The sequence below is a fragment of the Erithacus rubecula genome (genome assembly GCF_903797595.1).
Source record: "Erithacus rubecula genome assembly, chromosome: 16".
NCBI lineage: Eukaryota > Metazoa > Chordata > Aves > Passeriformes > Muscicapidae > Erithacus > Erithacus rubecula.
Window position 1 is genome coordinate 12,445,170 of NC_136668.1, and position 111,813 is coordinate 12,556,982.

Below are 111,813 nucleotides of genomic sequence, written 5' to 3' on the forward strand. Positions count from 1 at the left end.
AAGACACACATTTCCCAACCCTCTTCTCCAGTACAAGAATTTTGGTTTTATTAAAATAATAAATTTTAAAAAACCCTAAAAAAAACCAAAAACCAAAAAACAAAACTGCTAGTGCCTTGCCCTGACTTTGCAGGAAATTGGCAGGTTTACAAATCAAAGGTGCATTATGCTGAGCAGCCTCCTCCCCAGCCATCCATGTACTCCTGCACATCCCCTGGCATAACTCTGAGACAATGGCCAGTGCTATGAACTTCATTGCTGAGCTTCAGGTCTTACCCTACCAAAATCTGCCCAGCTTTTGGGGTAAAAGCTCAACTTCTAGTGCTGCCACCTGCTCCATGGGCAGTTCATCTTCTGGAAACTGCAACAACTCAAGGTGCCATCACCCTGTGCTGCCAATGGGCACTGCTCACACTGGGTGACAGAAGGGACCAGCCCTGCTGGGAAACTGGGCAAATTTGGCCCTAATACCCATCATCCAACAAGGATTAAACAATGACAAAGGGGATGATGGACACAGTGCCATGTTTGAGAGTAACAGACAGGAAGGTGCCTGGTTGCTGCAGCAACAAGGCTGGGAAGATGGGTTTTTCTGCTGGGAAGATGGGTTTTTCTTTCTCTTTTCACCTGCCAATCTTCCCCCCACGTCAGGGCTCTGCTGCTGCAGGAGATGAGCAGTGACATTTACACTCCCACTAACAAGCTGGTTCAGTGATGGGCAGCTCTGCAGGAGAGCATCTGGTGTCACAGAGCTGAGCAGAGAGGAGGGAGTGTCCTCTCAAGCAGACAGAATAATGTGGGACTTTTTGTTTTTATAAGCATTACTGGGGCAGGATCACCCATGCAAACAGCAGGCAGAGGCTCAGTGGGGCACTCAGGGCTTTTGACCCTTCATGTGGGTCAGGTCCAGCAGCTGATGAGAGCACGAGATGTCACTCCTGCCCAAAGAACATCTCTGCATGTCCTGCTGGGAGAGGAAAGGGAGGAAAAGGATATTAAAAAGAGGATGAGCAAGAAGTCAAGCATCACCACAGGAGCAGTGCCACTTCTCAGCCTGCTCGTGGTAGCAGGCTGTGCCATCAGCAGTGCTCCTGCAGCTCAGCTGTCCTCAGTGCCCCAGGAATCTGCCTTTGGCTCCTTGGGAGAAACCTTTCTAGGGGACCAGAAGTGAAACTCATGCTGCTTTTTCCCTCCCTGCATCTTTGCCCACCACTGTGCCTCTCAATGCTTTCCTTTGCCTTCTGGATAAGACAGCATTCAGTTCACTCATATTGTCACAGTAATAATGGGAATAGGAGTAATAAGAGTAATAACAATAACAATAACAATAATATTGCTACTGCAAAGTAAATGCAAGAAAAACATAACAACCTCAAAATGAGTTGTAGTGGTGGCGCAGGAAACTGCTTTGGGTCATCTCCTCTCTCTTACTGGTTGTTTTGCTGCTGGCATGAGAAGGAAAATGGGAATTAAGAACCAGCAGTCTCTCTTGGTTGCCAGACTGCTCTGCCACTGCAGCCAGCTGAGGAGGTGCCTCACTGGACCATGAACCCCAAACTCAGGGTGGAAATAAATATTGTGGCAAATAAACCCTAACATTTGTGTATTCCCAGCCCAACAGAGCCAAGGAAGGCAATTTCCTAAGGATCTATGGCAAAGACTATTGTATGATTGCACTGATCCATTTATTTGGAGGAAAGCCTCAATAGGTTTTCTCTTGCCTACAGTGTCATCCTTTTGCACAAAGCTCGAGTGTTCCTGATACTGTGGAGATTTCCACCCTTCTGTTAAATCATAGAGCAAGTATAGGCTGACAATTATTAGTAACACACAGATAAACAGGCTGCTCCACCTACACCCTTGTCCCCATTCTTCCCTCTGAGCAGACAGCATGTACTAATTTCATTAATTTCATCAAGAAGCCAGGCTAAAAGATTAGGATGCTGAGAAGGGCAGCCCTCTTTTAGTGTGTTTATCCCTCCCTGTAGCAGGAGCAGCTCCTTCAGATTTAGTTTTAAAGGGCAAAGTAACTGATATGTTTTAACACAGTCTCCTCAGAGTAATTGCTCTGCTTCTCTATATCTCCACTAAAGAACTCCCAGCATTTCCCAGTTGATGCCTGAAAGTACACCCAACAATCTGCAGAGAAGACATGACTGAACAAACATACAGCCAAGCCTGGGGGAAAAACTGCGTGAAGGCAGATTAGAAAAGACCAGAGAAATAATCTTTCAAATATTGAAACTGCAGAAATTAAGAGGAGATTTGCAGAAATCTCTCATTACAGAGAACACACAGGAAGCATCAAGATTACAACCTGACCAGTGCATGAAGGTTCTATAAGAGAGAAACCCAACCTTTCCACCAGCACATGGTGACTGTGATGAGTCCCTTGTCAGTGATCAATCAGCAAAGCACAGAAAATGACATCACTTGTGGAGTTTATTCCAGCAACTGAAACTCAGCAGGGATGGCCCATAACAACTTTTGCATCTCTCAGCAGAGGGTTCAGCGTGGAAAGCTGCTCCCCATGGCACCAGAGCCCACAGTGGGAGCTCCAGCTGGGAAGAAGCTTTGCAGCTTGCATGGGCAGTGGGTCAGATGAAAGAGAAATAGAAGAAAAAATATCTTTTCAGCATTCTTGACTGGAACCCAATTTTCTTCTAATAAAAAAAAAAAAAACATTCTCTTCTGTTACAGGAGGTTTTTTAATTGTGAAAATTGAGCTGCTTTCATGCCTTGAGGGCTGAACTTCTTTTGCCATCAAACCCTAATACAGAAAAAGAATCCTTTGCAAAACATACTTGCCTGAAAGACTGTGCCAGTGTCAGGCAGAGTGCCCTGTACTGAAACCTTCCATGTTGATGTTCTAGTTTGGACCCTTTCAATGTCACTCCAAAGTGCTTTCCTGTTTCCTGAACTCCTCCCTTCCCAAAAACTGTGGGTTGCTTTGTGTAAAACCTGCCAAGAAGAGCAAGTGAATCAGCTGTCCTGCAAGGGCAAGGCACAGGCTGTGCCACCCACCAGCCCACGTGTTCATGGAGCAGCAGAGAAGAACAGCAAGAGCTGTGCAGAGCTTTCACCACCACTGCAGACCCTTCTGCAGGCACCCATGTAATCTTTTAACATCTCAAATGAGCCACATGCAATTTTCCTGCCATGTCCACAGAGCAGGGCTGTCAATGCTGCTCAGACTCTGGTGGCCCCAACAGATCTGCACTGAGCTGTTGGGCTGGCCCTGGGGAATCTCTGCTGTCAAACAGGTATTGAGTCAAAACTGCAGAGCAGCAGCAGGTGTGGAGCAGGGGACTCTGTTGGTTCACTGTAGAGAAAGCCTGTCCTGGAAACAGGAGCCTTGCACATGGAGCTGAGCCACGTTTGGGATCCTGCTGCTGCCCACAATATCCTCACATCCCAACTCAACCTGGTTATCGTGGAGGAGAAGGTTTTGAAAACTGCAGGGAATGACATCAGGATTAGATGTAGGAATTTGGTCTCCCTCACAGTGAAATGAGTCTTTCTGAGCCTTGTCTCTTCCCCAGAGAGCCGTGACAATTCATTAGGCAATTGTAAAATCAAAATGTAGCTGCTGACTAAAAGTTGCGGCTCATTAATAGCCCTATTTATTGCCAACCAAATAATTAGCTTAGACATGCATCAGCTGGTCTTGATTGCATATGAAATAACTGCCTTATTACATAGGAATCAAATGAGTTTCTGAGGACAGCTCAGGTGTCACCTCAACTCCGGAATCGAAAAGGAAAAGAAAAAAAAAGAAAGAAAGAAAAGCCCATCCACTTCAATGTGTTGCTCAGCAACAGAATTTGCGGGGGAAACAATCTAGGAATGAAGGAATGAGCATTTCCAAGAGAACAGGTTATTTCAGGCGAGACATCAGGGACAAGCAAATGTCACAGAGGAGGAAAAATTCAAATTTTTTTCCTCCTTTAATCAATAATTCAAACCAGACATTTTGGATAAAACGAGCATTTAAGTTAGCTGATTGAAAAACAGAGATCCCAAACCTTTACCAAGAGTCACATTGCTGAGGAAATGTTTATTTGTTTGTGTGAGGGAAACGTTAGATTTACTAGACACCGAATGAAAAATTTAAAAAATGCTCTTAGAAATGTCACTTGTTCATTTAAAGAGGAAGATGATGTAATGCCAAGTACTGCTATGTTGTGCAGCACCCTTCCCAGAGCAATCCCATGCTGATTTTGTGCTCTCCCTCCCTGTGTGCCCCCCTTTGCCTCCCTTCTGTCTCCTGCAGGACAAGACGAGCGCGCTGAGCCTCAGCAACGTGGCAGGAGTTTTCTACATCCTCATCGGGGGGCTCGGGCTCGCCATGCTGGTTGCCTTAATCGAGTTTTGTTACAAGTCCAGAAGTGAATCCAAGCGGATGAAGGTGGCACCCCATTGCACGGCCTTTCACAGCTCCTCTCTGCTCCTCAGCTGCCTGCAGAGATGGATGCAGCCCAGACCTTGGGTGGAAAGACAAGACATAGGGATAATGAAGTGGTGGTGTCACTCAGCTTGCTAGAAAGGAATAGGGCCATCTGAGGAAGCTGGAAGAGGGTCAGCTGGGCTGTCATGGGGAGCTGATGCAAGATCAGACATGTGGCAGGATGCTAATTCAAAATCCAGACGTAGAGCAAAACCGCAGCACAAGCAGCAATAGAAACACATTGAAATTCCTTAAAATTAATGAAGGAAATGTGTGTGCAGCATGGATGAAGTGTGCTGGGGCTGGTGTGATACAGCCTTTGCTGCAATATGGAAAAATCCCCAAACCCAACAGCAAGATAAAACTGGGGGATAGCAGTAATGATTCACATCCTGTTGTTCCCTTTGCTGGCACCCTGCTGGCACCATTTCCAGGCTGACAACACCAATACATGTTCAGAGCATTGTTGCCCTGGAATGGATGATGTGGGCTCCAAATTCCAGAATTAGGGGTGTTCTTTGAGAGAATTGCTCTCCAATGTCTCCTGTAATGTTGGTTTTTTTTTAACTGCACCCTGTCATGGTCCTGCAGAAGTATATTTCCTACAGCCCAGAAGATCTGTTTCAGCCCTAAATTGTGGTGTGCCTGAATTTCTGAGTGTTTTGTCAAGAGTGGATTAGATTTGAGAACCTTGGAGATAGACATTTGAGAGACTTGGAGATAGATATTTAATGCAGCATCTGTGGAGCAAGTACATTTTAGCAATCCCTTATACAGATACCATGGTGTTCAAGGAGGCAGAGGGATATGTGGCACCTCCCTTGTCTTCCTCATCTTGACGTCTCCTATGAGTATGGAATTTGTTATAGGCATATAAAGTATGCAGTGAGTTTCAAAAAATCCAAATAGGTTTTTATTTCACTGAAACTCACCCAGAATCAAAAGGAAAATAAGCAGCTGCCTCTTTGGGTTTTATGTCGCCATTTCACAGCACGCTGAATGTTTTGTCAGCAATAATAACATTTCTAATGCACTGAAAATGTGCTGTAGCTCTTTTCCCATTGAGGTTCAGGAAATTCTACAGGCAATGAGAGCTACCTTGAGCACAGGGACAAAATAATGTGAGCAAATAGTGTACATGAAACTACAAAGATTAGATTATAATTTGTGCCCACTGTAAACTAAATAAGGCACAAAAGCACGGCAAAAATGTGACAGAATGCAAGAGATGAATAACTGTTCCAGATTTATCTGTTATGGATAGTCCTTCACCTGAATATCCCAGTCAAGAAGTGGTGCCCTTGGAGATAGCTTGAATGCAAAGAAACCAATTTTGCTTTATCTTTTAGTTGAATTGTTCTAAGCAAGTGGCTTCCTTAGATCTCTAAAAGTGAATGTTTTGGATGTATCTGGAACAGGAAGATGGAATTTGGTTTCCTGAATTAGGCTTGCACTTCCTAGTTACCTCAGTCATCACTATAGACAAAAACATAGGCACATGCTCAAGTTCTCACATGAGGAAAGTTAAACATATGTTTGCAGTGAGTCAGAGTCCACCGTGCATAACAGTCCTGGAGTAGCAATAGCATCTCTATGGGGGAAGTGTGTAAAATACTCTGCTCAGATCCAGGATGACTGTTCTTATGTTGTAGAGTTCGAAGAGGTTTTTGGCATATGGCACTGATGCTTTATGCCCCAAAATACTGCTGAAACATTTAATTTTGCATGTAGAAGAGGTGTGAATGAACAGAGCAGATGCAGTGGGGACATGCAGAAAGTGAGAGTCTGAATGGAGACAAGGAAGGGGAGAACAGTAACAGAAAGACAACACTGGTTAATATTGTAATTTCTCCAACATTGCAAAGGACAGGGGGAGACCCCCCCGTCTTTCCTAAAAAGGGTTTTTGTTTAATCCCACAGCAATCAATCAACGAAGCCATACGGACATCAACCCTTCCCAGGCCGGCTGCAGCAGGAGGCAGTGGAGAAAATGGACGTGTGGTCAGCCACGATTTCCCCAAATCCATGCAGACAATCCCATGCATGAGCCACAGCACTGGCATGTCCCTGGGAGCTACAGGATTATAATTGGCCTTTTGACCCATTGCCTGGGTGAGAGCAGGGGCAGCCCAACTCCACCCCTCCAGAGCCAAAAAACATACCCAACACCAACAAGACAAACTATGATGACAGGAGGGACAATTGGATGGATCTTCTCAAGGAAATCAAATCAATTTCCCTTTTTATTTGCAAACAGATCCGCTGGCAGGAGAACAGAAACAGGTCTGTACTGCAATAAGGAGAGTGTAACGGGATTTTACAGACTCGTGAACCATCCCTGATCAAAGAACCACTGGAACACTAATGAGGACTATGCCATTTTGTTTTAACTTGGTTGTTAATAAGTCTTAGTGTGTGCAATATATATATTTTTTCTTACTAATTCCTGTGGTGTCAGGGTAACATCAGCCCTTTCCCCCTTCCCTGCTCAGTCCTTCAATCTGGTTTAGTTTGGGATGCAAACCACAAAGTCTGAGCTACTAACAGCAAGAAAAGAAAAACCGATACGTGGCAAGTTGAACTCGGTGCAGGGTGTCAGCATTGACCTCTTTTGTCCATGGTGATTCTGCCTTGGCTGTTCTGTGGTGAACTCAGGCTGTGCAGCTATCACAGCAAGGCAGACAGAGCTGCCCCCAGCTCTCCCTGCAGCAGGAAGGACTCGATGCAGGAAGAAACCTGAACAAAAACATGAGGCTGTTTTGCAAGGGGTGAAGTCATGGGTGAGTTTGGAAACCCCAGGTAGCGTGAGGACAAAGCAGTAATTCTTCCAGAGGTGATGAGTGGTGGTTGAAGAGGAAAATCACATGCCTGGAGTGGGAGCAGAGGGTCGGTGTAAGATCACAGTCGGCTGCTGAAGAGGGAAAGTAAATGTGGTATTCCCCTCACGTGTGACTCTCCTGCCCAGGTTATTGGGGGCTAAAATAAGCAATTGTGAACCATTCCTTCATTGCTTAGCTTCTGTGTGTGCTCCCTTTCTGGTGGTCACATAAGGGAACCACCTCGGGCTGGGATCAGGCCACCTCCAGACACCCAGCTCTAGACAGCTGCCAATTAACCAATTAACGTGCTACAGCGTGGGGCTGCAACGGGGACACCCCTGCCTCCTGCTCTGAAATCCCTCTATGGCCATTCTTTTCTAACCCAGAGGGACATTTTGTAGGTAGCTGGCCAGAATGGATTCCTGGAAGGAGCTGCTGAAGCAAACCAAGGAGGAGATCCTACAAGAGCTTAACTCAAGCGACCATGACGTTCAGCAGCATCGGTGCTGGTCACACTCCATCTCCCCATCAAGCTGTGGCCTGCCTGGGTACAAAGCCAACCGTAGCAGATTCCCACTCGTATCCTTAGAGAGGGGCAAGCATCCACAAGCCAGGAAAGCAGGCTGCTGACCCCAAACTCAGTGTTGCAGAAACTCCACAGTGCCAGACAGGCAGCTGGGGGTCCAGCCACACGCCCACAGATGGAGGGAGCAAGAATGGTTTTCCAGAACTGCACAAAAGGTTCATTCTGTGAATCTCTGGCATGGACAGACAAATGCTTCCCACCCTGATGGGCTGAGACACCCCAGGGGTGTGACATTCTCAAGTGAAGGATTCCCAGGGGAATTTCTGGGGAGGGAGAAGATCTGTGGGGCAGGGGCCACACTGAGCCCACTTGGCCTGGTCCCATCTCACTGATGGCAAATAAAGTTAAAAAGTTCTCACAGAGTCCAGCAAATGCCTGTCCAGGGACTGAGCTGCTACTGGAGCATTCTGAGCTGCTTTTTCTCATTTTCTTTAGTCTTTTCTCTTTTTTGCAACATAGCAAGAGAGGAGCCGTGAAAGAAGAGAGGCAAGTGAAGAGAAAATGATGCAGGCAAATGACTGGCACGGGTCTATGAGGAGATTTGGAATTAAGGCTGGAAACTGTGTGAATACAAGTTTCCATTAGTGTGTGACTGTGCAGAGCAATGCATTTACCACCTGGAACACCAGCCTGGTCTGAATCATCTGCTCCACTTACCCACCTGTCATACAACAATTTGGAGAGCAGCGAGTCAGAGTCAAGGTCCTAAGCCTGGGCACAGCATGTCTGGTGCCAATGCTTTCCTCTCTCCAGAACTGAGAACATTGTGATCTTCATCTCTCATTGCTGAGCATGAGCTCTGTTATCAACCACTCCAATCACCACTTCAGGGCTCTTTCTGTTGTTTATCATTGTTTTTAACCCGCTTTTCTTAATTTTGACTTCAGTGTAACGCAAGCATAAGTGGAGGCATCCTTATCAGCACAAGCTCCTTTTTCCATGTGCAGAGCCCTCAGATGAGTCTCCTGACCCAGCTCTTGTCGTGTTCCAGGCCAGTGTGGTGGGAACAGGCTACTGGTACCCAGCAGAGCCCCATCCTCCCCAGAACAGGACCCCGTGGCAGCAGGTCACAGCAGTCTCGTGAGCAGCAGCACTGCTAGAACTGGCCACCTGTGACATGAAGATGTGAGATGCAGCTGTCAAAGACTTTTGATCAGTGGAGGGGTTACAAAAAAAAAAAAAAAAAAAAAGTGAATAGGACAAAAGCGTGGAAAATGTAAACTTGTAATATGTATTTTTACTACACTTTTCTTAAAAATAGAGTAATGGTAAAACTCTTAAAGACATTGACATTTTTTCTCAACAGGATTCCATATTTAACAGTTTTGGCTTTCATTAAATTTTGCTCTTTGGTACCTGGATCTTTTATTTAACAGCTATATTTGTTTTAGCTCTCTTTTGTTTTTCTTTCCTTATTTCTTTTATTTATTTTTCTTTTGACAGTACTGCAAAGGATTTTGCTTTATCAAATGCAATGGTGTTTTTCTTTTTACATTCTCTTATTTTCAAGCAATATTTTTATTGGTAATTATTATTTACACACACAAAAAAAAAAAAAAAAAAAAAAAAGGAAATTATCAGCTGGAATTTTAGAACCAAGGATCTATGATCCATTTCTCATACCTGTCCATGCCGTTTTGTGCCAGTGCTGGATGTGTGGAAATGAAAATTATGTTACCCCTCAGGCAATATTACCCAACCTGAATCAAAGGAGATTTCTTTGATTTTTGCTGTGTCTGACTTGTGAACAGCAGCCGAATAAACTGCTTCAGGTTGAAATTGGGAATCTATCTAATATTTACCCAGGAATTCCTATTACACAGGAAACTAAATATTCATTGGGTTCAAAATTAATGATTTTGCTTCATTTGGAGTCTTGTGGGGTTATTTTTTTGAGGAGGGCTATTAGAGGATTTTAGCTTATTTTTACAGAGAGGGAAAACATGGCCAGCTCAGAGAAAACTCAGAACCAGCACTGGTCCAAAAATCCCCACCAGGATCAGCTTTCCTAGGAGCTCCCATGCTGTTTCAGAGGCTTGGACATTTAAGATGCTTCTCAGTTTTCACACAACTGACCTGCTAAGCTCCTCATCCAAAAGCCTGTTGAGGAGGGAAAGGAGGAGGATTTACAGGGTGTTGGACATTCATGCAAATACTGACAGCTACTGAGATAAACTGCACTCATTAATGTCATGCTCTTGTGGAGCACTTGGTGTCACAGGTGTGGAAGGAGTCCCCTCCCCATTTCCTCACTCCCAGTTATCATCTGGGAAAGCTGAGACACAGAAGTGCCTTTACCAGGCATCCCCCAGGGCCAAGGTTAGAGAAACAGGATCTCCAGCATCCACAAGTGATGTTTTACCCCCTGGTAAGTTTTAAATATAGAATCAGCAAGGGACAGAATTAATATGTTTTGAAAGGGGCAGTGACCCCTGAGGCTTCAAAGAACAAGAGATTCCCAAGCACTGGGGCCTGGAGGAGAGGTTTCCCCAAAGGCAGGCTGTGCTGGGTCAGCCCAGTTTGGTTTTCCACAATTCCCTAGGGATCCACTGCTGTGCTTTGGGCTTGGATTCTGTCACAAAATGCCTCTCTTGCTCAGAGGCTCACTCTTGGTTCCCAGTGAGATTGCAGAAATGCACAAGAAATATTTCTGTATATCTTAGCATAAACAGGACAAAATTTCCTCCTAGTGGTGAAAGCAAATATTCCTCGTAATAAGACTTCCTTGGTGTGGGTTTTTTTAAGTTTTAGATTATTAAACAGAAGTGTTTCTAAATAAGAGATCACCATTATAGAGTTAATATAATTTTCAGAGAATACATTAAAGCTGTCCTTTAACTCACCTAATTTCAATCATCAATAAGTCATTCAATTAAAGTTAGTAATTTTTGGTTTATTGGTAGTCAGGTGTGAGAGACAAATATTCTGTGAGCATAAATCAGTTTGTCATCCACCAGTGCTGGTTTTGTGTCTTGGTACCCCACTGCTGACTGAAGTCCCTGTGCTCTCATCTCAGATACCCAGTAAACTAACTAAATAACAGAAATATTGGGATATCAGTGCCATGCACAGCTGCCCAGCAGCCTGCAGGAGGGCAGGGCTTTTGGGGCACATGCAAGCCCCAGCTCCATGTTGCTCCAGCTTCATTACAAAGATGACACCCTTCCCACCTTCCTTCTTACACAGAACTGCTCTGGTTTTTTTGCAGACACTTGGTCCTGATGGTTTGAGTGAGATGGGTTTAGTGTGCAAGAACCTGGAGCAGGTTCTCCCAGGAGCAGAGGGGTAGCTTGAGACTGATCACTCCATCAAAATCCTGACTATTTCCACCCTGGGATTCTGCACTCAGCATCACTTCCCATTTCCCCTTTGTCCATTCCCACCTCTCCCCCATCTGTACATCAACACTACCCTCAGCACTGCCAGTTTCTCCTCTCCAGGACCTGGAATGGGCTCTGGGTTTGTACATGTTGTTCTCTTAGAAACAGATAAGTCTCTATCACCATTTAGCTTTAGAAAGCAAATTAACTTTGGGATGGGGCAGAGGTGTGAATCCAGCTCCACCCTGGGCAGAAGTGATCCCATAACCTTGGGAGCCACAGCCCTGCAAAGTGCTGGGTGACCTGGCTGCTCCCAGAGCACTTGGATTAATCTCCCTTTTTCTGGTGTGCATTTCTCCCAGGAAGGCATTTCTGTCTGGCTGCCAGGAGAAAACCTGGCCTGGGGATGGAGAGGGGCAGAATGCTGGGAATCACTGGACTGACCTCCCCTGTGCAAAGGGACAGTTGTCTCTAGACAGTGTGACTGCAACCCTCACCCCCAGAAGGGCCATCACACCCCTTGCTCATGCACTAACATGCACACACAGATATTCAGATGCCTTTGATAGCCCAAATTAGCTGTCAAGGTACCTAAGGATCAATGGGGTACAAAGCAGCAGCCACCAAGTGTGTTCATTACTCTGCAGGGCTGGTTTAACATGCTCTCTGGATCCCTCAAGCAGTAATTCCTTCCCTGTTTGAGCTGGCATCAAAATTAATGGCGTGTCGTGTTCTATAAGTCCTGACTTTTCAGATGAAAGGTACATGGTGTTGTTTGCATCAGTGTTACAGTGTAATAAATCAATGCTTTCCCATTGGAAGGATTTCAGACGATTTCACAGTTTCCTCTCAGGAGCTCAGAAGACAACTTGTCTGCCAGGCCATTGGCCCATTAAAAAAAAGTTTACATAAAAATGGGAAAAAGAGGGGAAACCCAAATATTTAATTGCAGCAAGTCCCAGCAAGTCCCCAAAAGGTGCCCACACAGCTTCTGTCCCAGCTTCTCTGAAAGCTGCTGCCCACAGAGCAGTTCACTTCTTAGTGACATCTTTACCAAGTAAAACTTAAATTCCTCTGCTCCCAGGAGCACAAGTGAAAGGCAGGAAGAGGCTGAACTTGAAAGAGGAGCCGTTTTATTGCCTCAGATTAGCTCAAACTGTGTGACGAGCTTTCCTCACTTCAAAACCAATGTTGTTAACCTTGAAATCTGCATTATTAATATTTCAACATAAGTCCCATCAGGAGCTCTCCTGGACTCGTGGCAGCTCGTCCTGTTTGATTCTAATCATATATGAATGCATGAGTTAAGAAGACATCATTAAAAGTACATTAAGTTTAATTATGCTAGCAGCCACAGACAGTGGGAGCATCGGCTTAATGCAGAATGCATAATTAGATCAGCCCTAATCCATTAGATCCATATTTGTTAAAGAAAATGCTTCTCGTCTCTAAGTGTCACTGCCAAGTGATCCATAGTGTTTGGAGAAACAGCACCATTTTTGGGGGGCTATTCCCTCCCACCCCTCTGCTCTATTCCCTGCCCATCACCCCTGTGCACAGTTCTCACTCAGCTCCTTTCATGTTCAGTTTAATGAAAGCACACAAAAACCAAAGAAAGAGATCCCCTGCCCTGGCAGCCAAGCCCTGGAGAGGTGCTGCAGTGGTTTAAGGTACCATGGACCAGATCTCCTTTGCAGGGACCTGCCCATCAGAGGGTCTGCAGATGCAGGAATGCACCCAGTCCCAGGTGAGTGTGTGGTCACAACCCAGCTGGACAGTGCAGCCATGCTCAGAGATGGAAAGGGATGATGCCTTGGCACAAACTCCAGGAGTATTGGCTGCAGAGTGGCTCAGAGAGGCTCATGTCCAAAAAGAACAAAAAAAGACAGAGGTAAACCAAAATATCAATGCAAAAGTGTTTCAATCCTTCTGGGGATGATCCAGCTCTCTCCACTAACACCAGGAGGGTGCTGGCATGGGACTGCAGCTGTGGCAGCAGGGAAGGTGACACATCCCTTTTCTCAGCAGCACAATCCTGCAAACCACCCAGTGCACTGCTCTGCAAAGCCACAGTGTTCACAAGAAACCACCAGCACCAGTGGGAGCCGTGGGATGTCACCCCATCTTCACCCACTGGCCAAGTGCTTGTCCCATGGAGTGATTTCAGCAGCACCTCCAGCCCAGAGCCCATGGCAGTGGCCACAGCCTGGGCAGGGCATTTCCCAGCTCCTGGGGGCATCCCAGAGGAGATGCAGCCCTTGAGGTCCATGCTCACTGCCACCCTGCTCTCTGCAGGGTGAATTCACACTGAATTCACAATGAGCCTCCACCTGGTGCAGGTTGTTCACTCTGTCCAGAGTGGCTCAGCTCAGCTCTGGGTGTGGGAGGCTCTGTGGAAACTGAGCTCCCAGTCCAGCTGAGGGGGGGATTTCAGCTCTTGTCCCCTCCAGCCTGGAGACAGAGCAGGACAGGGGAAGAGGCCAAGGCCACTGTGTGACATTGGAGAGAGCACAGGAGCAGCTGTGGTTCAGGAGGGAAGCCCAGAGCCCCGTGCTTGCTGCTGCTCATCACAGGCAGGGGACACTTAACAGCTCAAGCAAACCCTCCAACACCTGCCTAAGTGCTGAATATTATTGCCATTAAAAGATAATGGCCTCTCACTGCCTCTCGTCTCCTCTGTAGAGCTGGATAGGGGCTGTGGTTGGGAAGCCACAGCACAGAGCACAACCCCAGGCAGGGCAGAGGGATGGGATTAAAATCTTCTGACAGTGCCATTGACAGCCAAGGGCCAGCTCCAAACAGGCCACAGTTACTGGCTGGACAACAACTGAGATTTACACAAAGAGTTCTCAATAAATCAACTGCTAACTTAGGTTTGGAAAGGGCTTTTTGATTCATTTATTTTCTTCTATTTGGGGAGAGAGAAAGTCCCTTCCAGCCCATTTTATCCATATTTCATCTTCATCCTTGCCACCTCTGTCCCATCTCCAGGCTGCTGATGCAGACAAGGGTGACACAGGGAGGTTGGTCCATGCCAGGGGGTCCAGGAGGAGATGGGATTAGGGTCAGCAGTCCAGGGATCACCTTTTTGCCCCCATTTTGCAATGCTGTGGGTCACCAGTGCCATCCTGCCCACAGGGCCTCTCTCTCAAAGGAGGTTTGAGGAGCCCCTTGGCTTTCTCCTTGCCACAGAGGTGGTTTCCATGTCCTCTGTTTTTTAGGGCTTTTAATCAACACCGCTCATCAGCACCTCTAATGCCAATCTAATAAACATGGGGAAAGTGCCTAAAGGCTGCTGTGATTTTCTTTCCCATTTATGTGCTGAAGTCCTGGCTCTGCTGAACAGCAAGATACGAGGTGAAGACTTGGGAAAACTTTCTTTCTCTAAAGAAGCAGTTGAATTGTAGTGAGTTGTGTATACTCCTAGCTCCTGATGGACTTTGTTAGTGAGGGACATTTGGGGAAATATTGGAAGCAATCTAAGCTCACAAGGTCTTTTAGAAAAAGCATTGATCTCCCTAAATGGGCAGTAATTGATATGTTCAAAGTGAGCATTGTGTGCATTCCTGTTTGCACTGTGTGCATCTATGTGCCATTTGAAAGTAAAGAAGAAACCCCTTTAAAAAAACAAATATGAGCACAAAGATCAGCTCTTTGCAGAAAGAAATCCGGGGACCTTTATGTCCCCATCAATGCCCTTTGGTGTGATAATCCATATGGCAAGATGAAAGGATAACCCCTGGTGCTGTTAATTGTTCTTTCCAAAGGAAAGCAATTAAACTACTGCATTCACTGAGCAATCAAAGGGAAATCTAAGTTAACCCCTTGGTGTCCACTTTGCCCCAGCCTGAGTTCTGGCACTCCTGATGGGAGATGGGTTATAGCTGCAACCGTGGTAGTCATAAGCCACACACTTTCAGAGATTTGTAAGCAAATTTTAGGTTCCAACAACCTTCTCTGAGATCCCACCAGACATCTGGCAGAATTCAGCAAGATGTCACATATCTCAATCTCTGCTGCAATATATTTTGACAGGATCCTGACACAGCCACATGACCACAGTGTGATCAGCTTTTAGGTTTCATATGAAGAAGTGTTTTCACTCTGGTGTAAGAGAAATCTCCCCACTCTTCACAGACCATATGCCACATTTTTAGTGCATTTGCTGATTAACCAGAAAGCAGGAAGGGAGCTTGAACACTACTCCAGTGATTCCTGAATCCTCTTTTAGGACAATTGGCACAGAAAGGGTTGCATCTCTTGTTCCTTTAAAAACCAAAAATGCAAACAGAAAGAGTCTCATGGGGTCAGAGGTGCTTATGAGAAGTCCAGGTACAAGGACAGGTCCTGGATCCCAGAGGGTCCCCTCTTCTACAGCCAGCAGGTCACCCCACACCCCTCTGGGTTTCTTGAAGGGGCCAAATAGATCATTCAGGAAAACGTTTTCCAGCTTAGGAAATGCAAAGCCCAGGTGTGTGGTTTTGCAGCAATGCTGAGTCCAGCCTGCCAGGTCCTGCAATTAGCTGGGACTTCAGGACAGCAGCTCTGCCTCCCTCCCAGGGCACAGGGATGGCTTTCCAAGGCAGGACCCTCATCCCTGTTGATCCCAAAGTTTCCTGATGCCACACACAGGAGCACAGGTGGGCACAGTGAGGTGTAAGGTCTGTGTCTGGAGCTTGGTGGAGAGAGGATTAACACCCCAACTATGAGTTGCAAAGCTGAGCTGGACTGGGAGGAACTGAGAGATTACCAGGAGCAACAGAAATATGCTGGGAGAGTTAAGGGAGGGTTTTGCTGGGACAGCCAGGGCAGGAGGCATGGCTGGATTTTGGAATCTGTTACTGCCTGCATCCTCTCCTGCAGCTGTGGGGAAGATGGGAAAAAAGACACTCGACTGCTTTTAATACCACGGGTAGGAGGGGAAACTCTCAGTGCCTTCCTCCTTCTGGCTTCTGAGCTCTTCTCCAAGCAGTGTGTAGGAAGGAAAGCTTCCTTATCCCAGCCTGTGGGACTGGTGCTTAATCCCTTCAACAGCACCGAGTTCTTCAGCTCTGACAGAAACAGGAGACTGCTGCACTGGAATAATGGGAGGAGATTAAAAGGGGTCAAAAGAGAGCCTGAAAACTGCTGAATTATGTGTCTGGGGCTTCATAAGAGACTGTGAGAAAGGGAGGGGTATGACATTGACATTAGCAGGAATTAGGACACTGCAAAGGGAGACTTGCTATCCCTGAGCAGAGGCAAAACTCCAAAATGCATGCCCTGAAATGAGCAAAACCAATTACTTTGCAGGCCAGGATTACTTTGCTTTTTGTTAACTGTAGTGCATCAAGCAGTGTTGTGTGCCAGGAAGAAAAGATACAGGCTAACTGCAGGCCAGGAAGAAACAACCAAACTCATGCAATCAGCCTGCAAACCAGAGAAAAAACCCTGTGTGCTTCCCCAAAGATTGATCCTGACAGACTGCTGTGATTTGTTTTGTTGGTCTGTTTTTCTTCTGAAGCTGCTTGTGTTTGTAAGGGAGGTGTGGCAGGTTTAATGTAAATGAGCTTCACAAAAACATTTGATTTTGTGGGGGAGCTCATTAGCTAAAATGAAGACTATAAAAGAAAAGTTGTCAAAGTGAGACATCTAAAGAGAAGATAATGAGTTGTACTGCAAAGCATAACTGAGTGGAAGGAATGAACATATAGAGCTTCTCTGAAAGATTTATCTTGCAACCACTGTTAAATCACATGAAGAATTGAAAGACTTTAAATTTGGGGAATAGGCAGGATGAAAGGCTGTGGTTTGACATCGTGATTGAGGGACTGACTGCAAGACTCCCTAGTGCTGGAAAGAGCAGATGAAGATCTGGGTTTGCTTGGTGATCACAATGATGATGTTTGCCCCTGATGGGACAATACACTGTGCAGTCATAAAAAAGGAAAGTTAAAAAAAAAACTAAGCACATTCAAGGGTCACAGCAAGAATTCCACGTGGGAGAAAATGTCTGGTGATACCAAAAATATTATGCACAATCCTGGCCAGCCATCATGGGGAAAGATGACCTGAAATTGGAATAATTAGGAAAGCAATATTGCAAAAAATACTTTCCAGGCTCATTTATGTTCGTGCCTACCAGCAGTGTAGTGGCCACTGTCACCTTAACAGCCTCTATCTATGAAATGCTTTCTCTCAGCTGTCCCAGGGGTCCATAAATCCATAATTTAGAAAGTTACTGAGCCAAAGGGAAGAGGGTTTTTCCCTCCATGGAAAAGTGTAACAGTGGTATTTGCACACTAAATTAGTGGCTTGTCTGCAGTTTCTTCTGTCTTCACCCAGAGACAGGATTAAAAAAACACAAAGGACATGAATTTTCTCATGTTTGGGCTTGGTTGTTTATAAAATCTTATCTAAAGTACAGAGAGTTCTGCAACACTTCCAGCTACCAGCTAAAAGTGAGCAACATGGAGGTGAACCCAGCTAGCTCCAAGGTCTCTTAAAGCTAAACAGTCCACTAGAGAATTAACACCTGTATTATTTTTGACCCAATAACCAAACTCCTGTGACCCTCAGTGCAGCACTAACCGTCCAGCCACAAACTAGTACCTGAAACCATGAAGAAAAAGGAAGAAGAAAAAGAAAGAAAAAGAAAGGAGACAACACCCAAAATCTTCCATCTTGACCCATACTTATTACTATATTATAAAAACATCAAATTTTAAAACCCTTCACCATGTGAAAGCACACGCTTTTATGTAACTACACACCTGGACTTTAACTCCATCACTCAAATTTGGAAGCCTCAGGTCAAAAGCAGAGTTGTCCAGGGGGTCAGTGCCAGAAAGCTCAGAAAGCTCAAAAATCCCAGATTTTTGGGATCCAACAGAAAAGCTGGGCCAAGGTTGTGTCTCCAAGAAGTTTTTCAGCCTACCTGGGAAATCTGCTCTGAAATTGAGATGGGGAGAGAAGAAAGACAGAGAAGAGGCCAAGGAGACTTTGAGCTGGTAGACAGGAGAAAGTAAGAGAGGGCAGGATGATAGAACAGATGCTGGTGCACAACCATCATCTCCAAGGAGCTGTGCTGGAGCAGGTCCTGCTCAGCCAGAGCACCAGGAGTGGGAAGTGCTGGGGAGCTCTGGAGGTGTCACTGCTGGGATTTAATATGGAGGTGTCACTGTTGGGATTTAATGAGCTTCAGCTGCTCCCTGAAAGTGCCTGGCTGCCTCCAGATGTGCCAGCTGAGGAGATGGGACATTGCTCCAGTGCCCCTTGCCAGCAGCTCCCAAAGCTGAGAGAAGATTCGTGTGAGCAGCAGGTTTGCTGGCTCTGAGAGGTGCAGGGATCCTCAGAAATCCTGTCAGGATGACACGTGGGGCTTCTCCCGTGCCTGGCAGGGAGGGAAAGCTTCAAAGCATAATTTGTCCAGGAATAGGAAAGCAGAGTCTTTGTGCCAGTTGGCTTGGAGGCAGCAAAGTGCAGCAAGGAAAATGTGATACAGGTTTGTTAGCTCTCCAGTGGAGAATGGCTTGTAATTGCTGCTTTTGGCCACTTCTGGGGGGATTGTGTGCTGGAGTGGGCTGTTTGCTACAGTGCAGATGTAAATTGTGGAGCAGTAGGTTTTATTGAGGTGTTTCTGAAGAGCTGAGGGACGTGTCAGTGAGGGCAGGGATCACCCTGCTCAGATCCAAAGGTGCTGCACATTGCCAGTGCACCCCTCAGGGCAGTCATGAAGCTCTGAGCAGTCCTTTGAAGCAGAGATGTACAAAGTGCAAGCTACCCTGAAAGCCTTTGGGTGCTCCTCCATGGCTTAGATCAGTGCTTGGTCACTTTCTGAGTTGTTTTTCCATTTTCACACATTTTAAGAGGGAAAACATCCCAAGTTTTTTCTCTATACTTTAGTCCCTAGGCACTCTAAGGCTGGTGAGAGGTGTCCCCTCAGGGATGTGAGGGAGCAAGCCCAGCTCCTGAGGGACCTGGTGGCACAGAAGCTGCAGTGGCTCTCACAGCAGAACCAAAACCATTGGGGCACTGAAAATCATGGAAGATCTTTCTTATGATGGAATATTTCTGTTATTGGCTGATTGCTTTGCCCTCCTTCCCTCTGCTGTATGCCATGTGTAAACATAGTTTAAAGAACAATGAATTTCCCAGGTCTCAGCTCCCATCATGTGCCCTGATCATCCTGGTAAGTGCTGCAGAGGGCAGGGAATCCACTCAGCTGGTGGATTCCATTTTCACACCCAGCACAAGCCCTCCCTAAGGAGGAGAGGAATGAGGAGGAAGATCTCATCATATCTGACTGATCTTTAGAAAACAACTTTGCATCCCACCAGCACCAAAGTCCTACAACATGTCCTCCTGCTCTAATTTGCCCTCACAGCCATGGAGAACTTTCTCCTGCAAGATGAAAGTGGGCTAAAAGCAGCTGAGGGAGGAACTTCAGGAGGCAGGAGGGCAATGTGAGCTCCTCCTGCTGCACAGCTCAGCCCAGCCCAGCTGCCTGCGTGGCAGGGGCCAAACGACAGGATAATTGCTCTCCCTGCAACACACTGACTATGTACATTGAGATTTCAATTAATTTGCTGGCTCTAAACGAACTGCCTCCTATTGCTTTTAGCAATCAAGTCTTGTTAATTGAAAATAGCGTTTATCTTATCTCTAGGAGAAGGCTGGACAAAAGTAGGGCAGCAGAATCCCGTGTGAAGGTGGCAGAAAGTGAAGGGAGGAGGGGAGAATGAAATGAGGGAGGAGAGGAGCCAGGGTAGCCAAGGAAAAAAGTTCAGCTTTTCAACTTTTTTTTTTTTTTTTTTTTTTTTTTTTTTTTTTTTTTTTTTTTTTTTTTTTTTTTTTTTCCCCAAAGGCTTCAATTTTTTTAGAATGTTTTTCCCAGTTTGGAAGAGGTTTTCTTTATACTCAGATTGATATGGTCCTTCTTCCAGCTGGTTGTGGCTGTCAGTGGGGTGGTGTGTGCTCCTGGGGCACTGGCTCATGCTGCAAGGGCTCAGAACACAGGGATTGGGATTGTGAGCATGGTTTGGGATTATGAGCACAGGGTTTGGGATTGTGAACACAGGTATTGGGATTGTGAGCACAGGGTATGGGTTTGTGTACATGGTTTGGGATTGTGTGCACAGGGTTTGGGATTGTGTGCACAGGGTTTGGGATTGTGAGCACAGGGATTGGGATTGTGAGCATGGTTTGGGACTGTGAGCACAGGGTTTGGGATTGTGAGCATGGTTTGGGATTGTGAGCACAGGGTTTGGGATTGTGAACACAGAGTTTGGGACTGTGAGCACAGGGTTTGGGATTGTGAGCACAGGGATTGGGATTGTGAACATAGTTTGGGATTATGAGCACAGGGTTTGGGATTGTGAACATGGTTTGGGATTGTGTGCACAGGGTTTGGGATTGTGAGCACAGGGCTTGGGATTGTGAGCACAGGGTTTGGGATTGTGAACATGGTTTGGGATTGTGTGCACAGGGTTTGGGATTGTGAGCACAGGGTTTGGGATTGTTTGCACAGGGTTTGGGATTGTTTGCACAGGGTTTGGGATTGTGAGCATAGGGTTTGGGCTCATGAACACAGAGTTTAGCTCCCTGCTGTCTCTCACACCTCAGTAACTCTGAGCACAGGGATTTGTATTTAAAGCATTTCCTCAGGTGCTGGGTGAACCCCAAGTAGTTGATCACCCTGCCTTTGTTTCCACAGGGACAGCCACAGGAGAAACAGTGACTGAAATGTCAAAAGTGTCCCAAAAATCAAACAGTACCCAAAGCCCACCTCCTGCTCCCTTTCCCAAGGAAAGCCCTTTCAAAAGAAGACTGCCAGTCTTCTGTACTGCTTGAAGAATGATCCCAGTTTCTTACCTTTAAATTAAGTTGCAAAATAAGTCCTTAAGACATGAGATCTAGCACAGGTTTGGGTTTTATTTCTTCTTTTTCCTGGTCTGATTATTTAAACCCTCTCTGAGTTTCCCACCATTTGAACCTAATGTTATCTCATGCACACAGTCGTCATCTCATTAAAGGGAAATCAGAGGAACTGACTTCAATAAATGTTAACACCCTGTGTGAAAAATCTGGCAATTAAAGCTTCCTGCCCCTAGACCTTTGAAAGTGACACATGGCAAATCCCCTTCAGTCTTTTACAAGAGCAGCTCATCAAAGGATGGTGACACATGGGGGTAGGAGAGGAGGCAGGGGAAGGGAAGAAATAGGAGCACCAAAACTGAAAGGGGCTGAGAGACAAGAGCTGACCCTCCTGCCAGAGAGTGAGGAGAGAAAAAGCATCATTAGAGGAGCCTGATAGGCCCAGCTCATTCTGGAGCAAGGCAGGATGGAGGTGGGTCCAGCCAGGCAGCATCATTTCACAGAGACTGCCCCAGCACAGTTCTGAAAGGATTTTTGTGCTTGATGATGATCTCACAAGGAAAAATATTCTGGAGAGCAGCAGGGCCATGGACCAGGCTGGCAGCTCTTCTGTAGACTTTCTGGGAATAAATAATCTCAAAATAAATAATGCCACCAGGGTAAATTCACCCTTCTTACTACCTTTTGATAACAGCCTGTCCAGGGATAATCACTTCTAATGCTGTTTATCTGGAGAAAGGGTTTGGGGGTTTTATTTATGGATGGGGAGAAATGGGTGGATTTTATCACTGCTTATCACCAGTCAGAAGATGTACTAACCCAGTGTTCAACTTCCCTGTAATCAGATGGAACCTCTCAAGATTTCTTGGTCCTTCTAGCTCCTTCTGAAACCTTGAAAAGGTTTTTGAGCTCTCTATCACCTGATATTTGTACAAATGGAAATTATGATCTTCATTCCCATTCCCTTATGACTCATCTCAAAAGCATATGAAATAACAGAAGTGTCTTGGAGAAAATGTAAAAGGATATATTGTAGTGGTTTTTATGACCTCGACTCTGGTATTTCTTAATCTGGGGCTAAAAGCTTTCTTTTTTTGCTTTTTTCCACTTCATTATCTAGTTCTTCCAGGATTGCAAGGGATGAAAGAGATCTCACGATAGAAATCACTGATTTTGTGCACAGACAGGTGAAACTCAAGCAGTGAGGAACTGATGATGGACTGGAACTCATTAGCATGAAAATCCTCAGGTGCCTTATAAAGCTTGTCCTCTGAGTCTGCTGAAGTGATAACTTCACTGGAAGAGATTTCTCTGAACAGGAATGGCCAACCAGGGACTATTGGTTTGATTGGATGCAGTGAAGCTTCATATCACACCTGAAACACAATCTGTGGAGCCAAAAACCAGTTTGTTAGGAGACCAAGACAGGAGATGGTGGTGCAGTTTGGCATTTGCCCAGCATGAGAGGCAGGTGAAGGTGAGCCACAAGCTGAAAATGGACAGTGTGGCACTAGAAGGAAGTGAGAGATTTGCTCTGAGCAGGCTGAGGGACCAAAATGATGCAGAGCAACTGAAAAAAGGGAAAGCTTAAGATAGGTCTTGGATAGGCAACTGGGATAGCACTGCCTCTTTTCCTCCAGAGGGAAGGCAAGCTGGTAGGTGTCCATGCAAAGCTTGGTAGCCATATGAGGGGTGTCCCTGCCTTTGTTTGCCTCCATGAGCACAGAAATGCTGCAGCAAAATTTTTATACTCCATTCTTGGAGTACCCAGACTTCACCTCCTCCTGTCATTATTTAGTTCCTGTGGCCATTTCTTCCATCCCTGTCTCTCCTGTTACACATTTTCCTGTCTGGAGATCTGGTTTCACTGGGATAGGTGTTCTTTTTGACAAAGGGTAGTATCTCCTGGCCAGTTCCTGGTGCAATGGGCACATAGCCAGCTGGAAGCTCATCCCATCCTTCCAGACCTCTAGTTCTCTCCTTGACATCTAATATCCACTCAGGTTCAGCATTCTGCTAAGATTCAAGCACCTTTTGTGCCTTTTGGTCCCCTCCAGGGAAGATACATCCCTTTTATTCAGCTGGCCTTTGCTGACACTGGGGTCAGAGCACTTTTTGGTGACACTGACCCTGCTCCATGTGCTTGCAGAAGCAAAGTATTGTGCATGTGTGTGTGTGAAGGAGGTGAGAGGCCACATTTCTTCCACAGGATCTTTGAGACCTTTTAAGAGTAGAGGAGAACACATCTGCCCTGCACCTAGACTCACCCCAAACTTGCACCAACACCATCTCTGCACTGGGGACAAAGCCCAGGGCAGGAGGCAGGCAGGGCAGCACAATGCACTCTCCCCTCTCATCTAACCCCAGCTCCACTTGTGACCCCCATTCCCAGCACTCCCCAAAATATTCTGTCCAGCAGCAGCTGCTCACATAAGGACCACTCAGCCAGGAGGGTCCCTGCCTGCTGGGTGGCCCAGAGCCCTTCTGTGCCATTTTACAGAAGGTTTTTGTTCTGGCTTGGCTGTTGCAGAGGTTGTCAGCTCTCATTAGCAGGCAGGAGGGGATGCTCACACACCATGAGTGCCTTTGGCTTCAGACCCAGAGGAGCAGTCCAAGCACCTCCAGTCTCCTGTCCTCCAGGCTTTTCTTGGCACAATCCTTTCCTTTTCAGGGAAAAATAGTCCATGGGCTTTTTATCACACAGCCAGGTCTTGCTCCAGCCCCCATGACTCTGGTTCTTCCGTGACTGCAGCAGAGTTTAATTTCCAAGGCAATTTAGTTTTAGGCAAAAAGCAATCTCAGCACCCCTGCCTGCTGCCTGCAGCATCCCACATCAGCTGCTGGAGGGAAAAGGCAGCTGGGAGCCCTGGGGAAGGCACAGGGGCCAGGAACTGCAGAAAGTCGAGGTGTTTGATGTTTGCTTTATTTATTTATGTAGCAGCCACCATCTCCTCGAGCGTCCCTTTCTGCCAGGGAGTGATAAGCTGCTCCCAGCTCCTGCTTGCCCACCCCTGCTGGCTCCTTTTTCTGCCAGGCTCCATCTCGTTAGCAAGCACCAAAAATCCCCCCCTCACATCCCTGCTGGGCTGCCCTCCCTGCCCTGCCTGGGGAGCACTGCAGTGCCATGGAAACTGCAGGGTGTGCAAGGGACAGGGTCGAGGGATGCCCTGGGTAGCCACAAAACAGAGATGCAGCTTCAGAATTAAATTCCCCACTGCCCTTCTCACAGCTGAGCTGAGTGTGGTGTGGTGTACAAAGCAATTTAAATATGTTTAATTAAATCAACTTGCTTGCATGGCTCTGGTTTGCAGCTGAAGGTCAGTGATTCACATCTGAAGCTGCACCAGGGTGACTGAGGGCTGAGTCCAACAGGCTCCATCCTTGGAGCTCCTTCTTCTGCATCATGGTGGGAGCAAACCCTTGACATGGGCCCTGCAGAGGACTTGAACCTCTCCTTGTGGGTACAGCTCATGCCCAGGTGTGCCAGCTCCTGCCCTGCCACACTCTCCTGCCCACTGCAGCTCACAGTGCCCTTGGTTCCCATGGCTCCAACCCACACTGAAGCCTCATTGTCTGTGTGTCACCAGCAGTGTGCCAGGTGCTGCTCCTGCATCCCACAGCTGCTTTTGGTCCATGCTGCTGTGTGCCCATCCAGGCAGAGCCCTGCCAGGTGCTGCTCTGCCTCCCACACTGCAGTTGTGCACACTGTGATGCCCCTGCTGCTCCTCTCCTCCTCCCAGCACGCTGCAGCTGAGCAGCCAGGGCAGAGGCACACTGCTGGGGAGGATAATTTCTAAAAGGGGTTGGTAGAGCTTCCCATCACAGCAGCAGGCTCAGTGTGATGTGGGCTGAAGAGCAGGGAAAGCAGTTTATCCAGGGTACCTGGCAGGGAGGAGGATGCCATCACCCAGGCAACAGCTTTGTTTGCCTCCAAAATACCAACCAGGCAGGTTATGGCAGAGCTTTCCCATGGGCCAGGCCAGCACTGAGGGGACATTTGTCATTGTGCATGGGCTGGTGTCTTGTGGGGATGCTGGATGTCCAGAAACACCTCTCTGGTCTCTGAATTGACAGCAGCCCTCTTGTGTAACCAGGAGCTGCTGGCTGCAGACACCAGCCCTGCACTGGCTGCAGCTGGGCTCCCACCCCAGCCTGGCCCCTGGGCAAGCAGCCCCTTTCACAGTGCCTGGGAGCACTGCTGGACAGGGCTGCAGAGGGCACAGCTCCTCCACAGGCAGCTGTAATTAATATCTGGAAGCTGCTGGCTGCTCTGGCAATCCCAAGCTATCCACGTTGTGCCTGTGCCATTCACGTCCCTCCTGCTTTGTGAAGTGTATTTATTATTATCTTCATTAATTACATACTGTGGTGCACTTAAAATAGGGAGGAGGGGGAAGATATGGCCAGTACTTTGCCACCATGGAAAAGCAAAATGCTACATTTTGTACTTGTTGAAAGTAAAAAAAATCTTTCATTTCATGGAGTGTGAGATGCATTACTAATTGCACAATTATTTTGTTCCGTGGCACTCGCAAAACAGAACTTGGAGTGCTTTCAGCAAATTCTGGTGTTGAGGAAATAATGACTTGGGTGTTTTAAAAAAGTACTAAATTACATGCTCTTCCTTTCTGACAGTCATTTCTTGGTTTTCTAGGATATTTCTACCTTAACCCTTCTAAAGATGTCAGAAGCAAAGCTTTGCTGCATTATAATGTGCCGGAGTCAGTGTGGATGCTGAGGAGAGGCAGGGGCTGAGCAGGGGCTGCTCCCTGCCCACCTCCCACCACCCCAGGCAGCAGCTGAGCCCCTCTCTGGCAGGGGCCAGGCTGCAGGGGTCACTTGCTTCCCCTGGGAGGATGCTCCCATGAAGGCTGGATGACACCTGACATGAAAAACTCATCCTGTGCCCTGCAGAGATGCCAACACTGGGAATGCAAAGACCTGGATCCTTCCAGGGGGATGATGCAGGTGCTGCAGCTGTCCTGTACAGAGATTGAGCAGTGGAACAGAGAGGACAATGTGTGTTTGCACTCAGTGAGAGGGATGGAGTGGAGCTGGAACAGGGCAGATGAGCTCCTTTCACAAGGTGTGCACAGACTGCAACGTGCAAATGCTCCCAGGGAGGTGGACTGTGCACATCTTTAAATTTAGAGGCCCTGAGAGTTGTCCTGAGGTGAGAGATGTGTTAGCCCCACCTCTGCAGTGCTGGGCTGCAGTGTGTCCTTCCCTCCATGGCTGCTCAGTGCCAGCCCAGCCTGAATGATCTCCCACCACACCTTGTCGAGACAAACTCCATTTAATAAACTGTAAAACTAATGACATTGAAAATAGTTCTATGGACTTCTTTCCTGTGTCTTCCTCCCTCTCCAATCTCCCACCACACACATAAAAACCCATCTGCTGGCCAGCCTCAGGTCTCTCTTCCAGCTCTGCCCTGGGCTGAGGCTGTGCCTGGCAGCACGAGCAGCACGGAGGAGCGAGAGCAATCTCACTCAGCTCAGCAGGTAAGCACAGATGTTTGGAAAACTAACCTCTTCGAGATGAGAAGAAAAATAAGTCTATTTCAGTGAGATTGATCTGCTGGCACCAACAGAGCAATCAGCTGGACTTCTAGGAGAGCAGCAACAAACAGCAAATTAGGAGGGGCCAGCCCGCTGAGAGTTCAGGTAAATTAGAAAGCAGAATGTGCATCTCAGCAGTGGCTGGCTGGGCTGAGGCAGCTCCTCTCCTTGTGGCCCTGCAAGGCAGCCTCTGGCTCTTCTCTGGTGGCCACTTGCCAAGGGGAGGGAGCCAGTGGCCATGGTGCACTCTGTGGGGACATGGCACCAACAGCAGCCACCAGGCACCTTCAGGCTAAGCTGTTCCTCCTGCCAGCCAAAATTTTGCCTTCCTGTCATTTAGTTGTATTCTTGAGAAATTTCTGCTTTGAACAGCAAAATGCCAGCACCTGGTGTGCAGCAGGAGCAGTGGCAGGCTCTGCAGGCTGCTTTGAGCATCCTGCAGCCCCAAATCTGGATTTTCCTAAATGCCCCCCAGTTCCACCTAACTGTGCTGTTTGTGAGTCTCCTCCTGACAGTCAGATCCTCCTCTCTGGGCAGCTGAAGAGGAGCCAGGTGTGTTCAGTCAGTCATTCCCAGGGGGTCAGGGGGTCACTCAGCTCCAGTTGCTTTCATGCACTGTGAGGCTCTGATGACAGATGCTTCCACCAAGGCACAATATTTCAGGAACTGTTGTTGAGCTGCACTAAGGAGGATCTGAGCACTCCAGAGAAGCTCTGGATTTTATCTTTAAATGCTAACACATACTTTAAATTCCCATCCCATGGGAATGATGATGTTTTCCTCCACCAAACCTGAAATGGCTCCAAATGAGATGGATAATTAAACATCCCTGCTAAAGCCCTCAGAATAAAAAATCCCAGATTATAACAGCACAGAAGCACATCACCAAGGAGCACAGATTGACAGTGAAATTCTGCTCAGGTAAAGGCAATTACAGCTGTGGTTTTGTCTTTTTCTCAATTCACAGAATTTTTAAGAAATATTTGTCTTGGTTCTAAGGAGACAAAATTTTGCCTGACATTTTTGAATTCAGTTTAATGAAGATTGCTTTCATTCCTTCCCCCATTCCTGTTGAATAAAGGCAAACACTCCATTTTCTCTTGCCACTTCTACCACAGAATTCAATGTTCTTTTTTGGCTGAAATGTCTGGAAGGAGTTAAGCTACCCCTAAAAATTACTGCAATGCTGGATGTGCAAGACAGGCAAAGTAAAAAGTCTGCTAACAAAGTGGAGGAGGGAGAATGCTTTCAAGTGCTTTATAATTGCTAAGATTTTTTTTAATCCTGTTTACATTTCACTTTGCACATTAAGTTCATAACCGTGGTGTGTAACCAGGTGCAGTAGCAATATACAAAATCTTATTAAGAGGAGTAAATTAAGAAGATGGGAGGATCTGGGATGGGAGAGGAAGGGCATTGAGATGGAACTAGCACCTGCTGATTTTCTTCCCTTCTAACAATATATTGCTTGTCAAGAAACTTGAAGGGGACCAACTTCTGTCAGTTAACGATGCACTTGAGAGAAATAATTGGAATGGAAAATGCAGTGGCTCCCAGCAATCTCCAGGATCTCCTGGCTCCTTGGCTTTCCATCCAGTGAGCATTGCCTTGCTGCAGCTTGGCATCATTCAAGGTCCCTCCTGCTGCTCTCTTCCCCTTGTTTTGCTAATTGCAGTGGTTTGTTTGTTGTTTTTTTTTGTTTTTTTTGTTTTTTTTTTAACAAACTTTAAATACAAAAGGGTCATGAGCATTTTAGCTGGATTGAACTATTGTGTCAGCAGCTCTTCAGCCCTGCCAGGAATGCTCAAAAATAAAAGATTTAGATTTTAACCAGGTTGCTAGTCAAATGGAAACATGGATGAGCTGGTTACTGGTCTCCTTTAGGAAGTCTCTCACACTGGTGCTTCCATATTATCAACCACAGAAAAGTCACAGAAATATCAACTCTGAAGTATACCCACATCTCCCTTGTTGGTTTTTTTTCTATTCCTCTGGCAGCAATAAGAATTTTAATAATTCTGAGGTGAAGATTAGATTTCTGATTTTGCACTTGTTTTTTTTTTTTTTTCTGAGCAATCTTAACAAGTCACTTTTCACTGGGTCCAGGACTTGTGTCTCTCTTTAAGGATGATAACATTTAACTTTCATCTCTATGTCCAGTAACATGAAGGGGTTGATAATAAGAAAGCACCAGTGTGAGAAACTTCCTAAAGAGAGACCAGTAATCAGCAGATCCTTGTTTCCATTCGATTAGCAACCTGGTTAAAATCTAAATCTTTTATTTTTGAGCATTCCTGGCAGGGCTGAAGAGCTGCTACCTTTACCTTTGGAAAGGGAGGTAAGGTGCCAAATCAAGAGCTGAACCTGGGGCTGAATCTGTGCTAAAATGTCCTGTCAGATATCCAGTGAAATCCCCAGCCTCAAGCAGCTGGAGGCAGCAGAGGGAAGAGAGGAGATATTCTCAGTCAATTGAAGGATCCCACAGTCCCACTAGCAAACCCTGGGGCAGCCTGGATTCATCACCCTGCTCCCAGCAAAGCCCCTCAGACTGGGAAAAGGCACTGGGAAAAGCAGCTGGACCCCATTCCCTGCCAACCCACACCTGCAAGCCCAGACCTGAGACAGCCCAGGCTCCCCATGGGCTCCTGCAAAATCAAAATTCAGTTTACCAAAGCCCAGCCAGCCTGAGCCTGCTCAGCAGCAGGATCTTTTCCTTAGCATAAGCAAGCATCTTCTGCAGGAAACAGGGGAATGTGAGCTTTTTTTCTGGGATGTGTCATCTCTCTCTGCCACCTTTAGCTGAGCGTTAGCGTGGAGCTGCCGGGGGGACTCTGACCTTTGTGGGAAATGCAAAAATCATTGAGGCTTTCATATTGTTTAATATTCCTCATTGATTAGTTTCCATCTCCCTGAAGGCAAGTGGATTTGACTTAGAGCCAGAGCTCAGCAGTACCAGTGCTGTGGGTGGTTTTGAGCTTTTAAAAGAGAGAGAAAGCTGACAAAATAAAACACAGAGAATGACTTTCAAAAATAAGGACAAGGAAATTAATAACTTTCAGAGTGGATGTCTTTTTTCCTGACCTGGACTAAAATCTCACTACCATTTGCATAAAGCTTTAACTCCCAGAGACAGTCAAACATTGACAGCTTATTTCAGCTCCAAACCATGAAACTCGTTTGTTGCAGCTACAGAAACATTACATGGGCCTGGTTTTAATTTTTTTGTGCCAAAAATTGGCTGCACTTGCTGTGCCCACCCCAGAGCAGGCTTCTGGGTGCACCAGCCCTGAGTCCTGGATGATCTGGGATGATGGTGACACAAGTTTCCCACCTCACCTCCTCTTGCCAGCAGGAATCCCAAGTCCAGCCTGGAGCAGGCAGGAGGAGGAATTGCTGCCTGCTCAGCAGCACAGGCAGAGCAGCTGCCAGGAGAAACAGGGCACAGAGCTCAGGCAGTTTGCACTGACTGGAGGCCAGTGTGGCCCCCATGAGCATTTCCTGCTGCTCCAGACCCAGAGCATCCAAGCTCACATAAATCCATAAACCCATCCCTGTGCCAGACAAGCTGAATGAAGCAGAGCTGCTGAGTAAGGAAGGGACCTGTTGAAAAGCCTGTTTAATTGCCTTGAAACTTGTTTTGAGGAACCATAGGCAGTAATCTCCCTTCTAATAAAACAGCCAAGAATAGCCATGTCTGGGCAGCTCTTGCCACTTGATTAATCTCATCTCTTTCTCCCAAAGCTTCTTCCACAAAGCCCTGACTCGCCTCATTCCACTGAGTCATCCACAGCACACATCCCTCTGCTCCCAGGCTGTTCCTTCAGGCTCATTATTATATTTTTAAAGCCTGGGCTGGTTCTCTTCCTCCCTCTGTGCCCAGCCAAGTAAATGTTGGGATCTGCTTTATGAAGCCAGGAATCCCAGCAACATCCTCCACCAGGGACTGGTGTTCTGCACATCCCATGCCTTGCTGGCCATGCCAAAGCTTTTGGCATCAGCTGAGGAGCAGTCACTGGGAGGAACACACCATTCTCTTCTGCCCAGAAATTCCTTCCCTGGTCCCAAGCTTTTGAGATCTCTGGCATTTTCAAATGTTCATTGTGACTCTGCCCTGTTTGCTTTAAGGGGTTTGTGCTTTCCTATATCAGCTGAGGTGAGGTCATTGTAATAATAGAGGTAGATAATGAAGAAATAATGAGCATTAAGAACTACCTTCAAATTAATCACAGCTTTATTTATCTATTTCTAGGTACAACAGCACACCTCCAGGCTTCCTTATCTTTTTGGGTGCACCTGGAATTGTGAAAGCTTTAAACTTGCAAATCCAAAGCTTTAACAGGGTAAATAATTTTGCTTCGAACATTCCACTATGACAATAAAAAAAAATAAAGAAGAAGAAGAAAAATCTTGTCCTATATTTGGTCTTTGGATTTGTTGGGTGTGCAGGAGAGGAAGGTTTGGGGGAGTTTATAGATTTGTGCAGGAGCTGAATAGCTGCTGCCTGCTTAGCAGTAATTGCTCCATGTGCAGAGAGGAGAGAGCTGCTCCTGTTCTTGCTCTTGCTCCTGTTCTTGCCAGCATGACCCCCATGCCCTCCATCCCTGCTGAATGCTTCTGCTGCAGTATGGAAACTGGGCATGGATTTCCCCTGGTTCTACTCAATGCCTTTAAAAATTGCCTTTCAAGCATCTCCTTTTCCATCTGAGAATAAAACTTGCCTTCCTCCTACTGCAGTTATTTGTGGGAGCTTTATAAAGTGTCCAGGAAGGAGAATCATTTTCCCCCTTCACTCCTGGACCCTTTAAAATTCAAAGACAAATAGATTTTATCACCATCCTAGAAAAACAATAGTGATGTCTGAGTTACAAGGGGATGTTGTAACCCCTCAGTCTGAGCTGGAGCCCAATAACCAAAAATGGGATTTTCACAGCATTTGGGGATGTCACACCTGACTCCTCAAGGTTTAACTTTTGACCGTGATCTTGCAGGCTCTCCAAACTTGTAAAAAGGATTTGTGCTACACAGCCCATCTTTTAGCTATTTGCAGCAAATCTGGGCACTGCACATGAGAAAAAGAAAAGCCACAGCAGCAATTCACTGACTCATGAATAAAATTTTATGAGGAGGTGCCTCCATTTGGTCCTGACCACTTTTTTCATTTACACCACAATCCCCAAAGTACCTGGTGGTTGGTTGTGAGCAGTGAGTAAATTTGTGCAGAGGACAGAACTCAGGGGAACCTGCATTTAATGTGAGTGAGAAGCCCTAATATGAGGGGTTAAATCCTGTTATCTTTTGGAATTCAAGAGCAGGTAAATGCACCAGTGAAATCAGATCTATTTCCATCTTTTTTGGGAAGAAAAGGCAAGGCATCCATGTGTTTTCTGCAGGCTCAAAAAGCCAGGAGCTAGAGAGACCTTCTAATCTGGTCTTATTTATCATCTTTCCAACCTTGACTTTCACAGCCCTCCCCAGTTTGAGCTCATTTTTCAGAGTTTGGGGCTGGCTGGCAGGTTTTCAGTTCCCATCAGTGGAGTAAGGAGGATGTTTGCCCCCAGGTGCTCAGAGGAGCCAGGGGGAGCCTGGAGGAGGGAGAGAGGCAGGGATGTCATTGCAGCAGGGACAATGAAGAGGGACAGCTCTGCCACAACCCAGCCCTACCTGCTGCTTTTCAGTAATCACCCCACTGGGCTGGTTTTTCCCCCCTCTCTCCTTTCTGGCTATTAAGATTTATGGGCAGGAAGGTGCCCAGCTGTGTCTGAGCTCAATAAACCTCTGGTGGATGGTAAAAACCAACGAGCTGCTCTCCCTGCTTGTTAGCAGTCAGGAAGATGGAAGGAAGTGGGAGGAATCCAGAGGGTGAGGTTTTCTAATGCCTCACTCTTCACTGCTGAACCCAGAGCTATTTATGGTGCAATTATCACCACAGACAGACTCCTTTATCATCCAGCCAATATTCTGGGTAGAAATCCTATTGCAGCCCAGCCACTCCATACATCACCAGGGCCAGAAAACGGCCAGGTGAAGAGGTCTGCTTGCAGGAAACATTTCTGCCAGACACTGCTGGGCCCTGGCACCCCTGCTCACCCTGTATTTATGGCCAGGGAGGAGGCTGTGTGCTCCTGCCCCCCCAGCAGGGCCCAGTGCAGTGGGAGCAGTGAGAACAGGGCTGTTCTGCACTGAGATGACAGTGGGGGCTTCCCAGAGGAATCTGCTCCTGTTGGGGCATGATGGATGGGTTTTACCAAAAACACAAACAGCAAGGAGTCCCCTGGACAGAGCATGGCTCAGGGCAGCAGTGCAGGGAGAGGCAGACAGGAGGTGAGTTTTGAATCCTCTGTGGTTTCATAAATGAGTCACAGGGCAGTGAAGCACCTCACACCCTGGCCCTGTCTCTGAGAAGTTCCCTGGGTCTCTGTGTGCTCTGGAACACCCTCCTGACCTCCTGCCTGGCCCCACTGCCTCAGTCAGTGCTGCAGGAATCATCACCTTGGGTGGGCAGCACAGCTCCACCAACTGAAATTTGCATTTTATTTTTTCTTTTTCCTCTTCTCAGAATTCCTTTTACTCTAGACAGGAACTGCACCATTCTCCTTGGTCTGTGATGGAATCCCTTAGGAAGTTTGGCTGCACTTCTTCATGGGGCTAGAGGGTTTTGGAGCAAGCTCTCACTCATCCTGCTCCTGAGGCTGGTTTGGGACAAGACCAGAGAAGATTGAGCCATGGATGAGACCAGTGGACCCAGGTTTCCTCTTTCATACCCATCTTTTAGAAAAGACTGTAGATTCTCTGATATCTAATGAGGGCTGAGCATCCCCTTCCCCTCCCCATAGGAAGATGCACTTTTTTATCTCTTTCATTTCTCATGCTCACAGACCTTGCCAGGACCTGGATGTATCTGGAAGCCTCTTCCCCTGTGTCAAACGTGGGTGGTACTGGGCAGCTGCTAGTGGGAATGAGCAGGAACACACACAAGGCTGCTGAGTCACAGAGCCTGATTTTCCTGGAGGATTGGACTGAACTCCCACCCATGGCCCCGTTCCCCTGCCAGGGCAGAGCTCAGATGTGCCCTGGTCTCTGCTCCACCATCTCCCCTTTATCTCTCATTGCACAGAGCTGGGATCTATTTATTACAGATTGAGCCTCAATACTTGCAAGGAGTGGAATTCTTGAGGCACAAGAGCTAAAATAACCATCACTCACACTGCCTGTTTACCTTCTAATTGTCACTGACTTCTGCCTTTTCACATTCATGGTGCTTGAAAAGGGAAGAATAGATCTAGGCAATGTAATTTAATACACCAAACATACCAGCTTAATTGCAATCCCCATAAGCCAGACACACAAAACTCTAAACAAATTTGATTAATTTATTTCAATTTGCACAAGTCTTCCTCTCAGACTGTAATTAATGGAGGGAAACAATTAAGGTAAACACGGCCCAGCTGAGAGAGCTATCCTTGCTAAAAGTCACATTTTATTTTAATAATGCTGTATTTATATAAGTTCCACACTCTTAACAAGTTTCCTATTTCCTAGATATTTAATCAGTCCTGTTAATATTTTCCCTGGGCTCAAAGGGTTTTGTGGAATCTGGAATCAGCAGGGAGAGCCCAGATCACCACTGAGGATGGATGTGGCTGTGTGCAGAGACTCAGGGGTTAATCCTCCTCCAGGTGCTCCCCAGGGGCTGAAAGGTGACCTGAACCAGGTGTGGGAGGGCTGGGAGCCCCTTGTTACTGTCCCAAATCCAGAGCTTCCCAGTTGCAGGTTGGGAGCATTGCTGGTGTGAGGGAACTAAATGGTTTGGAAAAGCCTTTGGAGAAAGGCAGTCACTGTAAAGCTGTTTATTAATGGTGTGAATTACCAACTGTCATGCTAAGGCAGCTCCACCTGATGCATCGCCCCAGATCTGCTCTGCCTGGATCAGGGCTTGGCTGTGCACAGCTGCCATGGGCAGCACAGCCAGGGAATGCCACTGCAAGGAGACAAAGGCATTTGTCCAGCTGCCACTTGGTCTCTTCACACACACCACGCTCTGCCCTGTACAGGACAGGGCTGGGTTTCACCCCCCATGCAGCCTGGCCAGAGAGAGGAAGGGACAGCACCATTGTGAGATCCCAGACTTTGTCATGGTGTGATTTTTGGGGTTGTCCTGTGCAGGGCCAGGAGCTAGATTCCATGTTCCTCATGGATCCCCTCTAACGGGATATTGGATGTTTCTCCAGGTGAATAGACAGGTCCCACTCCAACTGCTTCAGCAGTGGCTTTGAGCCACTTTTTTTTCATCACTTGTCATTTTCCAGCTTTGAATACACCCCGTGGGTGAGTTTCTTGAAAAAGACAGCACATCTGTCTTCGTCGCTTTCCTTTACTTTGTTTTTTTTCTTCTGAAAAAGCAGGAACAATACAATACATCTTTCATTGCACCAACTGGTATTGCTAAAGGGTGGAAAAAAATGCTGGTTTTTTTTCCTTTTTCTTCCCACCTTCATTAACTTTAACATGCACTATGCTCCTCTTCCAGCAGGAATGGAGCATTGCTAGAGAAGAAAATCTTAGCTCCAACAATCTTGTGCTGATTTTCTGCTCTCTCAAGTGCTGGCTGGTCTAATTAGTTTGGAAATGCACCATTTGTTAAAGGAAGACGAGGCACAGTCTGACACCTGCTGTATTAATTATTTACCTCTTTATCTAATTTGCTGCCTGCACTGTTAGGTGAAGGATGTTGTCACCCATTTGAAGGCGTTGAACAGGAAGGGAGGAATTGGTGCTGTTGGGGAAAAGGTCACAGTTTGGGGTGATGGAAGTGGGGCCAGTGCTAGCTCTGGTTTACACCTCCCCACAGATATAAAAACAGGTGCAGGATAATCCCAGCATCCACAGAGGGAGGCTGGGTGGGGTGGGAAGGGTCCCATTTGGAGAGTGACTGCCAGGGACAGTGGGTGACATTGGGCAGCACATTTGCTCTTCCCACCCCAGTTCCTGCCTGTAAAATCCAGAGTGGTGTTACATGAAGGCCAGAAATCATTGCTAGGTGTTGTTGGGATGCACAGGGGAGGAACTCAAGCCCTCAGGTAGCAGGTAAATCACAGTGGCACAGCAGTCAGGATCTCCTGTGCTGCAGGTCCAGGTGCCTGGTTCTTCCTGGGCCCTGAGTGCCACTGAGGAACCCACACAGTGACAGAGCCATCCACCCCTGGCTCTGCCTGCTGCTGGGGCTGTCATGTGCTGTCCCCTCAGCCACACAGACCTTTGCAGCAAGGTTGGGAGGGAGGCAGCAAGGGAATTGCCATCCCAACTGCTCAGTGAAACAGCTGCTCATGCCAGTGGGGCTGAGAGACACCTGGGCTGCCTTCAGGGGGGGCTGTGGGATGTTTTCTGTCCCAGCTGTGTGCTGGGACAAGGGGTTGCTTCACCTCCCACCTCTGAGCTGAGGCCATGGCCAGCAGCATGGCTGGAAGATCACAGAACCACACAATCACACAAATCACACAATCACTGGGTTGGAAGAGACCTCCAAGATCATAAAGTCCAACCCATGCCCTAACACCTCAATAGACCATGGCACCCAATGCCACATCCAATCTTTTTTTAAACACATCCAGGGATGATGACTGCACCACCTCCCCAGGCAGACAATTCCAGTACTTGATCACTCTTTCCATAAAAAACTTTTTCCTAATATCCAACATATATTTCCCTTGGCACAGCTTAAGGCTGTGTCCTCTTATTCTGCCATTTGCTACCTGGAAAAAGAGACCAACCCCACCTGAGCACAGGCACCTTTCAGGGAGTTGTAGAGAGTGAGAAAGTCATCCCTGAGTCTCCTTTTCTCCAGGCTGAACAACCCCAGCTCCCTCAGCAGGGATTTGTGTTCCAAGCCCCTCACCAGCCCTGTTCCCCCAGGTCCTCTCTGCCTGGGCACTGATGATGGGGAGCAGGACAGCCCCAAAGAGAGCAAACTGGCTGGAGCAGGGAGAGGAGCCTGCAGCACAGACCTTGCGTGCTGGGGGAGCTGGAGGAGGACTCAAAGCCACCTGCACAAGTCCCCAGCTCTCCTGTGCTGATGGAGAGCTCAGGGCAGCCTGGATAGGGCTACAGCTGGGAATAGGGCTGATTTTGGGGCTGAGTGAGACAAAAACCAAAGCTCTGTCAACAGTGGATGCTGCACATCCCTTCTGCTGTGCCTTCCTCCTCGCCCGCACTCAGCCTCTTCCTGACATCTAGTGGGAGCAGGGCAGCACGGCAAAGGGATCCTCACCAGCTCCAGGCTCCCAGGCACTCCCAGCCACAGGTCAGGCACAAGGCCTGGGCTGCCAGAGCCACCAAAAAAGGCTGGCACCAGCCACACTCAGAGCTGGGCTCCATCGGGGCACAGCTGCTTCTGCAGAGCATTGCTAGGGAGGAACTCAAGGTGTCATTCCTCCTGAAGGCAGTTATTAATGGGATAGCAGGGACACTGCTCTGCAGCATGGGGGCTGTTTAGGGTTATGTGCCATCTCAAACCACCTGAGTTCTGTCCCTGTGTGCAGCTGTTCCATGTTCCCAGGAAAGGTGACAGCACAGCTGGGCAGTTCCCTTCTTGCCCGTGTTCTGGAAGGCACCTTTGGGAAGCAGAGGGCAGAGGTGAGGTGGGAGCTAGAGACAGTGAGAGCTGACCCAGCAGGACATCACCTTCCATCCAGGACCACCCTCTCATTTTAGACCCATGCACATCTCCCTGGATCATCTCTCATCCCTAATGCCACCTGCTAAAATCTAACCTACTCCCAGCTCACAGCCCTCTGCCCATGGCTGCAAAGGCAGGGCAGGGACAGATGCTGGCCACAGCATTTGGGGACATTGCCTCCAGAGTCATCCCACACTGGTCAGCATCTCTACTGGACTGATCTCCATCCCATCCTTCCCCAAAGCCTTTAGCTGCAGTGACAGGCAGGAGCTCATCCCTCCTGTCTTGTTTGACACACATTCTGTGAGCAAAAACACTTTTTATCTTTCCCTTGTTGCAATCTGTCCTTGGACTGTGGTCGCTGTGCCTACCTTGCTGTCTGAAGGCCAAGGTGTCACCTCTCCACATGTCCCCAAATCTCCCAGGGGATGCCCAAGCACTTTTATTAATGAGCAGCTAAAAGTTAAACACCAGCAACAAAACAACAACAACAACAACAACAAAGGTCTTTATTTCAATGACCTGAAAGAAAATGTAATTCCAAGAGCAAAGAGAGTAATAAAAACCACAAAGGTGCTCCAAGCAAACTGGAGCAATTTGCATGGATCCCTTCCCAAAGCAGCCAGGGACTCTGGCTCTGGTCCCTGGCTGCTCCCCAGTGTGACATTGTGCAGAGCCACACTTCTCCCTGCATCCCCCCCATGCCAACCCCTTGCTGGAGGGACCCACAGGGACATCCCAACCCTGGGGAAATGACAACTCAGGGGGTGGGTGAGTGGCTTGGGGTGGGCATATCACTGGGTGAGCCCCCATTGACCCTGGGGAAAAGAAAGGCACTTCCAAACTGCAGTGTCATCCTGTCAGCTGTCTGGGCCTGCAGAGCATCCCTTCATCACCCCCCCAGCCCATGCCAATCTGACATCCCAGGATGTGGCTCCCTGGAACTCGTGCTGCTCCTGGGCCAGCAGCAGGGCTCAAAGGCAGAGGAGCAGATCCAGCTCTGAGCTGTGCTCAGCTGCTCTGTGCTCACAGAGGTTCCTGGGGAGCAAACCCTCAGTTCCTGACTGCCACTCCAGGGAGGCACTTTGATGGACAGGAGGGACAGGGATTCCTCACTCCTGGAGACTGAAGCACAGGGATAGGTGGTGGCTCTGGAGCTATGCCCAGTCTCCCACCCCAGGCTCTGCCCAGCCACACGTGCAGCAAGGATCACTGCCCTGATTTTCTCCCCCCCCACAAACACATCCAACAGCTCTCTGAAGTGTGGAGCCTTTGAGAAATGCTGGGATAAAATTCCAGAAGCAATGTCTAATCCAACAACTAAGTGGAAGTCATTGCCAGAATTAAACCCAAAGCCTCTGAAATTATGGATGAAAGGCAAAAATCCCAAATCTTCAGGATCCCAAATCTTCAGGATTTCCATGGAGGTTTGCTCTGTCCAGAGAGTCTTTGTCCTGTGTCTAGAGACAAGCAGACTCACTCCCCTGACATGTGGCTCATGGCCTCAGTCACTGATCCTACCCCCTCCCTGCCTTTCCAGAGATTTGGATCCCCTTGACTTCACTGTGCTCTTTTGGGGGATCCTGAACTATTCTGGGTCCCAAGTGCAAGGGTCCAGCCTGGGCTGAGATCCCGATTTTCTCCTGAGGAAGCAGAAAGTTCACAAGAAACACAGAACAGGGGAAAATTGCACTAGCCAAGGAGCAGAAAATCTCACAACAGCACTTCCAGACTTAATTCCCTTGTGCTATCAGCTCCTTCAAGGCCCCAGGTCTGACCCTGTAACCTGAACCCAGCCAGGGTTGGGAACAGCAGCCTTTGGGTAGGGGGAAAAGCACCAAAGCTGACAAAAATCCCCCTTCCCATGGCACTTCACAGCTTTGGAGCTGGCAGTGAGGGGAGTGGTTGGCAGTGTCCTGGGGAAGGGTCTGGTGACAAACACAGCACAGCACTGAGCAGAGCAGTGGGAAGGGGATGTCTGGACCTGAGAGCATTCAGGGAGAACCATCTCCTCACCATGTGGCCATGGAGGTGATTAGGAGCAAGACAAAGAGTTTCATATTGTTGAATTTAACCTTTCTTCTGGTTCAAACACAAACTAAGTCAAAGCTGCAAGCAGTGGCAGAGCCATCAGCTCCCAAGGCTGGGGTAAGCCATTGGAACTTCTCTGCTTCCCCAGTACCACCTCTCCCCTCTGAATTTCCTGTGTAAATCAGCATCACCTACCAAAACCGAGGCAATCCCTGCCCTAAGGAGAATCCTCCTCAGTGCAGAAACCACTCAGCAAGAGATTGTGGCTGTGCAGACACGAGCCAGCTCTGCAGCCCAGGGTCCCCTTTGGTGGCACGGACGGCACGGTGTGGCTGCCGGCACAGCCGCGCACAGCTTTTGGGGGGATTCTGTGGGGGGCTCAAGCCACACACAACCCGTGGAGCAGCACCCAGAGAGAGAGCCGAGGGCGGGGGTGAGTGCAGGGGGTCAGACACGGCCGTGGGGGCTGCGCTGGGGCAGGGGGTGGCAGGGAGGAGGCTGCAGCAGCGCCGTCAGCACGTGGCGCAGCTGCCGCAGGCGGGAGCGCAGGGACGTGCAGGAGAACAGGCTCAGCTGGCGGGAGGGCTCCAGGGGCAGCGTGGAGATGAGCCACCAGCACCACGCCGGGCCGTCTGCTGAAGCCTGCAGGGGACACAGGGACACACAGACCCCCAGTCAGGAGCTGCCAGGGAATGCAGGGGTGGCCTTCAGAGTGCTCGTCTGAACAGCGCTTCCGTCATCCAGGCTCAAAACTGCTGGACAAACTAATTTAATTTCCAGACAAGCATTCTCCAGGGAGCCTTCAGACACAGATGTAGCTGGTAAAAAGTCTATACTAAAGAAACAATGAAATAACTTGTGCATTTCCCTGTTTAAGCCGGTGCTTTTAGCAAACACAGGCCAAATCCTGCATGCCCTGTTTTTGGGATATTGGCCATCACTCAAAGATGTGAGGTGCAGGCCAGGCAGGCACAGCTGTTTGTAAAGTGGCCTTTTTATAACCTGAGGCAAACTAAGAAGGAAAAGCTCAATTCAGCTGAAGGAGGGTGAGTGGTTCTGTAATTTCTGAGCACATCATTGACATGACTGCAGGCCAGGACAGCCTTAGCCTGGGACAAGCCAGCAAGAGTATATTTGTAACGATCTAGAGAGGAAACACTTTCTTAAAGGAGTGAAAATTACATTTTGGGTTTTTTTTCTCCTACATGATCTGAATGTGTCAGAGCAGTATAACAAGGAAATTGGATCCTGTCCTCTTAGCTCCTCATCTCTGCCCAGCTATGGCTGTCTCAAAGGATCACAGTGAGAAAGGAGACTGCAGACTCAACAAACTGCAGGGCTTGCCTCTGCCAATTAATTTGGGGTTTTTTTTCCAAAGTGTTTTCAAACATGCACAGTTCAGTTTCTCAGTTCTCATTTAGGAAAAGATTCTGGGAAAGGTTTTAGAACTCAGTGCTCAGTTTCCAAGAACAGTTTATCATAAAGAAACATACCATAAAGAACCCATAAAGAAACATCAAGCATTTTTACAAGACAAGTCCTACCAACTCTCTGAATGAGAAATGCTGTAACAGGGGTGAAAACTGAATTTTTGTTCATACTGGGGGAAGCCAAGTAGGGAAGCAGGGTGGTTAGTGCAAGAACAGTGCTGCTTCAGAAGCTCTCTTGGTACATCCCTTCCCTCTGAGCATTACCTGGATGTCCTCCTCCTTCTCAGGCAGTGGTCCATGCTGCAGCAGGATGTGTCTGGAGGTGAGGTCTCCGTGCTCACAGAACCGCTGGGCCAGCCGGTAGGTGCTCTCGTGCAGGCACTGCAGCTCCTGCAGCTCCTCCCCGGACACCTGAACGCAGACAAGAGGTGCACAGGTGTCTGCAGGGAGGTTCTGTCCCTCTGCAGCCCAGGATTCTGCCCAGCCCTGCCCTCACCTTCTTGTCCTCCAGGTACTCGATGTCAGCAGTGTGGTAGCCGTCCCTGTGGCCGCGGCTCAGCACCCGGAAGCGCTGCCGGCCGATGGTGTCCACCAAGGACCGGCCGTCCGCCAGCAGCTCCACCTGACGGATCTCCAGCATGCAGCCATAGTCAGCAAAGCTGCAGGGACACAAAGCAGGGCTGGGCTGGGCTAACGGGTGACAGAGAGCAGCACCAGGGACACAGGGACACAAAGCAGGGCTGGGCTGGGCTAATGTGTGACAAGAGAGCAGCACCAGGGACACAGGGACAGGAACAGGGCTGAGCTGGGCTAATGGGTGACAGAGAGCAGCACCAGGGACACAGGGACAGGAGCAGGGCTGGGCTGGGCTAACGGGTGACAGAGAGCAGCACCAGGGACACAGGGACACAAAGCAGGGCTGGGCTGGGCTAACGGGTGACAAGAGAGCTGCTTCTCTTAAAAGTACCATCTCCAAAGCAGGGAAAGGCCCAGGAAAAAGATGTCTAGGTGGGGGCAAATTGAGATTCAATCAAGTGTCTTCCCAGTGCTCACTAAGAGGAGCTGGAGGTCACAGCCAGAGAACCAGGGAGCTCAGAGACATCATGAGTGAGAAGCTGTTCCAAGAATTGTATTGTATTGTATTTGACAGCCGCCACTGGCTCTGTGCAGCTCCAGTGCTGGCCTCATTCCTTGCTCCCATTTCACTCTGCACCGTGGGGAATGCACCACCTCCCTGCTGTGAGACAGCACTGAGAGGAAAATCTCTCTGTATTTTAGACATTTGGGGCAGGGGCAGCCTGCCCAGGAGCTCACCTTTTCCCATTCTCATATATGCACATGCCAAACCTCCTGGTGCCGCTCTCCTGGCAGCGCCGGATCATCAGGCGGTACCGAGGCTCGAAGACGTGCAGAGGGCAGGGCATGCCAGGGAAGGACATCGTGCACACGAAGATGGGGATGTTCTTGGTCAGGCTGAGGGACAGGAGAAACAACTGTAATGCCTCTCCAAGCAAATCCCATCCCAATGGTTCTGCATCAGCTGCTCCCCCAAACCAGGTGTGTCCTTAACCACAAGAAGTGATGCTCCAGCACAGAGCAACACTAAAGAGAAGGAGGGGACACAGTCTCAAGCTGTGTCAAGGGAAAAATAGTTTAGATATTAGGAAAAGGTTTTTCACTGAAAGAGTGATAAAGTTCTGGAATGGTCTGCCCAGGGAGGTAGTGCAGTCACCATCCCTGGATGTGTTTAAAAAAGGGTTGGATGCAGCACTCAGTGCCATGGTCTAGTTGAGGTGTTAGGGCATGTGTTAGACTCAATGATCTTGAAGGTCTCTTCCAACCCAGGCATTCTGTGAGTTCTGTGAATTTTTTAAAGCTTCCACTTGCTTCACCATGAGACCAAGGACAGATTCTGCCCACAAAACAGCTTCTTGCAAAGCTGGTCCCTCACCCCCAGGTGCCTCATGGGGCACGTCCCCACCCACACAGCACTGCTGCAGTGTGTTCCTGGAGGTGGGACAGACATCACCTGGGCAGCACTAAGCCAGAGCAATGGTATGGGGTGTGCACAGCCCTCTCAGAGCCCCTTCCAGTCCCCCTGTGCACACCCACACTCACACAGGAGCAGTCCCTGCTTACTTGGAGAGCTCAGCCATCTCTGCCCGGTGCAGCTCCCGGCGCTCAGCCAGCTGTGTGGGGAAGGTGGCCAGCAGGATGTCCTGCAGCAGCACTGTGGGGTTGTACCTCCCAGCCTTCAGGTACTGAAAGGAATTAGACCCAAAAATAGGTTGGAGAAGAGCAGGGAAGAAGCCCTGAGGTCCTGCAGGACTCTGAATCACGCTCACTTTTATTGGAACTGAAGGTAATTTTAGAGCAGAGAAAGTCAGGGATAAAACCTATTGGGGGATGTTGAGCCATAGAGCAGGATGGGATGTCAGCTCCACTGAGACCTGCAGACACAGCTCAGAGCCAGGGCCTGTCCAACACAGAGTCCTGTCTCTGACAGTGATGCAGTCCTTGTATGACAACCTAATTTCCCTGATGGTCTCATCCGAATCCCTTTTCATTAAAGATTAAATCAAATCTCCAGGCTAGCAAGTTTTCCATCCATTTCCATTTTTTAAAGTAATTAGCATTTGCTTCTCTCTCTCTCTCTCACTTCTCCTGTTTACAATCTCACTAAATCACTATGGCACCTTGTGGAAATGAATCTCTTGGTCTTAATTATCAACTGTCTGGTCATTCCCAAGCGAGTGGAGCTGACACTGCTGCGCCAGGGAGCTGCTAATGCAAGAGCAGTGCAGGTTCCACCCCAGCCCTGGGCACACAGCCAGCAGCTGGAGCTGGCTCCCAGCTCTCCCTGAGCTCCATCCTGCAGGGCTCGTGCCCTCACCTCTCTCAGGCTGTGTTTGCACAGGGGGCAGTTGGGCCGGTGGTCCAGGCAGCGTTCCAGGCACTCCTTGCAGAAGGTGTGACCACAGGGCGTCGTCACTGGCTCCAAGAACATCCTGCAAAGGATGAAGAGAGTCAGTGGATAGCAGAGAGAACCAAGGGAAAGGAGCACAGGGAAGTCTGGCAGAGAGAGACTTTAATTAGCAAGTCTGGGCTCAGACTGCTGGGCTGGACCAGTGAGGTAAGATGAGAATTGCTCCAGGCCTGAGCTCTGCAGGGTCTCCATGGAATCCCAGCAGACCCATCAATGCACACATGACACCCCTTGGTCCTGCCAGGTGCCCCAGACACCCCTGGTGGTGTGTAATCCAAAGGCCATTGACAGGAAAGTTCCTCCTTCCCCCTGCTCCAGCAGCAGGGCCAGCAGCAAGTACTCAAGCTGCTCCCAGGTAACCCCAGCATCAGAAAATAAACTAAGGGCTCAAGAAAGCCCTGACTCCTCCTAAACACTATTTTATTCTTTCAGAAGAGATCCAAATTCACGTAGTTCAGATAAGATGCAGCCTCAATCTCTCTCCCCCATGAACAGACCTGGAAAAAGCTGCCATGCAGGACCTTGGCCGACTTGCATGTCTGGCAGTGCAACACCCACCCAGCTCTCTGCCAGCAGCCACTTACACAACTGCTCCATGGGCTGGGACACACCAGGAACAACAGCCTGGTTTCAGCATGCCCTGTGGCAGTGCCTCCCCAGCCCTGAGCCAGCAGACAAACACAGGCTCTACCCCATTCTCTTTTCCACCTGCACCAGGCAAAGAGCTCAGAAATGCTCCCCTCTAGGTCTGCAATATCCCCATCATGGGGGGAATTTCCCTGGGCAACACCTTCCTGTCCCAGCCTGCAGGCACAAAGGGCAACCACTGCTTTTGGTCTTTGACTCCACTGAACACCCCCACCTCCACACTTCTGTCCCAAGGGATACAGCCCCAGTGATGCTGCACCCTGAGCAGGGTGATCTGAACTCCTGCAGCCTGGCAGGGTGTCCCATGGCCCTGCCCTCCCCTCCTAACTCTACCAAAACCTACATCTCAGCAGTTGTCAGGACTGAGCTTTTATTAAGACATGAATAAATGTGCACACCATGTAAAGAAAACCATCAGGTGCCAATTTTTCATCCTAAAAGCTCTCGTGCAGGAGAACTCACCGTATGCAGAGGGAGCACTCCAAGTCAGATATGCTCAGTGACTCCTCAAGGCATGGCTGGGTACACTTTGCTGCTGCTGTTTCCTCCTTGTTACCTAGAGGAAAAAGAGAAGACAACCCCCCATTTCAATATAGAAAATTAATCTTTGCTTTCTGACCTCGTTCTGAGGCATAACTGCCCCACAAAGTGCTTTGGAAGTGTCAAAGAAAAACAAAACCATTAGGAAATGCAACATAAATCCCATTTGTGTTCATCCATAACTTGTGTCAGTGGGTCTCATGGTACTTGGTGGAGGAAGGTAGTATCTCCTCCTTTTGCAGGCAGGGAAACTGAGGCACTGGGTAGCAAAGTACCCCAAAAAGCTCCAGGATGGAAGTTTCTGGAGACCTGCCATGAGCCATCAGTGCTTTATGCAAACCCAGGTATGTGGCAGCCACCTGGCTGGACACTGATGACAAGTTAATGCTGATGGAGGTGCTCCTTCCCCAGATCATGGCATGTCCTGTCCCCCACACAGAAATTTAATCTGAACCAAAACCCATCTGAACCCATGGGAACCAAACAAAGCCTCTCCCTGACTCCACACAGGGTACAAGTGATGGCTGGCTTCAGCAAGAACTTGTCAACAAGCTGAGCCAAAGGTTTGGTGTATGTTCACCAGCTCAACACAGCAAGATCAGGTCCTGACCAAAGCTGCCCCATCATGTGCCCCTGGGATATTTATTTGTTGAGCTGGACACAGTGCAAACACCAAGTTTTCAGTGCCAAAATGGATTTCAAACAAATATTTTGCATGACACAACACTGTGGTACCTTTGATGACACTCACCCAACCACTGGCCCTGACTCTCTGCCCAAGTCTCCAGCTCCTGCCGTTGTCCTGGCTGGGAAAGGGTGGCTGTGTCCTGGCTGTGCTCAGGCCCAGCATCCCCTCGGCCATCTGCCAGCTCTCCCTCCTGATCCTAGGCACAGCAAGATGAAATTGAGCCCAAACCTTCTTCTCCCTCTGAATGCACAGTGCCATCTGTCCCACCAAGCCTGATGGCATGGGAGGTTTCCTGGTGTGCTGCTGTACATGGGCACCTGGCATCTGCAGGACAGCAGGAGAGTGGCCTTCAGACACTGCTGCCCATCACATGGTTAAAGCATGGGCTCACTCTGTCCAGACATACCAACTGCTATTGGCTGTATCTGAGCCCATTTTCTGAATTCCCTCTTCTCTGCAAACCTTCTAAGTTTGTTTATAGAAGGCAAAGAGAAAAATACAACCTTCCCTTAACAGCTGCTAGTGGTCTGAACTATTCTCAAATGTGTTTTTTAGATGAAAAAAAATTAAACTCACTTCTTTTTTTCATTTTTTTTTTTTTTTTACTGAATGTAGTGAGATGAACAGAGAGTCTCCTCTGTTTCTTGAGTCCCCACATCACCAACCCTGATGGTACCTGCTCTCCCACCCTCCACTATCTGCAGATTCTCATCCCAGCACAAAACCAGGTAAGCATGGCTGCATGTCCTGCACAGCTCCTTTCCCATCACTGGGCAACTGGGATGTCCCAGAGGGACATTAAGTCTCTTTGCAGACTCGGGTATTGCAGGCTCTTACCTGAGCTTGTGTGGAAGATGGGAGTGCTGGGCTCCCTCCATTTAGCTGGGAACCAGCTGAGCTCAGGTGAGCATCCCCCAGGTGTGCAGCTGTGCTTGGCTGAGGAGCATCAGCTTCCATGATGATCTGTAAGGACAAAGCAAGGGCTGGGGGATGCTAGGAGGAAAAAGCAGGGAGGGTCTCTCTTTTTCCCCAAAGCACCCTTCCTCTCACTGCAGAAGGTTTCTGTGCTGGCTGAGCACTCTGTTGAGTCCTTCAGAGCACAAGGACATGTCCCTGTGATGTGAGAGCACAGGAACATGGCAGAGCCCACACACCTTCTCCATCTCTCTCTGAGCTGGCTGGAAATGGGGACTGAGTTTCAGGCAGTGTTCCAATGCTAGCAGGGCTTCAGCTCTCTGCCCCATCTCCAGGAGCACCTTCCCTTTCCTGAAGAAGGCCTGCAGGGCAGAAAAAACACGTGGTGACTATGAGGCAGTGACCAGTTGAGCATGTGTCCCTTCAGCTCCTCTGCCAACCCCAAGGGAATGTCCCTTTGCCTCCTGCCTGCTCCCATCCCAAGCCAAAGCACCCAGGCACATCACTGCTCCCCTGATCAGATCTGCCTCAAAACCCAGGACTCCAAAGTGCAGCACTTGCAAAAGCCAAGCCTAGGGAGAGCTGGAGAAGGAGTGAAGGTGCCAGAGCTCTCCTGTGAGAGCAGCACCTGCCACCTTGATTTGCAGCCCAAGGGGTCTGTCAGGTGCATTTCTGAGCAGATGAATCCAATGGAGAACTGGGGAGAGGGACAAACTGCTCCTGTGCAGTGTGGCTGGTCTCACCTCATGCTCTCCAGGCTCAGCCCTGCACACAGCATCCAGCTCCTCCAGGGCCTGTGGGTGCTGCCCCAGTGCCAGCAGTGCCTCTGCCCTGCACAGCTGCAGGGAGCTGCAGTCCAGGGCTGCAAAGAGAAACCAGAGCACTCGTCAGATGAGCCCTGAGAGGCAGTGGGGATGGAGGAGGATGGGGAGAGGCCACCACAGCATCCCTGAGCACTGCCTGCAGTGCTCTTCATCAGGAGGTACTGGCTTTGTAAGCCTCAGCAAGGAAGTTATTTCCCCTAAATAACCAGTTTTAAATTCTTTGAGGTTCTTCCCTTTGTTTTTTCCCCCATCTTCCCTAAACACCCTCAGCCAAGAGGTCCCACCACTGCCTCAGGGCTTAGCCATGCTGAGATCTGGGCTTTCATCCATCTTTTTGGGATGCAGCTAAAAGCTCTACCATAGACATAGTTCCTACAGGGCTGTGGCCACAGCAGGCTCTGTGATGTGACTCACCCTGCAGACTCACAATAACACGTTACCAAACAGGACTGCAGTGCTGGATACCTGGACTCCCAGACCCACCTGGCTGTCACTGCTCCCCTGGGGCAGAGGAGAAGCCAAGGGGGTGCAAGAATCTGCCTGCACCACACACCTGGGGTTTCCAAGTATCAGAAAAGGCTGAGATTTCCCAAAACTGAGGAAGGTAACTGAGGATCGAGTTCCTTGTCAGCAAGGTGTCACTGATGGGACATTAGGGTGTTGGGGGGACTAAGGTCCCACAGGCATTGCTAGTCATGACACCAAGCATTACATGCTCCTGCCTTTTCCTAAAAAACTGGCAGAGAGATCCTCTTCTTTCCTGCCTTGAAAAACTACATAAAGACCTCCATTCCTATCAGCACTGCCAGTGGCAGAATTGGGTTGGGGGATGTCAGGGAGAGCAAGGAAGCAGCACCCCAAGAGCCCACACACATGGAGTAACCAGGTGTGGCAATGTCTGTGGGTTTGAAATGCAGAGATGCCCAGACCCACCCCGTTATATCACAGCTCATGGAGGTGACCTACATGCAGTGCAGTACTGGTGCTCCAGCTCAGGTAACAGGTCTGTGCATCCAGCCCTGTATTCCCCCAGCTCTGAGCATCAGCTCAAAGCTGCTGAGGGTTGGGGACTTGTTGCTCCCTTTGGGAGCATTTGGGGAGGCTCCAGTGTTGTGCAGGTCCCCCCACTGGCTCCCAGCTCCCTGTGGGATGGTGGTAGGTCCAGCACAGGTAACAGGTGGTGGCCCTGCAGGATGCTGGGACTGAAGCAGCCTCCTATCATAAACCCAGCACCATTTGCAGGCACTGCTGCTGCATTTGCTCTGCCAAATGTGGTGTGGGCATCACCTTGCTGAAGAGCCAGGAGCTCTCTCAGAGGCAAGCTGGGTCCGTGGGCCTGGCTGGCAGCTGATCAGCAATCACCAGGAAACATCACTGTTGATGATGTCTCTCCTGCACTTCCAAACCCAGCAGCATTTCCTCCTGGCCTGGTTCAAGCACGGTGCTGATGCAGCTCTGCCAGCAAACTGCAGGTCAGGACTGGCAGCCCTACCACAGCTGGGTGCAGGAAGCATCTGCCCATTTCCCTGCCTGCCTCTGCTGCCACCCTGCCCAGGCACCCACCACTTCTCACCACAGAGAGGAAACTCTGCCATGGCTATTGCCTCCTTGTCCCCATGCCCAGCACGCAGCACAGTGGGACTTTGCTCCCTGCCTGGTGTCACCCTAGCCCAGAGAGCAGCAGAGCCAGGCACAGCCACTCCTGCACCAAAAGCTGCACTGCCAATGCTGAGCTGTGCAGCAGAGCAACACCTGGGAGACTTTTTTCCTTTATAATATTAGCCAATTTTAGGGCTCAAATCAGGAAACATGGGAACTTGCTGCTCAGTACCCTGTCCCACAAGCAGCCATCCAGAGATGAAATATCCCAGCCCCTAACAATGGGTAGGGATGACCAAATAGGTACAAAGTCTAGAGGCTTATTTTCCAAGTGGGCAAACCCATTCAAACATTTGCACAGCCCAGCAATAAATCGACTGATTTGGCCAAAAAAACACCCCACTACAGATGTGTAAAACAGGGCAATGATTTCTGCATTTCTCTGCTGCTGCAGCTATTTTTGATCCATGATATCATTACACACCAGGGCCATCAGCCAGCTGGCAGCCCCAGAGACCCGCCAGCCTCTGTGCTCCATGTCAGAGGGCCTCCTGTGCTACACATTACAGTGCATTTCTCTGTTGTTCACTCAGAAAGAATGAAGATAAAAAGTTGACAGTTGTTTTCCACCCCAGCAAAGTGAGCTGCTCTACAGGCTGGGCTGAGCAGGGCACTGCAGACTGGCCTATCACTCCACACTGAACACCAAATAAAACATCCCCATGGGTCAAACATTTATCAGTGGCTCTGTTTCAAAGTGAAAGGCAGCCCATAAAAAGTGGTGCAGCTGAAAGCTGGCTGCAGGCTGCAGGAGCTGGAAAACACATCCTGAAAGCACCACCCACGTGCTGAGCCTGGCAGCCCCAGCAAGCACAGGTTCACCAGAGCTCAGGCTGTGACTGCAATTTCCTTCTTGTCCTCTGCCAGACTTCCCTGACTTTCGGGGAACAGAACGTGCAGGGAACAGTGAGGACAGAGTTTGCAATGTTTCCTCTTTATACTAAAAACAGATTTTTGAATAAATGTGTAATTGTACACCCTAATCAGGCAAAAACCTGGCAAATGAGTACTAGAGAAGTGTGCATGTGCCTTTACTCTGAAGGAGGGTGTGCAGGGAGAGACGGATGCCTCTGGAGGTTGCATAAAAGGACCTGTTTTCTGCTGCCAGCACCAGGATCGACCGGTCCGCTCAGCCCTTGGTTTCCAGGCTTACCCTGAACCTCTGGCGCTTGTCTCGCAGCAGGCGATGAATAAGAGCCTGCGCTGCGGGAGGAGAGCTCAGCGCTGTCATAGAAACGCCGCGGAGAAAGGAAACTGCCTCCGTCGCCCCAACCCCCTGCTCCAGACACATTGTATAACCCTTTTATTTAAGTATTACTTTCCAAGAAATGCACTTACAGCCACGCATTAAAGCAGATCAAACCCTACCCCCGGGCCCGACCCTGGCCCTGCAGGCGCTGTGTGGCCGGAGGGGCTGCAGAAGGTCCCGCACGGTGGGGCTGGCACAGGAGCTCCGCCAGGGCTGTGTCCTCGCCAGGCTCCGGGGATGGACGTGTCCAGCCCCGACTGGACAAGTCCCAACCACTTTACATAATGGCCACCCCCTGGGCAGAGCTCTTCCTCTGACCCTGAAATATGCCCGGGCTGCAAGACGTGAGCATCTGCTGCTCGTTGCCCTCCAGCAGCACGTGGCCGATGGGACACAGGCCCTGGCAGGGGATGAGCAGCGCGCTTTGCCGGGCATCCCACCGCTCCCAGCACCTCGGGACATCCACGGACATGGAAGAAATGCCCGGCAGCTGCGTTCCCCCTTCCCATCCCCATCCCCACCAGCCCTGCCTTACAACACTTCCAGCTTCCCACGTCTTCCAGCTCCGGACGGTGCAGGCTCGGAGCGCACTGAGCTGCAGGGACACGGTGACCTACATGGTCACCAACACTGGTACTCGCAGCCGCGACATCCCAGCCCGTCTCTCGGGCTGCTGTGCTGGCCCCTCTCAGCCCGCACCCCACCATCGCACTGCCAGCCCCCCATCCCGGTGGTCCTTACCCAGCTCGACCCCTCTCTGCGCCATCCTCAGCGCCTCCCGCGCGTCCCCGCGGGCCAGGCGCTCCCGGGCGCGCTCGGCCAGCGCGGCCAGCCGCAGCTCGGGCGGCACGCATCGCTCCAGGATCCCGCACAGCACCACGCTGCACCGAGCCGCCGGAACGCCCAGCAGCTCCAGCCGCTCCTGGCACAGCGGGCAGCGGGCCGGCCCGGCCCCGCCGAGGCACGGCTTGCAGAAGGAGTGACCGCAGGACGCGGTGACCGGCTCCCAGAGCAGCCGGCGGCAGCAGGGGCAGCGCAGCAGGTCCAGCCCGAGGGACGGGCTCTCCCCGGGCGCTGGGGAGCTCGGGCTGTGGGGGCCGCTCATGGCGGCGCTCGGGGGAGCTGTCCCTGTCCCTAAAGCCGGCGGTGCCCGCACGCCCCGGCCGCCGCCGCGCCCCCGCGCATCGCCCCGCGGCGCCGCCGGCCCGGCCCGCCGCAGCGACCCCGGGCAGGCGCCGGTGCCGGGGCTGCCCCGGCCTCCATTGGCCGCCGCCGCCCGCGCCGCCCCGCCCCGGCCGCGTTTCGTAACGGAGCCCGCGGAACCGGGGGCGCCGGGCGGGCGAGGGGCGGCGGGAGTGCGGGGGGACCCGGGAGTGCGGGGGGATCCGGGAGTGCGGGTGCGTGCCGACCCCCGCAGCCGGGATGCGGGATCGCCGCCGATCCCCCCGAGCCGGGATGCGGGATCGCTGCCGATCCCCCGCAGCCGGGGTGCCGGGATATTGGGGGGCTCCGGAGCAGCCGGGGTGCGGGGTGAGCCGCTCTGAAGCCGTGCGCCGGAAAGCTCTGCACCAGATGGGCACGGGGTCCCGGGGGTCTGGGGCCCCCTAAAGCAGGACAAGTGCAGAGTGCTGGGGGTGTTTCGGGGTACACAGGGTGCTCTGTGATGGGGACAGGAGGGTGGGATACCTGGGGTCCCTGAGGGGTGGGGTGCTGGCTGTTGTGGTGCTCCAGAGCAGGGCAGGATGCTGAGCTGGGTTGCACCAGATGCCTCTTTGCATTACCCTCCATGGAAACCCATCGTGTTTGGGGGCAAAGGGGCACTCCTCCAGCGTACACGGGAAACTGCAACTCCCTCAGATGCTCCATTTACCCAAAACTGAATGAATTCAGAGCCTGCATGTGGACAATCCCCTTCCCACTCACAGACCCCCGGGATGGGCTTGGTGTCACAAGGGAGATGCATCCCCTCACCACAGCAAAAAGCCAGCAGGTCTTGCACAGCAGGTGCCGAGAAAAACAGCTGAAATCTGGCAGCTCTGGAGCTTAGTAGATCAGAATTTACATAAGGATGATGCACATTCCCCAAGGGCTCGTTTGTGTGTCCCCAAAAACAATCCAAACCCACGCACACACTGGCAGGGCTGCTCAGGGAGGGAGATCAGCAGCGGGACCTCAGTGCTGGTGGAACCAGTGCCCCACTGAGGGAGTGGCTGGCAGAGGTTTGGGCTGTGGAGCAGGTTTTGTTTCCAAATCTATTGCAATTACATTAAACAGCTAGTGAGTGGTTTTAAAAGCTCAACAACTAAGCATTTTATGTGAGCTTGATAGGCTTTACTGGTTTCTCCGTTATCTTTTTAAGTGATCCCTCTGGACTGGAGAAATCTCAGGTGACATTTGGTAGCACTGCCCTGAAAAGCTAAGTTTGGCATTAGGGGCAGTGGTCACCCTGGGAGCACTGGAGTCTGACTGGGACTCTGCCCAGCAAGAGGCATTTTCCATGTCCCCATCTGCAGGGTCAGTCTTTAGTTCTCCCCCTCCCCCCCCACCTCAGAGGACCTTGCACATCCCTTCCCCCAGCAGCTCTCCCATGGGCATTTGTCAGTGAATAAAGGTAATTCACACCAGACACTCTCCTTTCATGGTTTAGTTTCCATCAAAGCCTGGGTAACTACTGACTAAGAACAAAGATTGCCACCAGGGAGGCCTCGCCAGTTTTGTCTCCAGTTTACCCCTCAAGAAGGGCACATTCCTGGCTCATGAGCCATAAAACAAGGATGATTTACCTGTCACAGCCAACACCGAAGCAAAGTGCCCAATAACCTGTTTGTGTGGCTCAGCCTGGGAGCTGCAGCCCTTTGCCAGGTAAGGAGCACAGCATCTCCCATCACCCCAGCCAGTTCCTCTGGGAGACACCAGGCTGCTCACCTGGGACCTGCCTCATTCTTTCCCTCACCTCCTGATTCACTCCACAGCCATGTGTGGGCTCTCCAGTGCCTCACAAGCAGAGCAGACGTGCTTTATAATCTGCCTTTGCATAATGCAGTTTGAAATCAATCAACCACGACACACGAGGCCATCACAAACCAGGCTTCATTAGCACCAGTGTGCAAGAACATTTTGTTTTCTTCAATCTGTCCAGAGCTGAGCTGGTTCAGAACTCCAAATGCTCTCTTGTCACTGCCCTGTTTGTGCTGACTCAGTACATAACTGCAAAAGAAAAAAAAAAAAAAAAAAAAAAGCTTTAAATGCTTAATGCTAACCATTCTGCTGGCCAGACAAGAACTTCACGTGTTGCATAACAGAGGACAGATCACACTGTGTGTAGGAACTATTTGCAAAGCACAACAGGATTTTGATTTTTATTTCAGTTTAGAGGCGGGAAATGTCCCAGGGTCAGTGAAGGGTGAGGAGTTCCAGGTGTTGCTGCAGCTCCTCCTCTGGCTCCCAGCCACACGTCCCCTTGTGCTTGGGCTCCAGCACAGCCTCATTAATGGGGTCCAGACTGCTGACAGCCCAGCATGGGGATAAGGGATTTCACACCAGCTGTGTTTGCTCATTTTTGGTGCATAAATATTTGTTGCAAGCATTGACACTTGTTTTGTTTTTGACACGTTAGGGTTTAAGGAGTGGCTCTGAGGTGACAGCACCTTCCCAGTGTTGCCTTTTTTTCGTGCAGAGAGGAGGTCTGTGTGCACCTGAGAGTGTCTTCAAAGGCACCACAAGCAGCTGTAAACAGGAACAACATGCACCTTGAATGTCATGACCCCTTTTCCAAGCTGCTATTCCTGCTTCCTCCAGCACCATCAGACCTGAAAATCCTGTTGCACAGAGTTGAAACAAGTTCTCCCATTTCTAAACCAGCAGGAGGAAAGCATTCCAGAAGAATCCTGGGAAGATCCCTAGAAGAATCCCAGCTGAGGAGGGGGAGAGTTGCTGTCAGCAGGGGCCACCCTGGGCTCACAGTGGCATGTCCAAGTGCCAGGCAGCCTGCTGGGTGGCCAGGCAAAGAGCCTCAGCACCTCTGCAGGCACACTTGTGCCCCAGCAGCACTGCAGCTGGATCCTGGCTGTCTGCAAGCCTTAAGAGTTGGCCTAAGGAATTGTTTTTACACCTCAGTACGTGCCTGTACCATGCAGGGAGTTATTTGCATCATCCTCCCTTCCCGCCCAAGCCTGTCAACAAACACATCAGCTTCCTGGAATTTTTTCTTTCTTTCTTTACATCATAGTATTTCTAGATCCAGGATGTTATTCAACCACCAGGTTTCCCCATTTGCCACATGCAGCTCAAAGCCTTTCCTGGGAAGTGGAGCAAAAGGAACTGGAAGCAGGTGGTGTGGGAGACTCTTTGTCCTGAGCTCATTTTTTGTGACCTGCACCTTTGCTCTCAGGTCTCTGTGTGCAGTTAGGGGAGTTGCTGCAGGCCTGGTTTTCTCTTGGCAGAGGCAGGCAGACTGCCACAGTGCTCTGTGAGCTTTGGGATTCGAGCTCTGCACTGTGTGACCAGGCAGTGGGCAGGAAGCAATCATATAAATTACATGGTATTGTTCCCTGAAACTCTGCTGCTTCAGTGCTCAGAGAGGTCCTGACTCTCACTACAAAGGATCAGATGTAAACAGGGTCAGGGAATTAAGAAAACTTTAATATTTTTTTCCTTCTGACTCATACAGGCTTTGCCTGAGGCAGCATCATTCCTAAAGAAATGAGTTGACTTTCACATGGATTGGTGGGACAGACAGCTGCAAAGTAATGTTATCTCATTGCTCATGTAACCAGGCTTATGCCTGAACTCCTGGAAACTGGAGAGTCACAGCAGGAGAATCCAGATCTGTATCTGGCTCATTTTAGTCTCTCGAGCCAAACATCTTGGCAAAGAGGTTGGCAGAACATTATCTCTCACTCTTGGAAGCAGCACATAAAATAGATGGAGATGTCTTTTTCCACAGCATGGGCAGTCATGTACAAACCACAAACCCCTGAGGAGAGAATACAAAAACAGATCAGAATTGTCTCCATTATCCCAGGGGAAGCCCAGGGATGGTGACAGGACATGGGCTGTGGTGCAGGATGCTGTAAGCTTGCTGTGATGCTTTGCAATTGTTTTATTGGTATTTCTATTGAAGCTGAAGATCCTCTATTGACAGGAGAACTCTAGGAGGAGCCCAGAGTCAGCAGGGCTTGCTCAGCACCACCTAAACCAATGGATAACATAACAAAGTGATTAAAGGAGGAAAAGTCATAACAAGCAAACTCCCTGAGGACACCTTTACATTGCAGCAAGGTCCACCACTTCCAAGACTGGTGTCCAGAGGGAGCTGCATTTCAGTGGGCCAGACCTGGAGGTCACATCACCCTCTTAATCTTCTGGATGGGGAGAGCAGATTTATAATCAGCCTTTACTGCAGGGTCAGACAGAAGCTGCCAACTTCCCAGGCTGCTGTGTGTCCATGTGCCTGACCTGTGGCTGTGGCTGATGCCAGGGTGGCCCATCCCTGCAGCTGGGCACTGGCCAGCTGCCCTGCCCCGTTCTCTCACCAGCCTTGGCCTCAGCAAGAGGTGAGTACGTGCTGCCTCCCTCATTTCTTCCTTTTTCCCTTCTGCTGTGTGGCTCCCACCCAGCAGGGCTGGCAGGCACCCAGTGCTGCCTGGTGGCTTTGCCACAGAGGCTGCAAGTGGCAGCAGGTGGCTCTGCAGCTGGCAGAGCCTGCTCTGCAGGGATGCCTCTGGGCTCTGTCTGACTGCCTCATCCTCTGCCCTGCTCCTTATTCCTTCAGCTCCAGCATCTCTACCACCACTGTGTGTCCTTCTTGGTGAGGACAGAAGAGCTCTTGCAAAGCCAGCAGCTCAAATTCCATCCAAAAGCCATGTCTGACTGTGTGGAGAATGAAGCACCTTGAAGTCTCGGGGAGAAATGCAGAGAGCTCTCAGGGTCTCCCCTTCTCCTCAGCCTGACAGAATGAAGCCCTAAACACATCCTGGGCTGGATTTCAGGCTGTGCCTCTACCACAGTTATAAATAGCTGCCTGTGTGCTCCTGGGCTGTTCACAGCAGTGGTAGCCTGGGCAGAGCATTCTGCTGCAGGAGCAGACAAATATTTCTGTCTGTGCCTTTTTGTTGCACAGGCTGGCTGGCCTCCACCTCTGGTGCACTTTGAACAGCAGGTGAATCATGTTTGGGTAAGCCAGCTCCTCCTTTCGTAACGCACAGGCGTCACGGCTCTTAAAGAGGTCAAGTTGTTAGTGCTCGGAACATTTGTCACCCAGAAACCTGTCCTGGTGGATCTGCCAGAGCAAATTGAAGGTTTTCCTTCCCAAGCAGCCTGGCACCATTCCACTGTGAGTTTTAGGAAGGGATTGCAGCGAGGTTTGTGGAGTAAAGAGCCTGCTCTGCTCTTCTGAAAGAGCAAATGCAGAATCCCAGAGAGGTTTGCTCAGGAGAGGAAGGTGCTGGGAAAGATGTGTATCATCAGCATCATTCTAATGAAAATTAATCCCAAGAATAAAGCTCTGCTATAACTTTTAGCTGCTATTATCATAGCAAAGAGTCTTAACTTACAGATATTCAGAATGAAGGGACAAGTTGTAAGAGGATGAAGCACAGAGAGGAGCAAGTCTGAGTGTTGTGCAGGAAGCAGGAGCAGAGATTTCACCTTCCAAAACACCCTTCTCTTGTATGACTCCAGTTCCATTTGGATTTTGCTTTTCTTCTTATTCAGCTCAAAAATAGAAGAGTGCTTTCATAGGAAACCTCTGCCCAGCACTCTGCAGAGATTAGCAGATCATAAGCAGGGCTGCAGGAATCAGCTTTTCTGGGGAAGTCAGGATTTTTAACTGTTTCCATTTGTTAGTGGAATGAAAAACAGCTTGAAATTTTCCATGAAAAAGGTCACTTGGGAACAGAGGAAAAAAATTCTTTTTGATCTCTACCTTAGAGAGCCTTGTTTCCCTAATAGGACACTTTTTATAATAAAGCTCCTGGATGCAAGATGAAAAGTCTCATCTCAAAATAAAGGTACAGCCTTTCTATTCTGAAATTGTTGGCATTTATAGAAAAAATGCCTTTTTATGGGGGCATCTCTGCATGAAATGGTATAGGAAACAATTCTTTCTCCACACCTAAACTCTCTTGCCATCTCTGCTGCTAGGAGGCCCCAGACAGCCACGTGCTGTGCAGGATCCCTGCAGGCTCCCCCAGATAGTGTGAGCAGGGGCAGCACAGCCCCTCCTGCTCCCCGAGGACCAGCCAAAGTTATTATATAAATTTGTGTAAACAAGGCTTGCTTAAGTAACTCCACGGCTGCCAGTTCCTCTTGCTGGTCTCCTGTTCCACTCCGCCCCTCCAGAGCGTGGGGTGATGGGGTGATGGGCATTGGCCCAGCTCTCTGCTCCTTGCTCCTCTCCCAGCCAGCTGAGGAGCCCCTGGTTGAACCTTGCAGGTGCTCAAGCCAAGGAGGTGGGTCCAGCACCCTGGTGAAGGCAGAGCTCAGGCCCTGACAGCTGCTGGCTGTCACATCTGTGGGCAAACACCCATCTCAGCACACAGGTCATGCTGGGGATGTGTCCCTCAGGACAGCTACTGGACTGCTGTGACTGAAAGTCCTCAGCATCCCCCAAGGCCAGATGCTCCATCTGCCTTTTGCCTCCTCCACCAAGGGTTTTTGAGCCCTAATCCCCGTGGCTGGCACAAATGTGTGTGCTCCACACCCATTCACGTCACCTGGCTTCATGCCAGGGCTGAGATGCAATGAGGAATTAGGGACACCAGGAAACTTGAAATGGTTTTCACCTCCCCAACTTTCTGGGGAGACTTGGCCAGTTCTCTGAAGGCAGGACAGGGGCACAGAGGGGTGAGAGCTGTGTGCAGGGCAAGGTGCTGAAGGCAGGATGGAGAGGTTTGGCTGCTGGAGGAGAGGGCTGGGTGTTCACACAGCCAGTCCTGGGTGTGTTTGGCTCTTTGCTCTCGTGCCACAGGGAGCTGGCTGCACATGCTGTGTTTGCAGAGAGCTTGGTGCAGTGGCCTGGAGCAGGGACTGTAAAACACAAGCAGCAAACAGGAAGACTTTGCCTGGCTTGGTGCTCACCATCACCAACACTGCAGGGAGTGCCCAGGGCCCTGAGCTCGTGAGCTTGGGGACAGCAAGGACATGGATGTGGGGACAACTGCAGACATTTGCAGGCTCCCCCCATTTTGGGATCTGGGCACAAAGGAAAGAGGACAATTTCAGGGCTTTTAGATGAAATACCTGTCAGCTGGAAAGCAGAATCCCACTCCAGTAAGATGCTACACCTCTCAGCTCCAAGTGAGCATCCACAGGCAGGTTTGACCTCAGAGTCTGGCACAGCATGCTTGAAAGGTTTCCAAACTTTATCTTAAAAAGCAAAGGCAATGCCTCCCCTTTTCATGTCCAAACACAGAATTTATTCCAAGATATTCCCATCCTGTAGTTACATGTCCTGAGGGGACTATAAAATTCTGCAACTCCATCTACTATTTGGAAGTAGTTTGTGTCTTGTGCAAGAGTCCTGTGTACTTGCACAGAGGGAAAAGTAAAATATCTACAATAACCCCATACAGGATTATTTTACATTAATGCACCCAAGGGTTCATGAAACAATAAGGCAGTTCAAATCAATCCTTCCCTGCTGAAGCCAAACCAGCTCATTGAAACCCAGTTTAGCTTTTGGGGCTGTTTGTTTTTCCCATCTTCGTGTTTTCCCTTTAATCTTTGTGCTGGATAATTAAGACAACATTCCTCAGCATCTTTCCTGCTGTTTGTTGTGCTTATACAAGAGCCGGCTGCATTTGTTCCGTGGAAAGAACATCCAAAGCCACAGTCTGTGCTTCCAAGTAAAATCCTCTGCAGTGCTGACTTTTAATCTCGAATTTGCCTGAAATCTGCATTACTCAAGAAAATACTCATAGAAATAGACTTCAGGAAAACCAAACAAAGCAGCAGCACAGCAGGGAGAGCTTATGCTCAAGTTTGCATTTAAGTTTTTATTGATGGTGAGACTTCTGGGCTTGACCTAATACTGCTGGCAGCAGCAGTGGGTCGGGATGCTGGTCCTGTGTCGCCCTCCGAGGTCCCTTTTGCTGCCGGCTGGGCCCTACCAGAATGAGGCATCCCTGTATCTGATGCTCTCCCTGTCCCCGATGTATCTGATGCTGTATCTGATGCTCTACTTGTCCCCGATGCTCTCCCCCTCTCCCCGATGCTCTCTCCGTGTCCCCGATGCTCTCTCCCTGTATCTGATGCTCTCCCTGTCCCCGATGCTCTCCCTGTATCTGATGCTCTCCCTGTCCCCGATGTTCTCCCTGTCCCCGGTGCTCTCTCCCTGTCCCCGGTGCTCTCTCCCTGTCCCCGGTGCTCTCTCCCTGTCCCCGGTGCTCTCTCCCTGTCCCCGGTGCTCTCTCCCTGTCCCCGGTGCTCTCTCCCTGTCCCCAGTGCTCTCTCCCTGTCCCCGATGCTCTCCCTGTCCCCGGTGCTCTCCGTGTCCCCGATGCTCTCCCTGTCCCCGGTGCTCTCTCCCTGTCCCCGGTGCTCTCTCCCTGTCCCCGATGCTCTCCCTATCCCCGATGCTCTCCGTGTCCCCGGTGCTCTCTCCCTGTCCCCAGTGCTCTCCCCCTGTCCCCGATGCTCTCCCTGTCCCCAGTGCTCTCTCCCTGTCCCCGGTGCTCTCTCCCTGTCCCCGGTGCTCTCTCCCTGTCCCCGGTGCTCTCTCCCTGTCCCCGGTGCTCTCCCTGTCCCCAGTGCTCTCTCCCTGTCCCCGGTGCTCTCCCCCTGTCCCCGATGCTCTCTCCCTGTCCCCGATGCTCTCCCTGTCCCCAGTGCTCTCTCCCTATCCCCGATGCTCTCCCTGTCCCCAGTGCTCTCTCCCTATCCCCGATGCTCTCCGTGTCCCCAGTGCTCTCTCCCTGTCCCCAGTGCTCTCTCCCTGTCCCCGATGCTCTCTCCCTGTCCCCAGTGCTCTCTCCCTGTCCCCGATGCTCTCTCCCTGTCCCCAGTGCTCTCTCCCTATCCCCGATGCTCTCCGTGTCCCCGATGCTCTCTCCCTGTCCCCGATGCTCTCTCCCTGTCCCCGGAGCCCTGCAGGAGCCTTACGAAACAGCCGAGCGATTATGAAACCCGTGGCCCCGCTGCCAGACGTCTCATTCCCGGTAGATGGCAGTGCCAGCTTATTTTTCGTAATTTTTCCCGATTTTCCCCACTTATTTATTTTCCTGGCTCCGCGCCCGATGCTTGCCCTCGGCGGGTCCGGGGATGAACGGGCGCGGTTCCTGCGCTGAAGTCAGTGCTTCAAAAAGAGAGAGGTTTGTCGGGGTTTTCCCTCCCCTATTACAGCTTTTCGTTTGTTTTTGATAAATTTGAAGTTGGTTTTAAAAGCTCAGCAGAGCACCAGGCGTCTGTCCCCACTCACGCTGCTCCATCCCACAATGAGCGGCGTGGAGGGCGCAGGGAGGATGTTGGTGATGCCAGACCTGGAGGGACTATGCAGAGCCTGGCAGACAGAGCATTTCTCTCCAGACTCTGTCACGGTCTTGAACAAAATCTGCTCACACAGGTCGCAGCTCCCCACCTGCCTTTCCTTGAGTGTTTCCTTCTGCAGAGGGACAGAGGAGAGCACTGGGGAGGCAGTGTGACTGGGTGAATAAATGGCATTTCTCTTTGGAGATCACAACATCTTTATTTGGCTAAGAGTAGCCCTCCAGCCCAAGCTGCTGTTTCCATCTCCACCTCCTTGGCATGCCCAGGGTGTGCACTGCTGCTCCAGCATGGAAAGACTAATCCTTGTCTTCCTTCTCATCATCCTTGGCAATGCCTTGGTCCTGGGGCAGGGACAGAAAAAAAAAGGGACAGCATGTGAGAGGACTGTAGGGTGTCCCATGCCAGGGGTTTGGCAGCACCCACACTGGGGTTTGTAGGTGCAAACCCACAGGGCTGGGGTGCAAGGGGGAGCCCAGCATGGAGCTGGGGGTGAGGTTACCTCCTCCAAGTCACTGTCAGAGCTGCTGCTGCTCCTGCCCTCTTCTCCATCTCCCTGCTGGGGTAAAGAGAGAGGGACAAGCATAACTGGGAACCCTGACACCCTTTGCTGTTCAAGCCAGAGCTTCAAATCAGGGAGACTCCTGGTCCTGTGGGTATCTAGAGCCAGGCTTGGCACCACAGGTGCTGCTGTGGAACCACTTGTGACCATGGCACCACAGAGCCCTGCAGAGCCAAGAGCAAGGATTTCATGGTGTATGCAGTGCAGGCAGCATCACTGTCCATACCAGGCAGCATCCCATTTGGAGAGAAAAAGGAGGGAGAACTAACTAGGAATGACGGGAACAAAGAGCCACTGAGCTGTCTCAGTGGAAAAGCCATGGGCACTGTGATTTATAGGTTGTGGAAGCACAGCTCCATCTACTACAGGTGTGGGTTTGTCACAGCTCCATCTACGACAGGTGTGGGTTTGCCATGGGTCAGATGTGGCTTCCCTTTGCAACCAGGATGTAAAAGGTCCTGCAGAAAACTCCATCATTCCCCTACCTTTTCTTCTTCCTTCTTCCTCCTCTTCTGCTTCTCCTTCTCTTTTTCTCCTTCAGTCTTTTCCTTCTCCTTTTCTTCCTTCTCCTCTTTCTTGTCCTTCTCCTCTTTCTCCTTATCCTCCCGTCCAAACCCTACAGCAGGGCACAGAGGAAGGTTCATTGCATCCAGCACACACAAACCCTGCAGCTCCCCTGAGCCCACACCAAACACTCACATTTCAGGATGGTTGACATTTTACCAAAGCCAAAGAGCTCTGGGGCACGAGACAGTCACACCTACAGAACAGAGAGGACCTGAAGGAGCAACAAGAGATGGAGGAAGGTGAGTATTTCAGGGATGGAAACATTCAGTTTTCACAGAGGCACAGTGTAATTCCTGCCCTCAAAAACAGCAGGGAAGGAGATCAAACAGTCTGTGGACTGCACAAAAACCAAAAGGACCAGACCTTGTGCCCACCCAGGCAGCCCCCTCTGCCCAGGAAAGCAGCAAGTGGAGAGTGATGGAAGCAGACAAATGTGCAGGTGCAAATTATAGAAGTATTTCAAATTAAATGAGGAAGAAACAATAAAAAGAAGGTGTGGGGGGCTCCCCAGTAGAAAAGATACCTTCCCTGAGGGACAGGGTGAGATGGAGACAGCAGCAAGCAAAGAAGAAGCCAAGAGCAAGGGTAAGAAAACTCCCAAGCATTGATTAGGTGCCTGAAAGGTGACAGATGAAAAGAAAAGAAAGGAAGGAAACAGCTTGCTTTAAAAATAGGAGGCCCAAACAAAGCCTAAGAAATAGCCTGGGCAGGTCAAACACTCCCTCTCATACACAAACAGGACAGCAGGGATAAGGGGATCAGGTCCCTTCTGCTCACTGGGAAGAGCAGATCCACCCCTGCTGCAGCAGGTAATTAGGAAATAGTTTCTCTCACAGCCAGTGATGAAGGGAGGCAGAATATTAATGCTTCCTTTTAATAGTTTTAGCCACAAAATGACATCATCTGGTTGTTATTATTGGCCCTTTTGAAGGAGCCAGTTGCAGCTTCTGAGCCAATAGCATTGATTTGTATTTTCTAGGCAGGTTTTTAAACCCCCACGATGCTGCAGGGGAGCAGTGGGGTTTGGGATGGCATTGGGGAGAGGGAGTTTGGATGGGAAGGAAAGGAGTGTGGGAGGTGACTGATAGAAGATGTAATCAGTGCAAAGTTAAAATCTAATTAATAATGAACTGCAATCTAATTCATCTCCGTAATTAAGAAGTGCAGCTACTAATTGAAAATAATCACATTCTAATCTAAAATCATTAAAAATAATCAAACATTAACAAAAGAAAAGGCAGCCCTGGGAAGGGGTAGGAGATGCTCTGACCCCATGTCCTGCTCACCAAAGCTGCCCCATGGTGTGTCCAGCCCCCAGAACATGAGGGTGTCTGTGCCTGGTGCCTTCACTGCCAGAGGGAGCAGATAGGGAAGGCACAGGGGGGAACATCAAGCTTTGCACGAGGAGATGGGCAACCAGACCAAAGTCCAGCAGCCAGAGCTGGGAAGGGACAGCTCTGCCCCAACACATACCAAGAAATGTTCCTATGGGGGTTAAACCCCTTTAATTCCCCTCTGCACTGCCATCTCTGTCCTGGAGACCAACCCTGCTGATTTCCAAGAGAAGGGGTGGGCTCTGACAAGCTCCTGCTTTGGGGGTGCCCCAGCACTCTGTGCAGCCCCTGCTGTGGGTGCTGGCTCCTGATGGCTGCCAATGCTCAGCTTTTCCCATCCCAGCCTGGACCAGCAGATCTAGTTTTGCCTGTTCCTCTGGAGCCTCAGCTACCTCACATTTTGTGCAGGCAGGTTTGCCTGCCCCAGATGAGCTGGTTTCTTAAAGCCCAAGCAGACAAACCAGCAAAACCCAGCTGATGGTCTCCACAGACCAGCTGCAATTGTCCACAGCTGGATCAGAGCTCTGGCTAACAGAGCAAACCTGTGTATCCAGACCCTTCTAGATGAACCTGAATGGCCTTACCCACCCAGGCACAACAGGCTCACAGTGAGCCCACTCCCATCTCAGCCAGGGCTCTGAAGTCCTTCCCACAAAGCTCAGGCCCCCATTGCCATCCCCACATGGAGCAGGAGCAGTCCCAGGGATGCTCCTGCTGCACCCTCATCCACCCTGCTGCTCTCCTCTGCTTCTCCAGGCTCTAAAACACACAGGTGAGTCTGTAAATTCCCTGGATGGCATAAGAGAGGAAGGGAAGGACCTTACCTGAGCTGAAAAAGAAGTGATCTCCTCGATGGCTGGCTGGCAGCAGGGCTCTGGGTATTTGAGTGTTGTGGTCTCCTCCCCAGCCCCAGTTCTGGAGCAGAAAAACTGGCTCTGCCATCTGTCATGGACAGCACATGACACAGGAAACGTGACCAGTCCCACTGGTACCCACAAGAGGCATTATTGCCTCCAGCACGGGAGGCAGAAAGGCCTTTGGCAAGCGAGTCAGGGCAGCTCTGGAGGCTGCAGACACCCAAGAAACCAGGTCTGGGGGCAGGGAGAGCACTGGGGACTCAGTCTGGGAATGTGATATGGTCAGGACCTGCTGGAAGTACAGGAAAGGGGCTTTGGGGGATGCCTTCTACGGGTGGGAGGTCAGGCAGCTCCAGGCAAGGCTGGACCAGGCAGAGCTCAGCACTCCCAGCTCCTCCATGCTAGTCCTGGCTTTCACTCCAACATATCATTAAGTAAATACCTGTCAGCAGAGAGCAGTTACCAGCAGGTCTAAACACTTGCATAACGTGCCTTCCCTCTAATGCCATGCCCTCATTTCCAACAGCACCAGTACAGGATAATAAAAGTAACAATAGTGTCAGAAAGGGCTTGTGTATGCAGTTAATTTGTTTTCCCCACCTAATAAAGGGAATTAGCTCTCCCATAAGATTTGTCCTATTTAATGCCTTCAACTCTACAACAAAGTTGCTCCCACAATCATTTGACTTTCATTTATAGTAATTGCAGGATATGTGGAGCCCCCTCTGACAGAGTGAACCTAACTCTGGGTAATCCATGCAGGGAGCAAGCAGCACTAGAGAGTCACTTGTCCCAAAAACCTGGCTGTTTCTGCCCCAAGAGTCCCAGTGTAAGAGTCTCATTGGCAGGTTTAGGTCAGAAATGAGGGATGGGTTTTAATGTCCAGGGTGGATAAACCCTGGAGCAGCTCAGCCAAGCCAGTGGCAGAGTCCCTGTTGCTGCCCAGTTTACAATCAATAGCTCTGGTGCTCTCACACACAAATCACTCAGGGAACTCCTGCTGCCAGCACTTGGTCTTGGGACAAACACTGGCAGCAATCCCATCTGTGCCAGTGTGACACAGTCTCCAGGCCAGTGCAGCCAGGGAATTTGGTGATGAGCACATGGAGCACCCTGCAAACAGATGCAGGGAGGATGTTTGGTGTTGGGGCCACCACAGGCATCCAACCCATGCCTCTGAGCAGCTCCTGCCACCTCAGGAGGATCCTCCCCCACAAACACCAAACCCAAACTTATTTTTAACTGGTGACCACATTGCTCACTCCCTGCCAGCCCCAGCTGGGCTCTCAGTCCTCTGATGCCTGCAGCATCCTCCATTGAGAACAGCCCAGGGGACAGCCTGCCATTGCTCTCTGGACACAGGGACACAAAGCATCACCCACAGAACCAGGACCATCCTGACCAGCAGGCCAGGCTGCAGCCACCAGCAGCTTCCTGCAGCAGGACAGCAGAGTGGCAGCCAGGGACACTTCTAGGTCCCACCACAGACTGCACAGGCTCTGGTCTCACCCTGCAGCAGGCACAAAGCTGCCCTTGAAGGAGGGAAAGCAACCTGCCAGCACCCAAAGCACCAGTGCATGGTAGCCTCGAGCTGCTGTCACAGGAGACTCCCAGAAAACATGGATTAGCACAGCACAGGCCACTTCTGTCCTCTGTTTCTGTGCCAAGCAGCCTTTGACTACAGAACACCCATCTCTGCTTAGGTCTCATCATCACAGACCACTCTTTATTTTGGATTCAACGTACACACCTGGGAAGGAAATGCCAGAGTTCCTCCTCCTGCCGTGAGCTCCCCCATTCCTGCCTCTGAGTCAGACCTTTAATTTGTGCTGTGGGTGACCTGGGACAGGTGTCCCTTTAGTCAGGGCCACCAGTGGCAGCATAGCTGCTGCTCCTTCCAAACGAGAACAACTGCTCATCCTGCCAGAGGTTCTGCTGCTACTGGCCCTGCGTGTTTCAATAATGGAAAATGAGTCCCTGGGAAGGTGCTTGGCAAGGCCTGGGAGCACATCCTTGGGAAGCCCAAGCCTTTTTTATGGCTCAAACCTTTCCACAGCAGCTGCCAGGAAGCAGCTTTTACAGCTGCAACTAACAGAATCACTCCCAAGGAAAGAAAACAATCGTGGAAGCTTTTTTTTCCCCCTCCAAGTCACTGCCATCATCTTAGCTGACTCTTATCTATTCTCAGCTACCTCTCACCTCCCCAAACACTACCAGAAGTGTTCAAATTACTGTCAGCTCTCATTAGGTTCACACAGAAGGCAAGGCCAAGCAGGAAGACCTCCAGACAGTTGGATGCTGAATTCTGATGAATCCTTTGTGCAGAAAGATTTCAGCAACTGTGGGACTGTTTTTGTGTCTATCTATCGCAGTCTTTGCACTGGCACACAAATGAAGCTGGTGCACATTTGATTACTGGCTGCTGTAACAAAATCCAGGTGGGCATATGACTGAAGGAATTACTGTCTGCATGTTAAAAAAAAATCATCTCATTTCCTTTAATTATTAAACTACTCTACACTAAAGCACTGCAGGTCAGTAGAATTTATCTGCAAAAAAGCAGCTGCTGCTTCATAAAACACCATTACCTTTAATTCTTCTCTTCTGACATTCCTGCACATTTTGGCTCATTGGCAGGAGCAAAGCTGCCTTTCTGCAGACACAGGAACTGGGAGCTCATTTGTGGGAGTTCTCACTCACCAGCCTGGGTTCAGAGCACTGCTTCCTGCCATGAGAAAAATCCCAGCTGTCCTGGCCCCAGAACTGCACCCAGCTCTGCCCCAAAAAACACAATCAGGGCTGAGAAAAAACCCCACAGTTCTTTTATTTCATTTGTGTCCACTGCTACCTTGATAGCTTTTAACTGAAACAGTTGTCAAAACAAATCCTTTATTTAATAATGCTGTCAACCAAAAGAAGAAAAAAAATACAGATTTTATTGTAGTGCAGATTTTTTTACCCCAGACACACTCCTTTCAAGTCCAGTTTTAAGATGCCAAAAAAAGCTTTCTCTTTAGAGATCTGATCAGTCTAACCATGACTAAGGCAGGGTTTTTTCCATATATATAAAACCAGAGCATTAGCCAAAAGGTATTCTAATACAAAAAACACTTCTCTACTGCACAACCAGAGCAGAGGAATGTTCTAAGCCTTCAGAACAGCAGAGATGTGCAAGACCTGCTAAAACCCAGAGGATTTTCAAAAGGGGATTTAAGCATCATTGTTACCAATGAGCAAGTGCAGAGGCAGGTGTGACACTCAGTCACCTCTGATTAGCTATTATGGACTTCTTGAAATTCCATTTTAGTTGTGCATCTCTGCTCTTGTGATTCCAACAGAGGCTGCTGCCTCCCCATGGGCAGGCTCAAAAGATAAAGGAACAAAGCAGGGAACTTGCACAGCACAAAGAAACAGATACCATACATGGAGCAGCTTCTGAGGCAAATTAGAACTCCTACTAACAAAACCAAATTGCTGCCTCTCTCCCTACTTTAATACATACCTTCCAAGAAGGAGCATTGCATTATAGTGTTTTTCCACAGAAAGAAGACAACCAGTATGTGAGTCTGTGAACAGTCTGTGGCTGACATGTCAAGCTGCACTGAAAAAGGGGAATCCTCCTGCTGAATTCTCTCATTAAAGTGCCTAAACACGAATCAATCCCTTTTAGTCAGCTCTCATTTATTGCTATAAAGCCAAGTACCTGCACTCTCAGGGCCAGATCAGCATTTTCCCAGCTTGTGCTGAAGCAAGCAGAGTGTGAGAGAATGAGAAACAGCCCCCTGGTGAGAGTCCCTATCCCATATCCCTGAGTCAGTACAGACATCTTCAGGAAGCTGAGCTTCTCTTCAGCAACAACAGTTAGATCAGGAATCCTCTCTGCTCTATTCTGCCTAGTCTAGGAACTGCAAGGCTCATAATCACAAAAATTTGCCTTTTCTTGCACCTCCTATCCAATACTCCCCTCAACACGAATGCAGAGCTATCAGGAACCCAATTATCTCTGACTTAAAAATCACACCATGATTTTAGCTAACTCTAACTAGCCAGCTGCTACTCCTCTCTTCAGCACTGGAGAAGCTCTCTGGACTGTGAACACAAAGAGCTTGTTAACACATACAGCAGAGAGATTTCAGTGAAAAGACACAGACAGTCCATGAAACAGAGGAGCAATCTGCACTTTAAGTCTGTCACGTTGTCCAGCAGCCTGGACTATGCTAATCACATCTCTCAGTGTGCTGTAAGAGCTGTCATTGCCAGACTGCACTTAATCACCATTCTTGCAGCAGCAGTGAGCAGAGTTCATCTTTTTCCCTTTAATAAAAGCCATTACATCATTCTCCAGCATGGAAACTACGAAGTGGGAAGGTCAGAAAGTTCTTAATTAGAAGGATTTTTATTACTGTGATAGTTCTGTTCTAGCTTCAATAAGAGAGATCTGCAGTACAGGCAGCAAGAGCTGGAAGGCATCTTGGATATAGGAAGCACTGTTTGAAGCCTGTGAAAACAAAAATCAAAATACACACATGAATAGTTACACTACCAATCAGCTTTGCTCACCACATACTCATTTCAAACAGCATTGATCATTGCACAGAAAAAAACAGAAGCCTAGTGCTTGCTGGATTTTAAAGGCTTCATTCTAGAAATCAATTTTATGTCAAGTTTTTGAGGGGCTTTATGCCGGTAGGCAAAAAAAGTAAACGGTTTAAAGACTGCCAAACAAGGTCAGTTCCAATCCAAATGCAGGATACTGTTCTCAGTAAGAGAAGAAAAGTGTTTATTTCTAAGAGAAGCAGAGCATGCTGTGGCAGGAAGGAAGAACACATGAACACAAAACACCCCTTTCCTACCACAGAGCTACCTCAGAGCTCTGCAAGCTTGAGAACCAACTTAACAGTAAGGAAAGTGTTGGGATTCTTGCATGCTAATTTTTGTTGTTCTAAGGTTTAACTTTGGACAATTAAATTCTGAAATTAATCTGTCTCCTGATCCATCATAACTGTGAGCTGACACTCATTCCTCAATAAGTAACTCACGTCCTATGCAAATCTACAGACATTTATCAAAACTTTCAAGTTATTAAGGCAGGTAAGCACAATTTTAGACCATGGGTTAGAAAACTTGGCATGCATAAGGATCCTAAAGTGGCAAGAACCAGCACATCTATTTTTAAAGTATTAGCTTAAAGTTTTAACGTTAGCACAACTGACCTCCAAAAACACTCCAGTGATTAAGGGATTAAGCACATCTGCTTTCTCTTTGACCTGCAGAGATCAGACATATATTATCCTGATTGAAAATTTGATCACATTTCTTCAAGCAAGATAAAGCTAAACCCTCAGTAAGTTTAAAACCACCACTGCTCCCTTAACTAGAGGAGAGCTAAGCCACAAGCTTACCAGCCTTATAGCATGCAAATAAGAACAAAAGAACTGGAACGTGCCCAGCACAGGTTGGGTTCAAATACACATCACATCTTCAAATGAACTGGGGACAAGTGGAGAATCCAGAAATGATGATATCATCTCCAGGAACACCCAAGTACTTTGAAAAATCCATAAGAGGCTCCTAAATGTTATTTGCCTCTGTCTCCTTAGCACTGTGAGCATCAATTCCCACCCCCCACTCTGTGACAAGCTCCCGAAATCTCAGATGCCACAGTTTGAGGAAATCTGGCCTAAAAGATCAGTTCCCAAGTTAAAAACTGAATATGTAAACATGCAAAACCAAAAATCAGTTTCTGGCAAAGATCCCAAGGCTGTTATCAAATAACCACATCTCATTCCTAAGAACTGTGGTGTAACTCTTACCCCTACAGTCGTTAAGCATGTTGTGAACTCTTTAGAGAAAGCTGACAGTTCTTTACACAGCATGATTGTCAGTCTGTGGAACAAGACAGGGAAAACAATGAAGTAAACACAGTCCTCAAGATGAAATTTCTTCCAGCATTCCTCTAGAACATAAATGCCCTGTTTCTATGCTTGTTAAGTTAAATTAAACCAAAATTTATATAAACGGTGTATGAAGTTTCCCAAATAAAATAGAGAGGGGAAAGATGGGAAAATAAAAAATTAAAGCATATGATCTTAAAGAGCACACAGAGGACACATCCATTCCAGAAGGAACAGTACTAACTCACTTTTTTTACTGGCAAGTGTCATTTTCTGAATCAGAAAGTACTGCACATTTCAGAAACATGCCAAGTGTCTCCATGCAGTAATTCTGCCATCTCATGTACCAAGCACACTAAATGATTAACAAACAGGTAATCAGGAATCACTTTTGTACAACTGTTTTGTCATGTTTTCATCCTCTGCCTACTGATTAGGGCAAATATTCTTCTAGGCTACACAAAGCTTTCAAGAAGGGTTTCCTCTTTCTTATCAAGAAATGTCTTTAAGCTGGAGAGACAGCTGAGTTCTGTTGGAAGAGAATGATGTCACTTATCACAAATTTGCCCAATTCCCAAATATAAACACCTGTACTGAGTTCAAGAGCCCTGTACTGCATGGATTTCCAATGAATTATTAGACAGTTTAATCAGTAATTATATGCTATCCATTTACTGAGAGATGCACTCACTGTGAAAGAGACTTGGCTCTGTCTGTGGCTGTCACCTCCTCTTTCTGACCATAGAGAAACAAAGCTGCAGTTTTGTGAAACATTTCAATGGAGCAGGCTGTCAGTTCTGCCAGGCTTCTGATGGCAAATGCATGAATATCCTGCAAGAGTGACAAAAATTCTGCATACAACACAACAACTAGCAGCTTTTATTATTTAAAACAAGTCAATCACACAACATGCTATCACTGCCATTTCAGACCTCAGAACCCACACAAATAGAAGCCCATAAACTCTGTGAGTTACAACTACAACTCAGCAGCCAGATAAACACACACTGCAAGCAGATATTCTTTTCCTTGATTACTCAGTTACCTCCACTGATTTCTTAGCATCCTGGTCACCATCTCTGGATTCTACTTCTTGGTTTTCTTCACTTTCTTTTTCTTCTTTAGGAAGACTGCTGTTGAATTGTGCTATCCACTCATGAGCAGATGTCCTCACCTGTAGCAAGATGTGCCATGATATTTAATGACTGGATTGAAGCCCTCCTGCACAAGGCAATGGAACATTGGATCTCTCCAGAAGAAAGAAGCAGAATGATCCCAGTGCCTTCAGGATTTTGCAGAATTTTGGCTGCACTGATGTAGTTGAGGGCAGTTGTTTCTCTAGCACCAAGGGCTGGAGTTTACCAACAAGATCAAACTATCAGAGGTGCTTTGAAAACATGTCTGCAGAATGCTGCTGCCACTTGGTGGATCTGAAGGGTAGTGAAATAATGGCAAAAAAGATGCTTCTTCCTCATACCAGCTCCTGAACACAGTAAAACCAAGTGCTCTGTACCAAGAGGAGGCCTGAAGTTCATCACAGTAGGTTTTTTCACTGTAGTGGCCAAAGGCTCACATGATTCTGCCCCATATAGTTAAAAGCCCATCTCCTTTGCCTACCATTGCCAGAAGATCTAAAATATGGCTTGTTTTTGTGCATTTGATATTTTCACAAACAAAATAGGTGAAGAGAAGCCCTTCCTGTGAGGAAACTTAGAATATGGAAAATAACTCACCGTGATCACTTTGTCTGGTGTGGAGGAGATGTGCAGTTCTGAAAACAACTCTGTCACTTCTTTTGTGAACTCCTCATCTCCTAAAGGACAGGAAAGGTTAAAGAATCCACACAAAGGACAGATTCAGGAATAAGCAGCACTTCAATGCACAACTAGTTCTGCACAAGTCTGTCAACTGCTTCCTTTCTTTCTCTTTGAATCATCACCTGAGGCAAGAACACATCAAACCCACTCCTTTCAAACACCATTTCTAAGGTAAGTTCTGCAAAGGTGGAGACATCAGTGCCTGAAGGTTAGTTCTTGCTTTCTCAATTCTGGTTTTGTAGCTAAGGTAACTCTTTTTTTTTATTATTTTTTATTTTTTTACAGGCAGCCTTTTATAAGACACTAACTTGCACATCACCTTGGAGAATCTGAAATATCACTTAGAGCCTATGGTTCTCCTATTATATATGGCACAACAGATGTGAGATCCATTATGTGCAAATATAAAAGATACATTAAATGTTGAATGATAGCAAGTGCAGGTGTGTAAGCCCTCCCTGATGAGCATTTAGGTAAAAGCAATGCAAGAAATTTACATTTAAATCCATGTAATTCTCAAGAATCAGGGCTCTTGTGTGCAAAGGTACCTCTGAATCTTTTGCTCTGTGTGGCTAACTCTCATTTAAAAAACAAATAAAAAGGCTTTTTGCTCTCCCACACGTTGGACAACTGTTCAGTTTTCCCTTCCTGGTGAAGGAAACCCACTTTCTCTCTGAATTTCCATCTTGGCTCAGGGTCAGTTACATGAACTGCCCATGAGTCAAACAGCTCTAACCCTGCTCTGGCAAGAAATCATTCCTGCTACACAATTAGTTGCACAGCTTCTCAGAGATGAAGGGTGCTGCTACCTGTCATGCCCCTGGACAGAGGTGGCTTTAGGATTAAACATCCAGCTAAAGAATAACTTAAATTTGGCATCATGCCCATTGCTACTGATCAGGGCTGGCTGGTTCTGCACTGAGAACCAGCTTCTCTTATCAGAACCTGGGACTCTCTTACCCTTCTTTTCCTCCTCTTCTTCTTCAAAGAATTCAGGCAAAGAAAATGCTTCTTTGAGTTGTTCCATTTCCTCCTTAAGTGTGTCCAACTGCTCTCCAGAGAGGGTATTCAGAACTGCTTTCACCTGGTTAAGGGCAGCACAGCCAAAGAGAGAATCAATAAATCCATCCAACAGGATGGAAAATGCAGACCAAGGTAAAAACCAGTGTGTGTGAGGACAGTAACTTGTGAAAAGTTGGAGACCTGCAGGAACTGAGGCTGGCTGGGGTAAAGGGAATGGCTTTAAGAGCTGAGGGCAGGACAAACTGCTCCAAAAGGTAAACACCAGATCCTAATGAAAAGATCAAAGTGAAGTTCTGTAATCATTTTACAGCAAGGTCTGAGCACTTGATTTTACATGTATATACATACATTTCTAATCTTTTTTCCCCTGCTCAGCTGAACTCAAAATAGAAAGCAAAATGCTCAAGGCCATTACCTTTGATTCACTCTCTCTGGAAAGCATCTCTAAGGCCTCCAGATGCGAAAGACCCTGAAACTCATCAAACAGTAACCCATAATGGGCTTTCTTCTCAGTAGCCATGGTAACCTCGGTAGCTGTCTGCTGCTCTTCTTTCTCCTTTGCCTCTCGTAAGACCTGAAAAAGAAAAGCAGAGGCCTCGTGACAGTGCCAGGAGATAGAGAATACAGAAGGAGAAGGCTTCAGGCTCAATAGCAGAAATGGCTGCTTAATGACAGGACCACAAAAGAAGGGAGAAGAGATGAGAGAAACCAATGAGGTGCTGATAGAGAACTGCTGTACCTGAGATAATGTAGAGGTTCTGTTTATTAGGCCCTTTGTTTTTTTGAATCCAGGGTCTCCCTCAGCTATTACATCCATTGTCTTTTTCCCGATGAATTCCAAGGCATCCAGACCTCCACTAATAACACTTTTACCCTAGGAATCAGATTTGCATAAAGACAGCACATAAAACTTAGAGAAGATTACACACTGGAAGAAATTTAATTGGGAGGGTTTTAACAGCAATCTTATGCTGGGCAGTCACATAAAAACCAAATTGGTCCTTGTCACCCTAAGATTCAACCCTAATCATCCCAAAGAGAGCAGCAGGAGATGCAAAGAGCCACACCACATTATCACCCAATAGCTTATTACAGCACCCAGACAGCTGCAGCAATCTGATGAGAAATACAATTTTTTTAGTTTGTGAACAAGCTGGTTCTCAGCACATTACAGTATTCAGTTCTCATCCTTCCAATGAGAAAACACTAGACCTGTGGATTTTGACTGCTAACTTTTGTTTGAGCCTTAAAAGCAGAAACAGAAGCCAGCTTTCCATCTGCACAGCTCTTTCAGATTCCCAGGAAAATTGACAAGACAGCAGATCACAAAAGCAGTTTCTAAGGGTAATGGCTTCCTTTGAAGTGCATTTCTCATGGTCACAGGAGCAAGCTGATTTCCAAGCCAATTGGGCCAGTTTCACATATGTTTTTGAAGAGGAGAATGGATTTCATCTCTAATTCTGTGGAAATCAGTGGAAATACTGCAGGAATGAGTCTGACCCTGCATTTAGCTGACTACTCCAAAGGAAAGGCAGAGATGACAGAGCACAGAGGTGACATGCACAGAAATGCACGCTCTGCACAATCACTGTTGGGATTCTTTTGTTATGTACCAACATTCAATACAGAACTATCAAAATTCAAGACATCTTTCATATTAGGTGCCAGTTAGAAGCAAGGCCCAGGATAAGGGCTGTCTGAAGGTTGGAAGAGTTTTTCACCATTCATCCCACAAATGTCAAAATTAAGTTTCCTCTTACGACGTTTCGGATGAAAGGCCAAAAACCCAAAGCTCCCTTTTAAACTCATTTTCTCCTGCATTCCCAACTCACTCACTGTGCTTTGGACAGCAGTAGAGATGGTTGATAAAACTTCAAGAGCCCCAGCAATAGGGAAGGGGCTGCCATCATCAGCTGCATCAGCGTTGCTGGCAGAAGGATTCTCACTTCCTGCATTAGAAGGCACAAAATTAACTTCCTGATTTCAAAAAAACAAAAGATCCTGTCAGACACAGAGTGGAGAAAATCAACAGACACCAAATATCAGCTAGGAGCAAGCCTACAGTTCAGATTATTTTCCTCTCTGCTTTTCAGAGCTAACAGAACTAAGCAAGTGAGTATAATTTTAATGATTGTATTATCAGTCTCAAGGTGCAAGGTGCAGAGTAAGGTGATGTTATTTTGGGGCTGATTATGTTATGAAAAACATTCCAGGGTTGTTTTTATGCAGTGCAAAACTGACCTCTTGTAGCATCTTTAGACTCTGTTGAGATTTCAGTAGGACTGGGGATCCCAAGAGTTGTTTCTGCTTTTTCTATGACATTGGAAATACCTTGACCTAGAGAATACAAAAATCAGAACAGAAATAGGATTAGAGCTGCACATTCTTTTTTATTATTTCAGATTCCTTCAGTTCAAAACAATTTAACAAGCAATAAAACCTCCTTCTATCCACCTCACCTACCAATGTAATGAACCAAGGTTTCATCTTAGCTTTAAATAAAGCTATAAATATTGGAAGAATACTACTTTAAAATACCAGGTGAAAATTACACAATCACCTTAAAAACTTGAAAATAATTCTGTCTGGCATATCTCCTTAATCTCACTGTATCTTTTGGTACAAGCTTTTCCCATTACTTGAACAATTCCCTCGACATTTTTCCAATAACGGCCACTAAAAATCCCCTTCTCTAGAAACAAGTTCTAAAGCACCAGCTTGAGACACAAAACATGATTAAAATATTTATCAAATACCAGAAAGAGCCTTACCTACAGTAGCTACGGTAGCAGACGCAGTTGACAGAAGAGATTTCCCCCAGCTTCCCCAGTAGCCCCACCCTGTCTGAACTGCAGGAGGATCTGAGACCTTTCATGAAGAAAAACAGAAGACTGATGCAGCCATTGAGGTGAGGAAAGGAACACAAGCAGTCTGTGACATGTGATTTTTGTGCAGCTTTTTCATTTCGGAGAACAGCAATGTGAATTTTTAGAAAAGAGTGTGGCTTATGCTCAGAGCTCTCCTGTGCTCAAAGCCACAAAATGTGAAGTCACATTTTTCTGAGCAAGCACAGGAACCTACCTTGGGGGTTTCAGCTGCAGGCTTCTCTGTGGCAGCAGCCTGGCTGGGGGGCTTGGGTTCAGGTCTTTTCCGAGTCACAGGCACAGTCTCTGGTTCTCTCCCTTCACTGCTCTCAGAGCAGTCAAGTTCCTCTGTCTTCTCTTCATTTTCAGCTTTATAAGAGGCTTCATCTTTCACATTTCCACCACTGTCTTCCTCAGACATGACTGTAAATATCCGTAGAAAGCAAAGCAAATAAAATAATCACTCCCTCGCACTTTGACATCAGTTCAAGGGCATTACGTTGGCGTTTTAAATAATTAAACACAACAATGTTGCCACATGTGTGTACACCAAATTATTTCTGACTCAAAGAAATGTCATACTTGGAAGTTTAAAGTCCCACAGGGACACGTGGCTTTATCTAACTGACACACCCTCTCCATAGGAAAAAAAGCCAGCAGTTTGCTAACTCTGAAAAACAAATGAAGGTACAAAAGGGCCTCAGATAATTAAACCTATTACACGTTGCACCAAAATAAAAGTGAAAACAAATCGCTTGGGATAGCTGGTTTGAGGAGTGTAGGGGACAGCTGTCAGAGAGCTGAGCAGGCAGGGAAGCAGCGACTGGGTCACTTCTGTTCCTGGGGTGAGCAGTGCAGGGCATGAACACCCCACAGGGCTGCGATGAGCTGCAGCTGGCACATCCCAGAGAGGATCCCAGTGAGGATCCCAGTGAGCATCCCCAGCAGGGCGGATCGCGGGTGGGATGATGTGGGGGCTGTCACGCTGCTCTCGGGCCCTGCTGTCACCGCCCGGCCTCCTCCGGCAGTGCAGGGACCGGCAGGGCCAGGCCAGACCCGCAGGGCCCCCGACCACACCGCGGTGACAGTGTGTCCCCGGCTCACTGATGCGATGGGGACAGCTGTCCCCACAACTCCCACACCAACGGGGAGCGATGGAAAGCGAAGGAAGGAGACAGCTCCGGGTGCGGGCTGGGGACCGCCACCCCACCTGCCCAGGACCCTCCACAGCGACCCCGCTGTACCCTCCCCACCCCGCATCCCAGAGGCCTCCCCTGACCCAGGAGACCCCCAAAATCCCATAACCCGCACGGGGCTGCCCCATACGGCACCCCAAGTTCCCCGGAGCTCCCCGTGGGGCTCCTGCCGCACCAGATGCCCACAGCACAGCGCCCGGTGCCGCCTGCCCCGCAGCCGCGTCCCCCCGCGGGGCTCGCCGTGTCTCCCCGCACAGCCCCCGGCCCCGCGCCCCCCTCACCGCCGGCGCTCGGCGCGGCCCCCGCGGCTCCGGGCGGACCGAGAGCAGCGAGGCCGGCGCAGAGCGGCCCCGGCGCTGCCCCGGAAGCGGCCTCAGCTCGGGGAAGCGCGTCCGGGCGGCGGCGGCGGAGCTCTGGAACGGGCCGGGCCGGGAACCCTCGTCCCGGTGAGAGCGGCGGGACCGCCGGGTGCAACTGGCACGGTTGGGGTTGGGGGGCAGCGGCGGAAGGGGAGGCCGCGGGCCCATGTTCTGCTTCGCTATTTTGGTGTGGAAATAGGCGCAATAGGGACGGGTTTGGGGGGCAGCGGAGGTGGTGGGGGCCTCGAGGGGAAGCCGCATGAGGAGCGGTTGGGGTCACTGAGTGCGCTCAGGCTGGAGAACGGAGACTGAGGGCAGAGCTCGTCGGGGTCTGCAGCTCTTCCTGAGGGGCAGCTCCGAGCTCTGCTGTGTGTAACAGGGAAGGGCTGGAGCTGTGCCAGGCAGGATTAGGTTGGATTTTGGGAAAGGTTCTTCCCCCAGAGGCACTGCCCATGCCCCCCAGGGAATGGGCACGGCCCGAGGCTGCCGGAGCTCCGGGGGCCTTTGGACGGCGCTCCCGGGAGTGTTGGGGTGAGCTGAGCAGGGCCGGCAGTTGGACTGGCTGATCCTGGTGGTTTTCTTCCAACGCGGAATATCGGGTGTGTTTGTGTCTGGCATGACGTCGTGCCCCAGTGACACCCGCCCGTGGCCCGGTGCCCTCGGTGTGGCCGTGTCGTGTGTCCCTTGTCCCACTGACACCACCAGCCCGGCGGAACCGGCGCTTTTCCACAAGCGAACCTGGAGCATTCCGGGGCTCTGAGAACAGGGTAACTTTAAGTGCAACTTTGTGCCTGATGTTTTTTAGCTGACAGGGCAAGAAAAGCCTGTTTTGGTGCGCAGCCGGTGCCGTGTCGTGGCGAGTTACCCGTGACAGTGCCAGGCAGCCAAGGATGAGCACAGCAAGCACCGTGTCCTGCCAGGCAGCCAAAGGATCTGCACAGAAAACAGCAAATCCCACCGGCAGCCTCAGGCAGCGGGGCTGGCCCTGCTGTGCTGTGGATTTACCCTTTAGGATGGGTTTTGGGCTGTTGCTGCTGCCATTCCCCTGCAGAGCTGTTGGAATGGCTCTGGTCAAGGCCATGCTGTCTGTTCATAAACTTCCCAAGAGTTCCTGTCTGCAGGGCTCTGCCAGATGCGTCTCCCTGCTTTGACAGAGGGTCAGAGGGAGGTTGCAGATGGTATTTCTGCAAGACATCAGCAGCCTGTGCTCTGTCAGGTGTGTCTCAGTTTATTGCCTCACGTTACTCCAGGTATGAAGTGATGTTAAAAGCAGTGAATGTAAAACCATATAACTTGCAACCTCTCGGGCCCCAATTTTGCAGTGCCATATAAATGTATGTAATTTTAAGTACTATCAGTGCTTCCACTGACCTCGGTGGGACTACTTAGAGTGCTCTAAGTTAGACACAAATACACTTCTTCAGGGTAGGAGCCAAGGATGACTCATACAAGCACATGCATCACAGATTTTTATCTTTCCAGTGCTATTTGTTGTTACAACTTATGGTTTAATAAAGGTTAAATGTGTTGAGCTCAGCTTCAGGTTCAGTTGTAAAATAGCCAGTTTCTATTCTGGCACATTTCATCTTGATTGAGCTTAACACTTTGTTGAAGAATTGGGATGTTGGCACTGATCACGCTTTATCCTTTTTGGGTCCTTTATCAGCTCCAGCAGCTGTTTTGCATAAGTGCAATGGATGAAGAATATGGATTTTGCAAATCATTTTATTGTTCCCAGCACTCGGCAGTGAGAGATCATTGTCTGCTTAGCAATAATGGCTTTTCCAAAAGACAAACAATTTCTAATAAATCAGACCTCGAAGAATTTAATAGTAAAATTAAATGACCCATCACCAATGGTTTATGCATTATGCAGGCTCGGTGCAAGTATAGTGGAGAGCATATGCAATTACTGAAGATAATTATTCTTATGAGGGAAAATGTTGCTGAGTATTTCTTGTGTTAAATAAATGAGTGAGAGTCCTAATGTCATTTAGGAGAAACGTCACAGACGCTTGGAAGCCTTAACAATTCAAATTTAATAATTTAAAATGACAATAGCACAGGCAAAGTACAAGAGGCTCTGGGATTATTCTCTAATAAATCTAAAGTATCAGTTGGGAGATTATTGTTTTAGAAGACTGGAAGTTATTATGTGCCTGTGATTCTAGGGTGAAGATGAGGATTTGTGTTTGCTGCAGAACTGTTGTCAGTTTTAACTGAATCAGGCCCTGTGAAGTCAAGTCTGATGGATGCAAAAGTGCATTTTTAGCTGAAGGCAGCTGGGTCATGGGTGATGTCAGCTGGCACCACAGCACCTCACTTGCCACCACAAGCTGTGACAGACCTTTCAAGCAACCCAAATGTCAGTGGTCCACAAACCACTGCCAGTCCACAGCCCGTGTGTGTGTGTGTGTCTGCATAAGGTTTTCAAAGCAAGCAGGTCAGTGTCTGCAGCTCTTTGCAGGCTCTGAAACACTCTGAAAATACCGGGAGTCTAAAAATGGAAGTTTAAAACCCTCAAACAGAAGAATAGTTGTTGATCAAGAGCAGCTGTAGTAATTTATATTTTTTCAGACCTGTGCTGTTGCTGTGGATGCTCTTCTTCAGAGGCAGCAGGACCCAGTAACACCTTCCCTAAAGTGTAGCTGTTGAAAAACAGGAATGAAAGAGGCTTTGGTAATGATTTTAACTGTTTAGCTGTGGGAAAGTAGCTTCTCCAACACAATGGTATAATTGAGTTCTCTGCACTAGTCTCAAATGAAAGGATGAGAGGGGTGATAGAAAACAGAGTGGGGCCAATGATTAAAAAAAAAAAGAAAAAGGAGAAGGCAGATGAAGGGATTGCTGTTTACAGAGAAACAAGTAGGGAGCCTGTTTTCCAGTTTCTCTTGCAGGATTCAATGAGTGGGTTGGTTAGTCAAGCTTGAAGGAGAGTTGGACAGAGCTGTCTTCTTTGCCTTCTTTGTTAAACTGGTCTTGGCAATAGCCACAGCAGAAATGGAAATGGGTCAGATAACACATTTCTCATCAGATGTCAAGTCTGGAATCTGATTTGACCTTCCACAAATTAACTTTCACTGAAAAAATTCCCAGTCTGGATAGCATCAGCAGAATTCCCCCTTTTGAATATGCTTAGTTTGTGTCTGATGAAAGACAATTACCAGAAATCACCTGGTTTTATGTGTGTTACATTGCTTTTCAGAAGTGCTTTAGATAGTGTTAATTGGTAATTCTAGAAGGATGAAAAGTGTCTACATTATTTATTAAGTAAATGGGTCCCTTTGTGTTATTTATGAAATTCCCTTCCAGTAGCATCTGTTACTTGTAGAAGAAAAGATGATAAATTTGAAGTCACACAGTCAGTGGTATGAAGTGAGATATTTTTTAGGATAACATTTGAGCTTGTAGCTTCTGTACTTTGTAAATGGGGTTTTAAGGCTCTGGAGCAGTCTAGATGGAATCATAACTTCAGGGAACACATATTGGATTAGAATTTTTTTTTTTTAAGGCTTCCAGGAAAATTGATTACAGATTGTCTCTTATCAGTGTCATCTCATTTTGTTACAAGTTGGTTCTATTCTGGCTTGTGTGGAAAAGACAGAAAATTAAAGGCTGTATCCTAATGTCTTAAAATATCTTTTGCACATTAATTTGAAGAGTATCTATCCCTTAACAAAACAATTTTTCACATTGCTATGAAGTTTGGGTAGAGAAGACAATGAAGAATATGCAACTGCTGAGATGAAATGGCATAAACTAAAGGATTTTCCACAGGAGCTCATTGTAAAACAGGCAAGAATAATAGGAAGTTGACTTAGAAAATGCAACAGCAACAAGAGATACTGCAAAAAAAAAGGAAATATGTGTGGATATCAGTGTCCTGATGTTCAGAAAGGGACCTTCTCTTCTGGCTGTAAATAACAACCAGGAGACTTTTCCCAAGTAATTAAATCATATTATATAGTATTTGACATCTAATACCAATTGTACCCCTAAAATAAAGTAAGTTGATATGAATGCTAAAAATCAGGTGTGTGTGTGTGTGTGCTTTGGTTTTTCTCTGGATGGTAAATGAAAGACTCACTTTAGAGAGCCAGGGCTTAAAAGCACTTTGATATTGGTGGAGAGGGAGGCAGAAATTATATCCTCTTTCTCTCTTTTCTTCCTCTATTAAGAAAGCACTTTTTCTCTGGTAACAAATGCAGAATCCACTTTTAAAGATAATTGTGCATTTCGAGTAGTCTGAACAATTTGTTCTTTTTGCAAAACCTTTTTCCCCTTAATGATTATTGTTCCAGAGATTATTTATTTGGTTGGGAAGATGAACATCTAGTGGACTGGAAGTTGTGCTAATGCCTTCTTACCCTCATTTTGTTACTGTATTCTGAGCAAAGCTCTGATTTGGAACCTCTCAACTGACAGTTTGTATTATGCTAATCGAAATCTGTTTACTGGAAATTAAATTTGAATACATGGTAACTTTGCTGTCATCAATAAACTTATTGCTTTTTTTTTTTTTCCCTGTTTTACTTCCAGTTTCCACTTCAAATATTGATGGTCCTGAAAGTGCATTTGGATCCCAGACATTTTCCATCACAGAACAAATCAAGAGCTCCTCTCCTATCTCAGAGCAATACAGACAGCTTAATATCATATGACCTCATTTCTCCAAATTAAATGAAAGAAGAATTTTCACTAGCTTTCCATGAAGCTCAGCTATTGCCTGTTAATTTTGACTGTTAGTGCTGATCTGTCAGTTGGATTCACAGTGGAAAATGTAGCTTTGAACAGGACAGTTGCTTTTGAGTCTTTCAATGCATCACTTCATGCAGTGCCTCAAGCTTTAATAAGTTCTCCAGCACACCATGATATCATAGCCAAAGAGGGGACCAGTATTTTAATTGAATGTAAACTGAACATCAGCCAGTATGAACATATCCTTTGGTATAACTCCAGAGGACACCTGCTTGAACAGAAGGATGAAGGTGAGTTTTCCTGCTGTTTTCTATCCCCTTTTAAATAGTATTGAAAGCCCCTGGGACTTTATTATAATTTTCTCCTCCTATCCTCCCATTTTTACAATTGGGAGATAAGGAGAAAGCAAAACAAAGTCCTTTGCCCTCAAAAATGTTGCTTGGAATTACACTTGAGTACTTCTGTTCCAGCCCATCCATCCTGCTTTGGTGCCCCTCAGAATGACTTTGTTCAGGAGTCATCCCATCAGTCCATACAGAAAAAATGAATCTTCATCATTTGACTGATAGTTTTATTTATTATTGCTCTGGTTTCAATTATATTTTTTGAAATGCATTAATTAAACACAATTCTCTACAGCTTGTGACCTTTTAAGCTGGCAGTTGGTGCTTTAATTTTGTTACAGGATATGTTTTGAAACATAATTGCTACATTTATTTTTTGGTTTATGCACCAGTGAGACTGTGGAAAGTAACACAATATGTAGTGGCCAACAATAGAATTCATGCTATTTAACTATTTTGAACTGGAGGGGAATATATTTTCCTAGCCATTGGCTCTTATAGTTTTATCTCTGCAGTTTTTAATTTAAAAAATGTTTTAGAGATGCATGTGTTTTTGTCTATTAGTATTAATGAAGGTCGTTGAACTAATTGATAGGATCTTGTTGGAGGCCATCTTTCTGCCTTAAGTATTCAGTAACCTTTTTGTAGTTATAATGCCATCTGGAGATTAGTTCAAAGTAGAGTAATTAGAAGAATAAGTTATGAAAACAGTTCAAAGCAGAGTAATTAGAAGAAATGAGTTATGAAAACAGTTTTCCCTCTAAGTTATAAATGCACAGCAAATGCTGTATAAAACTTCTTGTATTGATTTCTTTTTACTTGGGTTTTGCATGTCAGCACTGCATGCTCAGCAGAAAAGCATCTCCAGAAAATTCCGGGTTCATTTGCCAACAGAGCCATTTACAGACTGATCTTTTTCATGGGTCACTTGACTTTTGACTCTGAACATATGGAAAATTAGACTTTATAGAGGACAGTCTTTTAACATAGGGTGAGAAGCCCTAGTTAAGAATTAGGATCCCTGTCAGAAAGAACCAGCAGGCCAGAAGCACACTGGAAAGTGCAGATGAGAGAAGAAAGTAAAAGTAGTGTAGCAAGCATGCAGAATAATTTACCATTAAGCAGTAGGATGGGTAAGTGGGTTATGGCTGTCTGTGTCAAGCATGAAAAGGACATTTTAGTCACTTCAGTCCTTGGATTACTGCTACTATGTTAGAAGTGGACTGCTCACTGCCAGGCTTTGACTCCTGTTGATGTTTACCCTGGGATTTTTGTTTCATGAGCTCTGTTTATTTCTAACCCCTCTGCAGGCGACCGTTGGCGGATTGCTGATAACTCCCTCAACATCACAAAGGTCAGCTTTGCTGACCGGGGCCGCTACACGTGTGCAGGCATTAACCACAACAAGACCTTGTACTACACAGTCACCCTGAGGGTTGTGTTCACCTCAGGGGACATGAGCATCTACTACATGATTGTGTGCCTCGTTGCCTTTGCCATCACCCTGATTTTGAACATCACCCGCCTGTGCATGATGAGCAGCCACCTCCGCAAAACGGAGAAGGCCATCAACGAGTTCTTCCGGACGGAGGGGGCTGAGAAGCTGCAGAAAGCTTTCGAGATAGCCAAGCGCATCCCCATCATCACATCTGCCAAAACGCTGGAGCTGGCCAAAGTCACTCAGTTTAAGACCATGGAGTTCGCTCGGTACATCGAGGAGCTGGCCAGGAGCATCCCCCTGCCGCCGCTGATCCTCAACTGCAGGGCGTTCATGGAGGAGATCTTCGAGGCCGTGCGGGTGGAGGAGCCCGAGGAGGCGGGCGGGGAGGAGAAGCCGCCCCCCGGCCGCGGGGCGCAGGCCGCGCTGTTCCCCGGCCGCGCCCCCGTGAAGCGCAGCCGCTCCCCGGCCGGCGACTCGGACGACGGTTCCCTGGGCGAGCAGGGCCAGGAGATCGCCGTGCAGGTGTCGGTGCACCCGCCGGGCCGCGCCCGCGCCATCGACACCGTGTCCCACGGCAGCTGCCACTCGGTGCCTGCGGAGGAGGGCGCCTGCTGAGCCTGGCCGCCCACCGGCCGCTGAGGGAAGGGCTGAGCCAGGGGTGCTGTGAGAAAAGGCTCTGCGGACGAGCTGCCTCAGTCCCACGTGCACAAGAGTTTTCCAGATTGCTGGTTCTGAAGTGCGTGTTTTCTGTCAGGGTTGATTTAACAGAAAAGGCCCTTTGGAATATTGTGCCGGGGCTTTTCTTTCTGAAGCGGGCTTGCTATATTTAAAATAGTTACAAACCATGAATTCTTTGTCCTTGGCTCCTTGGTAGCTTTTGATACTTCAGATCTGTGGGAGAAGTGACCGAGCTGAGCAGTACACCTTGCAATAAGAACTTTTCCTTTGTGAGCTCCTTCTTTCTCCACAAAGTTGAGCTGAAAATCCTTTGAGTCAGTGTTGTTGTCCCGATGAATTGAGTTCTGTGCTCTTTTTGAGTTGCCTCTTGGTGTGTGTAGCCCATCAGAACCACGGTGAGCTTGAACAAATCCAGATTGTGTCATGTGCTTCTGTGTTGCTATCAAAATGTACTGTACTTAGGAAAAGAATAGTGCCAGGATCTGCTGCTGGATTAAATGAATTGTTGTAGTTTCAAAGCAGCTTAGAGAACAACCAGGAGGTTTCAGTTTTCTGTGCATCTGCAGGAAACTTGTGTGTATTCTAAAAGCTTGTTGCTTAAACTTGGTGCTGATTGCCAAAGCGCCTTACCCTGGTCCTGTCCCACAGAATGGAGCAGTGCAGCACTGCTGGCACTGCCTGGCTTTTCATTTTGCTGACTTCACTCACTATAGAAAATCCAAAGTTTTATATCGTGTTTGACGTTGTGGTGAGAAAAGGATGACAGTAATCACGTAGTGGCAAAGCTAATAAATGAATTTATCAGCTACAGACAGGTGTCTCAGGCACATCTTCCTGAATAGCATTATAATAAAGCAGGTGAAAAGTGGTGACACTGAGTGGCTCTGCTCTGACTGGTCCTGTCAGAAGGCAGTGGCAGAGAGAGTGAGGGGCTGGCTGAGCTGTTTGCAGGAGGGGAGTGACACAGAGCCCAGCCTCGTGTGCTGCAGAGGTGGCAGAAGGGAGAGCTGCAGCTGCTGACACATGTACCCACACAAGTGCTTCACCAAGGATCTCCCACCTGCTTTCCTCAGCTGTAGAGACCCAGCCCCCAGGAATCAGAGTGCAGGCAAGAATCTACTTTCTTCTTCCACTCTTTGGTGCTGTTTTGGTTTTTTTTTTCTCCTTAACATTTGTAAGTTATATCACTTAAATAGCATTTTATATCCTGTTGAGATTTAGTAGATGTAAAGCTTGTAAGCACTCCACATATTAATTTCTTACAACTACTGGAAGCATATTGCCATATAATTTTAACAACTTGGCAACAGAAGCGCCATTTAATTTCACACAACTCTTTTTTCTTTCCTTATTATTACAGAAATGTCAGTTGAATAAGTGATTCTGGAGGGCTGCTCAGGATTCTTGAGAGGATTTGACATTACATTTACATGAGGAGAGGTGGAAAACAAGCAGGCACAGTGGTAATAGCAGGGTGGGGCTGTGGTAATACACACTCAGAATGAAGGGGCTGAAGGAATTATAGTTACCATATCAGAGAGAGGGAAATGATAGCATCTCTTACCATTTTAAACTACCTTCTGGAGAAATTCCTGCAGTCAGCCACCAGTTAAATCACCCTAGTTGCCTTTGGCCTGTCAGGTAAGAGTGGTGTTAGTCAGGAAGGAAATTACTGGCCTTTATTACAGTAACATTCCCACCAGCTTGGTGCCATTTCCAAGACTGTAGCAAACTGACTGCTTCAGGGGAATAAAACCTTCTGAACACACTTTGAGTAGCTGCCTCAACAGTGTTTTCATTTTTTGCTTCCATAGTTTGATGGCACTTTATGTCCAGGTGAAAAGTCTGTATAGTTTTGTGTAACCTGTCTGGTTTCTTTTAATTCTTTTGAGGTTATCAGTGTTAAAAGATACTCTGTGGATAAATATCTATTTCTCTTGGAAGAAGGAAGCTGCTGGCTTCAGTTCTGTGCTACAATTGGTTCTGCAGGTTTGTTGCACGTGTGAGAGGAGATTTGAGAGTTTGCACCCTTTAGGATGCAAGAGGTAAAGGCTACAAGAGAGAAGGATCTGTTTCAATCTCCTTTGTGCCACAGACCATCAGAATGTAGAGTGTACCTGCACCTGCCTTATTTCCCTGTAAACAGCTCTCCTTGCTTCTCTGGAACTGTTACATGTAACATGATGTGTTACCCCTAAAACACACACAGTGAGAGATGCCACTACAAAATCTAAACTATTTAATTGCTTCCTAAAAGCAGTTATGATTGACAGATGTCACATCAGAAGTGGCAGCTTACAGGCAGCAGAATGACACTGGAAGTGTCAGATGGGTGTCAGGAGAGCAGTTTCAAGACTGATTTGATCTCTTTTTTGATTTTCATCCTTTATTTACGTAGCTCCAAGTTCTTACTGAGCACAGTTACCTGGTGTCTTCATACATCCTATTGCTGGTTGAGAGGAAGGAGTGCCCATGCATGAAGACCCTCAGAAATGCAATTGCAGTGTCAATTGCAGGATAACAAAGCTGAGAGTTTTCCTGAATGACTACAGTATTTTGTTCCTTAAATGAATTTCATTCCTGGGAAGGAGGATGTTTTGTAAGGATTTCAGTATATCAGGAATACCTTCTTAGTGTAGGAACTGATGCTACTCCCACTGAATTCAATTAGAGAGGATTTGGAGCTCTCTGCATTTGACAGGATTTTTATGCATGTGAAAGCAAGGACGATGGTGATGTTAAATGGTAAAAGTGATTTCCTGGGAATGAAATTTGACACCAGTTTCCAAACAACTTGTGAACTATTCTTGTTACCCTGAGAGTAAATGTGTGCACTTAATGTCTTTGTTGAATCTAATTGAACATTAACATTGAAAGTGTTTCTCTCTTAACTTTTTGTAGGATGAGGAGAATCTACAGTTGTTTCCTTGCTTTAAATTAAAGTCTCTGACAATCACAAGGCTGTTCTAACACTTCTTTGTGACTTACTTCAAAAAATACAAAATCTACTTGTTATCCAAGAGTACCTAAAACTAACTTTGTAGTGATTATTTGTATTACCTGGATTGTAATGTAACTGTTTAATGTAACCACCTAGGATTTCATACTTTCATAAAATGAATTGGTAGATTTGCAAAATAAATTGAAAAGAAAAACCTTGTTCTGCTGGAATTTTCTGTTCTACAAGTGAGGAGTGCCTGTCTCTCCAGGGTTATGCAACAGCTGTATTGAGCTCAGCAGAATGTTGTTAATCAGCCTGACAGAGGTTATTGGAATATTCAGTCATCTGAAGGACCTTTCCTGCTATGACATCTTTGGATCTGTCTTTTCTTTTTTTGTCTCAAAGTCTTCAGCAGCTAATTGTTCCCATCTGCCTATACAAACATGTACAGACCTGAAATGGTTTCAGGAAAGCCCTTGTTTACTTCTTTATTTCACATTGTGTGTGTGACCTTCAACCACGAACCTGTTTTACTTGTTCATACCTTTTTCACATGCTGGTACTATTCTATATTGTAAGCACCTTTCTCTTTGTAACTCCTCACCACAAACACCAAAAATCCACCTTGCTGAAAAGCCTTCTGTAGTAGCTTCCATGGGGGTGAATAAGAGAAGAATTCACCCACATTGCTTTTAAAGAAGAGTCTGTGGTTGCCAGTCTCTGCACAAGGCAGATTCAGCATTACAGCTGAATATTTGGGAATTTTCCCATGAGAATCAGCTGCCTAAAGGAAGAATTATTGGACCCATACTCCTCGGGCTAGGTCAATACTCAGTCAGCATCTGCTTTCTATCTCCTTGTTATGAGAGACGCATTAGTGATAATAATTCAGTTTTTTAAAGCTCCTGTAACCTGATCCCTCATGAGCCTGTCCACAGTGGACAAATTCATCCTTTTACAGCACTTTTCCATCTGGTAACAACAGATCATTGAGAAGGGAGCTGCATTAAGGATGATTGTACTTTAATTTTAGGTGCACACCTTAAAAAATACATTTTTTTCTTAATGCTACAGCACTTCTGTGAGTGAAGTGTCCAGCTGGAGACACCAAGGTGTCATTCAACTCAGGCAGGGTACAGCTTTATCGACTTCCCTTCAGCCAGGTCATTTCACACCAGCTGAGTCTCTTTCCTCTTTTTTTAATTGGATAGCAGCTCATTCAGATGTCTCCAAATACTGCCAGCTTTTTTGCATGTGGAAGTGAGAATTACACCATCATTCAAAAAAAAAAAAAATCAAAAAAAGCCCTAAAAGCTGGAGAGTTGTTCTTTATCCCTGATAAAACAGTACCTATTCTTTGGTCATGCCTGGCTGCCAATAAGCTCAGTAATACTGAGCAATTAGGCCTTTCACTGGCGTTAGGCTAATTAATTGTTTGCACAGTGCCCTGAATATGGAATCATTTTCCTTTTGGAAAGAATAAAAGGATTAGAATGGCTTTATCCCAAGTTGCTCTGAACATCTTTTATTTATTTAATGGCAGAAAAATCCCGCGTTGCCCCCAAACGCGAACCGCACACTGGAGCGTTACGGCTGCTCGGGGACCTTCCATCAGTGGGGATGTGGATGCAGCCACATGTCCATCCATCTGCAGCCACACTCCATGGGCACCTGGGGGTCCTGCTGCCTGGAGTGAGCGTGCAGAGGCTGCAGTGTGCTGCAGGGGATTGAGCACCCCTCGGGTTTCAGCTGCCGCAGCACCGCGGGCACTGCCAGCGCTGCGAGGGCTCAGCTCTGCCCCTGGACACTGAAGGGGTTTGCACTGAGTGAATCCAAGGCAAATGGAACCTGGGCTAGGATTTTGTGAAGAAGGGACCCAGTGGACACAATATTGCAGGGGTTATTGCCATCTCTTCTTTATGTTTGTCCTATTCGCTGCCTCTTTGTGCTGTCACGTTATTAAATATATATTTCATGTTAAATGGTTCTACAGACGTGCAAAAAGCCATTTCAGTGGAAAGGAAAGGAACATACTCAGCCCTAAGTGCAAAGCAGAGGCTGCCATCACACAAACTTACACTGAACGGGTTGGAGTTAACTGGCTGGAGTTCCTCCTGCCTTCCCTGCTCCCTGTTCTCCTATAAGACCTTGTTATGGGCCATCTGCAAGAGTTAAAAGTGAAAATTCTGTCCTGTGCTACTTTCTCTTCCTCTAAAGATCAGGACACTGAGAACAGCCCTGGGTTTGAAGGGAGCATGAGAGGCCACCTAGAATTGTTCTAAATCACAGATGTCCATCCTGGCTTAAAAACAGCTGCTGGCAGAGATGTTGCATCTCCCAGGCAATCTGTTCACCTGCTAAACTCTCCGGACTACTGGAAAGATTTCCCTGCTATCTGCCACAAAGCATCTCTTAATGCATCACACACCTCATCCTTTCCATCTGCAGCCAAATTAGGGCCACCCCAAACAAGCAGGAAAGGAATTGGAGGGCAACACAAAGCAGGGGCCATACTTTGCTTTATGTGCCTGCCTTGCCTGGGGAGATCATTCTGTGTTCAGCCTGAGCTGGCAGAATTTAACTGGAAGTCAAGCTCCTTTTGTTTATTTAATGCCTGAATGTTTGAGTATTGCTTCTTGGGCTTTGGACCTTCTTGCTGTCTGTGCTGGGTCATGGAAGTGTCCCTGACACCAGTGCTGTTCATATCAAAGGAGTACAGTCTCATGGTAGCTTTGTACCTCTGTGTGGTAGGGGCAGGATGGCAGCCACTGCAAAGCACATGAGCCTGTCCCACCATTATCTCAAGAGATTTGCAGCATTTCACTCACTATCTCTCCTTGGTGTCTTCGTTTTAGTGCATGAAAATATTCAAAGTATCTTGCCTGGTCAATGGGAGAATCCTAAGCTTCATTTTTCTTCCTTTTTTTTTCTTGTGAGTTTTTTTTCAAGCTTAACTCTCCTAAATAATGACTAGGGAGGAAGACAGTGGACTAGAACAGACATGAAAAAGTTTGGACAACTGTCCTAAATTAGAAGACAGGTTTGCTTTGGAAATCCTATATGCATCACACTCTGTTACAGAAAGTTGGCTTTAACAGCAAATCTCTTGCAGCAGGGTGTCACTTCACTTCCACAGATTACTTGAAATGCTTTATTAATTCAATGACCTTGTGGGCTCTCAGAAAAAGCCATTTCTCAGTGTTTTGGGGAAAGAGAACTTCTCTGAGCTAAAGAGATTTTTTTGTTGCTCAGATTTATTGCTTGGCTGACTTAATTCACCATTCAAACACGATGATTTTTAGCTGCTGGGCAGTGGGCCTTGCAATGTTGAAACTAATTAACTGCTGGAACTCTTCTGAGCAAGGCTGTTTCTTACTGGGTTTGGGGGCTTTTTTTTTTTTTTTTTTAATCCACAGAAATAAAGCAAACACAATCCTTGGAACACAGGGCTGCATGGATATGGTGTGAGCACAGACACAGCCCCGTGCTGGATGACTCCCTGTCACAGCTGCCAGCTGTCCCCACTGCCAGCGTGACACCACACAAAGGTAACAGGAGAAGAGAGACAACATCTAAAGACAGAAGACAGGAGGGGTGCCAGAGCCATGACAAAGGGAGAACTCAGAGAATAGCAGGAGAGGTCTCCACTCTACAGCTCTGGATCCACAAATATCAAAGAGCTGAGCTGTGGATCTGGCTGGCAGGCCAAGGGCAATGGCTCTGCAGCTGGACAGTCCTGGCACCTCTCTCCCCTTCCTTCATCTACATCACTGTCATTGCAGACTGTGATTCTGAAAGAACCTTGAACCTCATAGCTCAGATAGACCCAAAGAGCTGCAGTTCCTGCTGGCAGAACCTCATCAAAGCCTTGAGAGGAAGATCAAGCAAAGGAAAAAGGGGTTGTTCTTTTCAGGATGCACCTGGCTGCAGGAAGTTACTGGTTCTTATCCCATCAGGGACTTCTGCTCATCAAAATATTTTCTGACAAAAGTTTATAACCCCTGCATTATTATGCTGGTGATGTCTAAAGATAGCATAAAAAGTGTAGACTAGAAGTCTAGTCTAGAAGCTCAAGCAGAGACAAATTCAGTGTCTATGTGCTCCTTCCTGCTGTGTTTTTGCAAAGCATTTCTGCTCTGCTCCTTGCTCTGAGTCCATGTGCAAGTGAAATATAAATTGCTGCTGCTCACTGAAAGCAGGGAATCCCTCACTGGCTCCAGGGAGCTCCCCATCCATCTTCATTCCTGACAGTTTGATTACCTGTATCATCATTTTAAATGCAGGGCTGCAAATACCATTAGTGGTCATACAGAATGGTAACTGCCTCAGCCACAGTGACCTTCCTGGACTGGCAGCAGGAGCACAGGCCAGCCTCTCTTCCTCCTGTCAGCTTGGGCTGGGAGTCTCAGCCCCAGCTGCCAATTCACCTCTATCTCATTGTCTTCTTCCCTGCATTTCAATTCTAATATTTCCAGGATTTCCAGCCTTCTTCTGAAGCCTCACAGTTTAGTTGCTCATTCCTGAAGTGCAGGAGTATAGAGCAGCACTCCTGGGCGTGTGATCAAGGAAATCTTGTGTGATTTGACTTGCTCTGAACAAAGGTGCAGAGGATCAGCAGCATGTGGGAGAGGAGACCTCTGCTTCCCATGGAGCTCACCTGGCCAGGAGCTCTAAAAGGACCATGAGGTTTGCTGCCTGCTAATTCTCTAGGTGAAACAAGAGGACAGTTAGTGAAGATTTGTCACAGGGAGGTTTTTGAATAAGAGAAAACAGAATTTTGTGGCTGTGAGGGTCCAAAATAGCACCTGGGGATGTTGTACTCATGAGCTGCCCCATCTCTTAGCTCTCAGCCAGAGTATGTTCCAGCATCCCCTGGCTTGTGAAGGTGTCCTTAGATGTGAGGTGAGGGTCCAGAGTGACCCAGAGTCCTCAGGCAGGTGCAAAGCAGAGCTGCTTCATTCCAAAAACCCAGCTTCATTAAGCAATTAGCTGGTTATCAGCTACATAGTTTGAAATCACAACAAACATAATTCACCCAACCACCTTACACCACGATGTGAACCTGCAGTGGTTACATAACTTGTTTTTCCACCCCTAATTCAGCTGAGTCACTTTCCCACAGTCCTTTTCTAGTTAGCCAAAGTAGCAGGCCTGAGCTATGATTTTACAAGGCTTTCCTTTTGCAAGGTTTTACCTGTGTGCAACACTTAGAGGCAGTACAGGACACAGTCAGGGTGTGAGGGGACAGTGCTGGGGGCTGAGCATGGCCCCTCAGGCATGGGGAAAATGGCATGGACTAATTCTCTTCAGTCCCTGACATTCTCCAGTGCACCACTGAAGCCACCCCTGGAAAGCAGCATGCATGGACCATGTGTTTATCCTTTGCCAGCCATCCCTGCTGTTCTCTCCTTTTCCTGGGAGCACCTGTGCTTTTCTTCCCTTCATACTGTCCTTGGAGTGATGCAGCAAAGTGCCAGGTGTATTTTTGCTGCCACTCTCATCTCGGCAGTGAAGGCTTTGCTTTGTTTAGCTGAAAGGGAGCCTGGGTCAAGGTTTTTATGTGCTGAGCAGAATCCAAACATGAGAACACGCAGGTGAGCTCAGAGCCAGGATCTGGGCTGGCAGTGGCAGTGGCAGGAGGGGCAGCAATGTGCTGGGGACTAGGGAAATGTGGGTAACAAAGGGAGATCGAGATGGAGATTGGGATGGGATGGGATAATGGGATGGGATAATGGGATGGGATAATGGGATGGGATGGGATGATGGGATGGGATGGGATGGGATGGGATGGGATGGGATGGGATGGGATGGGATGGGATGGGATGGGATGGGATGGGATGGGATGGGATGGGATGGGATGGGATAATGGGATGGGATGGGATGGGATAATGGGATGGGATGGGATGGGATAATGGGATGGGATGCAATGGGATGCAATGGGATGCGATGCCCTGGGGTCCCTGTCCGTGCCGTAGCTGGGCGATGGGGGCACACAGCAGCCAGGCAGCAGTGCCCAGGGCAGAGCTGCTCGCCTGGAGCCCCGCTAGAGGCAGCTCTTGGTTTGCTGTGAGCACGGAGCACAGCCGAGCGCTGCGCTCCGGCAGCAGCGATGGAGCCGCTCCCGCTGCCCCGACACGGAGCCTTTCCTGCAGCCGGGGCTGCAGCCCTCGCCCCAGCCCACCCGGCTCCCACTCACACCCAGCGCTTTCCTCCACGCAGCGTGTTAAACACAGCCTGTCAAAGCCTGGCTGGGCAAAGAAACCCCCGCGGGAACCAGCCCGAACCCAGAGGAGGAGGGGATGCAGGGACAGGGGGGATCGGGGGGATGCAGGGACAGGGGGGACCAGGGGGATGCAGGGACAGGGGGGATCGGGGGGATGCAGGGACAGGGGGGATGAGGGGGATGCAGGGACAGGGGGGACCAGGGGGATGCAGGGACAGGGGGGATCGGGGGGATGCAGGGACAGGGGGGACCAGGGGGATGCAGGGACAGGGGGGATCGGGGGGAGGCAGGGACAGGGGGGATGAGGGGGATGCAGGGACAGGGGGGACCAGGGGGATGCAGGGACAGGGGGGATCGGGGGGATGCAGGGACAGGGGCGACCAGGGGGATGCAGGGACAGGGGGGATCGGGAGGATGAAGGGACAGGGGGATCGGAGGGATGAAGGGACAGGGGGGATCAGGGGGATGCAGGGACAGGGAGGATCAGAGGGATGAAAAGACAGGGGGGATCAGGGGGATGAACTCGGCACCTGGGAGCAGCGATATCCGAAGGGGAAGTTGGAATTTGGGGTGTGTGCTCCCCTCCTGCCCGCTCCTGAGCAACTCCCACCGCCGGCATCCTGGGAGGCAAAAGCCAGCAAGGAACGCATTTGATTTGTCCTTTTTTCCTCTGTAGATTAACAGATCCAGCTCTGACTGAAGTATTTAGTGATCACAGCGCCTTAATTGCAGGGGGAAAGCATTTCCTGGCCATGAGTGCTGTGCCCGTCTTGGCTGGCTGGGATGGCAGAGCAGCCTGGCAGGGCACGCAGGGACAGCAGCCACAGCCCGGCTGGCACTAGCCCTGCCACACGGGTGCCACCTGTGTGTCCCCGCCTGCTGCCAGCCCTGGGGGGCTCAGGAGAGGCCGGAGCCACTCGCCCACCCGAGCCCTCAGTGGCCAGCAGGTCCCTGGCGGGCACCCACCCCTCTCCATCGCACTGGCTGAATTCCAGCGTTGCTCTTTTCATCCCAGAGCTGCAGGAAAAGCGGCTTATGGTCACCTTAAAGGAATAAACGATGCATAAAAATATTCGATCAATTAAGCCAAATGATTTGGCAAGCGGCGGCTCCCGCTGTACCCATCCTCCTCACAATTGTCTCATTATCCTGCCCTAAATCAAGCTGTCACAGCTTTTTTTTTTTTTTTGGCTTGGCGGGGAGAGGGAGGGAAGGAGGGAGCTGCTTTCCAATGTTCACTTCCAGAATAGAAACCAGAGCAGGGAGCGGGTCACTGAGTCACCGAGAGCATCCTCCCATCCCGTTCCCCATCCTTTATTAACGGGAGGAGCGAGGGCAGAAGAGAGTTGGGAAGGAGGGAAGGAGGGCAGGCGGGAAGGAGGGAAGGAGGGGAAGGAGGGATAGGCGGGAAGGAAGGGAAGGAGGGACGGAGGGCCGGAGGGCAGGAATGGGACGGACGACGGAAGGCCGGCCGGCCGGAAGGGAAGGAAGGAACGGAAGGAAGGAAGGGAAGGAAGGAAGGAAGGAAGGAAGGAAGGAAGGAAGGAAGGAAGGAAGGAAGGAAGGAGGAAGGAAGTAGGAAGGAAGGAAGGTAAGAAGGAAGGAAGGAAAGGAAGGAAGGAAGGAAGAGGAAGGAAGGAAGGAAGGAAGGAAGGAAGGAAGGAAGGAAGGAAGGAAGGAAGGAAGGAAGGAAGGAAGGAAGGAAGGAAGGAAGGAAGGAAGGAAGGAAGGAAGGAAGGAAGGAAGGAAGGGAGGGACTGGCACTGCCTCCAATGCCCTTCCCAAAGCCACTGCCTTGGTCACTTGCTGTCCCAATACAGGGACACAGCTCATCAGTGGGGCAGGAGGGTGCCCAGGGATGGGATCTCCACCCTTTTCAGGTGCCAGAATAAAGGGGGCTTGAATCCTGCTTGCTCCCATTCCATCCACATGCAAAAAGTGTCTGGAGAGACTCTTTTAGCCTCAGCTGGGACAAGGCACTTGGAGCCCCTCATTTACAGGCACACCTGCACTGGGTAATCACAGCAGGCCCTTTTCACAAAAAACCCATAGGTGATTGCATCAAGAGGTTCTTGAGAGTAGCAGGTCCCAGAGGGACTCTGTGTGTGTGTGCCCCAGACAGAAAACATGGAGTCTTTCACTATTTGTCAGTTAAGAGATAAGCAAAATTTGTCTCTTTGTTTCATAGTTCCTAAAGAAATCACCTGAGGAGCTGTCTCCTGTATCCTCAGGGCAATGGAGCATCCCTCACCCTGCACACAGGGAAGCCTCTCTCAGGAAGAGTTTTCCTCCTCTGTCCTCCCTAGGTGACACTCTGAATACTGTGCCAGACCTGTGTCATTCCCCAAGTCTGCTAAAATAATTAATGTGAACTAATTTTTATTATTTCATTAATAAATTAATTAAAGATCACTGCTTCACTCTGCTGGGACAGTGAAACAGCTGCATACTCATCTGTTCATGTGAGCACAGCCAGGCAGACAGAACATCCCCTTATGCTGCCTGCCCTGCACAGAGACAGCCCAAAAACAGACCTTTCCACCCAAGAAAATGTTCAACCCTAAAAGAATAAAGAGGAGACTATGTGGAGCCAGCACAGACCCTTGCAAGCAAAACTGCTCTGGATAACAAAATGTGCTATTTTCTGCTGCCAGCAGCAGCCCAGCAGGGCAGGGCAGAGATGCTGGTGCTGGTGGCCTGGCTGGGACATTGCTGGTCCCTGGGATCAGCAGCCACCACAGCTCAGCTCTGAGCAGCTCTCTGGTGCCATGTTCAATCCACACTGTTTGGTTTTGTTGCCTTTTTAATGCTGTCAAAACATGAGATGCTCCTGCTGCTTTCACAGCCTTGCTAATTGGCTGCAAAGAGCAGATTTCTTTTCACATTACAGCTACTTTTGAACTTTGAACTTGCCTTTAAAATCCAATTCCTACGAGGGTTTTTTTCCCCACCCCTGCAGGGCTGTGAAGCAGCACAAGCAGCAGCTCACTCCCACGGTGCTTTTTGGAGGACCAAGGGCAGTTCACACACCCTGCAGGGATCCCACAAGGGTTTTTCTGCCCTCATGCTCTCATGGTGGGCTCTCCCAGCCTCTGGCATCTCTAGAAACAGAGAACTGGGGAGCACATGCCAATCCATCACCTGGAAAATGCAAGCAAGACCCTCTCTGGGGAGAAACTCTTGGCTGAACCTCCAGCAGATGCTGTGGTCTCTTCAAGCTGTCCCAGTCCCTTCTCCATGCTCCAGTGTCAGTTCTTTCCCCTGCTGAGCCTCTTGGGTCACAGATGTGCAGGTAACAGCTGGGGCTGGGTGCTAAGTGAAGCTCAGAGTCACAGTGACCCTGTGCCCCCACCCTGCCCAGTCACCTCTGCAGCTCAGGTGCTCTCAGCCTGTTTTCCAGCTCTGCCAAAGCCAGGAATAATCTGGGCTGCACAGCAGGGCTGGAGCACTCCTGATGGTACAGGCCTGGCAGGCTCTGGTTTTCTTTAGATGAGGCCAAACAGGAAAAGCTCAAATGAATCCAGCAGGAGCAGGGCTGGTGATCTGAGATACCTCCAGGCTGAAAGAGCAAACCCCTCCAGGAGGGCTGGGAAACCACATTACAAGCCTGGCTTTGGCCCAGCCCCTCAGCAGAGGTGATGAGAGGAGGAATGGGGGAGCTGCACAAAACCCCCTGAGCCCTCTCTGGTCACCCCTGAGCTGCACTAATGGAAAGCCAGGCAGTGCCCAGGATGGTGCCTGCACCAACACTCACAGCTCCAGTGCTTGCCAAAACCCTGTGGCTCAGCCAAATGAGCCTGGGTTTGCAAGGAGCTATTTGCCAGAGCAGAAAATGTTGATCTCCAGCACATCCTTCACTCAACAGATGTTGCAGATCCTGCTAAGCTGCAAAAAGACTGACCAAGAGCCCCTGATGGGTGCAGATGATTTCAGCTCCATTAGCCATCAGTTACAACCCAAAATGCTCTGACCATCCTGAAGCACAAAACCAACCTGCTGCTGGGCAAGGGGCCAGAGCCAGCACTGGAGGCTGCTGGGCATGGGAAGGAGAAGCTGGAGCTGCATGAAAAATCATGGCCAAAGCACCCACAATGGGAGCAGTTGGAGCAACAATTCAGGGTTTCTGCATTGCTTGGTAATTTCAGATCACAGATGGAAATCCAAGAGAAGCATCTCGTAAATCACACGGTCTGTGGTTTTTCCCTTTTCCCCTGCTGTGTTATGATGGAAAATTGCAGTTGGTGTTTCCAAAAGCCATGAAATACCATGCAGGCCCTGGCAGGTTCACATCCAGCTGAAGCAAACTCCACTCCAGCATGCAACTTGCCTCCAAAAGGGGCACTGAACCCAACAGCTGTGTTTTGCTGACTGGAATTTGCACCTTTCCCCAGATTGTTGGGCTGCTCTCACCTTTTTCCCATCAGCATTGATTTAGAGTTGGCTGTGTGCCAGCCTTGCACCCCCTGAACACAACTGAAACTGGGGGATTCCTGATGGAAGACAAGGAAGCAGCCATGAAGAAGTGGCTTTAGAGGAGAAAGAAAGGGATGTTTTTAATATTCTGCAATAAAAAGGGAGAAGATGAAAACTTTGCTAAGAATTACCACGCAGCACCAAGCAAGAGAAGATACTTGGCCCCAGAAGTTTTTTCTGCTGCTGCCTCCCTCCATGGCCAGGATGAAACACAGGGAGTGCCACAGCAGAGGCACAGACAGCACTGGGTGCCATGGCTCTGCCTCCAGAGCCACACTCTCCATCTGCTCAGTCCCAGCAGCACAGGGGCAAATTGTCACCAGCACGGCAGTAAATTGTCACCATCCTGCCCTGATGCTTCCCTGCTGCCTCCCACCCCTCTCTGAGCTCACAGGGCTCAGGATGAGCATTGTCCCATGGACTGGGAGCAGCAGCATCTTCATGCCACAGCCCAGGACACGCTGGGGCTGAGGATGTGTCCCCTTGATTACCCTGGAGCTATGCTAATGGCTTTCTATTTTAATTACATGGAAGCCTAAGCATGCTGCAGGGTCTGGCTAATGCTGCACGGCACAGAGGAAGACCTGTGCATCACTGACAGCCTCATTTTATTTTTTTGCATAATAAAGGTAAAGTGACACTGGGGACATGTGTCTTTTATGGTGTGAGGTCAGCTGCCTGCAGGTCCTGAGAGCAGTGAGAGGCAGGGAAGGAAGGCAAAGTAAACAGATAAATCCCTGGAACATATGGCCTGTGCTTGGTATCTTTACGCATGAGGCACCCCACTTAATAAAAGTTTAGGATGGAAAAGCCAAATAAAATTGATAATCTGCCCAGGGAGGGTGATTCAGATGAAGCAAGCACATTACAAGGGGGTGAGTGATTTACAATTTTCTTCTATTTGCGGTTTTATGACTATTACAGTTATTCTTGTGAATATAATTCATTACTGTGCTATTATTCCCAGAAGTGAAAATCAAAGGTTTATCAGCCGACACCGGCAAGCATGAAATACTGTCCCAGCAAACAGCTCTGTGCTAGAATCACAGCTCTGAACCAGACAAAGGCAGGAGCCAGGCTCACCTCTCCCCATGCCCAGCTCCCCTCCTGGGACAGCAGCACCTCCCAGCTGGGCAGGAGGAGGCAGGGAGCTGTGTGACCAACATCTCACCCTCCAAAAGGTGATGGACACGGGAGTGGCTCAGTTATTTGGGAAAAGGGAACACTGGTGAGTGCCCTGCTGGGCAGGAGCAGGCAGGAGGGATCCACAGGAGCTGGACACCAAAGGGATGGGACATGCTGCCTCTGCTGGGGGCATGGCAGGCTCCCAGGGATGCCTCTGGGCTCAGCATCCCACTGTGCTGCCAGGTTCCTGAAACCAAGACAACAGGGCCTGGAGCAGGAAAGAAAGCAGGGTTTTATTTAGACTAACAGCTCTGGTTGGGAGAAAGGGACTGGACCAGGGGTTGATCCAACATAAAAGCAGTGAAGAGAGCACTGAAATGTACTTGAGGCTGCTGCTCAGTGGATACCTGATTCTGTAGGCCAGGTCTCACATAAAGCCATCATTCCTGTGGTGTGGTTTCTCCAGCAGCAGCTGAAGCTCAGCCCCAGCCAGCTGCTGGTGCAGCTTGATGGCACAGCCCTCTCCATCTGCATCCTGTGGGTTTCCAGGCTTTGTCACTCCTGCATGCCAGCCTCAGCTGTGAAAACCAAGAGAAGTCTCTTCCAGCCTCCTCTGTCTCCTCTTTTCAACAAGTTTTTGTCTGAAGAGCCACACTTTTGACAGATCCTCATCCCAATGGCTTTGCAGCACTCCAGATGTGCCTGGCATCCTGCTCCAAGAGATACCAGCTCTTGATTTAAAAACCTCCAAAAGCTGATGGCAAAGAGCCCTGTACAGCACAGAGACCGTGTGAGGAGAGGAGAGGAGAGGAGAGGAGAGGAGAGGAGAGGAGAGGAGAGGAGAGGAGAGGAGAGGAGAGGAGAGGAGAGGAGAGGAGAGGAGAGGAGAGGAGAGGAGAGGAGAGGAGAGGAGAGGAGAGGAGAGGAGAGGAGAGGAGAGGAGAGGAGAGGAGAGGAGAGGAGAGGAGAGGAGAGGAGAGGAGAGGAGAGGAGAGGAGAGGAGAGGAGAGGAGAGGAGAGGAGAGGAGAGGAGAGGAGAGGAGAGGAGAGGAGAGGAGAGGAGAGGAGAGGAGAGGAGAGGAGAGGAGAGGAGAGGAGAGGAGAGGAGAGGAGAGGAGAGGAGGTAAAACCCAAAATCAGTGTGTCTGGGCCAGACCAAGGGTCTCTTCAGCCCAACATCCCAGTGATGGTCTTGGAAGAGTGGATGAAGTGAGAGAACAGTCTGGAGGGACATTTTCCTGACATCCTTCCATCTGTATCCCAGAGCTTGTCTCAATGCTTAATAACTCTTGATAGATTTTTTTTCTTCCTAAAATTTGTCTAATCACTTTCTGAAGCCTTGTAAAGTTTTGGCATGTCCAGTATCATCTTGTAATTAGTCTCCAGCCAAGGACATGCTGTGGGTGGTTCAAAGGCTCAGTCTGTGACACTGGGATCTGAATCATGTCTGAGGGTGGGAAACACAAACACAGAGGTCAGGAGTTTACTCCTCATCACCACCAAGGGTCCCAGTGGGAACAGAGTTTCTGAAGGCTGAATTTCTTAAGAGAAATAAAACCAACACCAGCTGCCTTGTCAGTTTGTCCTCAGCTCTCTCCCTAAAAGATTTGCCACTCCCTACAAGTGGCACATCCCAGATAAAAACAAGCCACCAGGATGAGCCTGGACTGCTGTTAAACTGCTTCAGATGAGGAAAAACCCCAAAGCCCAGACTTTACCAGATGTTCCTGTTGCACAGGGGTGAGCTGTGCCTCTGCCTGCCTTCAAAGGGAGCACGTGGCAAGTGCTGTGCTGAGAAGGACAGTGTGATGGAGAAAAGTGACCAGCCCAGCAGAGCCTAATGACAGCCCCTCCTACAGCCCCTCAGCCTGGCAGTGCCAGCTCAGGCTGCTCTCCCCCATCCCATCTCCCAGGCTGGGCTGTCCTTGGCTTCCCCAGCCCTGCTGGCACAGCCAGAGCTCCGTGCAGGAGCAGCTCCAACCCGAACATGCACAGGATAATCCCATTAGCTGCACACTGCATGGATGAGAGGCAGATCAGCTGCAGCAATAACCATGAGCCCTCCCTGTTGGAGGCTGGGCACTGGCTGCAGTGGGGCCCCCAAAGTGCCCAGAGAGGACACAGCTCCAGACAGAGCTAATGGCACATGTGTGGCCCAGGGACTTGAGCATTGTGGTTAATTGTGATGAGCAATAAAATTCCAGCTGGGGATGAAGGTCCCAGTGCCTGCCAATTAGTGCTGGCATCCTGAAGACAGGCTGTAATGGGATTATTGAACCAGTCCTATTATGCACTAAAGTGTTCAGGGATGCTCACCACAGTGCCTGGAGAGCTGCTGGGAGCAGCCTGCACAGAGCTCCTGCTGGGAAGGGATGGAACCAGGCACCCACCCACCCTCCCCACAAAAGAAAAACACTTTTCTTACTCCCTGGATAAAGCATTCATCATGCCAAAGGGGTTTGAGTCAGTGAATCTGGGCACTGACCAAGATTTTGCTGTTTAAAATAAAAATGAATTTGTTTTCTCTCTTGAACAGCAAACCTGAAGAAGCTGCATCAGACCCCAGCTGAGAGCACTTAAAAGGCAGTGCTGGTGCAAGAAGCTGTTTGCTTGGCCATCTCACTGTAATGGCAGGTATTTGTGATTTGGAGCTTTTCCTGGGCAGCCCTGATGAGATTTCATGTTTATAATATTACAGTTCAGGGTGTGAGGATGGGCTCAGCCTGCCAAAGGAGCCACTTGCTGTCTCCAGCTCCCAGAGGACGTTTGGAGCCTGTGGGTTCACCATGGCAGTGATGCAGGAAGCTTCCTGCAGACCCCTCATCTCAGCAGCTGCTGAAAATAGGAAAATACCTGACTCTCTGGCTGTGCCTGCTGCAAATGGAGAGATCTCTCTGTGATGCAGGAGAGATCAGAAGTGCTGTTTGGAGGCAGCAGCACAGGGCACAGGGAGGTGCAGAGGTGGCTGCTGTGGGTGCTGCCAGGGGGGAGCTCCAAGGCAGGGACCACACTGGGGATGTGCCAGTGCCACACCACACCCAGTGCCATCCTCCCCCCTTCCTGGAGCTCTGAGGCCATTGGTCACCCCAGAGAGCCCCTGGCCTGATCTGCAGCTGAAGGCTCTGAATTGTCACACAGTTCCCATGGCCCCTGTCCCCTCAGTGCCATCAGTTACTGCTTTGGGGTGACAGTGGTCCATTGGAACCAAAATATGGTTCCATTTTGCGTGCTTGGCCAAAGAAATGAGCCAATTCTGCACTGACAGAGGTCATCTCCTGATCATGGCTCACTCAGATACAGCTCCTTCTCTGGAGCAAGGACCTGGCTGTCCCAGGGCTCTTCCACCTCTTCAGTGCAGGGATCCAGGAGCTTTCTGCTACTGCTCCAGCCCCTCAGCAGTGCTGCTCCTGCAGGACTTGGGGACAGGACCCAGGCAAGCCAGGGATGGTGCCTGTCCTGGGCAGGACCACCACCACAGCAGCAGATTCCAGAATTGAATCACACAACATTTAATAGGCAATAAAGGGTCAGAAAAAGTGGAAAATGAGTGAGGTGGGAGAGGATGGGTTCTGGGTTGTGTCTGCAGGAAGAATTAGCAGGACATGGTTGACAGAGATTAAAAGCCTTTTGATTATTAGAGCAATATTTAGTGGCTGCAGGAGAGGAAATGCTGCTGCTTTCCCCTGCTAAACACAGAGCCAGGACTCCTCCAGCTGACCCAGTGGAGTGCAGCCACCACAGCTGAGACTGTGCATCACCCAGGGAAAAGTTAGGAAAGGTCCTGCTGCCAGATCAGGGCTGCTCTGCCCACGCTGAGCTGCAGCCAGCCACTCTTTAAAGAGAGTCAACAGGGTCTCAGTTTTATCTCCAGTCCATAAGGAGCTTTGCTTTTCTGCCTGGAAGCCTGGGCACGAGGTGCTTTGAGGTTGGGATTTATTTCACCTTTATCACCCTGGACAGACATGCCCAGGCTCCTGGGAAGGTCTGCATGAGCCTTTTAACTCCAGCCAGCTCAGCCAAGATGATGTGCCCATCTCTGAGCCCTGGGAGCTGCCTGCGACCCCCAGCTTGCTGTGCTGTCCCCACGAGGCCAAGCCACAGTGCCAGCCCACAGCCACGCTCCAGACTGCCTCTGCATCCATCATTTCCAGTGCATTAATTCCTGCTCATTATTGATCACCCTGTAACACGCTGGGACTGTGCTGTGCTCCACCAGCCCTGAGTTATGGACCCATCAGTGTCTGGCTGCAGCAAAGGAGCTGCCCAGAGGAGAAGAGAGAGAGGAGAGGAAAAAGCTCATCAGGTTGCAGTCCTAACACATCCATTGACAGCACTTACCTGCTCCTAACAGAGCAGAACATGCTGCAGGTGATCACTGATCACTGCAGTGGATTCATAGTAGAACACAGCCCTTTCTTCAGGCATTCCCAAGGTGTTTGGGAGCCAGAGAAGAGAAATCCAGGTCACATCAGTTGTTTATGTTTTTAAAGATTTTAGCGTTAGCAACCAGGATTTATCCTCAGTCACAGGTGCCCTGTGGGGTCCCCTTGATACTCAGCAGCCTTTTCAGCCTCACTGAACATGCAGTCAGCAAGGGGACAGGGGGAGGCTCAGTCCTGGAGAAACAGGAATTTGATTTTTTAAAAATTAGACGCTCAAGGGCTCAGCTCACACTCGGGACTCAGGTACAAGAGTCACACAGGAGGGGTGTCAAGCACTTTTGCATGCACCAGGGAGCCAAGGGAGGCCAAACACAGACAAGGACAACAGGGACACCCAGTGAGATGAGGGGCTTGAGGTGAGCTGCCCAGAAAAAACTTTGAGTTGCAATGTTGAGTGCAGAGACCCATTGGCTGGAAAAGGGTTTCCTTCTGTCAGGGGAGCTGATGTGCCTCCAGATGACCTGCTGAGACATGAGAGAGAATGAGGGTCTGGCTCTGCTCCCTTTGGGACAATCACCCCTGTAATGCTGCTCCTGGCAGAGCTCACTGCCAGCTCTGTGGCTGCTCCATCACCAGGCAGAGCTGCTCTTCCCTTAAGCAGCTGCTCAGCTCTGGACACCTGAACAAACACTCCAAGAAAGCAGAAATCTCTGCTGTGGGACACCGTGCTGATCAATGGCTGCATGCACCAGCTTCCTGCAGGCAATATTAATAATTTTTGCTGAAAGTAATTTTCATGAGCTGCAGACTCAGAAATGCCAGTCTCTTGCCTTCATCAGAAGCCAGAGCAGCTCTGCATATGCATTAAAACCCAGCACACGCAGTTTATCTTAAACCACCTGAACTTCTTGTTCTGGTGCAGTATCTGCCAGCATCCATCCACCCTGGGAGGTGTTACACAGCATTTCCCTGCTCACAGCCCTGCTCCCTCAGGGCCTCGGTGGTTTAGATCATAATTCCTCAATAAGACACAAGCTGTTGGAAAAAAAGAGTAAACACACCACAGAAATGACAGGGAGCACATATGGAGAAAAGGCAGAGCAGGTTCTGGGTTTCCCAGCCCTGCTCTCTGGAGTTCAATTCCCAAACCAACTGCAGGCAAAGCCATCCAAAGCCCAGATGTTTTGCAGACGTTCAGTGGGAATTCTTATTGTCCCCATGCTCCCATCACAACATTTTCATCTTTAGAGGCTCTTAATTAGCCACTTCATCTTCTGCCAAACCCTCTTCGGTTTCACAGCCTGGATCTTGCCACCCAGGGTGCAGAATCCCAGCAGCTCTGTTCCCACAGGAACCTCTAACACACAGCAGCACATCCCTCCAGCACCCCAATATGTTTTTCCAAGTCATTTATTTGTAAGGGACTTAGCAAACTTTCCTTTTAGACTCAGTACCTCTGAAGCATCAATGCTATGAGCAAATGGCAAAACCTCAAACCTCAAACCAGAGGCTTCTCCTTTGGGGTGATCCCTTCTGGAGCCAGGCTGAGATGTGCTCCCCCAAAAGAGGATGGGGCACCTACAGGGCTCAGGAGGGCTCAGGAGGGGATGGTGATGTCCCCTTCCCACCAACATCCAGCCAAGAGGGAAAGCAGAGGGCTGAAGCAGGACCTGAAACATCACAGGGCTCCTAAGTGACTCAGAGGAGGAGCAGCCAAACAGAGCTTCCTTTATTGATTTATTTATAGAGAATGAGATATTAATGGCAGAGCTGTTGTTTGAACAGGTTTCTCCTGGCTGTGCTGAGGGAGCAGCCCTGCAGTGAGGGGGAGGCGTGTGTGGAGTGCTGATCCCTGCTCTCCCCTCGTCCCCTCCTCATCCATCTGTTCCTGCACATGATTCACGGTGACTTCTCAACTTCTTATTCCCCTCTCCCCACCCTGAGCAGGCAGTAGCTGGCAATTAAAATATTAGCAGGGGGGAAACACTTCATAATGCATATGATTATTTCTTAGTCCAAGGAATTTTAATTAGCTGAACACATGGAAGACCAAGTTTTGCCAGTCGAAGCCCACAGCCTGGTGCTGAAACCTCACTGGCTGCCTTCTCACACCTGGGATGCTCTGTTATTGCTGGGTCAGAGCTTGTGCTTCCAGATTTTCCTACAGCTTTATTATTATTTTTTATGTCTTCAGTTTTACAATACAGAGGCTTTACAGCAGGGTACTTTTTGTGTTGGTTTTTTTTTTTTTACCTTGCCTTTGTTTTTTGCTCAGGAGCATAACAAGGTGATGGGATTTATGGGCAGCTCTGGGTTTTCTGTTACAGCTTTTCTTAGCAAGATCATCACTTCTGCCACTATCCTTGCTGGCCTTTTTCTCTGCCTTTGGTTGTCCCCAAAAGTCACAGCCCACATTAGTCTCCAGCTGTTGTTCAAGCAACCCAAGCAGGGATCACACAGGAGCTATTGGTACCTAAATAAAAGTTTCAAGAGCAGCAGGGTTTTAAAAGTCTTCTGAGCTATTTCTGCTGTCATCTGTTAAGACCAATTTGAACAAAGCCCTGGTTACTGGAGACAGTGGCAAAAACCATCCTTGGCTGGAGGGCTAAGGACTGATGCAGCAGTCCTGGATGACCAGCTGGGGACTGAGAAAGCAGCCAAGAGCTGCACAAAGCCAGGAGCTATAAATCTGGGAGGGGGAATATAGAAAGAACCAGGTTATTATTTCTTAATGATGCCAACTCCAGCATTGAGGTGCAGAAGGTGTGTGCCCAAGCTGCCCCAGAAGGAGCTGCCTCATGGCAGAGGAAGCAAAGGCTCCACCCAGATGTGAATTAGGGTCTGGGATTTTGGGGACAGCAGCCATGAAGGCTGAGGGAACCCCAGAGACCATCAGGGATGAACCTTCCTGCAGTTTTCTTATGAAGGGAAGCAGAGAGCATCCTTCAGCTGAGATCAGGGTGGGAATTTGGGAGGTCCCTGCCAGGCAGGCAGCTCTGCAGGCTGAGTCTGGATCCAGCCCCATCTCAGAAGCAGGAATCTCAAAGCACAGCCTCGTCTGCATTTTACAGTAACTGGGCTAATGAGATTCACCCAGCAGCCCACCCAGACACAGCAGGAGCAGGAAGACCCATCAAAAATCTTTACCCCCTCGATTTCCTGGAGTTAACACTTGAGCTTTGTGGTTTTACTTAGCTGGAGTCCCAGACTGGGCACCAAAGGACAAAGGGATGCTGGTACAGCAGCCTTGCTCCTTCAGCATCTCTCAAGGAAAGGCCACAGATCCCTTTCCACACCTTCACTTCTGCCAGCTTGCAGAGATGAGGACATTTCAATGCTTTTGCTCACACTTCACAAATACTGCTCCACATATTTGATCAAATACTGGATTTTTTCCCTCTTTGGAAAAATCCCAGTTGCAATGAGGTCTGTGACAATGCTGAGGCAGGTGCAGAGTCTGGGGGTGTCCTTACAAGGGTGCATTTCCTCGAGCTATTTTTTATCTTAGCAAGTAGGAGATCATTATCTTGCAATAATGAAAGCTCTTCCCTGGAGAAGAGCAGGGAGGAGTGTCTGGGGGTTTTGCAGCAGTGGCAAAGCCACCTGACAGGCAGGGCTCACCCTGTATGGGATGGGGCAGTTTGCTCAGCCTCCTATGGGCTTCCCCAAGCTCTGCTCCCTCCAGTGCCACTTCTCTCATCAACATCCCCCTCCTTACCACTAAAAAATAAATTAAAAAACAAACAAACAAACAAACAAAAAATAAACAAATATAAAGAAAGGAGGAATTTTTTAGATCCAATTGCAGAGGCATGGAAAGCCTTTCCCATAGCAGGAGCTGTCCTCACAGCAGCCAGGGCATGGCAGGGCTGAGCCTGCCCTCTGGCAAGATGAGAAATTGCTCAGTGGGCAGTGTAAAGATCTCAGCAGCGTTATCTCCCTGTCTAAGTGCCCTGTCCATTCCCTGCTAATTCCCAGGAATGTTGTGCAGGAGCTGCTGCTGGAAGCCACTGCAAGGACACAACCCTGCGTGGGTTGGACATTTCCAGAGCCCCTAAGGCAGGGGAAGGGCTCAGTTTGGAGCAGAGAAGGCTGAGGGGAGATGCTGGGATGTTAATCCCAGCTCCAAGAGCAGGGTAAATGGGAGGGATTAAGAACAGGGGAGGCAGTATTGATCAGCACAGGCACTGAGAGAGCTGGCCCTGCCCCGGAGCTGAGTGATCTCTGGCAGTCCCTTCCAATGAAATCTGCCTCTGGAAAATAAAAATAGTGACACCCACCTGAGATTCATGGGCAACACATAACCTACACCAGCAAGGTGTGACCACCACACTATAAAGTCTCACTCCCCAGAACTGCAACCAGCCAGGCCAGCAAGACATTATTCCACTATATTTGGGAGCAAGAGGAGAAACCTTGTATGATTTCCCTGCAAGGAACAAAGCAAGTAGGGCTGGTTTTTTTACTGGCAGAGTCACAATAAATGGGAAGAGAGGAGGGGCCAGCTCTGAAGGCACTGGGCAGTGTGAGGGGAGAGCAAGGGATGCTGATGGAGCATGGCTGATGCCATCTCCTGCCACACCAGGTGTCTGCAGGACACAGCTGCTGCAGGACCAAAGCCAAGCTGGGCTGGTGCAGTGCAACTCAAAAATTACATCAGCAAAATGACACCTCCAGCTTCAGCAGAGACTTGAAGGGAAATCTCAAAGGGCTGCTTGCTATCAGCAATCAAAGAAAAGAGGGCAAGGATGTGGGATAGAAGCAGAGCTGCAGGTGATCTGCAACTTCCACTTGGTATTCATCTTTCCCAAACTGTTGGAGGGCTCAGTCTGGGCTGGGCATCTGTGCCCTTCATCCCACAGGAGAGTCATAGCAGCCCCAGGAAGAACAGTGCCTGTCCTCAGCAGGTAGTGGTCAAAATAATAATTAAAAAAGAGGCAGAAAGCAATCAAAGCTCAGGTGAGTGAGCTGAATTTCATATCAGGTAAGAATTTCCCATGGTTACAGTTTGCTGGCTCTAATGCCACTCTCATAAAAATGAACATTTTTTCCTTGGGAATATTTCAAGATTGATGAAAAAATATGAGTCTCCTCTGGGAGAAAGGGTGGGAGAGCCAGAGACATTTGCCTACTCCCATTTCTGCCTTCAGGGAGAAAACAAAATTAATGGGCACCGGTTGAGCAGTCACATGTTGAGCTGAGAAACCCCACCAAGCTCTCCTAAAACTGTGCTGAATACCTCCTCCCATGGAAAATAAAAATCTGATACTGCATTTCACCCCAATTCAAGCACAAAAATGGCTTCAAAATCACATTGTTGAGTATTGGGTGGGTTTGCATTTCCCAGCTGGCAGCAGATGCCTTCTGTCAGCAAGACCTCTGCTCTCTGCAGCATGCCCTGCCCAGCCTGCCCCAGTGACACCAGTTTAATTAGCTGCTGTCCCCAGTGCCTGTGGCTCAGCTTCACTTCATGTGAACAAACCCTGCTGTGCTCCACAAGCTGGACTCCTGCTTGCACCAGGGAGGATCAGTGCCTTTGTCTCTGTTTTTTTTCCCTAGACTTCACGCCTGGCAGAAATTAAAACTCAGAAACTGAGCCCAGTTGGATTCATATATGGCTTGGTCACTCAATCTTGTCTTTTATTGAAGGAGGAAAATAGGGAAAAAATGGATTTCAGGGAAATGAATCCTCCACTGAATCTTGATGTGCAGCTTTCCAGGCTGCTGGTGTGTGCCTGGGAGTGGGATTAATGCCCATCAGAGGGGCTCACTGGGGGAAGAGCACCCTCACAGGTGCAGGAGGGGACAGAGAGGGACCAGCAGGGCCACATGGAGGACTGGCTGGCAAAACTGGGCTTCAGGCTCAGAAAGAGCAGGTTGTAATAAGGAGAAAATGGGAAAAGTGTTGTCGAGAAAGGGAGGTGCCCGATTTTTATCCTCTGCTGGACAAGGTGGGATGGACTGAAGCAGCAGCAAGAACAATTGGGGCTGGACATCAGAGAACCCTTCCAGGACAGCAGTTAAACCTGGCTGGGGACAAGGCAGGCTCTGTCACTGTGGGAAACAGCTCTGCTGCACCCTCAGTCTCTGGGCAGAGCAGAGGGAGCTGATCCTGTCTGGACTCATGGCTCTGGACCAGACAAATTGCTGAGGTTTCAATGGCTCTGTTTCCCACTGAGCCAGCCCAGGCCCTGCCTGACTCCCTTGGGGATATATTTACAGCCACTTTTTGTCACTTTGCCACTTGATTTCCCAAATAGCAGCCCACCCACAGCTTGGGCATCCAGCTGGATTGGGCACCCAGCCACCCCTCCTGTGAAGAGAGCTGGATTTACTGAGCTGCAAGACAAACCTGTGCATTCCTGGGTGAGCCAAGGGGCTGGCAATGTGCATGGCAGGGGGACAAGAACAACTGCCTGCAAATTTTTCATGGGCCCAGACAGCTGAGGGGATCAGAGAGATACCTCAGAAATGTTTGCTGAAGTGGGATTTTTCTTGCTTGGCTCCATGAACTGGAACAGGAATCTCAGCTGGTATCTCAGAGTACTAAAGTGATCTCTTCCCCTTTGGATACATGACCAGAGACTTCTCCAAAAAGGTAGAAGACAAGTGATATTCTTTTTTCCCAAGAAGAAGTGCAGCACAAATGGGCTGGACTGCATCTACCAGACTGACCTGCATCTCCCTGCCTGCCACAGCCACGTCCTGCTCCTTTCCCAGGAAAAGGAGCCTGCAGCCAAACCTGCCCCAACCACAGCAGACCCCCTCCCCATGGCCAGGAGCAGCAGTGACCCCAGGAACAGGGTTTCATCTCACTCTCAGGGTAGAGGAGGATGTGCAGGAGGGGGTAACCCTGCTGCTATGGAGTTTACCAGCTTTTTATGGTGTCTGATTTTTGTCATCTGCAAAGCTATCAGCTGAAAACGTAAAATTAGTGCTGTTAGTCCACTGCACAGCTCTTATCTGCATCTCTCAGGATGGAAGACACTTCAAGATGATTATTGTTCCCCACTGCTCCTGAAATGAAATTGGCCCTCCCAGAGTGCTAAAAGGGAGCCGAGAAATTGTTTGCCTGAATTTGCATGAAAAGCCCCGGGGACGAAATGGAAGCGGGTGACAAGCCCAGCGTCACCTTCTGCCAGCTAAGTGACAGAGGGAGAATTCCCTTTGTGTTTCTGCTTTGCTTTAGAGCCCTGACTGCCTCTCCTGCCCTTTTCCCTGGCCTGGCCCCGAGCCCTGAGCCCCACCTGCCCTGTGACTGACCTGGGGCTGCCTGGTTTGGAGCCTGGGGGATATTTGCCACCTGGGGAAATAGGGTCTGTCCTGCACAGAGATCTGGACCCTATTCCCAGCACAACAACAGGGTCTGTGTGCCCAGGGCATGGCTCTCCCACCTTCACCAGGCACAAAGTGGGGTCCCCCCTGTTCTGGAACATCCCATCCTGTTGTAGCTTTTCCCCAGTTTGGGAAACCCTGCACAATTTAAAGATGTGCAGTGACACAACTTCAAGTCCCAGCCATTGCAGCTTGATATTTGCCTTTTGATCTACCTATTTGGCAGTGAGTAAGCAAAGTACCATTTTCTCTCAGGACAGGCTGTGCTTCCAGGGCTCGTCCTGATTTCCACAGGACCATCAACCCAAACCTGCTACACCCTGGATGGGGCAGGAGTGTAATGATGGGGCTTTGCTGGTAAAAAAAACCAACCCACAGCATCAAAGAAAGCAGTGCTGGGAAGAGGCTCCTTGCTGGGCTCAGGGCAGCATTTCAGCAGCCAGCTCCTGCAGTGCCCAGATGGGCTCCAGATCCAAGGCTGGACCAAGCAAGCTCATACATTTGTGTGTGTGCTTGCCCAGGCTGGGCAGACAGCTGGCTCAGGGAGAGCTGCAGCCAGCTTCCAGCAGGGAGTTTGCACACAAGTCATAGTTTGTGAAATTGCTAATTCCCACCAGTCTTGTGGTGTCTGCTGCCTTCTCCCTCCAGCCTTGGTTATTCCTTGCCTTGCAGCTTTCCTTTGTACTGGGAGCACCTTTTGAGATTCCATACTCCAGGAGGAGGCCTGGAAATAATGATGCAAACAGGCACAAAACCCAAAGGAGAATGCTGAGATCACAGAAAATGTGAACTAAAGTAGAAAGTCGTGGTGTGTTTGCTTTGGGTTTGCTTTGTCAGGGCAGTGCTGAGCCAACTCTACCCTGAGGACTGTGTAAGCTGCTTTCTGAGAGTCCAGCCCCCTTGGCTCCTCTGCTCCAAAAACTTCATCCCACATGGGTTTTCCCTCTTGTGCCTCCAGCCAAAGGGCTGCTGGAGCACCAGTACAAGC

At 48.8% G+C, this 111,813-nt stretch overlaps 4 protein-coding genes and 1 long non-coding RNA gene across 12 annotated transcripts in view; 2 read left to right on the plus strand and 3 right to left on the minus strand.

Annotated features, from left to right (window-relative positions):
• GRIA1 (glutamate ionotropic receptor AMPA type subunit 1) overlaps positions 1–9,213 on the plus strand; it is a 120,151-nt gene extending 110,938 nt beyond the window's left edge. For 2 of the 3 annotated variants that reach the window (XM_079319810.1, XM_079319809.1), the window contains exons 15-16: positions 4,274–4,408; positions 6,347–9,213. In XM_079319810.1, coding sequence (XP_079175936.1) covers positions 4,274–4,408; positions 6,347–6,535 — 324 coding nt within the window. In that variant the 3' untranslated portion in view covers positions 6,536–9,213. Of the gene's footprint in view, positions 1–4,273; positions 4,409–6,346 lie in introns of those variants that run through there. The other variant, XR_013776109.1, reaches the window with a different exon arrangement.
• A 28,536-nt stretch (positions 9,214–37,749) lies between these two features.
• Positions 37,750–51,404, minus strand: LOC306808822 (LON peptidase N-terminal domain and RING finger protein 1-like). Its single transcript, XM_079319811.1, has 12 exons — positions 50,972–51,404; positions 47,242–47,360; positions 46,738–46,860; positions 46,421–46,546; positions 45,647–45,779; positions 44,818–44,911; positions 43,615–43,729; positions 42,861–42,982; positions 42,036–42,194; positions 41,218–41,380; positions 40,986–41,132; positions 37,750–39,933 (listed from the first exon to the last, which is right to left on the minus strand). Exons 1-12 carry the CDS (start codon positions 51,333–51,335, stop codon positions 39,739–39,741), a joined length of 1,860 nt encoding a protein of 619 aa, XP_079175937.1. The 5' UTR covers positions 51,336–51,404; the 3' UTR covers positions 37,750–39,738.
• Positions 51,405–60,891: 9,487 nt separating this feature from the next.
• Positions 60,892–64,829, minus strand: LOC306808836. Of its 2 annotated transcripts, XR_013776114.1 has the most exons (5): positions 64,000–64,829; positions 61,974–62,052; positions 61,760–61,890; positions 61,215–61,271; positions 60,892–61,056 (listed from the first exon to the last, which is right to left on the minus strand). It is a non-coding gene; the product is annotated as an uncharacterized lncRNA (long non-coding RNA). The 2 variants fall into 2 exon arrangements; XR_013776115.1 differs by having other exon boundaries at positions 61,760–62,052.
• A 2,003-nt stretch (positions 64,830–66,832) lies between these two features.
• FAM114A2 (family with sequence similarity 114 member A2) lies at positions 66,833–77,904 on the minus strand. Of its 2 annotated transcripts, XM_079319836.1 has the most exons (15): positions 77,776–77,904; positions 77,002–77,271; positions 75,848–76,053; positions 75,538–75,634; positions 75,008–75,103; positions 74,603–74,715; positions 73,506–73,640; positions 73,182–73,340; positions 72,704–72,827; positions 71,660–71,739; positions 70,972–71,100; positions 70,618–70,757; positions 69,846–69,918; positions 69,246–69,299; positions 66,833–68,530 (listed from the first exon to the last, which is right to left on the minus strand). In XM_079319836.1, the coding sequence occupies exons 1-15, from the start codon at positions 77,801–77,803 to the stop codon at positions 68,432–68,434; spliced, it is 1,803 nt and encodes a 600-aa protein (XP_079175962.1). In that variant the 5' UTR covers positions 77,804–77,904; the 3' UTR covers positions 66,833–68,431. The 2 variants fall into 2 exon arrangements, with proteins under 2 accessions (XP_079175962.1, XP_079175963.1); XM_079319837.1 differs by lacking the exon at positions 77,776–77,904 and having other exon boundaries at positions 77,108–77,253.
• Positions 77,143–87,506, plus strand: MFAP3 (microfibril associated protein 3). 4 transcript variants are annotated; one of them, XM_079319838.1, is made up of 3 exons: positions 77,143–77,272; positions 81,725–82,173; positions 83,538–87,506. In XM_079319838.1, the coding sequence occupies exons 2-3, from the start codon at positions 81,894–81,896 to the stop codon at positions 84,281–84,283; spliced, it is 1,026 nt and encodes a 341-aa protein (XP_079175964.1). In that variant the 5' UTR covers positions 77,143–77,272; positions 81,725–81,893; the 3' UTR covers positions 84,284–87,506. The 4 variants fall into 4 exon arrangements, with proteins under 4 accessions (XP_079175964.1, XP_079175965.1, XP_079175967.1 ...); XM_079319839.1 differs by lacking the exon at positions 77,143–77,272 and adding an exon at positions 77,823–77,952; XM_079319841.1 differs by lacking the exon at positions 77,143–77,272 and adding an exon at positions 77,987–78,435.
• The last annotated feature ends 24,307 nt before the right edge of the window (positions 87,507–111,813 follow it).

What these genes read in the sequence shown, in the direction of transcription:
- LOC306808822 (XM_079319811.1), bottom strand. Translation starts at nt 51,335, where the DNA reads ATGAGCGGCCCCCACAGCCCGAGCTCCCCAGCGCCCGGGGAGAGCCCG. An exon ending in GAGTCAGGGCCAGTGGTTGG is followed by an intron (nt 44,912 to 45,646) that starts GTGAGTGTCATC and finishes TTTTTCCTCTAG; the next exon opens with GTAACAAGGAGGAAACAGCA. An exon ending in GCAAACACAGCCTGAGAGAG is followed by an intron (nt 42,983 to 43,614) that starts GTGAGGGCACGA and finishes AATTCCTTTCAG; the next exon opens with TACCTGAAGGCTGGGAGGTA.
- FAM114A2 (XM_079319836.1), bottom strand. Translation starts at nt 77,803, where the DNA reads ATGCCAGACACAAACACACCCGATATTC. An exon ending in CGCTGTGCTGTGGGCATCTG is followed by an intron (nt 76,054 to 77,001) that starts GTGCGGCAGGAG and finishes GGATATTTACAG; the next exon opens with TCATGTCTGAGGAAGACAGT. An exon ending in CTACTGCTGTCCAAAGCACA is followed by an intron (nt 73,641 to 74,602) that starts GTGAGTGAGTTG and finishes TCTGATTCCTAG; the next exon opens with GGTAAAAGTGTTATTAGTGG.
- MFAP3 (XM_079319838.1), top strand. Translation starts at nt 81,894, where the DNA reads ATGAAGCTCAGCTATTGCCTGTTAATTTTGACTGTTAGTGCTGATCTG. An exon ending in GCTTGAACAGAAGGATGAAG is followed by an intron (nt 82,174 to 83,537) that starts GTGAGTTTTCCT and finishes ACCCCTCTGCAG; the next exon opens with GCGACCGTTGGCGGATTGCT.